This window comes from Phyllostomus discolor, chromosome 13 (genome assembly GCF_004126475.2).
Source record: "Phyllostomus discolor isolate MPI-MPIP mPhyDis1 chromosome 13, mPhyDis1.pri.v3, whole genome shotgun sequence".
NCBI lineage: Eukaryota > Metazoa > Chordata > Mammalia > Chiroptera > Phyllostomidae > Phyllostomus > Phyllostomus discolor.
Window position 1 is genome coordinate 37,420,826 of NC_040915.2, and position 141,280 is coordinate 37,562,105.

The 141,280-nt window shown below is 58.3% G+C and overlaps 2 protein-coding genes across 3 annotated transcripts in view; one reads left to right on the plus strand and one right to left on the minus strand.

Annotated features, from left to right (window-relative positions):
- The first annotated feature begins 26,099 nt into the window (after window positions 1–26,099).
- On the plus strand, window positions 26,100–95,271 carry CPLX2 (complexin 2). Of its 2 annotated transcripts, none has more exons than XM_028528456.2 (4): window positions 26,100–27,060; window positions 89,785–89,902; window positions 90,044–90,219; window positions 90,978–95,271. In XM_028528456.2, the coding sequence occupies exons 2-4, from the start codon at window positions 89,872–89,874 to the stop codon at window positions 91,173–91,175; spliced, it is 405 nt and encodes a 134-aa protein (XP_028384257.1). In that variant the 5' UTR covers window positions 26,100–27,060; window positions 89,785–89,871; the 3' UTR covers window positions 91,176–95,271. The 2 variants fall into 2 exon arrangements, with proteins under 2 accessions (XP_028384257.1, XP_028384255.1); XM_028528454.2 differs by lacking the exon at window positions 26,100–27,060 and adding an exon at window positions 82,314–82,598.
- Window positions 95,272–140,045: 44,774 nt separating this feature from the next.
- The window catches only part of THOC3 (THO complex 3), a 9,434-nt gene continuing 8,199 nt past the window's right edge, over window positions 140,046–141,280 (minus strand). The window contains exon 6 of the mRNA XM_028527960.2: window positions 140,046–140,465. Within this exon, the coding sequence (XP_028383761.1) occupies window positions 140,302–140,465 (164 nt within the window). The 3' untranslated portion in view covers window positions 140,046–140,301. The remainder of the gene's footprint in view (window positions 140,466–141,280) is intronic.

Below are 141,280 nucleotides of genomic sequence, written 5' to 3' on the forward strand. Positions count from 1 at the left end.
GTCACACGGCTAGACCCACCTCCAGCTACCTCCCACACCTGCGCTTTTGCCACCTGCATCCTGCTTGAAGGCAGTCCCACTTGTGGAACGCAATCTCTGCCTAATGAAGGTGGGGAGGGTGCCTCATCTCCATAGGACCGAAAATCACTGTTGAGAGCCACCACGTGCCAGGCACCCCTGCATGCACTTTGCATACGTGACCTAACTTAATCCACCCAGACATCTTTCCCCTTTGACGTGTGAAGGAACCGGCCTCCCAAGGTGAAGTCACGTAGTCAAGGTCACAGCTAGTCCGTGACAGAGGAGCCTGGCTGTGACACTTATTGTTCAGGCAGGGAACAAACCCAGCCAGCAGGCGCGTGGAACACGGGGAGGACCGTGAGAAAGAGGAGGGCCTGGGGCGGGGGGGGGGGGGGGGGGGCAGGGCAGCTGTGCGAAAGAACGGACCTCAAAGAGCTGATGGGAGGCTGAGGGGGACCCTGGTAGCCAAAGGGTCTGGTTGCCCCCCGCTCAGAAGGTTTGCACGGCTGGTGGGGCAGCCCTAGTCAAGTTACTGCCCCGCGCTGAGTTCGCCATAAGCCACGGGTTAAAGCAGAGCTCCGAGCCCAGGCAGGAGCGAGGACAGCCGGGGGAACTGAGGCAAGCAGGCGGTGTTGGGGAAAGCTGCCGTTCCGAAAGTCCAGGCGTTCCCAGGCCCACGCACCAGCTTCCCAGCTGGGAGTTGTAACTGCCCTCCCCACTGCGGGGGGACAAGGGTGGGGGCGCTTGGGAATGCAGATCCCACCACCTGCAAAGCCTCAGGTGCCAACTGTCAGAGGAGGGGTGGGGTGGCCCTTGGAGGCTGTGGTCTCAGCCTCCTGAACCTTCAGGCCACCTCCCAACCAGGATCTGCAAGGAGCGCAGTGTCCAGACAGTGGCCAGGGAGGTGACACTCTGGGTCCCTTTCGGCCACTTGCTTATTCACTCAACAAATGCTTACTGGGCTTCAGCCATGTAGCCGTCCCAGAGCTGGGCACTCCCAGGCCCACGCCCTTGCTACTCGGGGTGGGGCTGCTCCTAACGCGCCAGCCTCCACCACGGACTTGGAGAGAGGCAGCACCTGAGCCGAGGCCACGTGGCTAAGAAGCGGCAGGGTCTGCTCTCAAGCCAGCGTCGGCGACAAGCCCACCACCCGGGGCCTGCTGCCGGAGCCATGTACGTACGTGTCTGAAGGTCCTGGGTTTCCCACCATCCTGGCACCTGTCACAGTTTAGCAGGTTACCATGGTATCGCTCCCCAGCACCCCAGGCGGCGGGGACCACCATCTGTTTACACGGCTGTCAGAGGAATTGATGTCATGCAAAATGGTTGGCTCAGCGGGACGGGAGGAGGAAGAGTGGGCGGCCCTGGAAGCTTCCAAGCCATCAGAACGCATCTCCATCAAAGCCCTGAGCCAGCGGCTGCTCCCCGGGGAGGACGGGAGGGGGCGGGGCTGAGGAACAACGCGTCCTGAGAGGAAGGCGCGGGTAGCCATGGTAAGAGTTAGTCTCCTCCTTCCCGTCTCTACCGTCAGGTACGGGTCACAAGCTCATCCCGGCCCCTCACCACGCTGGGAGGTGAGCAGCACCGTTAGCTCCATTTTACAGACGTTCCAACGTGTAAAACTGAGGCTCGGAAATGTGAAGAGCCAGCTCAGGGTCGCAGGCAAACGGGGTGGCGGACCCAGCAGGAAACAGCCCCCCGATCCTCAGGCTGAGGGACCGGGAGAGGCCAGAGGCAGGATGCGAGGCCCCGGTGGCCCTGCCCAGGGACACAGAGAGCCGCCGGCCTGCCGTCCACAGCTGCTGCGGACAGCGGGAGGAGAAGGACCTGAAGGGCACTGGGCTGACAGCCAGGAGTCCCGGGCTTGAACGACAGCTCTGTGTCGTGCGACGCTGCAGTAGGGGCCAGCGCAGCTGGCGGCTGCCAGGGCGCAACTAAGAGACCCTGAGATACCCCTGGAGATGTCGTGGAAGAGTGAGAATCCGGCAGTTGCCTGCTCGGCACCGCCCCCCCTTCTTCAGTGACGGCCCACGACTCTCCTCCTAGGGGACTCCCCTCACTCCCCTGGGGCTTGGGAGGGGCTGCCGCACCCCCAGTGGAATCCAACAAGTGGAGGGCGGGCTGCCACCGGAGTCCCCGGTCTCCAGCTAGCCCAACAGCTCATGACCACGGACAAACCCCATCCCCTCTCTGGGCCTCGGTCTTCTCCTCTGTGAAGTGGGGGCCCGTCTGCCTTGCGCCAAGGAGAGGAGGAGAGGGAAGCGGTGTGGGGAGAGAACCCGGCGGAGCTGCCCTGCGGAAGGGCTGAGACCCTCTCGCCCCTCACTGGGGGGCCACAGTCTTCCACCTTCAAGCAAGCAGAGGTTTCCTGGGCAGTTTTCTTCCTTTAAAAATATCTCTGTCCTTGCTTCTTAAAGACACACACTGAAACAACTGCTTATGGATGAAATGGTGCCACGTCTGGGTGTGCTGCCGACCGCACGGAGGAGACAGCAGGTGGAGGTATAGATTAAACGAGGTTGGCCCGGAGCCTTTCAAACTGGGGAGATAGATTCCTGAGGATTTATTGCCCTATTTCTCTACCTCTGTATAGGCTTGAAACATCCATAAAACAACACTAAGAAAAATAAGCCTCCTGGCCTGGGACCAGCGGGAGCCCCTCTGACAGGTGTCAGCGCGCTGCTGCACCCACAGCCGGGGCCGCCCGGCGGGGAGGGGAAGTGATGGGGGCGGCCCTGGAGCCGCACACCGGCTGTGTCTCTTCTCTTCCTGCACCTCGAGCAAGCTGGCGGGCCCCCTGCCCCCTGGCTGCAGGGAGGCCGAGCCAGGGCAGGACAGCGAAAACGCTTGTGCCTTCCTGCGTGAGGAGCAGGGGGAGAAAAGTCAGGGAGGTTTCCCCGGGACCCCCCCTCGGCAGAGCTCTGGGAGTCCCGGCAGCTGCGCGGAAACCACGGTACCACCAGCTCTGCTGGGGCAAAACCTGGCAGTGTGTCTCCGGCCAAGGCCCCGTGACGGAGGGTCCTCCTGGGGGCTTGGGGGAGGCCTTTGAGTGCCTGGCCTTCGCCTTAAATCGGGGGGGGGGGGGGGGGAGGAGACCGCTCCCCTAACGGCTGACACGGACAGCGGGTCTGTCGGGTGGGATGGGGTTTCGATTTCAGCCTACTGAAAGAGGATGAAGCCACACGCCCAGGTGGGGGCACGTGATGGGGAAGGCAAAAGGAAGCAGGAGGCTCCGGAGTCCGAATAGCGGGGTTCTGACCCTGGTGCCGCTGCCGCCGCGCTGTGGGGCTCTGGACCAGCCGTCTCGGCTGCCCGGTCCTTCTCCCGACGGGAGAGGAAGACGACAGAACCCACAGGAGGGCCCGCTGGGAGGAGGGAGAAGAGGGGAGAGCCGCGCCCTGCGCTGTACAGACCTCCGAATCCCCCTCTCCCCGGCCCCCACCCGCCCTCCATCCGGGAAGAAGCTGGTTAACTGGAACTGCCATTGGTATGCTGTCAGCAGAGCCTAATTAAGAAGTCATTTTTGCTCCTTGATTAAATGGCGTGTAAAGTTTGGTTTCTCGTTTTCTCGGTTGGCTACACACCGTCCCCGGGAGCCTCGCACACGGTGAGGAGGCCCCGCTCAGCCTCCACCCCACGAACAAGATCGGGCCATCTCGAGGGCAGACGGCACCCCCATGCGGGACCTCCTGGCCCTCGGGGGCCCCCCGCCCCGCAGGAAGGGGGAGACTCTCACTGCAGACCCTCCCCTCCCTCCCAGGTCCGCTCTCGGCTCTCAGTTTGCTCCATCTCGGGAAGCGGAAGCCCATCCTCCACCCCCCCCACCGCCCCCCCATTCATCCTTGACTGTTTCCACTGCTCACGCCTCCCCATCCCCCTCCCCACCCCGGCCGTCCCCAGGGCCGGCTCTGCCCCGCCCCCGCCATCTGCCCACTGCTCGCCCCTGCAGCCCACGCCACCTCCCAGCCCACACTAGAGCCATCCTGTTAACTAGAGCCTCCTCCATGGTCCATGCTTCCCTTTGCCCCCTGTCCCTGCCTCCACATGAAAGCCTGAGTTTCTCTAAATATAAACCAGAGTGTTTAAAATATTAATCAAAAGCCTCCACTGGCTGTGTGCTGAGCTTAGAATAGAAAGCCACTCTCCCTGGCCCTCACCCCCCACCCCCCGGCCTCACCCAGCCCCGCCCACCTCCTCTGGAGGATCCGTCCCACCTTCCTCACTCGGCTGCAGCCCCTCCGGCCTCTTCCGGGCTCTTGAACTCACACGCTACACGCTTTCCTCCTTCCAAGGCCTCTCTATCTTCCACAGCTGCCCCCTTCTCATCCCTCGTGTGTCAGCTCAGCAGTCGCTGCTTCAGAGAGGCTCCCCCGGACCACCTGGCCTAGAGTCCCCCCACCCCCACGACGACGATCTTGTGTGCGCGAGCCAAAGAAGCCCCCCCCCACCCCCCCCCGCATCCTGACCCCTCGGTCGTTGCATCACGGGAGCCAAGACCTGTTAGCACGAAGCCCGCCGGTGCCGACTCAAAGTGCGCACGGCCACTTGCTTCAACACCAGCCTGAGCAGGCAGGTGGCTAGTGGCTTAGGGCCTGCTGCTTTGCGCATTCCGCCAAACTGCACCAGCCTCTGGACCCCAGCAGCCGCTGGTCTTCAGACGTCTCGGACCCAGAGGTTCCCGGCTGCGCTGCTGGACATCTGAGCAGCGTCTCTGGCCCCGCTGTCCCCCAGGAGGGCCCGTCTGCCTGTGGCCACCTCCCCATAAGCCTCAGGACAGACTCCTGCTCTGAGGGGCTTCTCCCACGCAACCCTGTCCAAGCACTCCCCACCCCCCGAGACAAAGCTCGCTGAGTTATGGATTCTCAGTCATTCCTCTTTCCTTGGTAGACCCCAAAGCCCTTGAACCCCCGGATTCTCTCACCCACAACCCTGTTTTGTTTTCTTCATGACACTTACTGCTCCCTGAAACTGCCTGCTACCCTGCGTGCTCGCTCTTTGACTCTCTTTGTCGTTAGACTGTGAAATCCATGAAACCAGTCAATAGCTCCGTGAAAAGAATGTTCGCTGTCGCCAGTAATTAAAGCAATTGCAGAGTAAGAAATGGGGTGTGATTTTTTTCCACACAAGTTGGTAAAATTTCTAAAAAATGACAAAGGCATATATTGCAAGAGTTTAGGGGAAAAAGGATGCACTCACGTCCTGCCGGTGAGATTGTCAGCTGTCTGCCACCGCATCTCGGAGGACCTGTGACCGACCCACTCCGCTTCTCAGGATCTCCACTAAAGAAACATCCCGTGTGTGTTCGGGGAGGAATGCTAAGAAATAAATCATTCGAAGAAGACTTGAACTTCCAGGAAGACGAAGCCAACGTACTTTTTCCCATTCCTCCCACTAAGTGCAACCAGACCCTCTGGACATCATATATGAAACAAACATTAAAAGACTCGGACAGGTGAAGAAAGAAGGCAGGCAGGAGAGGGAACTCAGGACCCGAGAAATAACGCAGTGGTGAGTTCCTGGGTTTGGTTTCTGCCTCATTCATCCCAGACTTGGAGCTGAAGAAACCAGTAACTGAAGCCAACAGAGACCAAAAATCAATAAATAAAACCACCTCAGTAAAAGTTTGCTTTTTCCGGCCAAACGACCAGGAAACGGGTAACCCAGAAAGACAGGAAACCTTTAGATGATAATGACCCACTCTGTCAAAGGTCAAGGTCAAGTGAAGAGCCTCGAACTCCCTCCGCACCAGACACAAGAAGGTGCCCGAGACTCCACCCCAACCCACGGGGGATGTTAAAGAAGACCGAGCGGGGAGCAGCAGGGAGCCCCACCTCTGTGCAGGCGCCAGTGGGAGGGGGCTGGAACTCCCACGGCCACCCGGCGGTCCTGGGGAGCCCCCCCGCCTCGGCACCAAAGGAGGCTGGGCGGGGAGTCGGACTTCACCTCCACCTGACAGTAACAAGACAGCACACCCTCCCCTTGCCGCAGAAGCTTCGGAGGAAGCCGGGTAAAATAGAAGGCTGAAATCAGATGAAGCCTCGTGACATAATACCCAAAGTGTCCAGGTTTCAATAAAACTATCCGTCAAACCAAGAACCACGAGTATCTCACAAGAAAAAACATCAACAGATGTCACTGAAACATATTCTTCTGGGATGAAAGGGAAATCAACATTCTCAGAGAAAGGAAAACGCAGAGAAATTGCCACCCGCAAAAGCACCCTGAAAGAATGCCTAAAGAGGATTCTCTAAGCAGACAGGAAGCAGTAAAAGAAATCGTGCAACACCAGAAAAGAACAAGGTAAGCAGAGATATAAATACAACATAGTTTTCTTCTCCTCGAAAGTTTTCTAAATTAAGCAGAAGTGGTGAGAATAATGTCAGATAAAGTGACTTCAGAACGACGAAAATGACCAGAGACAGAGAACATGGTATCGTGATAACAGCGTCCAAGAAGACAGCAATTCTAAGTGTGTACGCACACACACACACACACACACGCACAAATATATGAGGCGAAACCTGATAGAAGTGAAGGGGGAAGAAGGCAAAGCCACAGTTACATTTGGAGACCTTAACGCACCTTCTCAGTACCTGATAAACCACTGGGAGGAAGATCGGCAAGGACATTGAAGTGTGCCACCAACAACAAACACGATCTAACCAACGTTTATAGAATACCCCACTCGGCGTGCCCACCAGAATGCACACGCAAGTGCCCACGGCGTGCACACTAAGGGAGACCGCACTGTAGGCCACTGAAAAGAGTCGATAGATTTTAAACAACTGAAAGCACACTGAGTGTGCTCTCTAAACACCACGGGGGAAAACCGGAAATCAATAATTAAGAAATAACAGAAAAAATCTCCAAGCATGTGGAAACTAAGCAGCATGCTTTCATATAATCCACGGGTCAAAGACGCAGTCTCAAGGGCTACCCAAAAATACTCTGAGGCAAGTGAAAATGAAAATACAATATGTCAAAATTTGGGGCACAACTAATGCAGTGCTGAGAGAGAAATTTATAGCAGTAAATGCATACACTAGGAGAAGAGTCTCAGATTAATAATCGAAGCTCCCACCTCAAGAATTTAGAAAGTGGAGAGCAAAATAAACCCAAAGCAAGAAAAGAAAAGAAAATGATAAACATAAGGGCAGAAATTAATGAAACTGAAAACAGTAGAACAGATAAAAACTAATGAAACAGAACAGATTGAAAAAAAATCAATAAAAATGATAAACCTCTTTAAAACTAATAAAGGGAAAATGAGAGAAGACACAAATGACTAATACCAAGAATGAGAGCAGATACCACTACAGATCCCGCAGACATCCAGAGGATAATAAGAAAATACTACAATAACTCCACACACAATGAAGCTGACAACTGAAATAAAATGAACCAAGCCCTGGAGAAACACAAATTACCCCTAAGTCACCACAGGTAATGTAGATCATTTGAATAGCCCTAAAACTATTAAGGACATTTAGTTCGTAATTTTAAAACTTCCAAAGAAGAAATCTCCAGGCCCAGGTGGCTTCACTAGAGAATTCTACCAAAAGTTTAAAGAATTAACCCCAACTCTACACAGTCTCTTCCAGAAAACAAGACTTCTCGATTCGTTTTATGAAGCTAGTGTTACCCTGCCACCAAAAGGCAACACCAAAAAAAAAAGCGAAACAAAACAAAAAACTACAGGCCAACAACCTTCATGAATACTTGTATATGATAGACACAAAAATCATTAACAAAATGTTAGCAAGTAGAACCTGCAAGATATGAAAGTTATCATTACATTGTTCACTGTGATCAAATATTGGATCCATATTTGAAAAGTCAGTCAATATAACCCACCATATCAACCAACTAAAGAAGAAAAATCACATGATATATCCATCGATACAAAAAGGTATTTGACAAAATTCAATACCCATTTGTGATCAGAACTGCCAGGAAAATAAGAATGGAAACTTCTTCGACTTCATAAAAGCATCAACACAACATCTACAGCTAACGATATCCTTCACGGTGCAAGACCACTGCATGTTTCCCCGTCAAGATCAGGAACAAGACAAGGATGTCTGCCCTCATCACTCTCTTATTCAACATAAATGCTGGAAGTTCCAGCCAGTGTAATATGGCAAGAAAAAGAAATAAGAGCATATAGACGAAAAAGGAATAAATAAAACTGACCATATTTACATATGACATGATTCTATATGTAGGAAGTTCCTAGGAACCTATCACAAAAACAAACAAACAAACAAACAAAACTAGACCCAATAAGTAAGTTCAATGTGAGAGACTATAATGATAGATGGAATGGTCTGTATCTCCACTGTATCAAGGTCAACATTCTGGTTTTGACATTGTACTATCATTTTGTAAAACATTATCATTAGGGAAACTGAATAAAGGGCACATGGGATCTGTCTGTATGGTTTCTGACAAGTGTATGCGAATCTATGATTGTGTAAAAATAAATAGTTTAATTTAAAAACAACATAAATTTTTTGCAGCATCGCTTGTATTTGAGCATGGTAGGGGGTGCAGTGCGGGAATTGTAACAACCTAGACGTTGCGTTGGGAAACTGTTTATTATAATGTCAGCTCTGTAAAATAGAATATGATGCAGAATCGAAAGAAAACCGTGTCTCTGACCTGAAAAGCTGCAGTGCGGAACTCTTTAACCAGCACAGTGCCACGTGTATTACAACGCACCTGCACAGTGTGGCTCCTGTGTAAACACCTACCCCCTGCTTCTCCATCGTGGCGATATTGCCACCACCAGTCAACAACAGATTCTTGGGGGCCAAGGAAATCTTACTCTTTTTGTACTGCATAAAGCACAGATACACAGAGACTGCATTTGCAGATAAACAATGTATCTATAATATTAAAATACTTCACGTGGGAGGGGGTTGTTTAGGGGAAGAATGTCTAAAAGGACTCTCTAGGAGGATGATAGTGAAAAAAAAAAAGCTGCTAAGACCTCCCAGCCCAGCCCTGGCCAGGATGGCTCAGCTGGCCGGAGCGTCATCTAGGAACTGAAAGGTCGAGGGTATGACCCCGTGTCTGGGAGCACAAGGGAGGCACGCCACTGACACTTCTCTCTTGCATCAGTGGTCCTCTCTCTCCCTTCCTCTCTCCCTGAAAACAATGAAAACATGTTCCCAGGTGAGGATAAAATAAATGAATAAAAGAACTGCCAGCCTAGACCAGAATTTCTCGACCTTGGCACTTCCGACGTCCTGCACTAGATAGTGCTTCACTGCGGAGGGCTGTCCTGTGCCTCTCAGGACGTTGAGTGCCGTTCCCGGCCTTCACCCACTAGGTGTCAGGGGCACCGGTGCCCGGCTGTGACCATCAAAAACGTCACCAGAGATTGCCGTCCCTGGAAGGCACAGTCCCCTCGGTTGAGCATCACCAGACAGAGGACTGGAAGTCACGCGCCACACCCCAGGCGGGGGGCAGGCTGTGAGGCACGGGTGATGGACCCAGAGTGCTTTCCTCTTTGACAAGAAGCATATATTCAGGGCTTACTGGCGTCATTAAAAATTAATTTTTCAAAAACTGCTCTGGCTGGGAAATGCAGCCCTGGAGGTGGCGAGAGACCTGGCGGGCCCCTGAGACTTGGCGCTCACCCCAGCCCTGCCCCTGCTCGCTCCGTCCTCCCCACCTGGCACCCTCGCACCCGTGCCAGCATTCTCCAGCGTCCCTCCGGTCTCCGCGCCTCACCCCACCCCTCCGCGCTCACGCGGCTCTCAGCCAAGAACACCGCCTGCCTCTCCTTTGCCGGGAGAACGCCCACTCATCCCTGGGCTCCCGTGTCCTGTCGTCCGGGAAGCCCTCCACACCTCCCACCGGCACTTCAAGGGCCCTCTGCTGTGATCCCACACAAGATGGGAGGTCCCTCCACGCCACAGTGCACGCCACACACCTGGCTATTCACAGAGCGCGGTGGGTGGTCCACACAGGGCCCCTCCCCAGCCGCCCCTCCGCAGCCGGCTCTCAGGTGGGCCCCTCTGGCCCTCTGAATCTGGGCGGCTCGGCCAATGTCAGGCACCAGCAAAGGATGGAGTAGGGCAGAGAGCAAGGTCAGTGCTGAGTCCCCTTCTGGCTTCCCCCCAGTGGGGCCGCTTTGGCAGCACCTGACTTCCTCTTCCTAAGGCCACAGCTTCTGTGTGTGGGCGGCCTCCCCTCAGCCACAGCTCTGGCAGGGCTCTCTGAGAGCTCCTCCCTTGTCCTTTGCCCCCTGACTGGTACCAGCCTCCCTGCTGCTGCACCCTCTCCTGCTAGTGCCTTTGCCTGGTCCCCGCCTTGTAAATGCCCCGTCACCGAGCCCCCAGCGTCCCCCTTCCAAGGGTCCCCGCCGCGGCCCTGATCCGACACAACGTCGGTCCCCACAACTCACGTGGGGGCTCCTTGAGCACAAGAGCAGTGCGTTTTGACCTTGTGTGGTGTTGTTTTTGACCTCAGAACCCCAGTGGTTGGGACTGGGAAGACCTAGAACACGGGCCGGGCTCAGTGAAAGCTCACTAATGAAGGGATGAATGAAGGAAGAAGAGATGAACGGATGGGCGGATGGACAGACGGACAAATGTGCGGGTGGGCCGATCGCTGGGTGGACAGAGAGATGCTGCTTTTGCAAACGTTAATAGCGGGTGAAACTGCTTGCGTGCCCACGCCTGCCAGGCAGGGCACCGGGCCCTTTATCGGTACTCACCCAACCCTGTGAACAGTCTCTGAGGCAGGGGGTGTCACCATGAGGAAAGGGAAGCTCGGAAGGGTTAGGTCACTTGCTTGAGGTCACAGTTAGGAAGTGACGAGGCCAGCACTCAATCCCAGGGCCTCCGGAGTCTGTCGTCATGACGACATGAGGCTGTGGCTGATGAGCCCAGGACCCCGAGGTCTGACGCTGCCTGTGGCGATGCTCGCCAGTCCCGCACCCATCCCCTACTCCTGAACCCGGGGTGGCCCTTGCTCTTTTCGCGGTGGGCCCAGCTCCAGCACACTTCCCTCCGAGGCCGCCCCTCCCCCTCCCCACCCCAGCATCTCTGAGGACGTCTGATCTGCACATGTGCGGCGGGGAGGCACCAGGCCCCTCCCGGGCCAAGTCAACAAACCCTGTTTATCTCTTGGCAGGAGCCTCGCAGGTCTGCAGGTTTCCACTCAAAGGAAAAACCTCCTTCCCGGGGGAATGGCTGGGCTCATGAAGAACAGCCTCGGGCCCCCACTCTCCGCAGGTTCTCCCCGGGTGGTAAACAGCATGGCTCCAGGGACACCGGGTGTGGCCCGAGACCCCAGTCCGAGAGGTCGCACTGGACACTCCCCGGGGAGCCTCCATCTGATGCCAGGACTCCCGGCGCTTCCTCACCGGACCATAGCGGGCAGCCAGGGCGCAGGGTGGCGGGCGGTCACCACCCCGGCACGGCCTCGTCCAGCACCTCGTGTCTGCCCAAACATGTCTGCAGAACTCTTTGACTGGGCAGACTCCGGGAGGACTGCCAGAAAGCTTTCCTTCCCATTTGGCCAATTAGGAAACTGAAGTACAGAAAGCTTACGAGGCCCGCCGGGGGTCACGCGGCAGGGCAGGGGCAGAGCTGGGCTCAAGCCCCGGGGAGTCTCTGCAGGTCCCGGCGCCCGGCCTCCCGCGCCGCACAGCCCCGCTCGGCTGCGTTGCGAGAGCAGCAGGCACTATTTATTTCCCCGGGTGTTTACATTTGGAACGGGGCCCTTGGCGATCAGAGCGCCTCGGGACAGAAAGACCCAGCTGAAACATGCGTGAGAACACAAACAGGAAAACAAAACAACGGCATCCGACAGGGACATCCCCAGGCGGAAGCGCGGGACGGACGCTGAGGACGTGAGACCTCCTCCCAGGCACTCGGGAAGTGACCTTGAGCCGGCCTTCTGGATGCCAGTCGCCCCAGGACCAGGCCAGTAGCCATCGTCGTCACCAGCCGTAGCCGCAGCATCCCCTGTGTTTCGGCGCAGGCACACCAGGTGGACACCCCAGCTCTGCCAGCTCTGGCTGTGTGACCTTGGGCAGCTGAACTAACCTCTCTGAGCCACAGTGCACCGGGGCCTGGCTCCCAGGGCGGTTGGAGAGTACGTGGAATTGTGGAGAGGAAGCCACCAGTGGGGTCAGGCGCGGCTGGCACGTTATAGCCCTGATAAGCGATAGAGTCTATTCTCCCTTTGCATCTAAATGTCCCTTCGTGTGCCTTTGCGAGCAGGGTGAGCGCTCAGGCTCTGGAGCGGGCTGTCTGAGACGCATCTCCGCTCCAAATACGACTGACGGGGAAGAACATTATGTAACACGTCAAGCCTTGCTCCCACGGCTTTCGGATGGGGTAACGGCAGTCTCTGCCCCCAGGCCCGCGTGGCGTTTCAATAGGTTAACCCGTGCGGGGCCTGTCACAGCAGCGGACACCGGGCGAGTGCGCCCTAGCTGCTGCTGCTGACGTTGGCCATTCGCCAGCGCCTACTCGGCGGTCGGGGCGCACGTCACTGCCCCCTCTTACAGATGGCGGGAGCAAGGCCACGGGTGGAGCAGTGGCTTGGCCGAGGCCACACAGCCGAGAAAAGGGGGGGCTGGGACCTCTGCACGGGGCTCCTCGCCCCAGGTCAGCACCCTTTCCGTTACGAGCACCCTGAGGACGCCCATTCAGCAGGACCCTGAGGCCTCGGTCAGCTCTGCCCGAACAGAATGAACGGGAAGGCGCCTTGTGAGAAAGCCTGGTCCCCGGCTTCGGGCTGACCCGGTTCCGAACTGCCTTCCTAGCTGTGTGGTCTTGGTGGGGGCATTGGATTCTCTGGGCCTCGGTGTGTCACTTATCACTTGGCAGTGTAACGACGGCCTCTGTCCCCAGGGCTCGGGGTCCATGTGAGCAGGAAATGAGAATGGGCGTAAGAGCTCCCAGCACCGAGCCAGAAACACGGAGAGCGCTCGGAAAACGCCACCGTTCCCTCCCCTGCCCTCTCGGTGCATCTGTCATCACCTCCCCTTGGGGCTCCTGGCACCGGCTCCATTCCCGGCCAGAGGGACCCGGGTGACTGACGGGACTTGACATTCTAGCCGACAGAGCAGCTTCGTCTCCATCAGCCTGCCCCAGCTTCCCGGGCCCTGGCCCCGGCAACTTCCTCCCGCCTGGGCACGGAGGAGTAATGAGGCCACGAGGGGCTGGGACGCGTCCAGCCCCGATCCTCCAGGCCCTGCCTTTCTCTCTCGCCCCGCCCGCCCTTGTCCAGCTCGGACTCCTGCCCCCGCCTTCCCTCCCTCCGCCCTGAGGCTTTCAAGGAGGCAGCGCTGAGACCTCCAATGATGAGCCAAAAATGACTAGCACCACAGTATGAGATGATTTAATTCTACAAACCCGCGGTGTGTTCTTACACGGATCTGGGGGCTCTGCGAATACAAAGCCGAATGCCATGTGGCCCTGCCCTCGGAGGCTGCCAGAGAGAAACGACACAGCGACAGAAATGTGCAGAATGACAGGATGCCCAGTAACAAGCAAAAACCGTAACGGCTGCCATTTCTTTATTTGGAGCCTTACTTGCGCTCCTGTCAAGGTCACCGCTCGGGTTCAGGAGGTCATGAGTCCGGCCCCAGCTCACACGGCGGCTAAGGGACAGAACTGGATTCGAACCCACGTCTGTCCGATCTCAGAACCTGGCCTCCTCTCACTCCACGACGTTCATCCCTGTTGGGAATGTCCCCGATGGAAAAGGGACAGTCGCCGTGCACCGTGGAAAGGGAGACGACAGACGACAGAGGGAATGACCAGCCTGGGGAAGGAGCAAGGAAAACCCCCCGGATAATCTCCGTGAGCTGGGAGTGGCCGGTCGGCGCCTGCGTGGGTGGATGGGCAGGCACCCGCAGCTGCACTGTGCTTCCCCCTCCTCCTCTTCCTCCTCGTGACACAGCTCCCTGTGGACCAGACCCCCTGAGCACACCTGCCACCCCTCCCCCCGGCACTGCATGCAGTGGTCACAATCGAAATCATGCGCTTGGGGCTGGGAGTTTACTAGTTAATCAAAAAAGTCAATTGAAGTAGGAAATAATTTGAATAATGAAACATATGTCGCCTGCTTTATTCTGTTCTGGCTGCTGTACAAATTGCCACAGACTGTGTGTGACTTATCAAATACAGAAATTTATTTCTCACAGTTCTGGAGGCCAGGAAGGCCAAGGTCAGGGAGCCGGCACGGACACAGGCTGGCAAGAGCTCTCTTCCTGGGCCAGAGCCGGCACCTTCTTGCTCTGTCCTCACGCGGTGGAAGGGGTGAGGGAACTCTCTGGGGTGTCTTTGGTCAGGGTGCTAATCCCGTTCCCGGGGGCTCCAGCCTCTCAGCCTAACCGCCTACCAAAGGCCCACACCCCACCACCGTCCCATCGGGCCTTAGGGATTTCAGCACACGGCTTTAAGGAGACACAACTGTTCAGACCACAGCACTGCCCAAACACCCCATTCTCACGTAACGCACATACACACGCATGTAGCCGAACAGCATTTAGATGGAGGCCTCTGAGGCCTGCTGATGGGGTTCCCTGCCCACGTCCTCCCAGAAAGCACAGCGCTAGTATGTCTAACACTCACGTCACAGGTGTCCTCCACGTGGAAGGACAAAAGGCAACCCGAGGGCAGAATCCTTCCAGGTTTTTACGCTTGTTTCCCTCGATGTGATGTGAACCGAAGAAATGCAAGCACAAAAAAAGAGAAGGTGAGCCTTGGCTGGCGTAGCTCAGTGGATTGAACTCAGGCTGTGAACCAAAGTGTCACAGGTTCAATTCCCAGTCAGGGCACATGCCTGGGTTGCAGGCCACGGCCCCAGCAACCGCACATTGATGTTTCTCTCCCTCTCTCTTTCTCCCTCCCTTCCCTCTCTAAAAATAAATAAATAAAATCTTAAAAAAAGAGAGAGAGAAGGTGATTGTCCAATGAAAGCTGAGTCGAATGCTTTGGAAACACCGCATAAAAACGAGTTACTGTAAGGTGACCCACAGAAGGCATTCCTGCTAAAGCGTGACTCGCCTGGCAGGGCCACAGAGAGCAACCCACTGGCCTCAGTTCCAGCCTGCCGCCAGCACCAGGGAACAGGGAACAGACTCATTCATCAGAACAGACAGCTAAGTGGTGGAGGCCAGAGAGAGGTTATCTCCTATTCCTGAGCCCCCCACAGCATCCACGTGGGTGGGGACCTGCCCGCGCCCTGGCCTGCTCCTCATCTCCCTCTTGTTCTCCCGAGAGGAAGGCGTGAGCACGACCCTACGGCACTGAACGGACCGTCTCTACTGGCGGACAGGCCCTCTTTACTCCCTGCGCCAGGGAGGGGCAGCTCACGGTCACAGCCGCGTCTCTCTTCTCTCACTGCCAAGGCTCTCAGCTCTTGGCTTCCATCTCAGACTGGCCACAGGAAGTTGTAGGTAAGACTAACATCATGAGGGGATGGCGAGAGGGGAGGACCTGTAGCAGACGAGGCTGGGAGGTGGGCAGGCGTTAGTTTGCAAAGGCCTCGGACACTGGGTGGAGGCATTTGAACCTCATCCACAGGCAACGACGAGTGCCCGAGGCGGAATCTGTGCTGAAGAAAGGTCGTTCCGGCGGTTGACGTGGAGAATGGGTGGGCGGAGAGTGCCCTAGAGAAGGCGCTGAGGAGGCTGCGGCACCCGCCTGGGCAAGAGAGGATGCAGCTTCAAATAAGACAAGTAAGGCGGGGATAGGAAGACAACACCAGGCCCAGCGCTGGATTCGGCACAAGGAAGGAAGGAGAAAGTCTCTGACGATGCCCAGGTTTCTCTCCTGACCAACTGGCCCCACCCACCCAGAAGATGACGAAGACAGGAGCGAAAGCAGCTCTGGGTTCAAGAAGATTCTTGTTCAACAAGATCTCTGTTGGCCGTTTAGCAAGTGTAAGGGGCAGACAGAAGGAGTATCCCAGGGTCATTCAGACTCACTGAGGGGGTGGCATCAGCGAAACGGAGCTGTTCTGGCTGTTTGAATCCTGGGGAAAGCACTCCCAGCCTGGAAAGGATCCGGCTGCCTTGCTCTATCCTACAGGGTGCAGCAGGAGCAAGGGGGGGGGGGCACGGCTCTGAGGTCACCCCGACCGGGGCAGAGGTTCCCGGCTCTGCGGACGTGGCTCTGGGTGTGCGGTTTCACGCCTCTGAGCCTCTCTTTCTTCGCCCACGGCGTGGAGATAAGTGAAAACACATTCCTCAGGGGCTATCTTGAGAACCAAATGGATATAAAGCACGAAGCTTACACCTAGAACATAGTAGGTGTTCAATAAATGGTGCTAACTGGTAATCAGCAGTGGTACTTTATTTGTAATCTATAAAATGCCATCTATGATTTCATGAAGCCCACAGCAATCGAAGAGTTGTCCTTCTGGAGGGGATGGCCTAGTGGCTCCAAGGGAGTTCATGAACAGATATTTACTCATCTCGGTTTGACGAGACTCTCCTGGCTCCCCTGGGTGCCCAGGCCTGTGACAGGTGCTGGGAATTTAGGAGAACCTTCCCGAGTTTGCAGTGCTCCTCCCTTCACCACACACGCACACACCCCAGCAGTCACGATCACCAAGCGGGGGGGTCCCCGAATTGCCCAGGAGCCCTCAGCGCTGAGTTAAACTGACATTCTGTGCTGGGCTCCGGGCACACAGAGAAGAGCTGAGCTAAACCTGCACCCTGGGGTCTTGGAGCCCAGCGCCAAGCCTCACTGAGCCTTGAATGAGCGTTTTCCCCAGGGAACAAGTGCCCACCCCCGCCTCGGGCTCCCTGCCCACGCACAAGGCTGCCAGCCCATCTGTGTCCTTGAGAACATGCTGGGCTCCTGACCCAGGCAGCAGCTGGTCCACTACCTGCTGCCCCCGACCCGGCACCTGTCCAACGCTGAGGCAGCGAGGACGGAGAGAAGGAACTCGGTAGCCGGGAAGGAACGTGGAACTTATCCAGGGGGAGGGCTGTGCAACTCGCCAGACCTGGAGCCCGAGAGAGACTTGCTTTCCACCGAGCTCTGGCGTCCCCGGCGCTGCGGGCTGCGGCAGCCCCTTTCCCGCCCGGCTTCCGTGTCCCCGTCCGTTAAAGAGGGATGGCGACTGCGCCCCAAGGGGCTGCTGGGACGGCTGGGCGGGACGTACTCTGTTAAGACTCCTTCGATGGGAAACGACAGATACTCATCAAATGCCAACTGAAGAAGAAAAAATCGTTGGTTCAAAGTGTAACTCAGAAGTTTCGGAGTGGAGATCTGACTTCAGAAAGTAGATGCCCTAATAAAACCGTCAGAAACCCCGCTCCCTCCTCTTGTATCCTCCAGAATCGCTTTGCTTTTAGGTGCATCTTCCCTTGCAGAAGCCCTGGACTTATGCACTCCATCACTGGGAGGGGGGAGGGGGAGAGAGAGAGAGCTTTTATCACGATAGTCTTGAGACTGGTCCTAATTGGCTTCTGTGACCTATACAGATGATGATGGTTTTTCCAGGTTTTGGAGTGGTTTATTACACAGCAAAATAACTGGAACGCCATGCAAAAAGAGGCAAGGCACTTCCAAAGAGAATACTTTTGATAGGAAAGTATTAAGAGACACCCTTGGGGAAATGTTTTTGATCCAGGATATTTGTGCAGAAATAGGCCTCTTGATAAGCGCACTGCAAAAGCCAAGTGAAAAATAAAGAATTCTGTAATGAGCTGTCAAACTTTACTGAAAAAAAAAAATATATATATATGCCCTCTAAAAATCCAATACTTAAATCGATTCTTTTTGTCCTTAAAACCAGCACACGCTTTCAGTTATGACTGATGTGTTGTTAAACTTAAGATAGCATTAATTTTATTTCATGTTTTAACTCTTGACAAAAATCAAATCAAGTCTATCAAGCTGGATCATGTCATTGGCTGACGCTCAGGAACCTCTGTAACCAGGGAGATGGGAGGCGCTGGCAGGTTTAAACTGAGCTGCACATCTTTTTGCTTCTACCAGGTTCTCCTCCCTCCATTGCCTGCTGGGAGCCTCCCGTGCTCTCTGATAGGAAAATACCGGTAGCCCGACGAGCAGGGAGCACACCGAGACTTGGGGCCGCGAGCCCGTGGCTGGTGGGCGGCAGAGATGGGCCTTCCCCGCCTCGAGTCCACGTTTCTCATCCCAACACCGCTGACTTCCGAGGAGAGGAGTCGCGCCCCGAACGGCGGACACGGTGTGAGCACACGCACGCTGCCTTGGCCCCCCACCGGCACAAAATGCGCCTGACAGCCTGCTCTGCGGCACTCCTGGTGCCCGACACTCTGAGCCCCGCCCTCTGGGGGTCTGGGGGCGGCATGCCCGCCCCACCCCCCGCCCCCGGCGTGTTATTTTTGTCGTTTCCCATCGGGCAGATCCCTGGTCGGCTCCAAACCGGCTCCACTGTTCTTGTCTCTTTTCGTGCAACGTTTATCAGACGTTTACTCAAGCCCAGTGTCCCCCCCGGAGCCATCAGGCCCCCCGCCTCCATTTTCTGACCCCGCCTCCCACAACCACTCCCCTCCCCCATGCCACGCCCCCCCCGCAGGCCTCTCCTGCGCGTCTGGGCACCATCCCACTGAGGACCTTTGCAGCCCCTGTTCTTCTACCCTCGTGGCTCATTCCCTGGCTGCCTTCGAGTTTCTTCTTAAACTTCTCCTCCTCGGTGAGGTCTTCTTGACCCCTCGGGACAAATATCCGCACCCCCAGCACTTCCCAGCCCCATCGCTGTCGTAATGTTTCCCACGATCATCACAACACATGTCTGCACCCCTTTACGGGTTCACTGTGTGTCTCCCCGCCCACGAGAAGGCGACGCATTCTAAGCACCTGAAATGGCTCTTGGCACATAGTAGGTGTTCAATAAACATTTGTTGAATTGATGAATGCCATCAATACACCAACCCGCCATGTTCTCTGGCTTCTAGAGTTTTCTACACATGGGTGATGCAGCCGAAGCGTCCCCCATGTCAGGAGACCCAGGTGAGACCCCCCTCAGAGCCCCTTTCTCTCTGGGGGTGCTCCCCCCTTGCCCCACGACAGGAGTGGGGCGGGCGGTACCCAGAATGCCACTGACTCCAAAGAAACCCTCTCCCCCTCTCTCTAACTCCAACCCTCCCTGCCCTCGAGGCTGGCCCAACTTGCTTGAAAATCCCTGAGTGTGTCCTTCCTCAGCAACTGGCACCTGCATCTCGTTTCCGGCCTCTGCGGCCTCGCCGACCCTGGGACAGAAAGGGCCCACTGCAACAGCCTGCTGCACGTCCGTCATATCGCTGAGCGTTCACGGGGACCCCGCAACACAGACGACTGTGCCCGCGTTTCGCAGACAGGGAAACTGAGGCTCGGAAAGTCCTTCCCCGCTGCCCTCTGAGAATGGACAAACGCTGACAAACTGTTTGTCTGTGAGTGGCCCCAGAGGGCTGTGGGCACTGCTGTCCCCGGTCTCAGGATGCCCCCCCACCAAACAGTGAGTTGGGGTCTGGGTACTGCTGTTTTCTGTGTTGGTCTCTGCCCCGCACCCGGCCATGAGAACACCCTCCACCCGCAGGCAGGCAGCTGCTGGGGGAGCTGCGGGCCCTGCTCGGTGGGGCCTCTCGCCCATTCCTGTGATAAGCAGCTTGGTGCAGAGGTGAATGGGTGTGATGATTAGCCTCAAATGAGGTTTGGGGATTATCTGTGGATTTTCTCTCTCCATGCGGCAGACACAATGGAGCGGCCGGGCCTGTGATTTTAGATCCCGGGAGAGGGCATCTTCGTGGCCTAATCTATACCGAGGCTTGAAAGTCAAATGCATTGGGTTTGGACCCCAAGCTCCGTGCCTTTGCACAAGCCACTGCACCTCTCTGAGCCTGTTCCCGCTCTCTGCACTGAGGAAGTGGACACATGCTAAGACTCGCTCTTCGTCATCGGAAGAGGGGCGCCTCCGGAATCCTGGTTTGAAGGATTTTACGTACAATGGTAGCGCACTCCGTTAACTGCCTCCAAGCGTTTTACCTCCTGTTGCAACTCCTTGGCAGCACCTCGGAGGAGCACCCTGACCTCCGGCACAAAACCCCCCCAGTGACCCTGTCGGCCAGCGCGGATCGAGGTCTCTTTATGCGCGAGCGTCCCACAGGCACGTTCGCGTCTGCTGCTCTCGGCAATCCCCCCAAGACAGATTCTGTCTTATTCTCACTTTACGTATGAGAATTTCTGGTTTCATGTGGTTTGTCCAATGTCACAGTCAGTGAGGGGTGAGGACAGGCCTAGCCCCCGAGTCCTGTTCCCCAAAGCCAATACCTGGACCCTCTGCTAAACGCCCCCGCGGTGGGTGCCGTGGTCTCCGGGGAACGTTCTGACACGGGCGTGGGCGGGCCTCCTCCGAGCGGGCTCTAGGCGATGGGATGGGACCCCTTCCGCGAGCGCATCCCAGACGCGCCACCCTGAGCCCCGTTTCCTCGCCTGTGAGCTGGGGGTGCCCGCGGCCCCGCACGTGGTGGTCTTGAGGCCCGCATGAGACATCATAAATGGTCGAGAAATATCACTTTTCCTTCTTTTCTCCTCAAAAGCTAATATAAACTGACTTGCTGAAATAACGACACCTGGGATTTAAGAACACCAGTAGAAAACAGGAAAACAAGTGGGAAGCTGATAACGTTGGACATTGTCTAACCAACTATTTGACGTGTCGCACGACGCCGTAGCTTCCACGACGCTGCGAGCTGCCCTGCCACGGGAGCTGGGCGATGCAGGAGACAGCAGGGAAGGTGTCACCCTCACTGATCCCGCAAACGTCCACGGAGCCACCCTCCCAGCACTGTGGGCTCAGGGACAAACACAACTGACAACCTCCGTGCTCTCGCGGAGACTCCGTTCTGGAGAGGGAAAGGGGAAGGAGCCAACGCGGACGCTCTGAAGAGCAGGAGCGTTGTCAGAAGCGAGGCCGGGTGGCGCGGCCAGGGGGCCGGGGGCGAGGAGGGCTCTGTCACGGACGGCGAGCGGGTGGGCGGGCGCTCTCCGAGACGACGTTCGCACGCAGGCCCGGCCGCTGCGGAACGGTCCCCGCGGGCAGAGCGGAGGCCCGAGCGCGGGATGAGAGGGGCGCGCTCCGAGAGGGGACGGGCAGCGCTGTGGCTGGTGTGCAGACCGTCACGGGGCCAGTGGTGAAATAGTAAGACCAGAAGGACGGAGGGGCCAGACCATGTGACACCTTCAAGCCCATGAGAGGAAGTTCGGGTTTTATTCTGAGTCCAACAGAGAAGATGCCATTCGGAGTTTGGAGGCTAGTAGCTTTCGTGCTTTTAGAAGCCACTCTGGGCCCAGATACATGAGGACGCTTGAGTCATGACCAAGGTCACGTGCACAGCGGTGCGGGGGCATGGCCTTCCTCCCAACGGATGGTGCTGCTCTGTCAATAGGGCAGCCACACGGTCCAGTAAAGAAATCTCAACCCCTATCTCCCCCATATACAGCAGTCAGTTCTATGCGGGTTGTAAATATAAATATAAAAGGGTAAAACAATACAGATTCTAAAACACAACGAGGAAAACATATTTATGATGTTGGGTAGACAATAATTTCTTAAACAAAACACAAAAAGCACTGACTATAAACAAAAATTGATAAATTGAACCACTATAAAATGGCAACTTTTATGTATCAAAAGATACCATCAACAGGGGAAAGAGACAAGCCACAGACCAGGAGAACAGTTTACATGTGTATTCACTCTGTACATACATAGTTACGTCTGTCCCTATGGCCTCAAAAGATTCTTATCCAGATTGCATAAATAATTCTTACAAATCATGAAGAAAATGACAGATGCCACAATAGAAAAACTGACATAACCATGAATAAACAATTCACAAAAGAAGTGGGGTGAGGACAGGCCCCGATGGGCATTAAACACACGGAAAAGCACTTCATTACCCATCAGGTAAATGCACACTGAAGCCACTACACACTCCCTACGTACACAGAATGGCTAAAAGTAAAACTACACGGACAACACCAGGTGTTGGGGAGGATGTGGAGCGACCAGAACTCCATGCACAGCTTACAGGAGTGTAAACTGGTACCCGTACTTTTCAGAAGTATCTACTAAAGCTGAATAGATGCACGCCTTAGCCACTTATTTCACTCCTGGGCGTATGACCAACCGTATCCCTTACCTATATGTATCCAAAGATCTACAATTTGGAAACAAATCCAACAATTTGGGAACAACCCAAGAATGCATCCTCCCATTGAGAGACAGCCATGCCGTGGACTACTACACAGCAGTGGAAAGTAAACCATTGCTGACTCAGGAGCGACGGGAATGGATCTCACGGACATGATATTGGGCAAAAGGAGGCCAGACACACAGGAGTGCACGCGGTGTGCTCTCACGAGCAGGCGACATTACTCCATACGGTCAGAAATCCCCCCAGGTCTGCGGTTTCCTCTGACGAGGGGTGAGGGGCGGCAATAACTGGGGCGCCGTGATGGAGACCCATCTCCTTCCTCTCCGCTCTCTGGTTGCTGGCCGCACAGCTGTGCTCGCTTTGTGACAATTAAACTGCTCGTGTCATTTGTGCTCTTTTCTGTATGGGCTATGTATTTTAAAAATCATTTTGGGGAGCAAAAGTGGTAGGGCCCTGGCTGGCGTAGCTCAGTGGATTGAGCTCGGACTGCAAACCAAAGTGTCTCAGGTTCGATTCCCAGTCAGGGCACATGCCTGGGTTGCAGGCCACAGCCCCCAGCAACCGCACATTGATGTTTCTCTCTCTCTCTCTTTCTCCCTTCCCTCTCTAAAAAAATAATAAAATCTTAAAAAAAAAACCCTCAAGTCAAGAGAAAAGCTTGTGGGGAGGGGTGTGGCGAAAAGGCAGAAAATTGTACCTGAACAACAATAAAGAAAATAAATAAAATGTTTTTTTTTAAAAAGTGGAACCAGAATGGCCAGTGGAGATGCTGCTGTGCTAGCGCGGGCGGGAGGCCGTGATGGCGTGAACAGGAGGAGACGTGGTAGAGAAAGACAGGAGTGGACTAACTGCAGATACGTTTTGGGGCAAGGCCTTAGCTGACGTGCCGGTGGGCCGGATGCTGAGGTCGGGGGAAGGAAGACTTCAGCAGCGGCCCGTGGGTTGGGGCCCCGAGCATCTGGGCAGACGTGGGACCGCTGGTGCAGATGAGGAGGACCGGAGCGGAACCTGCCCTGTTCAGACGCCTTCGCGTGTCACCTCCTTTACTCCCCCCACGACCTTCCTCGTTTGCTCTGGTCTTGCCCCCACTTCACGGACAGGAAGTTGAGACGCTCAGCGGGGAAACTGTCTGCCCGGGCTTCCCCAGGTCTGGGAGGGACAAGAGTGGAGAGGCCGTCTCCGGGGGGCGGTCAGGCAGTGTCGGGGCCCTCCTCATCTGTAAAGCGGGGAGAAGAGCCACTCCCACCTCCACAGGGTTGACGGATGTCACAGGTTTTAAGGGGGCCCGATACCAGACACGAGTCGGCCGTCTGTGAGTTGGCCATCACCGGGGTCCGTGAGGACTTGCCCACTGGGGCGGAGGAACAGAAGGTGGGTTTCAGCTCTCGAGCCAAGACTGAGTTTCATTAGTGCAGTGATTGTCCTTTCAAACACGGAGACCCACGGTGGCATATGCCGCTGCCACACGACAGGGGCCGTCGGGACCACAATCCAGAAGCCGAAAGACACAAAGTGCGTGCAGCGGAAGAACTCCTGGTTGGCGAGGTGCTGGCCGCCTGGGTGACAATATGCTTTCCTGCACGTTGGGAAGGTAAATTGCGGTCGTTATCCAGCAACCATTCTGGGCAGCTAAAGCCCAGTGTCCCCCGGGGGTGCTCGGAGGTAGGAGACCATAGGTTTTTACTTTCTGGAGTCGGTGGTTCAAACAACTCTGATGCTTCTCATCACTTCTCTCTTACGTGAGTTGTTGCCGCAGCCTCTAAGCTACACGTCTCCAGGTCCTTCCTCTTCGACAAACACTGAGTGCCGGGCTCTCGGCGGGAACCAGCCCGCAGGCGTGGTGCCCTGGTGCAGCTTCAGGTCTGATACATCACTCCGGAGCGGTATTTCTATTTCTGCGAGCAGCGAGTACTTTGCAGTGGGTAAAGGCCTGACCCCCTGTTGTTCCTGTGGGCTGATCAAGGTGACGGTGGCAGCTTTTCATGCACAGTTGTTGTTGCCTTTCAGTGGCTTCCCGCGGCCTGCAGGATAGGTAGAGAGAGGCACACGGCCAGGCCTAAACTGAATTCCAGCTTCGTGCCCCGCCCCGTCCCTTACATCATCGGCCTTACACTCCACTGGCGCCAAACCACGAACAGCCCCTTCACTTCCAGACCCCAAGGGGCTTGAAGATTCTATTTTGTTCTCTCGGTCTGAAATACTCTCCGACTGTCTGCCTGGAAGCCGCCACTTCACCCTGCAAGATCTAACTTCAGCCTCCAGTAGCACTCACCCGCCTTCCTCTGTGTTCGCAGCACTCTCAACATGAGTGTTTCTCAATGGAGGTTAAACTGTAACAGAACGATCTAAGAGTCATCTGCAAGTCCCAGTCCCCTCCCTGCTCACCGGAGCCTCAGATTCCGTGGTTCTGGGTGCAGAAGGGTTACGATCTCAGGCTTTGAGTCGAGCAAATCCGGTGAAGTCCCAGCTCAGCTGCTGACCAGCCTCACAACCTTGACCGAGCTACTTAACGTCCCTAAGGTTCTGTTAACGCTGTGAAACGAGGGAGGAGCTAGGCAGGAATGATTCGCGGACACGCAAAGTGTAAAAACGCAGTACGGCATCTGACATCTGGGAAACCTTGAGCCAATCGTAATGATGATCATTGCAGTGAATTTTGGTTTCGTCTGACCCCGGCAGCCTATTCAGTTCTTGCTCGCCCCACCCATCCCCGGGTCGAGGATCCCTGCTGAGAACCCGTCAGGTTGTATTACGATCCGTCATTCCTGTGCCTGCGTCTCTCACCAACGCAAAGTCCTGGCGGGCAGGAGCCACGTCCTCGTTCTGGAGTCCCCAGCCGACAGCACGGCACCAGGAAGGGCATCGTCCCTCCGAGCCGTGTGGCCTTGGTCAGCTCAGCTGGCCTCTCTTAGCCTCAGATGCTTTCAGTGTTGGGGAGAATGAGACCCACCAGATAAGGCTGCCATGCCTATCAAATGAGAATGTGCTCTGCAGGGTGTGACCGTGTTTTGCAGGGTGTGAACGTGCTTTGTAGGACGTGAAGTCAGCCGTTGCCATGGCTACGCCATCCAGGGTGAGCAGGGGCTATGGCCCAGGCCCGGCACCGCACAGCCTCGGGTCTGTGGCCCTGCGCTTGCTCTTCCCTCTCCCGTGGAACACCAACGTGACCCTCCCTTTGAACGTTCCTGGTTGACTTGTGCCTAACGGAGGATTCTGCAGCGACCGGCACAAGGACTCGAGCCGCGCCACAGCAAAAGGGATTATGGGGGCGCTGGTGTGACGTGAGTGTATCTCAGAACGCTGACCATGGAGGACACTGCAGTGAGCGAGCCGGGCCCGGGCCTCGCCCCTGGAGAGTCCCACCTGTGCTGAGGGCGATCCCGAGATGCACGACTAAACGTGAAAGGAAAACAGTTTCAAAGAATAATAATAATGAAGAAGAATGACATGGGCGATGTTAGCGGCTAATGGGGGGGGGGGGCAAATATGACAGTGGCCAGAGACGGTCTCCTTAGGAGGTGACATTTGAGCTGAAATTCAAAGGACAAGAAGGATTCAGCCAGTAAAGATCAAGGTTATAAGGGCCCCAAATCAAGAAAACAGCAAAAAAAATTTTTTTTTCATTTTTAAAAAGCAGTTTGGTACCAAATGGAGGTCCCTGTAGGTAAAATCACTGAGCCAGGAGCCGGTGCTGGAGGTGAGGCGGGGGGGTGGGGGGGTTAGGCGGGCGTGCTGTTGTGGGAGGTGTTGCGGGCTGTGATTTAAAATACATACAGAAATAAAAGGGACAATCACATGAAAGAGAAAAGGCCACTTTGACCTCTGCTTCTCACACGTACATTCGCTCAGCAGATGTAATTCATCCTTTACTGCCTGCCAGTCACCGCGCTAGGAGGTGGAGACACAGAGGAGAGGAAAATATGGAACAGCTTTTACGAGCCTGGTAACAGAGGATAGCGATGCACAAGTCATTGTAATACAGTGCGATTAGAACTCCAGTAGAGGAGTGAAAAGTAGAGGAGGCTTGGGGGCAGGGCTGACTCTGCCTTAGGCATCAGGGAAATCCCCATTCAAATGAGGGCACTTGAACGGAAAGAGGAAGCGCAAGCAGTGAGGTTGGAAGAGCGCTCCAGCCAAAGGGAGCAGCAGGTGCTAAGGCACTGGGGCGAACCTCTTCAGAACGGGCGGTCAGGTCACCTGTCCTGGTAAGGGCACAGCTGGAGAGGAGGCCCTGGGCCTCCGGGTGAAGGGCCAGCGACTGCGCCTTACTACAGCTGCACTGCAGAGAGAGGAGAGCGAGAAAGCCCTCTCCGGGGCATGGCAGATGACGGACAGGACTAAGGTGCTAGGAGCAGTTAGGGAAGCGAGTCAGTTTGCAGCAGACCCGGTAGGAGACCTGCATGTGGATACTGGCCACAGAAATAGGGGGGGGGGGCGCGGGGGGGGGAGATATTTCCAAGGCAAGATGCTCACTGTCCCCTAAGTAACAGGACCCTAAGTCCCCAAACTTCAGGGCACAACTGTCACTATGGGGAAGTCCCCCACGTCTCCCTCATGGTTTCGCAGACACCTCTGCTGGCGCCCTCTCTCCTCCCTGTCGCCAGCCCCCGCCTCCTTTCCCGGGAAGCCTGGGTCTCCCCGGAGCGGGTCTGCCCCTGGGGGAAGCCTCTCGGCTCCGAGCCCTGCAGCCCGGCTGACATTCCGGCGGAAGGAAGAGGGGCTCGGTGCCCCCCGCGTGCACGTGTGCTAGCCCCGGCAGGAGGGAGCGCCTCCGCGGAGGAGTCCGGAAAGAGGGCGGGAGAAGCGCGCCAGAATCGCGGTCCGCTCCCAGGCACCCAGCTCGGCCTCGGAGGAGCTGCAGCTTCCAACAGGTTCGTAGACCGCGCGCTCGCTCTCCGCTGCTGAGCCGCCACCTCCGCCGCGGGGGCAGGCTCGCCGGAGAGGCCCCGGCCGCAGGCCCCGCGCGGCCGAGCTCCCCGAGGGCGGCTTCCTCGGGCCCTCCTTCCTTCTCCCGGTAGCTCTCAGCGGGGCTCTTCCGGGGCGAGGCGCGGAGGGCGCCCCGGGCTCCTTCCCGCGGCCGCACCACCTCGGGGGCAGCTCCCGGGGCCCGCAGGGTCGGCCCCGCACGGCGGACAGCGGCCGCCCGGCGGCTCGGCTCCTCGTTTGGTCCGGGCTCAGCACCACGGCCGCCGAGGACAGTCCCTCGCCCCCACGGGCTCCGCGCGGCGCGTCGGCGGCGGACAGCCCTGGCCGGCAGCCCGCTTCCTGCCCAGCCGCGAACAAAGCCGAGAGGCTGGGGCCTCCCGCGTTCCCTGGGGGTGGGTGTTTGCGTCGCCTGGGGGGTTTCGGCTTCCCCCCGAGCTGTGTCGGGCGAGCTGGGGAGGGGGGCCTAGTCGCAACCGCCGCTCTGGTCTGCCGCTCGCCCAGGCCTGGCCGTGCAATGGCGGGTCCCAGCGGGAAGTCGGAGAGGCTGGGAGGCACCGAGGGTCCGGAGCTCCAGCTGGGTGGGCCGGAGCTAGGCTCAAAGAAAGGGGTGCATGGCCGGCTTCCCTCCAGACCCCCCCACCTCCACTCTAGCTCAGGACCTTCCGAGAGCCTAACGCAGGTGCCCCGGGCTGGCAGCTGCAATCGCGCACTCGGGCTGTCCTCAGAACATCCCTAGAAAGTGTGCGGCTGAGTTTCCGTGGGGGAGGGTGCCGAGAAGCCACGGGGAAGCCGCACAAACGGGGCAGCTGCACGCTCCCCCGCCCTGCCGCCCAGGGTTCCTCCCCCCCCCCCCCCCCCCGGGGGGAGTGAAGCCACCAGGAAGGAAGAGGGGGTGCGGGGAGCGGGCTGTGAACCGGCTCGGTTCTGGGAGACTGCTATTAGCAGGAACAGAGGTGGGAGAAGCACGAGAAGCTGAGAGGTTCCCAAGCAGAAAAGCAAACGTGGGAGTGGAGACTTTTTTCCCTGGGAGCTACAGCGGGAGGACCCTCCCCGGGTCACGTGACCACCCCTCACGGAGGGTCTCACTGGGAGACCCGGCCTGCTGCAGGGCAGAAGTCAAGTGCCCAAGGTCAGACAGCGGTTCAGCAGCAGAACTGGGCCTAAAGCCCAGGCTCCCCAAACCCGGAGCCTGTGTGCAGCATCCCCAGAGACGCCTGCTAAAATCCCAGATGCAGGAAAAAGGGCTGGGCGGTGGTTCCCACTCTGAGCCCAAATCTCAGCTCTGTCACTGGGCACGTGACCTTGGGCCAGTGACCTCCTGAGCAGACAGGGTCACGGTATCCACTTTGTTTTTAAGGATTTGATTTAAAAACCTGTATAATGAGATGAGGGTGGTGTCTGGCACATAGTGAGTGTTCAAAAAATTGGTAACTACCCTCCCTGCTGCGATCGATCCCCTTGGTAAACGTGCGCCGAGGACCTGTGGGGTGTCAGGCACTGGCTGTGGGCTGGGGAGACCGCGCAGCGTCCAGAGGAGGACGCGGAGCGGCGGCGGATGCGGAAAAGAAAACAGGTGCGCCGCGGAGCGGTGAGCGCTCTCATCGCGCGCGCGCGCGCCAGGCTGGGGGCTCTCCCACGCGGGAGAGGTGAGCCGTGAGGAGCGAAAAGGAGGAGCCCTTCTGACAGATGGAACCGTGTGGAGAGGCCGGAAGGTGTGACGTCGCAGCCGCTGGGCTGGTGTCCCTGTGCCAGAGGGGCCTTGGGACCCAGATTGTGGAGTGCGAGTGGGGAGAGAGGCTAGGGCCGGGCTCCAAGGGGCCGATCGTGATGGCTTCTCTCAAACGTATTGTTTAAAATAGAAGGAAGAGTACAAGAAACCCTCACGTATCCATCACCCAGCTTCAACAATTGGCTAGTTTTGTTTCCTCTCTACCCACACCCATTCTCATCACGCGCACACACACACAAACACACCCAGGCTTATTCTGAAGCAAACACACGACAGCATCTCATTCAGAGCAGCAGGGTTTTTAACATCAGTAACAACGCCTGCCATTCCACTGCCGTCCCACTAACTCAAATCCCGACTTTCCCTCCTTGATCTGTTCTGAACGTGCCTGTTCCTGGCAGGAAGCTTTGAGACGGCCACACTGCGGTGATGCGGCTTGTGCCCTAGAGAAACTAGTTCAGGAAAAAAACAAGGGCACATCGACCCTCCACAGGCTTGGCCGAACCTGAACGGTTTCTCTCCCCTACCCACGCTGTGGCCAGAGACCAGTGACTGTTTAGCAGGCTGCTCAAAAAACAAACCAAGCCCCATAAAGAAAAAAAAAATGAGAGCTTTCCTTCAAAGTAGTCTGAGCGATAAGCCCATAAAAACAGAAGTCGTGCAAATCACTGATTTGGAAATCCCCAAGCCCAACAGCCACACTTTACAGATGAGGAGATGAGGGTCGGAAAGGAAAGGAAACCCACCGGAAGCCCCACGGGGCTCACCCCAGAGCCCAGGCCTCTGGGCTCTTCATCTAGGGCTCTCTTCCATCTGCCACTCTGCCTGGGAGACTAGGCCTTAGAGTTTCCCAGCCCGTAAACTCGGGGTGCTGTGGCCTTCCCTGGAAGGAGGAGGAGGAGGAGGAGGGAGGGCAAGGAACGCCCTCCCAGGTTCTCCAGAGGATGACATGTATGGCCGCTGGACTTGGAAACGCCATAACACGCTTCCCTTCCATGTCCTTCCGAACAAGTTGATGATGGCGGTCCCTGTGCTCTAGCCTCTGAGCAAACCTCCTGGCTGGCCTGCTGGTTCTCATGAGCAAAGGCTCAGCGGTCATGCACTCAGATCTCATTTCTGTGGGTTGCCGCCCGTGCTGCTTGCCTGCACCAGCCGCATGTGAAGCCTCCCTTTTCCCACGTGCCCTGAACGTGGCTGCGTGTACCTCTCAGCCACAGACCCCTCCTTCGACGTGTTTTGTTTTGTTTTGTTTATTGTTTATTCTATTACAGTCGTCCCAATTTTTTCCCCTTTTGTCCCCCTCCACCCAGCCTACGCCTCTTGCCCACACTCCATTGTCTATGCGCATGAGTCATTCATACGTGTGCTTTGGCATGGCCCATGCCCTGGCAGGACTCAGGGCTCCGGTCCCTTGCTGGAGCAGGAAGCATCTCCCGGCACCGATGCGACGTGATGGCCGTGCTGGGCGTGTGTGCTCCCACGGGGCTCCAGACACCTCACAAGTCAGCCTTTTCACTTTGCAAGGACGTTTCCGCTTGCAAAATGGGAAGGCGGGAGCTCACGCGTTTCCTTAAGGTGGACGAATTCGAACACATGTAAAGAGTTCCAGGCATCCCTGGTGAAGGGAAGTCTGCAGAGAATGGTCCAAAAAAATTGCCTGACTTCTGGGAATATGACTGTGGGCAAGAAATAAGAAGGCAATAAAGACAGTGGACTTCAGTTTGTGACATTATCCCAGCTTTTAGCCAGAGATAAGACCAATTTATATCTATATATTATACTATACTATACTATGTTATATTAATTATATTATATTATATTATATTACTCATACTGTATTCTGGGCCGAGCAGCTCAGTATAGCGGCTGGTAGCAGGTCCGCTCCCAGAGGGACGCTGTGGTCCCCCAGCACTAACGTACTGAGCGGCTGTTGGGTGCCGGGCGCTGTTCCAGGTGCTGAACCAGATGCCCCCGATCCCTGCTCCCGTGGGGCTGACAGACGTGCGGTGGACACTCGCCATTAGTAACCACTGAAGAAGTAAATATGAAAACATCTGGGCAGCTAGGCAGAGAAGGAAGGTCTGTCTGAAACGGAGGCTTGAATGACAAAAAGTCGGTCATGGGAGGAGGTGGGGCGGGACATTCCAGGCACAGGAAACGGCGCCGGCAGAGGCCCCAGGTGAGCCGGACTGTCTGGGGACAGGCATGGGGCCAGTGTGGCTGGAGCAGAGGGAATAAGAGGGGGAATGGCAACAGACGAGGGCAGGGAGGAGGCAGGAACCAGACCATGCAGCGCCTTCTAGGCCACGGCCAGGATTTTATTCTGAGTTCAGTGGATTGCCACTGGATGGTTCTAAGCCAGGGGGTGACAAAAACTGCTTTCGTTTTTAAAAGATGCCTTCAGTTGCTCCATGAAGAATGGGTGGCATGGGATGCCGGGCTGGGCACAGAGTGGCACAGAGGGGGAGACGTAGCCTGCCCCTCCCGCCGGGGTGCTCAGCATCCAGTGGAGGAGTCGAACAGGATAGCATCATCCCGGGGGGAGGGGTGTGCACAGCTTTGTGGGGACACAGACAAGAGGAATTCACTCTAACCTGGGAGGCATCTCGGAGGCCTTCGTGGCTGTTGAATTGTGGAAGTGGGCGTGGCTGTTGAATCGTACCCACAGCAGGGAGGGGTGGGCCGGTGCCCAGAGCAGACAGAGAGGCAACCCGGCCGCAGTGAGTGCACAGACGGGGAGCCAGGCTGCCTGCGTTCAAACCCCAGCCGCCCCACTTAGCAGCTGCGGGCGGGCGGGCGGGCGAGTCCTTCACCTCTGTGTCTCGACGGCCTTACCTTTAAAATGGAGCCTCTGAGAGTCACAACACTTACTTCCAGGGGTTCCTATGACGACGGAACAAGTGAAAGTTCTGTGTATGGTACCAGGTGGGCGGTCCTTGACATACTGGGGGGACCAGTTTGTAAAGTATATGATTGTCTCAACACTATGCTGCACACCTGAAACTGATACAAAATAACGTTGCATGTAAATAAAACCCTACAAATTAACATTGGGGAAGCACTTAGTGCCCAGCGTTTAGGAAATGATGTAACGGTTGAACAGAAATGGAGGAACATGGGGGCGGGGCCAGGGAGTTGGCACTGTAAAAGGCCGCCTACAGCTGGACTCCGAGGGGCCTTGCAAACCAGGCCAAAGACGCCCATCATGCTCCGTAAGCAACGAGAGGTCACCCGGGGCTTTGCAGCGGGGGCCTGGGGTGGAAAGGAAGCTAAAACCCGAGGGCCCGGAAAGGGAAAGGACCGACCTGCGGTCACATGGGCAGTTTCTGTCAGGGCAGTGTCGTCCGTCCCTGCTACTGATCCCATATTTCGGGGAGTGAGAGCGGCATAGATGCTGTTCCCCGCTGCGGCCCTGGGGTTAGAAGCACACCTAGGATGTCCTCATTAAGTGTTTGTGAAATGCGTTGCCGAATCGATGACCGAAGAGGGCAGGAGAGATCAGAAACCTCGAATCCTCAAGAAAGTCAGTACATTGTGGACAGTGGTAAAACCTCTCTCAGGAAAATAAGCCAAACTCCTAGAGATGTTGCCGTGGGGGGGGGGGGGGGGCTCAAGCCCTTAGGAACCCCAGCTTCCATGACAAATGACACTGCCACCCACACTCCCCCCGATACTCCCGCAAGTGGCAAGAGCATTGCAGCATGGGGTTCAGAAGGTAATCTCGGTAAAGTGCCTAGAAGATGAAAAACGCTTCCCAGACACGCAGCGTGGTGATTGTCAACGTGCAGAAAACCTATCTCCACGTTTGCAAGAGGCAGGCTTTTGTGTTGAACGGAAACCAGCCGTTAGGATTCCTGTCTTTGACTCCTCAGGAAGCGGTGACAGCTAAGCGGGCAAGCAGGGGCTCGCAGTTCAACCGGCAGATGGCAAGAGGCCCGCAGGGAGTCAGACCCAGCCTTCAGGGTGCTGAACGCCTCCTCGGAGCAGGGCGCGGGCCGGGAGCTCCGCCACACTGGGGCAGACACCAGCCCCGGTGCCTTCTGGCTGGGTGATCTGGGGCAAGTCCCACCGTTTCTCCGAAAGCTCATCGTCTACATACTGGGGGTAATACTGCCGGCCCCACTGGGTCATTTTGCTTTTGGTTCTGATTGCGGGGGGTAGGGTTGCCATCCCATTTCACAGATGTGGAAACTGAAGCCCCAGGTTTGGCCTGTTAACTCCTTAAGACTCACTGAGCGCCTCGGATGGGCCAGTGGCTGTTTCAGGAGCTGGGGAGGAATGCCGAGTACGATACAGCCTGTGCTCTCACTGAACTCACGTTCTGGTGGGGGGACGGAAAACAATGAGTGAACAAATAATTTCACCGAGTTACATAAGTGCTAGGGAAGAAACAAAAGAGGGGGTGCGCTGCGGAGATTGGCAGCTGTTTTCGTAAGGCAGGGAGGGGAGACTTGAAGAAAGAGGCCCTGAAGCTCACATCTGGATGGGACAAGTGTCCGGGCAGACAGTGCAAAGGTCCTGGGGTAGGAGGAACCCTAACAGATTGCAGGACGGAAACTAAGTGAGTAAGGGAGAGGGTGGTAGAGAGGAGGGCAGGGAGGCTGGCGGGGCCAGAGCAGGAAGGGCCTCGAAGACTGGGTGAAGCAGAGGCTAGCGTCATGCAGACTGTGACTGAGTCATTCCCTTGGTCACCCCACTGGTAAGGGGCCTGAGGGGCAAAGCCCAGGTCACCGTGATTCCCTGGACACCCCACCCACCCCCCTCTGGCCCACAGGCCCTGCTGCCCTCTCTAGAGCAGGTCGGCCAAAGGGCAAACAGAGTGATGGTTCCCCTGCCGGGGAGTAGAGCCGTCGGCGGGCAGGCTGCCAGGCGGGCACCGCAGTGCAGGCAGCATCCAGGTGCCGTGAGGCAGGAAGGGGGAGCAGGCGGCACAGGGCTGGCTGCGGCTGGGGTGAGGCAGGGAAGGGAGCACCTGTCTCAGGTGCAAACCATAAGGGGCGCCAAAAACTCCGTCATCAAGGCAAACATCTAGTGCAATTAAAACATGAATGCACAATTTTCATGACAAACAAAAATATCAAATTTTTCAGACAAAGCCAGGATTCCAAAAGAGCCAGGTTGAGGGTGAGGGAAATGGGGCGAGCCGCAGGTGTGCGGGACGAGCCCTGGCCCTGAGACGGGCACTTCCTGGGCGCCAGCGTCGAAGCTGGGCCACTCAGACGAGCGGAAGGTGGGAGAGGGTTTCCAGGCGGGCCCCCAGAGACCCCTGCCTGCCTCGGCCATGGAGGCAAAACCCAAGCAGGGCCCCACGGCCAGGACGTGACCCTTGGCCTGCAGCCCCGGGCACTGCTGATGTCAGGGGCCTCGGTTGCAACCCATCCCTTGTGTGCCGTGGTCCCTAGGTCAGGTGCATCGCCTCCCCAGCCTCAGTTTCCCCAATTGTGACCCTGGGGCCAATGAGACAGAGTCTTCAGGGTTCTACGAGACGCCGTGGGAAGTCCTCTAGCACCCAGCGGCTCAACGTGCAGTCCAGAGAGCAGCAGCAGCATCACCTCCCGGGAGCCCGTGAAACAGGCCGAACCTCGGCTGCACCCCAGGCCCTTGAATCGGGGTCTGCCTCGAAACAGGACCCCCAGAGACGGGCACGCACCAAAAGTCTGAGAAGCTGACCGACTCTCGGCACGTAGAGGATGCTCAGTAAACGACGATGCCTCTGCCTGCCCGACTCTGATCAGGTCCTGAGTCCAGGCAAGAGGAGAAACCCAAGGCGGAAAGAAGAGCCTGAGGTGGCCACCTCACTGAGCTCTTTCTATACGTAACCACACGGGTCCTCTACTTACTCATCTGGAAAATGGGGTGACAAGATCAAGTACCTTACATGGTTGTTGTGAAGATAAAGTGAGGTAACATGAGTAAAGCCCAGTGTGATGCTTGGCACGTAGCGAGTGTTCGGTAAATACACGCTGCCGTTGCTGGTGGGGGTGAGGGTGGGAGGGCGGGTTCGATAAGTCATTACTGAGTGCAGCCCAGGCGATGCAATAGGCAACATTTGTATAGTTCTCCGCCACTTATAAAGCACTTTCATTTATACTCTTTCAAGTGACTTCCATAGTTCTTTGGGTGAGAGAGCATGAGATACATTCATTTTACAGAGGAAAAACTCTAGGCTCAAAGAGGCCCAGTGACCTGTCCGAATAAGCTGGGATTTGAACCCCTGACGTTCGACACTGACATGTGTGCCGGCAACAGAGCCTCCAACCGATAACCGTGGAACAGATCCGAAGTGGGGAAAGACAGGATTTAACTCCAGAGAGGGTGTTCTCCAGGCCCTTTATTTTACCGAAGGGAAAACCGGTGCCCAGGGAGGGGAAGAGACTGGCCCAAGGTCACTCAGACAGACTGTCACCCGGGGGTCGGAACCTAGCTTGCAAGGCTCCCAGTGCGGAGTCCTGTCCAGTGTCCAGACCCACCTCCCTCATCTGATTGGCCGGCCCCCCCACCCCCCATGAACCCAGGGCACAGGCTGCCAGGGCCCGTTCCCTGGGCAAGGTCTGGTGGACAGAAGGCAGCCCAGCTCCACCTTCCCTCGCAGACCAATCAGAACGTGAGTGTGCAGAAGCTGGCGTTGCCAAGGTGAGGGCTGCGAGGTTGCTAGGACACAGCTGGGGAGCAGTCAGGTGGCAGAAGAGGCCTTGGCTAGAGCTGGCACCGGGGCAGGGACCGGCTTGCCGCCCTGATCTTCTCGGGAGCTTGGGAGGACCTCCGGCTCCACGGGCTGGTGCTCACAGAGCCGGCACCTCCCCGCCATCTGAGCCAGGAGGCTGAGTCCATTCCCCCTCCGCCCCAAGCTCAGCAAGCACCAGTCCCTCCCCCTGCTCCTCCACCCACCGCTGCCCCTGCCCCCGGAAGCAGCTCTCCAGAGCATGAAGCAGGAGTCCTGTGAGAAGCCTATGCCCATGAGAGCCCCTGGTCACTGGCCCCAACCGCCTCCCAGCCTCACCTTTCTCCCCAAGGCCACACCAAATCCCCCCAAGAGCCTGAGAAGACCGGGCTTCCTCCGCGTCTCTGAAGACCATGTTCCTTCGATCCAGGGAGCCCATCCTGCTCCACTGCCCTCAGAACCCCACCTGAGACACCTGCCTTCCCAGGAAGGTCCTCCCTGCTGCCCCCTGGCAGCGCCACCTCCGACAACCCTGCTCTCACTGGGGGCCACCCTGTGTTTTAACGACCCGTGCTTTCCTGTCTGTGTCCCCACTGGGCTGGGAGCTCTTTACGCCTCGCTGCTAGAGTGAGAGCAGGTCCCAGCCGTGCGAGACCAAGCCCGCTGTGGGCCTCCGTGCCTTCCTCTGTGACACGGGGCTGACGACCTTGGCCTTGCCAGGCTAATGGGAGTACTAGACGCTGTGACCGTAAGGGGACTGTCACCGACTGTACCCCTTGCCTGTGAGAGTAACAGCGGTTGTCTGAAAGGGGTCTGTGAACAGGAAGGCCCCGGTCAGGTGTAAGTCATCCTAATTCTGACCGCGAACACTCTTGATTCCCACGAGCCTCTAGACCCCTGAGTCATCCCGACATGCTCTCCGCCCACCCTCCGTTCATGGGACACAATGTATGTGACACCAGCTCTGCGCCCGGCAATACGCTAGCCGCTTGGCACTCAGCGGGAGGCAGACAATAGACTGGCAATGGCACCGCCCACCTTCCTTCCCCTGCCTGCTTGGAGGGCAGCCGCAGGGCCCCGCGCACAGGTGGGCGCCCCGGCTCTCCCCTGCCCGCTCCCCGGGCAGCCGGCAGGCTCCGCCCACGCCCACGCACACTCTTCCCACCTCCCCACCTTGCCAGACAAAAAAACAAAAACAAAAAACCCCAGTTATATTTGCCCTGTTTCCAGTCCAGGTGCTAGTTTTAGATTCACACGCCGTCCGCTCCCTGGCAGCAGGGAACACGCCTGCCCTTTTCACGGCGGAGCCGCCGGCACCCAGAACACGGCCGGCCGCGCCGTTCAGCGCTCATCACTTATTCACCCGTGCCCTCGGCAGATAATGATCAGGTCCTGCTGGGCGCCGGCGGGCCCTGGGGAGCCGCGGGGTCCTGCCTCCCCGCACGCTGATCCTGGCTGGCAGTGGGACGGGGCCGGAGGCGACGGCGTTAGGAAGTAGTGGTACCAGAGTGGCTGAGGCCTGGGGTGAGGTGCGGGGTGACCCAGGGTGCCCCGGGGAGGCTGCCCGTGGGACAGCGGACGGCCTTGGGTCGGCTGGAACCACCGCTCCCCTGGGCTGCCTCTGTGATCGGGGCCAAACCCTCGGTCCCCACCTCTGTAAACGAGACAGGAACCCCCACCCCCCCGAGTCTCAATGAGCAGGACCGCAGTATGGAGGGAAGAGGGAGAAGTCGAGGAGGAGGAGGCGACAGGCTGCGCTTGGCCCCCAGGCACACACCTCTCCAGCCCCTGCCGAGGCCGGAGCCTTGCCGCCCACCCGAGAAACCCTGACCGCAGCGGGGCGGGAAGACCGAGGATGGCGGGTTCTGCTCCGGCTCCCCCTCACCCACCGCGCCTGTGCCCCCATCTCCGCGGCAGGACCGGAGCGGGGACCCCGCTGACCCTAACCACCACGATGTGGACGCACACTCGCTGGGCACGGCTCGGCCGGCCGGCAGACAACCTGGGTGCCCGCTCGGTGCCAGGCCCGGGCGGGGCGGCGGAAACTGCCCTGCGAGACCCGGCCCTCGCCTTCTGGGGCGTGCCGGGCGCCTCCTAGAGAAGCAGAGGCAGGAAACTCAGATGTGAGGGGCTGCACACAGCAGATGCCTTCGCGGGCACCGTCTGCGCGACACCGCCAACAGGAGCAACGCGCACACGCGTGTGGCACCCAGTGTGCCAGGTCGGTGCTACCAGTGCCCCCCTCTCACACACGAGGGAGCTGAGGCTCACAGAGACGTAAAGGTCATGGTCCAGCCCAGACACGACCCACAGTAAATTCCATCCACTGTCCCCAGTCGCAAATCACACTTGACCCAGAAAGCAGCGTGGTCAGCGGTGGGACATTGCCTGACCCAGGGACCAGCTGCCGTCAGGAGAGCAGGTGAGGCGGGGTCAGGGGTGGGGCCTGACGCCCGGCAGGTCCCCATTCTGCCCAGCCCCTCGCTGGAACCCCCAGCATGAGGGGTGGCCTCAGAAGGTCAAGGGCATACCTAGGCAAGGTCTGGGGTTCAGTGCCCACTCAGGAAGCCAGCCCCCCCAGAAGTTCTCTCCCTGCCCCTCCAATGCCCTGTCTCCCTCCCCCAGGGAGCTGTGCGTGTCTGGCATGCTGCCTGCTCTGCTGACTGACTGGGGTGCCCTGCATCCCAACTCAGTCAAAAAGCAAAGGTCAGGGAACTCAGGGGTCACCTCAGGGTGGTGCCCAGAGCCCCCACTCCTGGGGTAAGGGTCAGGACGACATTTCCCCTCCACAATCGCCAAGAACAACACCCCTACGTGGGAATGAGACGGACCAGTTGGTCAGTGTGGTGGAACGGTGTTGGTGTGCATTTTTAGAGCCATTTGCAACAGAGAAGCACCTCCTTCGGTGCTACCCTATGCAGGGGTGCTCCCCCCAGAAAGCCTTGGGTGCCTTCAGCATTCCCAGTTCGCAGAGGGAGCACTGCAGCTGGGAGAGGGTAAAGCACTTGCCCGGAGATACAGAGCCCGTGAGCGGCTCAGCCTGGATTCAGACCTACTTTTTCTTGTCTGTGTGGCCCCTGCACCTTGTAGATGCCTGGGACATGTTTGATGAATGAATGCGCGACTTAACAAACTGCCCCAGATCGGCGGCAGGGCACGGCAGTGCTGGGACCCGGCTCTCCTGTCACTCCCAGCTCCTGAGCTCCTTCTGCTTAACGTTGGCTCAACCGTCCCCCTCCCCACACTCCCGCTCCTCCGGGACCTCGAGCCTCACGAGTGTGGCTTCCTCACCCGCTCCCCCAGCAGACAGAGGAGGACGGTGGAGCGGGCATGCCCAGCCCCTCCTCTAGGGGGCCCCCAAGCTCCGACCGCTCGCGGCGGCCCTTCATCCACACTGCCTCTCCTCTGCCGCCCACCACCAGTAATCCGACGTGCGGAGTTGTAAACTTGTGTCTTTAAATAAACAGCCTTGAGTTTCGTACCAGATAGTCTTTTAAGAGGAGGAACGTCTCCAGGCCACCTCATATTTAGCATACAGTGAGCCGCATATTTGCACAGAGACAGTGTGTGTGGATACAGAGATCGCTCGATCGCTGTCGCTCTCGCGGCTCGCCCAGATGGGAGCTATTTGTGACGCTGAGTCATCGCAGCTAAGGCCGCCGCCGAGGGATTCCAGGCTGGGCTCCGCGCCCCAGCCGCGCGGACCTCGCGGCTCTCTGTCTCATCCTCGCTGCCACGCACGGGGACGGTGAACCCCCGTCACGACGGTGCAGGGGCAGAAAGAAACATCTGGGCCACGGGCAGTGGAGACGGCCTCATGCTGCACATCCTGTCGGATCACCCAGGCCAGCCCCCTCCCCGTGCAGCAGAGGGAACTGAGGCCCAGAGAGGGGAAGGACTTGCCCAGTGTCGCACAGCAAGCCGGTGCCGCTGCTGGTCCTGGAGCCCAGACCTTCTGGTTGCTGCCTGGGGCTCGTTCCCCTCTCCCAGTCCCCTTCTCCAGTTTTCTCTCCAGCGTCCCGCTGTGTCAGCCCAGCGAGGCCCTTCCTGCCCTCGGAAAGCTTGGAGGTGTCCCCGGGCACCTCCTTCCCGGGGCTCGCCCAAGCGGGGAGGTGAGGCCGGCTTGCCTGGGCGCCCGGGGCTTTCACGCGGGACCTGCGGGTCCGCACGCACGCGGGGCTGCAAACCGAGGACCGGAGAGTGCCGGTTCCTGGGGAATGCCTGCTCTCCGAGGGAACAAGTACCCATTTGTCTCCACCCTCTCTTGCTTGTCTCCGAGCCAGTTCCCGATCCGCGCGAAAATAGACTCCCTCCCACTCACCACCCACCTCTGTCCAATTCCACAAGGAATCGATTTTATTAATAGGCTTTGGGATAGGAACTTGACAAAGGCTTTTGTGAAAGTCACCCTTTATCTCCCCATATAGTTCACTTCTCGAAGAATTCTAATAAACTGGTCAGGTGGGATTTCACTGTATATAAAATACTCAATAAAGCACTCTTTCCCTCTGCATGGAATGTGTTTGTTTAAGCATTCGATGATCTCCACTCTTTATTATAAAATCTATTCACTTGTCCTAAGAGACAGTGGGACGGGGTGGAAAGGGCACAGACTTTGGAACTAGGGCTGGGTTCAACTCTGGCTGGCTGAGTACTGGTTCTGCACCCACACTGACTGCTGAGAATTAAATGAGATAGTGTCTCTAGGGTATTTGGCACATAGTAAGTGCTCAGTGCAGGTTTGTGGATGAATGAATGGATAAGTGAGTGAATGGATGAGTGAATGAATGACTCAGGACCCATATGGAGGAGGGACCATCTGACTCTGCAGCCTGAAGTCTTGAAGTCAGACAACCCTAGGAGGGTAGTCTGAGAAGTCTTGGGGAGTGGACCCCAGGAATCAGGCTCCTGGTTGGGCTGTCTCCAGGCCAGAAACGGTAGTTCTTTCTCCAGCTCCTCGTGCAAGGGGCTCCTCAGCTCAAGGAAAAGTTTGAGTCTGGAATCTGTGTTCAAAACAGACAACTTGAGAGTAAAGATCGTGTCTCGTTAACTGTCGGATTCTACCCTTCCCCAAACTGGAGCCTGGCCCAGGGTAGTGTGGGTGAAGCAAAGACAGACACACAGGAAGTAAGTATTGAGTTGAGTTGAGTTGACTTGGCTTGGCTTGAACTGACTCAAGTTGTCTTGAGTTTGCTGATGGACTTGGCTCTAGGGCCTACCAGGAAGAAGCTCCCCGGAACTACAGCTCCGCTTAACCGGGCACCACAGCCCCTGGGAGACCCGCAGGGTGGTGAGCTGGGGCCACTCGGGGTCCTCCAGAGACGGCGGCGTCTCAGAGAGGACGCAGGGAAAGAGCTGTCTTGGCTTAGACAGGGGTCACCACGGGGCTGAATGTCCTTTGAGAATCTTTAAAACTTATTGGAACTCTGCCAGCTCTTTCCACAGTTTTAGAGTGTCTCACGTGCTGGACTGAGGGCCCGTCAGACGCATGCATCCACCCTTCTCGTGCCCTCTGAAAACCTGGGTACGGGTTAGACACCAGCGGTCGACGAAGGAATGATTAGGTCAGAGTGAGGCCAACGGATGATTTCAAGATGGCGAGATGGAAATTTTCAAGACTTCCACATGGCGGAGTCCAAAGTAGAGACGCCCGATGGAAGAGATAACACAGGCCCAGAAGTCACCCCTCGGGAGCCCGGCTCCCGGGGAAAACGAGACTAAACACAGTCGAGAGGCCAGGAGGCGCACGGGGGGATGGGGGCTGACGGTCACGTCCCTCGGAGTCCCGGCTTCCCGGCTTCCGAGATGAACACTGAACAGGGCTCTCCAGGCTGTTACACATTCAGACGAGGGGAGTTCCCCAGAAAGGCAGCTCTGGACCAAACAAACCCACTTACATTTCAAAAGCTCCAGTGTGGCCTGTTCTATATATTGACTCTCCACACACATTTTCATTTTGAAAGGATTCTTCGGATTTAAAAAAAAAGTGCATTTGGAAAGCGCTCACGCTGAAAGAGCCCAGGCACCAGGAGTAGGACTCCCTGGGTTCACATCTCAGCCCCGAGCCTTTCAACCTGTTCCCTTCAGGCAGGGAACCCTCGGAGCCTCTGTGTTCTCACCTGTAAACCGTTTTCCCAGGCGTGTGTCAAAGTTAACTAAGACGCTACAGCGTTCGCCGAAGGCTGGCACGTGTGTGATTGATGGCGTGCATGACGATTTTGGGTGGTATGCGGATGAACAGTTATTATTTCACTGGCTCGCAGTTGATGCATGTTAGGAAAATATAAGCAGCACACCAAACTCTGTGATTTATGGAAATAATATAGCATTTTCTTCTAAAATAAAATGATGTGCTTTTAAAAAGGCAACTCAATCTCAATAAAATTACTCAGTAAATAAATAGGACTGATATGGCAGAACTCAGGCATGCGGCGCGTGCATGACTAAAACGTGGGGGGAAGGAGATGAGCCCTCATCACAGCATCTGCCACTTAGGAGGGGCCCAGAAAGGTTAGGTCTTGCACCTTTCTCTGTACTTTAGCTCCCTGAGATGGCTGGCCCTAGAAGCAAGCTCATCCATTGGGCAGAGTAGCTCTCCAGACCTGGTCCGTCTAGAACAGTATGTGGTGGGCCCAGAGTGGACAGCAGTGGTCATGTCCAGGCAGGCAGCAGTGGTCCAGTCTGGGTGGGCAGCAGTGATCACATCCAGGCAGACAGTAATGGTCCAGTCCAAGCGGGCGGCAGTGGTCACATCCAGGTGGGCAGCAGTGGTCCAGTCCAGGCGGGCAGCAATGATCCAGTCTGGGCGGACAGCAGTGGTCACGTCTGGGTGGGCAGCAATGGTCCAGTCTGGGAGGGCAGCAATGGTCCAGTCCAAGCGGGCATCAGTGGTCACATCTGGGTGGGCAACAATGGTCCAGTCCAGGCCGGCAGCAGTGATCATGTCCAGGAGGGCGGCAGTGGTCACATCCAGGTGGGCAACAGTGGTCACGTCCGGGTGGGCAGCAGTGGTCATGTCCGGGCGGGCAGCAATGGTCACATCTGGGCGGGCGGCAGTGGTCATGTCCAGGCGGGCGGCAGTGGTCACGTCCGGGTGGGCAGCAATGGTCACATCTGGGCGGGCGGCAGTGGTCACATCCAGGTGGGCAGCTGGCCACACGATCTCAGAGCAGCAGAGGCTGCCGAGGCAGCGTTTTCCAAAGAGTGGGCACCAACCACCCGGGGTCCACGAGACCATTTTAAGAGTTATTCAGGCCCAAGTTCAACACCACTGGACGAGAGCGACTTCCTTCTCGGTTGGTTGCATCAGGGAGTCCCAGGCGGCAGCGTCTCCATCGGGCCCGTCTCGCACTTGTCCGTCCTCTTTCTCAACAGCGGCCCCGCCCTCCGCTGGCAGCAGTACCTAGGTGCGGCCGAGTCATTCCATTGCGTTTTCCACGTGTGTATTTTTACTCTGACCTCCTATTTGTAGAACATGATACAGGTTTCCTGTTTATGAGAATTATACCATGCTACCTTCACAAACATACGTATTAAAGGTTAAAAAGAGAGTCTGTTACTTTTGCTCAGTACAGAGTGACCCGTAGTCCAGGCAGGATGTACACACGGACATGAGACAGAGGTGACCCCAGACCAGGGTAAAACCTGGTAGCCGAGGAGCCGGTGGCTCCACAGTCCATGCTGGGCCGGCAAGCAGGACGCGGCCAGGCTCAGCCACAGGCTCTGGGGCAAGCCGTGTCCTGGGGAGCACAGAGGAAGTCCCATCCTAACAAGGAGACAGACTGCTGGGCAGGCGACCCAGAGCCTCCCAACTGACCCAGGAGCCCAGGGACCCGGGGAGTGGCCGGCCAGCAGCGGTCAGGATGGTCAGGGCTGCACCGCAGCGTGGGTGTGGAAGAGACCCCGGTCTCTGGTTTCCGGCAAGGCCGGGCCTGCGGAGGACTTGTGCCGACCCAGCGGCTCCCGCAGAGGACGAGGGAAGGGGCTGAGGGTCAGAAACAGGCCGTGCAGCCTGTGCCGGCTGGGTGTTCAAGGGAACCCAGGGTGAACCCAGACCGTCCAGGCCTGTCTGAGGGCCTGTGTGTGAGATAAGGTGTTTTGGGACAAGCAGCAGAAACCAAACGCGTCCCACTCAAACAGAAGCGGGGGTGATTGAGAGGTTATCAGAAAGCACCAGGACCACAGGGCGCACTGGCGATCTGGCCTGGGAAAGGACAGGAACCGGTGCCGACCGGGACACCGGCAGCGGAGGCCGAGGCCAGGTCTGTGGAGGCTCCCCGCTGAGATTCACCAGCCACAACTGTTCTCCCTTCGTGCGCCGCTCTGCCCACGACTCCCAGCCCCAGGAAGCAGGCCAGCTGGCCTGGCTTGGGGCCCGGGGCCTCCTCGGGGCTGGCAGGGGGCGCAGAGGCTTGATCAAATGCCCTCCGGGGTTGAACACTGAGGACAGGGGGGTTCTCAAAGAGAAAATCGAGGGGCAGTTACTAAAAGGGAGAGGAGTGGATGCTGGGCAGCCCAAACCAGCCAACTTCTGCTCTGAGGAGCCACGGGAGGATCAGGCAACGTGGTCCCCGGGGCTCTCCGGACAGTCCCTGGCGCTTCCTTTCTGCCGCCCTGGCTGGACCAGGGCCATCGTCTCAGTGGTCGCTATAGGGGAGGCAGGCTCTTCCCGTGAGGGGCTCCTGGATCCCTGATGGGCTGGGCGATGCCTGGTCCCTGGCCCCATGGCTGAACAGGACCTGCTGGGCCGAGGAGGCCTGATGAGAAGTGACTCGCTCCGAGGCTGCAGACCCACAGTCCGCAGGGCCGGCAGGCAGCGAGTGCGCGGAGGGAGCCGTGCCGCGGCGGCCTGGAAAACGCAGCCTGTCTAAAGGCGTGGCCACTGCCCGCCGCAGCCCGCTGCTGCCGTGTGGGCACACAGGCCCGGTGCCGGTCAACTTCCCAGTTTCATTTTCAGGGAAGTCCCAAGTCCAGATGTTTGCGCGAGCCTTCTCATTTTCAAATATTGTCAACTACCAGAAAAAAAAAAAAATTTAAATACCGTGCTGACCAAACATGCACACCACCAGTTGATAGCCAGTGGACTAACTCTGATTCATCTACTACACCCAACTGAGAAGCCCCTTCCTCCAGGGAGCCCTCCGTGACTTGCCCTCCCTCTCTTCTGCTGCCCTCTCTATGGCTCCCTCGGACCCCGTGTTTCCTCCCATCACAACACGGATGCTCCCCACTCTAAAAGCCCATTTGTTTCCGCCTGCTGCTCTTTAACTGCCTCCCGTGGGCGCGCACCACGTCTCACTGTGTCCGTGCTCGGCACCGGACACCAGGCGCCGAGGCATGGTGGAAGAGAGGCGGCAGGGACGGCATTTGTCCGGATGGCTGGGCCACACAAGGGCAACCAATTAATTCTGGAATCTCTGTGGTTGAACACAACGAAGGCTTGTTTCTTCCTCGTATAAGTCTGCTGTGGGGCCAGGAGCTCCCCCGGCAGCTTCCTTCCAAGTGTGACTCAGGGGTCCAGGCCGGCTCCACGGTTGGGAAGCGACAGAAGAAAGCGGTGGAAGGACTCACGCCCACCCTTAAACACCACGGCACAGAAGTGGTGTGCGTCGGCTGTGCGTACAGCCCACGGGCCAGAACTGCGCCCACAGCCTGTCTCAGTGCGAGGGTGTGGAGATGTGAGCGGGGTGCACGGGCACAGGCCCTGAGCTGCCGCTGGCAGTGCCGGGAGCTCGGGGGTCCCACGTGTGGACTCCGGATGCTGGCAGAACAGAGCGGCCAAGGCCACCATTCAGGGGTAATAATGGGACTCTTCATGGGCAGTGCGTGGAAGCACCTCCTAATTGGCGGCTGTAACTCAGGACATCCAGAAAAGTGGGCAAGGAATGGGGAGAAGAATTTCACTAGCTTGAGCTTTCCACCTCTCCTCATTTTCCAATCAGTGAAAACTGGGAAATGAATATCACGTTGCTGGAAAACGGAGGTCAGATACCCATGAGCAGACCATGTAGAGGGAAATCGCCACCTGGCCGCCGGGCGTCTCACTGACCGGGGAGTGACTGCAGCTGCTCCGAAGGCCTCTCTCCGGCGATCAGTGCCAGTGCCCTGAGGGATCCCGACCCTGGTCGTCAGCCTTGGCCACACGCTTGGCTGACGGCGCATCGGTGCCCCGGCCCCCGCTGGTGGCTCTGAGGCACCTGCCACGCCTTCGTCAGGCTGGGCACAATGTACAGCAAACGCTTCCTTGGGAAGGAATCTCGGATCCTACACCTGCTTGAGAAACAGGGCAAGCTTGGGAGGCAGAAAGCCCCGGGTTCAAATTCCAGCTCTTTCCTAACATGGCCCTTCGCTTGTCTGAGCTCTAGTCTCATCGTCTCTAAACCGGGATGGGCGGGGCCCCTGTCCTGTCCTGTCCTGGGCCCAGGCCCTCGGCCACCCCCCCTCCCCCAGGACCAGAGGCAGCGGCCTTTGTCTCCCGCAGCTACCGCAGGCGCCGGGCGGGTTCCCTCGCTGGCAGGAGCAGGTGTGGCGGGGGCAGGAGGAGCACCCCCGGCCCTGCCCCCCCCCAGAGGCGCTCCGTCTCCCTGCAGCTGCCGTGCTCGGGCTGACAGCCGCACAATTAGGCCCAGAAAGGCCTTTCTCTTCTCAAGGGCTTTCATCTCAGAGCCCAGACGCCCTTTATTTTGGGAGCCTTGCTTGATAAAGTGCTTTGTCAATGCCACCTCCGAGCAGCGCCCCACCCCCGCCACACACTGCCATCCTGCCCGTCCTTCCATTCATTAATCCACTCAGCATTTGGTGAGCACTCTGGGCACCCTGCTAGGCACCGGGACACACCTGTCCTGGCCTTTTCCCTGCCCTGTCGTCCCTTGAGGGGGGGTGGGGGGGGGAATGAGTAAGAAACAAGTAGATGGATTAGGATAAATAGGGTCACTTTGGCTGGAGCGCGAGGCCACAGGGGGAGCAGGGCGGAGCCCTGATGGACAGGGGCCGCTGGTCAACCGCCCGTGCCTGGCGCAGAGCGGGACGCGCTCAGGCCTGCTGCCAGTGTGTCCTCCTCCGGTCGGGGCTCCAAACCCGGGCCCTGGACAGCAGGGGCGCCCGAAGGCGCCCAGGTGTGGGGGCGGGTCCCAGGATGTAGTCCCAGGAGGTCCCGGCTGCTGCCGACCCCCAGTTACTTTGGCCCCTCCCCCGTCTTCATTGCCGGGCTACCAGCACCTTCAGGTCCATCAGCTCTCCGGGTTCTCTCGCCTCTCCTGCCCCAGCAGCAGGGGAGGGGCCGCAGGAACGCTCCCTTGTCCCACCAGCTTCCCCCCACCGGGGCCACAGTTTGTCCCTCCAGCTCCATTGGATTCGAGGCCAACCGAGTCCTTTCCCGATGGTTCCCCGCAAAACACCCATTCAGGGTGACTGAGCCCAGGCGCCCTCCCACCTCCACCTCCGCACCCAGGGCTCCCTCCGCTTCTCGGGCTCAGGCACCCCCGTCCTCTGGCCTCCACCCCCTCACTGACTCACTGTCTCTCTCTCCGGCTCATCTCAACTCCCCCCTCGGCCTCCCTGCCACTCTGATTCACATCCGAAATGTACTTTTCATCTGGACATTAACTTACTTCAAATACTTTTTTTAAAAAAAAGGCATTGAGCCCCTACTGGGTGCCACGCGTGGGGCAAGGAGCTGGGGTTTAATCAACGATGAGTCAAGCTCGGAATTCCCCGGGTGGGAGTGAGTCATGTCCTTAAATAAGGGACTCGGGGAGGGTGAAAATGACCAGTGTTACAAAGGACATCCTGATGAGGGCGGAAAAGCAAAAAAGGAGTGGGGGACGGGGGCTTCACGGAGGAGGTGACTTTTTAGCCAGACCTCAAAACATGGTCGAGCGACAGAACAGGAACGGACAGGGGAGGAAGGTCCTCGGCCTGCTCAGCGCCCTCCCCTCTCGGATCGGAACCTCCTGTCCAGCATCCTCCCTACTGAATGCTCAGAGTCTCCGGAACCAAGCGCGGGCTTGGGTGTCTGGCAGACCCGGGCGGAGTCCCACTGACTCAGCGCTCGGAGCGTGCCCGCGTTCGCTGCACCATCTGTAAACAGCCTCCTCGGACGGTTGTGAAAATCCAACATGACAAAGGATAGGGAAACGCTTTCCTGCTGTTAATGAGGCTCTTTACTGTTAATGAGGGCAATTTGACTGCAATTTGACTGCAAGTGACAGGAACCCGACTTGAAATGGCTCACGAGAAAAAAGGAAAGTCTGACACTGCTGCTGTCAGGCACACCTCAGCTCAGGGGTTCACGCGACGGCCCCCGCGCACCCCGGTTCTGCTGTGCTCTCACCAGCACCGCCGGCGGCAGCGGACTCTCCCGCAGAGGGGCAGCTCGGCAACCGCCTGCCCGCCGGCTGTGCAGCTCCCACGGACACGGCACGGCCCGGGCCCGAGGGCTCCCGCGAGGTTCTGGGGTCGAGTCTCAGCGGACTGATCACTGAGCATCCCCACAGCCAGGCCTGGGCTGCGCTCGCCCCCGAGCAGCTGACACTGTCACCTTCCCACCCAGTCCATAAGGACCCTGAGTGGGAAAGGGGTCGGTCTCCCTGACGAGGGGCCGATACACGTTACCAAAAGAGCTGACGGGCGCTGGGTGCCGATCCCCTCGGGCAACGGAGACAAGAAACACAGAAGAAAAGAAGGTTCACCCCTTGTATCCCTCAGGCCTCAGGCTAGCCGCCATCTCCTCCAAGACAGTCTTCTCCGATCCCCCAAGGCTGTGTCCGGAGCCCCGCCCGGCCCCCACCACGCTCCCGCAGCACCTCCCGCTCCCCTCATCGTCACACTCTCTCATGTTTATTGTCATCACCATGGACCCGCCCGTCCCCTGCACGGCCCTCCAAGTGCAGGGAGGTCAAACTCGGTGCCCGTCTGGCGCGGTGCTACACCTCCGACGCTGACACACGCCGAACGCTCAGTGAACGATTAGGTGGATGAACGATAGACAGCTGGATGGGTGTTTAGACGGTTGGGTGTTAGGACAGGTGAATGTGTGTTTGCATGGATGGATGGAGGGACGGACGGACAGACAGGGAGACAGCTGATCAGATCAGTCTGGGACATGGTAAGCCCAAGCTGTCTCTGAACAGAGCTGGCCCTCAGGCTGTTGGCGGGGGGACCTGGAGCTCAGGAGAGAAGCCTGGGCTGAAAACCGGGGTTTGGGAGCCATTCGCGTGGAGGCGACAACGGAGCCCGTGGAGGCGATGATCACGGTCGCCAGGGAAAGGGCGACGCCATGTGCCCGAGTCACACATGGCGTGAGTGACACTTGACCCGGGCCTGTGTACTGCCCGAGTCTGCCCCCACACCCTCGTTCCAAGGCAACCTGGCCGCCACTTGAGCTGCCGCCTCCCCTGCTCTCCTCCTCCCCCTCCTCAAACCACTCAGCCAGAAGGGAGCATCTGCCTGGGAGGACAGAGAGACAGATTATGTAAACTGTGATTGCCACCCACAGGAGGAGGAGCAGAGTGAATAGGTATTGAAATGTGCTTTCAATAATGCATGCCCTCCTCCGCAGAGGCCTGGGGCTGGGGGAGGGGGGGAGGAGCTTTAAAGGGGCAGAGCCTCCCATGCTGGGCAGCAGCACCCATAGCCCCCCCAAGCCCCGCCCTGCCGTCACAACTGGAGGGCTTTCTGGACACACACCCCAGGGGTCCCCAACCTTTCACCATCAGGGGCACCTGCGATTCGCTCTTGGCCCCAGTGGATCTGAGTTTTTGTAGACCCTGTTTCCAAACGCACTGCATTTAAGTCATGATTAATTTATTTCCCCCGTTTTTTATGAATCAAAGACACTGAACTGCCAGTCAAAATTTTGATCGGCAAGAGATAAACCACGAGGTGATACCGCGCGGATCCAAAGAGAAGAAATACGAAAGCTTGTTAGCCACGCCCACCTTGCTGCCTCTCCCTGTCCCGCCCCTCCGTGACTGTCTTTAGAAAACCCCGCAGGTGCGAGAACTCCGGGTTGGGGAACAGTGCACTCTGGGGAGCCCCCAGTGGAGCCCCAGAAGAGTGAATGGGTTGCCTGAGGTCGCGGGATCAGTGGGATCCTCTCTGGTTTCAACTGGTTTAGAACTGGGCAGCGATAGGTCGTCCAAGGGATATCAAGTCAAGAGCAAAGCAGGGAACATGGTCACTATAGCCAGCAATTCCTTGCGCCCCCACTATGCGCCAGCCCCAGTCGATGTATTCTCAAGCCCCGTTCCCATACCCGCCTGCAGAGGGGGGACTTTCACTCCTGTTGTGAGAAACGTGAGTTTGGGTCAAAGAGGCCCCGTGGCTTACATCATCTACTCGGTGGGAAAGGAGAGGTTCCGGATGCCAGCAGGCTCCGCCCACCCCACTGGTCTGGCTGGGGTGATGGCGAGGGGGCCATGAAGCTGTACTTGAAGTTCTGCTCCCACTTACCGGCTGTGTGAGTCTGGCTGACGATTTCACCCCTCTGAGCTTCCCTTTTCTCACCCGGGGCTAGCCTCCGGTTCCCTGAACAACCGTGGAGGGTAAGAAGAGACGATGGGGTTCAAGCCCCCGACATGGAGCTCGGGGCACAGTGCTGGGGATGGGTCCTGTCCCTTCCTTCTCCCCTCTCCTCGCTAGAAGTCCTCCACCCCCGTTGGCGGAAGCCAGGGCCAGAGACCTGACCGCCTGTGTCTTCGGGGCCCTCCCGAGCCATGGGTTAGGGAAGCATCGCCCTGCTCCCCCTCTGCCATCAGCCGCACGGGCCGGCCTCCAGCCCGGTAATTCTGAGACAAGAGCTCCCTTGCAGGAAGAGGCTCTCTCCCTCCAGTGTGAACGCTCTCCTGGTCATCGCCATCTGCTCCCACGTCTGGTTTTGTTGGCTCCGGGTCAGAGAACGCTTGAAAATTCCCAGCACCCTCCTGGAAACCCCGTTTCTTTCCCACGGCAGCCCGATGACGGTGCAGCGGGGGTCTCAGCTCCCACCAGCCGGACATGGCGGCCCCCTGGCCCTGCCTGCCACACTTGCCCCCCTGGACAAGGTGGAGGTTTGAGTAGTTGACCCTTCTGCACCCCTTCCCCTGGAAGTGGTTTTAAGTGAATAGGTGTAAAAAACGTGGCAACTGGGCTGGAGCACTAAGCGGTTCCTTGGGCACAACGCAACGTATCAGAGATCTGTGAGGCACCGCCCTGTGCCAGGCCCGTCCGGGTGTTGAGGGCTCAGGGATGAGGCCTGGCCCCGCCCTCCAGGAGCTCCCAGTCTATGGGGGGAAGTGGCCATAAAGACAGTTTGGGGACTGCGACAGAGGGATGTGCAGGGTGCTGGGGAGCCCAGGGGAGGGCAAAGCTCACTGAGCAGGGGGAGAAGCATGGGGAGGCCTCCCAGAAGACGGACCTTCATGCTAGCTAAGCCTGGTGAGAACAGGCAGTTCCAGATAGTGGTACAGGGGGACGGGCAGGACTGTGTGAGCGCGGTTTAAGAAGGACTCTAGATCTGTCCGCATGCAGGCGGGTGGGAAAAGGCTAGCCTGGGTCAGGTGGTGAGAGGTCAGGAATGTCGTTGCCAGTGGGAATGCCCAGGCTTTGGCCACAGGGAGCTATGGCATGAGTGTCTGTGGTCAGACCAAGGTCCAAGAGAGAGCTCCTGTTTGTAGGAAAAAGATTGGCAAGGACAGAAGTGGGGGCAGGCATCCCGAGGCAGGAGTAGTCACAGTCCATGCAAAAGTCAGAGGAGCCAGGAACCAGGAGGGAGGGGTGAGTGGGCCGGAGTCGGTGGCTGACTGGGCGAGGATGGGCGACAGGAAGGCGTCTCTCAGGACGGCACCCTGCTTTTGGGGCCCTGCCTGTCCCTCTACTCTGCTCGGGATAGGGGGAGTGGACCCACTGACGTCCACGCCAACCCGGGTCCCCGGGGAAGCCGTCCCCCTCCAGACTGGAGAGGAAGCTTACTTCCTACACTCCCAAACTGGTGGACACATTGCCAGGTGCAAGTGAAAGAAACTCAGCTCAAAGTGGCTGCAGCAAAAGGGGGGAGTTTGGGGGCATGTGTGATGAGACGCTCAAGGGGCAGTGGTTTCTACCACAGCTGGATCAGGGCAGCTCGAGCGATAGTGTACAAGCCGGCCTCAGTTTCTCTGCAGGACTTGGCTCTGCTTTCCTCTGTGTCAGCTTCACGTCCAGGCACGTCCTATTCTCATGAAGATCCTGCAGCACTAACTTGGCAACCCGCCCCAGCAGCAAGCTTCCCCGCAGCTCCCGCAAAAGTCCCAGACCGAGTCTCATTGGCCTCTCTTGAGTCACGTGCCCCTCCCTGAACCAATCACTATAGCCAGAGGAATGGACTGCACTGATTGGTCAAGTCCTGGTCGTGTGCCCTCTATGGAGTCTGAGACTGGGGGCTCAGCCCCACCTAAACCACATGGAAGGAGATTGCAGAAATAGTAGTTCCCTCAAAAGACATTGGGGTCCTGTTATTACAAGAAAGGAAATGGGTGTTTGGAATGCAAAACCACCAGCTATCCTCTCGCTCATGTTTGCATGGCAGCCTGGGGCTACCCAGAGCGGCCACCGTACCTTCCAGCACATGCCATCCTTATCATGGTCTTATACCCAGGCCCGCTCAACACACCTCCCCGGTCCAAGAGGTGAGTAAGTAGGGAGATGCACTTGACCTTTTGCCTATTCGAAATAACAACCAAGTGAAATTAAGTCACTTACTCATTGGCCTCCAGTATGTTCTGACTGGCTCTTCTATGAATGATAGAAAGACCCCAAGAATCTTAGTCAGTAGATATAATTATCTAATAACTTAGTAGCGTCAGACTTAACCCTCCCCAAAATACATTTCGTTGCATTTTTTTCCTGGCACTGGGACACTTTTATTGGCTTTCAGATTAACTGATTCATGTGATAAAGCATGAATTAAAAAGGTTTTTAAAATCCCCTTTACTGTTTAGTATATTTTGTCTTCACTAATAAAAACACATAATTACTATTGCATTTATTGTACATCCATTGAGGCAGCCTCCGGAGTTTTCATGACTTAGTCTTCGGAAATCCGGATCTAAGTCCTGAGCAGCTGTGGTGGTCCCTAAGAGGGACCCGCCAGCCAGGAGGGTGAGGACCTGTGTCCGTCCCATTAAGACAGGGAACTGCAAAACTGGAGTGTGGGCAACAACAGATTCCAGGCACGGGCCCTCTACGGCCAAGTATCTGCGCGTGGAGGCAATGCATGTTGATGCTGAGGGCAGAGGTTTAAATGATTGGAAGTAGAATTTTAGCTCCACGTGAAAGAGAAATACCCGAGGACCAGAGCGATGACAAAATGAACACACTGCCGTGTAAGGTAGTGAGTGAGCTCTTCGTCCCTGGCAGTGTGTAAGCGGGAACTCTCAGATGGGAAGTTGGACCAAATGATCTCAGCCCCCCCTGGCCGGGAGATCCCTGAGCCAGGCTGCAGTTCCCGCGCAGTCTGGCTGTGTGACCTCGAGTGAGGCCCCACCCACTCTCTGAGCCTCCGTGACCCAGATAACCCTAAACGCGTCTCCTAAATGCCTCCCCTCATGAGTTCACACCAGCCTCTGCACGCTCGTGTTTTTTATCACGTGCACATTCTGAGGCTCCCAATGCCCAAGCCAGGCAGCCCAGAAAACCCACAGGTGTAAAGCACCTTCTGTTCCCAGAGCCACTACGATGCACAGCCTCGGGGATGCCTCCCCCACCTGACAGGTGGGGACAGTGAGGTCTGAGGGAGGAAGCCAGCTGCTGGAGCACTGTGCACCCACGCACACCTGACTGCGTCTCGCACTGCATCATCTCCCTGCCTGTGATTGGCCCACCATCCGCAGATGATCTGGGAACAGGGCTCACCTCATCGGGTCACAGCACAGAGCGCTGTGGAGGCGGAAAGTTCATTTCCCACAGGCCTCCACGGGGTGCTGCCTTCCTGGCTGCTCTGTTCTCGCGCTGGGTTCTGGTCTCCTCAGTGAATGGGGGCGGGAGGAGAGGCAAGGATGGGGCCCGTACTGGGGTTCAGCCAGCACGGGTTACAAGTCAATTTTGTCCAAGCGCCCTACTTCCCGCTACCCACTGCCACAGCCAGGACAGAGACCTGCAGCAGAGGACAGGAGGGAAACGGCAGCGAGCGTCCCCGTGGGCCCCGCCCTTCACAGTCGACAGAACCATTGTCCAGGCAGATCTCGCCGACCAGGCAGGCAGAGCGGGTGGCAGTGTCACACCCATTTCACAGACAAGGACCATGAAGTCCGGGCTGGAGGAGATCACACAAGTGGTAGAGCCATAGCTCGTGTTCAGACCTGCAGGATTGCACGCCCCGGGGTGGTGGTATTCTCAGTCCTCAGGAAACCTCTCCAGAAGAAACCAGGCCTGGGCGTGGGTGTCCTAAAGGACCGAGGGAGAGTAAGTCGGGTTCACTGAGCACCGGCCACGGCCCGGGCACCGGGGCCCAGGCTTGCTCACGATGGGTCTCATCCACTCCCCACTCCAACCCTGACCGCAGACATCTCTGATCTGAGGCTGTGAGAGGAGCCAAGACCTGGTCAAGGTCACCCAGCTGGGAAGGGGACTTCAGACCCCACACTGCTTTCCCATGACCTTCCCTCAGCTTTTATGAGAGGGACTTCCCCGCAACCGTCCGGCATGTTACCCTGGCCTCCCACATCGGGCAGGGGCTAATTGGAAGCCCAGAGCCCGAACACTCCCCGCCCGGCGCTGGGCTGGCCACCCTCCCCCTCTCCACCTGGAGCCAGGGCCATCTGCTCCCTTTTGTCAGGAGGCAAGGGAAGATGGAACTAAATTTAAATACTAATAATACTTAACATTTGTCTGGAAAATGTTCTGCACGCTAATTGCTGATTAATCCTCCCCAGGCCCCGGAGAGATCCTGTCTTTGTGTCCCTGTTCTGCAGACAGAGCGAGGGGACCTGGACCAGCAGGCCGCAGGGTGGAAGCAGGTCTTAATGGGCAAGAACCTGGTCGCTCTCCGGCTCTGCTCAGCGGGGTGGGGGTGGGCTGAGTACGTCCACCCAGTTCATTGTTGCCCCACAGCCAGCAACAAAGCCGGAAGCCAGATCAAAGTTGCGCCTTGGCTGTCCGGCAGCTGCCTGGGCGTGGCAGCCCCTGAACCTCTCTGAGCCCGGGTTTCCTTGTCTGTGAAATGGGAGCAATGGTCCCTGTGGGTCGGATTGGTCAGTGACGCATGTTTACGGGGGGCGCACCCCGTGCCGGCCCCTGGTCAGGCCCTGGGAGCCCACACTGAGCGTGGCGGGCGAGGCTCCTGCCCCCCAGTGACTCGCGGCCCGCGCTGGAGACACAGACAGTACTAAGAAAAGAAGCAAATGAGCAAGAGAATTACAGCCGGTGATAGAGAGGTGTTAGGAAAGAACTCGTAAATGTATTTTTTAAACTACGATACACTTAAAAGTGCTTCTAGCCGGTCAAGTCACTGCTGCTTGTCTTGCAACGTTCATTGAGGAATCAGAGAGAGGTATGGTCCGGAAGTGGAAGGAATGGCCTCAGTGGACAGAACCGTGGGCCCGGGAACTTTTCGGGGGCACCCACATGCACCCTGGCAAGTCCAAGGCACCAGCAGCTCCGACCCTTCCGCTCCCTGGTCTGTCGTCTCGCGCACACCCGCCTCTCCCCTCTGATGTCGGTCACTCTGCACAGCTGCCCCCCGCCCTCTAACCCCCCCGCTCCCCGCCCCGGCTGCAGACAGGGCCTCTCTCCCAGAGCTGGAGGCTGGGGCTCTCCAGCTCTGTTCCTCGGAGCCCCGAGACTCCACACCAGGGCCCTGGGGGCCGCTTTGGGGAGGAGAAGGACCCCACCCCAGGGTCTCCAGGCCCACCACCACCTCCGCCAGCGCTGCCTTGTTCTAACCTTCCTACCCATTTGGCTTCCATGTCAAGTTCATCTGAAAATAGGATTCTGTTCCTTTAAAAGAGGTTGAAAAACGTGGAGATGACCTGGAGCCGGAGACCAAGACTCAAATCTTGTCTCTGTCACGTCATAGCAAGCGACCCTGAACAGGACGGGCACTTTGCCTGTAGAACGGGGCTCCCTGTGGCCAGAGGGAATGAGACCACGTGGCGGCAAACCCAGGGCAATTCTCGGCTCCAGGGAGGCGCTCCCCAAGCATTTTTTAATCTGAATCTTTTCCCCCGAGTATTTCACAAGACCGAGTTTAGCCGGGCTGCAATATCCGACTCCGGCACCAGGTGGACCCCACCTGGGAAGGCCGTAAGATCTGCCAAACACACTCACACCTTAGCTTATCCAGCCTGTAGCTTCAAAAGCTCTACGTAACTCATCCATTTTAAAATAGAATATGCCTCTCTCTTTGGTGTAAGAACTTAATGCCTGGCCTTTCCACAGAGGGCAGAACACCCGCACAGCTCATCATCGACCGCACGAGCCGCGTTACCCCAGCGACTAGGGGTGCGGTTACTCTGAGTCCCGCAGCCAGTCCGGGAGGGTCCCGCCTCTTCTGCGTTGGCCGGTGCCGGGGGAAAAGGACAAGCGTGGCCAGGAAGCAAGCAGGCCCTTGCAATGGTGTCAAGGAAATGTCCTCTGCTCACACATGTGTAAGAGGGACTGCATATGGTTTGACGAGAATTCTTTCTGTAGCACATGCAGCTCAGAGAGCCTCCTCTGCACTGGGCACACGGGCGGCGTCTCCGGTCGTCACAACCGTCTGACAGAGGAAACCGGGGCCCGGGAAACTGGGCAATGCAGCAGCCTCCCGCACAGCAGATGGCAGAGTGGGGATTTGAACTGAAAACTCTCTAACTGTAAAGGCTGTGCCAGATATATTTTAAGGTGGAACCAAGGAAAGCACCGACTTTCACTGCACAAATGATTCAAGAGGCAGCGACCTTGACGGGGAAAGGGAGGCTCGGACAGTGGCTGCTGAGGCCCCGAGCCTGTACGTGCCCTCTGACAGCCCCTCACCCCACAGCCAGCCCTCCACACAGCGCACACCTCCTCCCAAACCCGTGAACTTGCACATGGGTGCAAATCCTCAGGTGCGTGGCGAGGACCATTGGCCACACAGGTGCCCCCTTTGTGCAAACACCTAACAGGTGGCACACAGGCTTACACAAGTGCTTATGAAAACGCACACACAGTGATGCACAGAGGCCCACACGGGGAGCAGTCACACTCGTGGGGGCGGTGCATATACAAGGAGACTCACACCAGGAACACACAACGTGAACCCACTGGTGGAGACAGCCTGAGCATAGACCCGCCACATGCCCGCTCAGCGCTTCTGGCAGCCCAGGCCCAGGTTCCTGCTGCTGGCCAGAGTAATTTTTCCGAACAGATTCCAGGGCCCCCACGCCTCCTCTACCCTGCACGCCCCAGAGGACCCAGGTCCCAGGCCGGCAGGGATACCTGGGCACCTCCTGCAGAGGCATCCCCTGGAATGGCCTTCAGACACGTGGGAGCACCACGGCGCCCTGGGCAGGGGGGCTCCCTTCTCTGCCCCAGACCGGATCGGCACAGCGATTAGCGTGGGAGTCCAGCCCCTCCTGCCCAGTCGTGAGTGACTTCGGACTAGTCTCTTCTGTCAGCCTCAACCGCACCATCCGCAGAATGGGGGTGTGATACCTATCTTGCCAGGTTTCAGGAAGAAATGAGGTCAGACGTGTACAACATCTAGTAAAAACTAAGTGTCGGTTATCCTCCCCTGGCCACACCCTCCCAGGCTCACACTCAGTGCAGCAGGCGGGCTGACTTCATTCACTCGGCCACGAGCATTCCTCCCAGAGCCCTCCCGCCAGGACTCTGAGGAGACGGAGATACAGGCAGATAGCAAGCATCCAACAGAAAGCGCTGCAGGGGACGGGCACGCGGGGCATTGTGGGAGCCCAGAGGAGCGAGGGGCAGGGCAGGCTGCCCAGAGGGGTGATGCGGGGGCCGCCTTGCAGGAGGGGGCCCCGGGGCCACACAGAAATCAAGAGCAGCAAGTGTCCTAGTGTCCGAGGTAATCGTTTTTTGACCGCTCCCAATGTTCATACTTATTGAACACCTACTGTGTGCTGGGCACCTTTCACTCGTGTTCCTGTTCAGTGAGTCCATGCTCCTCACAACACACCCAAGAAGCCATCACGATCTCATCCTGCAGGAAAGGAAACCAAGACAGGGGGCATGACCTGTCCAAGGCCACAGAAGTCCGAGTCAAACCGGACTCAAACTCCGCACCTTCCCCCTGCGGTCCCCTCTCGCTGCTGCATGCTGGCCATGCCTGGCTCCCGAGTCTAAGGGAGGCCACACTGTACCCCCCGGACCTGAAATCCCTGTAGACACTCAGCACCTGGGGCAGGAGGGCCCTGGGGTTCCTGCTCCCGGCTCCCCAACCCCCTCCTCCTCTACCCTGCCCGCCTTCCCACCAGCAGTTGCTCAATGGCTCTGGGGTGGCCCCAGCATAGGCCTGCACCGCTGAGTGTTGGCACGTCTGCTCTCTGAGATGCTTTCACTGCACCTCTGGTTCGTGGCACCAGTTCACAGAGGAGGAAACTGAGTAAAGGAAGACCAGGAGGTGAGGGCCAGAGACCCTGGGGAGGCCGGGAGGGTGAAGGTCCACAGACCCTCCTGTTGTCGCATCCAGGGAACCAGGAGCCAGGGCTGAGCCTGGACTGAGCTCTGGCTGGGGCGGGTTTTCCAGAGAACGGGCTGGGAGGCGGGATGAGTCACCAGCCTCGCGGGGTCAGCCAGCCAGCGTCCGTCAGCCGGGCAGACAGCATCAGCCACCCCCCGTCAGACCGGCAGTCTCTGAGTCAGCTGGACAGGGTCAGTCGGTCAGATGACAGCGACCGGCCCCGGCTCACGCCCTCCTCCAAGCCTCCCTCTCCCTCTCCGCCTTCCTGCCAGCCTGGGGGGGTGGGGGGGGACATGCTGAGCTCAGAGGCATCGCTGCAGCTGCCTGACCCTCCCCAACCCCTGGCGGGCTCCGAGCGTCAGCCGGAGTGCCCAAGCTGCACGCGGCAGCTCCCCGGGCACACGCTGGGCCCTTCAGTGCTCTCTCTCTCACACGCACACACATGCATGTTGCACAGTATGCACACGTTGCCCATACACAGTCAGGTGTACACTCAGGCACACACGCATGCATGCACACACACAAATTTGTACTGTGTAATATTGCACACATCTAGACACACACATGCATGCCCCGCCTCCCTCCTGCTCAGGTGTCTGTGATGAAAGCACTCGGGTTTCCCCTGCAGAGGGGCTCCTGAGCAGGGGAGCCCAATCTCTACCTAACTCCATCACCTAAAGGGCCAAGGAAGCCTTCGGGGGAGAGGAGGTCACTCCTTACCAGCAAGGGGTTGAAGAGGGAGCAGAGGGCAGGTGGCTGGCTCTGCAGGACCCAGGGTCAGCTCTGTGTGAGCTAAGACGTGACCCTTCAAAATTATGCTGATTGCTCCTCTTGCCCCAAGCCCTGGGGCTGGGCAAACCAGGGATGGAGAGGGTTGGCCTGCTTGCAGAGCTCTGGGGAGCCCCGCCTCCCCCACCCCCCACCTCCGACCCCTGAGCCCTCCCTCCCCTCTGCTCCCCCCCAACGCATCCTCCTCTGAGGTCTTGCCTGCTGTGGTGAAGGTTTGAGGGCTGAAGGTCTGTGTGCCCACCACAGGGATGACCCTCCCCACTCTCCTGATCTAGGGAACATGCAGCATCTCTCCCGACCCCGGTTTCCTTGTCTGTAGGGAAGGTTAATGAGCCCATCAAAGGAGGTGTGGGTTATGTGAGATGCTGTCCAGGGCGCATCTGGCAGACAGACAAGAAGCTCTGTCCAAACGGCAGGTACCGGCAGCCAGCCTGGGGTCAAAGAGGCCAGGAGCACCTTGGCTCGTGCTCCTTGGGCACCTGCCTCTCCCCTCCTTGGCAGATGGCCCCTGCGTGCATCGTCATAACCCCTCCCTACGTCTCCTCCCCCAACACCTCACCCAGTGTGGCTCTCGTCAGCACGTTTCTCACCCGTCCGAAATGACCCTTGTCTTTTGTTTGCTCAGGTGTTATCCGTAGCGCCTAACAGATTATGAATCTCAAAGGGCAGGATCTCAGGGGTGCTGGTCCCTAGGGCCTGACGCAGCGTAAGAAGAGCCCAGGGGACATATTTGGGGGGATAATGGAGAGGCAGTGTGCCCAAGTCACCTGGCTGGCAGAGGACAGAGGCAAGACTTGCACCCAGGCCTTTGCGTGTCTGAGGCTGGACATCTCAGGGCCCCAGAGCTGCGAGGGAACCTCAGGTGGATGGTCCTGGTCCCAGGAGAGGGGAGTCACTTGTGACTTCACCCTTAGCAGCCTGGGCGACAGAGGTGACCTGTGTCCTCACCCCCGGCGCCCTCCTGAAATCACTGGGGTCGGACTTGAGTCAGGGGACGGGCAATCCTTCGGCCACGTGACTCCCGTGGCTCTCCCCTTCCTTCACTCTGGGGCTCGGCTGGCAGCCACCCACTGCTGACAGTGCACGCACACGTGCATACACACACACACACACACACACACACAGAGTAGCCGGGGGCCCCTCCAGGTCTCCCCAGGGTGGGTGCAGGGCCCCGCACAAGTGACCCTGTGCCCCTAGAATCCCCATCCTCGACTCCACAGGACAAGCGCAACACACCCACTCTCCGTGCCTGTGGGCTCCCGGGGCTCCAGGGCACGAGTGCTCAGCCCCGGGGTGGCGGGAGGAGGCCAGAGGGCTGGGTGGGGAGCGGAGGGAGCCGGGCTCCCGCCCTCTCCACCTCACTCCGGCCGTGTGACCGCAGGCCAGTCGCTGCCTTCCTCTGAGGCTCAGCTCCCTCAGCTGCAAAGGGACCCTTCCAGCTCCGAAGAGAAAGAAGGGGGTGTGTTAGATGCTGGGCCCCCGCGGACACCTGCGGCGCACCACCACTGTGCCCCATCCTCACAGCGGGCCCACGGACCCACTCCCGGACTCGGAGGGACAGAGACCTGCCCTCGGAGCTGGCGGGTGGCAGAGCTGGGACTTGAACCGGGTCTGCCACGTTCCTCCTCCCCAGCCGCTCAGAAAGCCTTTGCTGCCTTGGGCCTTTCTCGATGGCCACCACCCCACGCCTGCGAAGTGGTGGGCCTTCCTCCCTGTCTGGAAAGGTCGCTTTCACACCGGTTCCCTCAGAGGGCTGCTGGGCTATCTGCTGCCCGTCAGCGAGGGGACCTCAGAGCAGCGGAGCGAGCTCCCCCGCAGGCCTGGCTGAGCACAGGCCCCAGAGGTCTCCGGGGACCACTGGACCACAGCCGGGCCACCTGGAGCAAGTCCGTCAACCTCTCCGAGCCTCCACTGCCTCACACATAACACAGGGAGCATACTTCTCGGGGGACGTCGAGCTGAATCAGGGAGGCGATGGTACCAAGGACACACAAAGGAGACTCCAGATGAGACCAAGTCACAGAGAGACTGGGCTGTGGGGGGCTTCGGAGGAGCGAAGGGGCTGGGCTCGTCCCCGGCAATGTGACGCCGCTGCAGGCAATGTCTGAGCAGGGGAGCGATATGATGAGATGAGGAGTATTTCAGGAAGATTCTTCTGGCAACACAGTCCAGGCTGGGCTTGGAGGAGCTGCATGGAGGAGGGCGAGCAGCGCTGATGCCTGGGAGACGCTTGCAGATGAGGCCCCCGTCTCCCCAACCCTCCAGCATCTGGGGCAACCTGAGAAGCAGAAACGGGGTCCTGGGCCCCTTCTTCCCTTACCCAGACGGGTCCCTGGCCCCAGGGCCATCGGCACACTCCAGGGACACTCAGACTGACTCCCCTCCTGCACGGCGTCAGCCCCTCGGCAATCCCGAAACACGTCCTGGCACACCCCCTTTAACCACACCCATCCAGCTCAGAGCAGCAGCCGAAGCTGCGCATCTGGGACCGGACCCAGGCCGGGGCTGCAGGACGCCGAGTGCAGAGCCCCTCCACGCACAGTCACAGATACTCCAGGGGGGATGGCCCGGTCCCCAGAACTCTGTCCCTCAGACGGGCATCCTCTGCCCTCACCCAGTCCGGATCAGGGTGACGGAGAGTCGGGAGCCTTGCTCAGCCGAGCCCCAGGAGGGGCAGACGGGCCCCATGACTTGGTGCCAATGGCAACGGTTAACGCCCACTTCCCCAGGCCTGCTAGCGGGCAGGGGGAAGAGAAGGCCACAGGCAGCCACTGTGCAGGAGAGGTTGTTGCTGGCCCTGCCAGGGACCCCAGTCCCCGTCCTGCCCAGCACTTGCCTCACTGGGTTAATAACCACTGCTTATTCATTCAACAGACGGTCCCCAGTGTCTGCCTTGGGCCAGGCCCTGCAGCCCAAGACTGGTGGCGAGGCAGGAAGGTGCGGGGCAGGAAGGGCTGTGATGGAGGCAAACATTGGGGAACTGAGGGAGGCTTCCCAGAGCCCGCTGTAGGAGCTCAGAGACCTGGGGGGTGGGGAGCACGGGCAGCCAGCTCGCTACAGGGGTGGGCAGGCAGGAGGGAGGAGGGCCCCAGGACGGACAGAGGCTGAGGTGTGAGGAGGGGCCGGGAGCAGGACGGGGCTGCTGCCCCTGCTGCGGGCAGGCAGCCGGGACAATGTGGTGATTGGGCTGAGTCTTCCTGGAGACGAGAGGGAGCAACTGTGCTCCGGACAGAGGCAGGGGGCGGCAGCCGGGCCCAGGGACAGGAACAGATGAAGTGTTTCGAGGCAGGGAGGCGTGGGGGGAGTCAGGCCTTGGAGGGTTGCGGGGGCCCCGTCCGCCATGTGAGGAGATGGGATTTCGTCTGAGCTCTTGCAGTGGGCCGCACCGGCCAGACCTGGGGGATGTGGGGCACAGGTGCGGCCAAAGCACATCAGGGTGTCCAGTGTGGGGCTGGAACAATGGAGGGTCTGATCGCATGGCGGCGGACTGAGGACAATTTGGATGGTGGCTGATGGCGGAGGGGACTCTAAGGGGGCCGCGAGAGCATGGTAATGACACTGGCTTCAAACTCCTCAGACCGATCAGCTTCTACCCCCTGCAGAGCCCTGAGCTACTGGGGCCCATGACCCCACCCCAGGGCCACGGTGAGCACCTGTGTGCCCTTGGGCAGATTATTTAACCTCCTCCCGCCTCGGCTTCTTCATCTGTAAAGTAAGGATACCATCTGCCAGTAAATGGCAGGGCTGAGATTTGAACCCCAGGTCACTGGCTCCAGAGCCTGCCTTCTGAATCACCTTGCTCCCTTTCTACTCAGGAAGCAAGTAAGTCTCCTGATTGTCCTCTTTGTGGCTCAGGGGGTGTTACGGCAGGGGTGGCGGAACTGGTGGGGGAGGGGACGCAGCAGTGAACAGGGAGAATGTGGTTCCTCCCTCCTCGGGACTTTTTTCTAGCTGGAGAGGCAGGCGGGTGCCATGAGGACCGTGGCACAGAGTAACGAGGCAAGGAAGTGACACCCTCATTGAACTGGACAACAGGGGGACGGTGTCTCTGAGGGAGGGACATTCCGGCCCCAGGGCGAACACCAGGAAGGGGCCAGCCAGGCCAGGGCGCGGGGAGCGCGTGCCCGAGGGAACAGCAAGTGCAATGAGGTAGCACTGGGAGGCCCCGGGAACGACTTCGGATTTCATTCTAAGAGGTTTTGTTCTAAGCCAGCGGAGGGCTGTAAACGGAGGCGTGCCATGATCTAATTTGCATTTCTTCAGAATCCCTGCTGCGGGGGTTCTGTGTTGGCGTGTGCTTTGCCGCTAAGCAGCGTCGCCGTTCCGCAGTGACACCATTCACGTTTCAGACGGTTCCAACGGAGAACAGCAGTCAGTTAGAGTGACTATCTGGGCAGTGCCGACCTGTCCGTCGTCACCAGCCACCTCCCGTTGGGCGTTTGCAGCTCAGAGTGATGCCCTTAGCCGTCTAGCAGGCCGGCCAGCCTTGAGGGAGGAGAGAGGAACTGGGCTTGCTGACCCCACGGGAATGCGTGACGGTGGGCTCGAAGCCCCGGACCTCGGTCCGTGTCTGCCTAGGACTTTGCCACACAGGCTCGGAATCCCCCTTGGGCCAAGACACGTTCATCCCTCACATCATGGGCACAACCTCACGCGTGCAGCCAGCCCCATGCTGGAAGCTGGAGGTGCAGAGACAAGTAAGACGAGACCCTGAGGGCCTCCTCGCCTGGCGGGGGGGTTGGCACGAGCTGAGGTTCTGCCCGGGCATGGGAGGGCCTGGCTGCACGGGGCACGGCCCCTGCACAGGAAGCCCCTTGTGAGAGATGGGCGAGGCCGCGGGACAAGTCCTCTGACGTCAGTCCTGATTAGGTGGCGGAGCTGGGACCTCAGCTGTCCCCGCTGTGAAATGGGCGCAGGACCCGTCATTGCAGCCTCCTCTGCAGCGTCCACAGGGAAAGGGCTGTGGACACTCCCTTATCCACCCGCCAGGCCCTGTCAGGGCCCGTGTAGACATGGGGCCACAGGGACAAATAACCCTCGAGACCAAGGTCTCCTTCATGCCGCCGGCATAGGGCACCTATTCTTCTTTCTGTCCTCTGGTGTGAGGGAGGGGGCTGCTGTTGGCAAAGCCGGGGCTGTGCTCCACTCCCAGGGGCCGGGTTCCAGATGCGCACGCCTGACAGCTGAGCTCAGGTCCTGGCGCGAGTCTGAGGATCCGTGGGCCGCTCAGGAAGAGGCAGATGTATTTTGACAAGGCTGCCACGGTTTCTGCAACATCCTGAGTCAAAATAAGCCCTCTCTCGGGCAGCCCCTGGGACGGGCTATTTCTGCACGGCGTTTCTTTTCCCACATGGGGGGCCGAGCAGCGAAGACTCCAGCTAAAAACAGCAGCTGCCTCAGCTGGCGCCCACAGCAGTCCCCTCGACAACGCAGGCATCACCAGGCAGCCTGTCGTGAACTTAGAAAGTCTTCCGTGTGGGCTCAAACTCAGATAATTTCCCTCGAGAGTAGGCAGTCCGAGCCCGGGAAGGCTCCGATACCCCCGCTTCCACCTGGAGGGCTCCCGATCATGAGAATCCATCTGCGCTTGTGTACAAAGATTTGCCGGTGACAGACCACTTTCTCGCTGGTGCGGTAACTTGGTAAGGCAGCTGCTACGGCTCCCACGTTAAGGATGAGCGGACTGAGGTGAGCGGACCCTGCAGGGGATGAGAGCTGGGTCCACGTCAGATGCTCTCGGTGAAGAGAGAGAGCGTACGAGAGGAAATGGAATCGGGGCGAAGGTGGTGGTGCACGGAATTTCTAACCTGGACCAGGTCAGGATCAAAGGGCAGAAGGACATGTGCCCAAGTCCCCGCTCCCTGTGCCAGCCACCGTGCAAAGTCACTGCCACCTGGCATCTCAGTTTAACCTTCCAGACAGCCCTGGTGGCAGCAAACGGGATCCCCACTTTCTAGATGGGGAAACTGAAAATCAGAAGAAAAAAAGCGCTTTCCCTTTGGCCACCCCGTGAGCCAGTGCAACCCGGCAGCCCCGCTGCCAGGACCCGGCTTCCCTGGCACCGGAGGGGCCGAGGCCCAGGGGAGCCCGGGCGGGAGGGGAGTGCCACCAGCCCCGGAGACGGCAGGGTGGGCAGTCCGGGAGTCGGCCAGCTCCTCCAGAGCACGAGCCTCGGCACTCGGCGACTGTAGGTGGGTCGGCAGGTACCACTTTAAACAGCAGGTCGAACACCGAGGAACACCGCTCTCCTCCGGTGCTTCGGTGGCGTCCGTGACAAAGTCATGAGCTGGCGCCTGTGGGTCTTTCACCCGACGGGAGGGCTAGCCTGACCCAGGGCCAGAGCTGGCCTGGATGGAGCCGGACACCAGCTCGCGTTTCCTTCTCATCGTGCTCACGTGCTTCGTCACCCTGTCTGAGAGCAAGTGACACTGCTTTTCCGGTGCGAAGCGGCAAGATGAGGTTTCCCTTTTAAATGAATGCAGTGACGGTCTTATTCTTGCAAGTGAACACAAGGAGAGGGCAATGTGAAGCAAGTAGCAGAGGTGGTATTAAATGCGGCAGAACCACGGAGCTGCTGTTCCCCGGAGCGAGGGAGCTGCGTGAGCTGCGTGCCGGCTCCTCACTTCTGGGCCAGGCCTGACACCCGCCCCGCAAGGCAGCACCGGAAGTCACCAGCTCCGGTGCCCCCACACCACCCTCCAGCTGAACGGCGGGCCCAGGGCCAGCACAGGCCGCACGGGTTGGCTGGCCGGAATCTGTCTGCTGCCCGTGAGGAGTGCTGGGGAGAAGGGGAGTTGTCCCTCCGGGCTGAACCACGAAAACAGAGCTTTGGAGCCATAAGAGACAATGGTACAAAGGAAGCCGCCGCCCACACGGGCCCCTCCTCTCGCTGAGCGGGCAGTTTGGACGTCCTGAGCACGCCAGATCTGTGAAGCGGAGGAACCCCGGGTGCCTCATGCACGGAGAACGACCTTGAGCAAGTGGCCGCACTGCCCTACCCAGTCTCCTCCTGTGCAGCGCGGGGTCATCATGGGGCCCTGTTCCTAGGGTTGTGGGTCATCTGAGTTCATGCAGGTGAGAACTTACAGCAGCCCAGGTTCAGGGCCTCCGCCCATACCTGGTGCCTGTTGTGCTGTGTCAGGTACTGGTTAAGCAGTTTCCAGGTGTTGCATCAAGCCTGCATTATCAGCCTGCACAGTGGGCTCAGAGAGGCACGGTGCCTTACCCCAGGTCACACAGCCGGGAAGTGCTGAGGGTAGGGACCCAGGCTCTTGAGCTTCATCCATGGCGCCCTTTCTCCGGCACCCCGGAGGTCTCCCCCAACCCCGCTCCCTTGCTCTAAGCCTCCTCCTTTCTCCCCGCTGTTCTTCCCTCCTCCTACTGTCAGACTGAAGACTCCCTTCCTTTCAACAGGGCACAACCAGGCCTCCGTCTGCCGGGTCACCCTGTTAGCTCCCCCTCAGCCATCCTGCTGCCTTTACTGCCTTCCAACCCAGCCCAGCAGTCTCTCATTAAAGATACTGGGGACAACGGTTCTGCTCTGACTGCATGAGACAGAACCCCAGCTCAAACTGGAGAGCCAAGAGAGCCCACGTGAGCTCTCCGAGCCTCAGTTTGTCCTTCAGTGTAATGGGGGAACAACAGTACTTGCACAGGCCACTGACGTAAGGACCCACTGCAGCAACGCCCACAAGCCTTAGGGCCGTGCCCGGCAGATGACAAACGCTCATTATTAGTAACATTCCTCACACTGTTGCTTTTCTACGACTCAAAGGACGATGGTGGGAGACACTGCCCCTGTCTTCAAAGACCTCACCGTCGAGTAGGGAAAGCCACCGGCACATACACAAAGATAAGTAAGCATCCAAGATCACAGGCACCCTGCAGACAGCAGAGCAGGAGCACACCGTGCAGGGCCGGATGCTACAGCCCTGCAGTCACACAGGGGCACCGTGATCCAGGGCCACCGTGGGGGCGAAAGCTGCACAATTCATTTATTCAGCAAACATCTAGCGGGCGCCCACTGAGGGCCAGGCGCCGTGCCAGACATCAGCAGGGCGGCGATGGCTTAACAGACATCATGTCTGCCCCCGTGGGACTCCCACCCCGCAGAAGAAAATAAACCTGGAACAAATCATTGCTGAAGTTCAGTCGGACGAAGAAGAGAAAGTACACTGTGCCATAAACATGTCTGCCAGGAAAGACAGCGCAGCCTGGAGGTGTGGCCAGGGAAGGCTTCTTCCCCGAGGAAGTGGGGGTACAGGGCCGAGAACGGAAGCCAGGGGGGCAGCTGGGGAAGACCGGAGAGCAGGCATCACAGGAGGCGCTGGGGTGGGCGACTGTGAAACCGGGCTTCTCACGTAAGGCAGAGGCTCAGCCCAGCCTACCACGGACTAGCTGTGACACCTCGGCCAGCGCAAGAAATCTCCCTGAGCCTCGGTCCCCTCGTCTGCATGATGGGCGCCACGTCAGCCACCTGACCGGACTAAATGCAGCAGCATGCATGCGGTACCCAGCACAGTGCCGGCCAGCCCTATTTCATTTTACATTTTTTTCTTGATGGATTTGAGAGAGAGGGGCAGGGACAGAGAAAGAAAGAGAAACGTCAATTTGTTGTTCCGCTTCTTTATGCGCTCGTTGGTCAATTCTTCTATGTGCCCTGACCAGGGATCAAACCCTCAACTTGGGCGTATCGGGACGATGTTCTAACTGACTGAGCTACCTAACCAGGGCCAGTCAATGCCGTTTTCGATGCAAGTGATAGAACGACCAATGAAAATAGTTTAAAGGCAAACAAAGAAAGGTTGCACTAGAGTGTATAACTGAGAATAATCGAGGGCAGACTCTGGATTTCAGGAAGGGCTGGGTCTGGGAGTTAAACAGTATCGTGAGGGCTGGCCCCGTCTGTGTCTGTCAGCTCTGTTTCCCCCTGGCCTGGCTTCCTCCGCAGGCTGTTTCCACAGCGCAACCTGCAGCTCCGGACTCACCCTGTCTCGGTTCAGTGGCTCCAGTGGAAGGAGGATGTTTCTGATGCTTCCAGCACAAGCTCCAGGGCTGATTCTTCCTGGGCCACCTCGAGTCCCGTGTCCACCCTGAAATCCTGGGCCTAGGTCACGCGCCAACCCCTAGAGCCCGCAGGAGAGAGGACTGGGGGACTCTATCCAGACCACATGGCCAGAGAACAAGGGAAGCGCGGATCCCCAAAGGAGTATTAAGGGGCTGCCCAGAAGGAGCTATAGGACGACAACCTGAGCCTACCACAGCGATGACACGGAGACACGGGCGGCGGTGCTGCAGGAGCTGGCGAGGCACCGAGGGTGCTGTGTAACCACTGAGTCTGCCCACCCCGCCCCCAGCCGTGGCCTGAGCCCCGTCTCTCGTTCGGGCATCCTGGTCCCAGAGGAGCAGAGAGGTGAGCGCAGACCCCGGGGGCCAAACAGCCTGGACGCAAACCCCGAATGGCCCCTTCTAGCTGTGTGACCTTGACAATTCCCTGTCCTTGCTCTGCCTCTTTAGTCGTCTATGAAATAGGTATAAAACTAATGCTCCTATCATGAGGCTACTGTGCAGCTTAAACGAGGCGGCGTACGTAAGTCACAGAGACCCGTGGCCGACGCAGAGCGGCCCGGTAAGCTAGCTGCTGTTTCCACCACCATTCCGCAGGCTCTGCCCGTCGGAGAGCGCGCTGACCCACCCCTCCCCACAGGTAAGGCCCCTTCCCGCCAGCGAGAGGCCCGTCCGAGTGGCGACATCAGATGTAATTAAGAACTTTCAGGGCGGCAGGACCTCTGAGTGGACCCTGCAACCTGGGGGTGTCAGCCTGAGCTGAAGAGAGCCTTGAGGAGGGGGCATCAGAGACCCCTGAATAACCCAGGCCACCTCCTCCGTCAGGCCAGCCTCCCCCAGGTCACCCCGTCTCAGTGCCCAGGAAGCAGGCGTCCTCCCAGGCCACACCCGAGGAGCTGGGCAGGGCCCCCGCCTGTCACCTGCAGGCACCTGAGTGGAGGGGAAGAGCGTGAGAGAAGGAGGAAGAGAGGAAACCATTTCACTAGTCGCCCTGAGTGCAGCCCACACTCGGCTGGGCACCGAAGCACAAGTCCTCATTTAAACTCCTTCCCAGACGTTAGTTCCCATCCCCCACGCTTCAGGTGAGAAGACCGGGTCTCCGGAAGGTGACGTGACCTGCCTGAGGTCACCCAGCTAGCGAACAGTGGAGTCAGGGCCACCCCAGGCCTTCGGAGGCCGTGTGGCAGCTCCCGCCACACCCTACACCGCGCCGAGCCGGGAGCCTGACGAGCCGCGGCGAGTCCAAAGACGGAGCAGGTTTCCAAGGAGAAGGAAGGAGGAGAGGTGTTGGGAACATGCAGTTATTTACAGGATGCAGTGTGGGTTGTCGCATGACAGAGGGAGACGTCCCGAGGTGAGGAGGGAGTGGGAGATGCTGGGTCCCCGGTTTCCTCACCTACAGGATGGAGAAGAGCATGCCAGCCTCCCCGGGGAGCTGGGGCCCGCGAACGGCAAGAGCGCGTGTGCAGGGCCGCCCTGCACTCACCGTGCACCAGGTTCTGGGGTGGGAGGCGCGGTGGCTGTGGTCTCCCTCGGGAGGAGGGGACTGACCCCAGGAACTGTGGGCCTCAGTGACCCTAGAAGTGAGGGAGGAGCATGCTTGAATCCTTAATGGGGGCTCTCAATCCTCCAAAAATGGCAATTTGCTGAAGAAATTTGCAACCGAGGACTGGGAACAGGAGGGTTCAACCAGGGAGTCCCTGCAGGGTTGACTTGCTACTTAAAACTTCCCTGTGGATGGCCCCCGCCCAAGCTCAGTAACACCCCGACTCGCGCCATTCTGGCAAGGACCCACAGGCCCGGGCCGCCCGCCTCTCTGACCCTGGGGGTCAGCACTGGTGGAGAGAGAGCCTTCTCTCCCTCTGAGCCTGAAGGGCGAGGCGGAAGTAGCTGTCCAGTCTGCAGAGGACAGCTGTGTGGGAAGGACCAGTTGACAGGAGTGGTGGCCTCTGTCCAGGGGGCACTCTGATCCTGTTCTCTTCCCGCCTCCGGTCCCTGCTAGCGCCTCCTGTTGACGGAACACAGCCAGAAGCCTGAGGACAAAGGGTGCCACTGAGTGGCCACCTGGGCACAAGGGCGGGCAGCGAGGGGGAGCGTGGGTCTGCAGGAGCCCAGGAGACCACCTCCCAGCTGGTGCCGGGGGACCCCTGTGACACTCCGGCTCTCTCTCCCTCCCACAGTGAAGTCGGGTGGAAGTGGTGGCAGCACCATTTGACACAGCCCAGTGTAACCAGGCCATTACAGAGAGAGACAAAACAAAACAAAACAAAACAACCATAGAAATCCCTGAGAGGCTGTTTCAAGGAAAAAAAAAAAAAGGCATCCTTAGGAAAACCTTTTAAAACTGAGACTTGGAATCCAGAAGGCCGTCGGGAGCCGTGAGGTCTAAAATGATGCAGCCCAAAGTCACCTTGAAAAGGGCTGTCGGGCCAAAAACCAGAGGCCTTTCAAGTGCATGCAGTGGAAAGGGGTGAGAGAAAGCGCCGGCGAGACGCTTGATGATCACAGCTCCGGCAGACAGGTGAGATGAGAGAGCTGGGCACAGAACATCTGACGGAGGGGCCCCTGCCTCCGCGTCGGCTGAGGAAGACCTCGGGCAGATTCCTGCCCCCGGAGCGTCCTTTGCAGGCAGGGGCGCACGGGCGCCGCTCTGGCAGACACAGGTCCCAACTCCAGCTGATAAACGAGATCCAGACAAATCGCCGGGCACGGATGGCACCGGCCCAAGGACGCTGATGCCACTCAAGGGTGAAATTGCAGAGCCGCTGGCCAAAAGCACGTGCAGTGTTGAGGGGATGGGGATGTGGGAACTGGGACCTGAGGATGTGAAGTCTGAACTTGGGCAAAGCTTCGAGCGGGGACCCACCATGGGAGCTCCTTCTCTCTTAAGTTGACATAACCGCGGGGGCCAGGAAGCAGAGGAGGTGCTTAGGGACAGAGAACCGAGACCAGGGCGATCGGCTCCTTCTTGGACTGTGAGACGATTACAGGGCGGGTCCTGCCAGGGCCAGGGCCTGCTTGATTAGACGTTTTCTGGAGGAGGGGACTCCCAGATTCCAGCAGGTCTCTCCCAGGTGGCAGTCAGAAACCTCATTCAAAATAACTTAAGGGAGCCCTGGCTGGCGTAGCTCAGTGGATTGAGCGCAGGCTGCGAACTAAAGCATCTCAGGTTCAATTCCCAGTCAGGGCACATGCCTGGGTTGCAGGCCATGACCCCCAGCAACCACACATTGATGTTTCTCTCTCTCTCTATCTCCCTCCCTTCCCTCTCTAAAAATAAATAAAATAAAATCTTAAAAAAAAATAACTTAAGGAGACAAGCGGCATTTATCGGTCACATACCAGAGCAGTACACGGGCAGACGAGCCTTAAAGGCACCCAAACGCTGTCACCATGCATGCCTCCCACCCTTCTCTTGGCTCTGTCCTTCTCTGTGTTGGCATCACCCTCGGACAGGCTCTCCCCAAATGGTAGCAAAATGGTCCAGCAGCTCAGGCCCCCATTCTGCCAGTCCTGTAAATCCCATAGAAATGGGAAGCCTCTTTCCCATTGGTTCCAGCTAAAGTCCCAGGGCAGACTCTCATTGGCTTAACTTGTGTCGTTTTTTTCATCCCTCTGCCAATCGCAGAGGCCAGAACTAACAGTGCTCTGATTGGCGGGCTATCGGTCTAATGCTCACCATGGAAGTGGGCACATGGAATCAGCCCTAATCAGACCATAAAGCCTGGGCGTGGGGGAGGGCAAGGGATTCCAGAGATACCAAACATGCCAAAAGCATCTGTCACCACAACAAATGATGCCAAAAACATCCCAATGACAAAACGCCACGGCGATGGAGCTAAAGCATGGAAGGAATTCATGGGGTTATGGGGATGGACCAAGAATGCAAATAAAGGGAAGAATAAGATTTAAATAAGGATGCCAGCACTATTATTGTGGCCTGTGGTCCAGCGAGGGCCTGGGTCTCCAAGTGTCACCCCGAGATGGGCACCTCAAGGCACACAGGCCAGGATGAGCCATTTCAGCCCCCAGCAGGGAGGGCCGGGCCATGCAGGGACTTCACCTCTGGAAATATTGTTGAGCGTTCACAGTGGAGAGGGCCCTGGGATTAATGTTAGGGACTCACGGGTGAGCGAGACAGTCCTTGCCCTCAAGTGGCTTACGATCCAGTGGGAGAAACAGCCAAGGAGGCATACATTAATAAAGAGATGAAATGACCCTCAGAGGTGCTGAAGGCTCTGTGGCAGGGAGTGCCACGTAGGACAGAAGCTGGTTGTGGGGACTAGGCTGGCCCAGGAGGCAGAGTGTGATTGATCCAGGGGGGCCCTTGTGGGTCTCCACGTGATGCTGTAGGCACGGGCGAGTCACTGAAGGCTTTGGAGCGGGGGCGTGACACAAGCAGGAAGAAGCTCCGTGGCCTTAATGGAGCCAGACAAAGCCCAGAGGAGAGTCTCAGAGAGGATCAGAGGGCCGACGGCAGCAGGCCTGCGGAGGGAGACAGAGGCGTGCGGGGTGGAAAGAGGACAGCCGGGGGAGCCGGGATCAAAGTCGGGCAGAGGAGCACACCGCTTCCTGGCGCTGGCCCGAGACGGGGACGGGGCTGCCCCGTGAGGACAGAGAGAATGACGCTTTGTTCGGTTCCCCTCGGGAAAGGCAAGTGTCGCGCACACAAAAAAATGTTACTAATATAACTATGAGCCCCCCAAAGGGGGGGCGGAGGCTGGGCGTGGGGGATAAGTCACTGACGCAGAGGCTCCGGCAGCCTCCAGAGTGACCGCCGCAAAGGCAGACGGAGGGCAGCGGGGTGTCCAGGGAGGTTCCCATCCATTCATGAAGCAGCCTCTTCCTGCCGGCCTGTTCGGAGCCGGGCCCTCCCCTGGGCTCTGAGCCCCGAGACCGGAAGCGGGCGTCCCCTCGTCTGTTATGTCACAGCCACCTTCCGACAGGCCCCGGCCCCATGTGTGTTCACGGGGCAGCACCTGCCTCCCCGGCCAGGTGGGACTTTGCCTTTTTCCCTGCGGTGGCATCCCCGGCGCCTCGAGGGGTCAGTTCGTGTTTGAGCAAAGGACTTCTCTCAGCCTCGGTGGGCGCCCATCGTTGAAGAGCTCAAAATCTGGAGAGCGAGTCAGACACGTGTCAAGTTCGGTTTCGCTGGTGCTTTGAGGAGGGGGTCCATGCGGGAACGCTCCTGGCCAGCCTGTTTCCCAGAAGGGGTTCCTTTACGCCTTAGCTAAGCCCTGGTGGTCAGAGGAAGAGCTCACCGAGTGACCACAGCAGACAAGGCTGTTTCTCCTGCAGGAGCAAACGGCACAGGCAGAGGCTCGGAAATGCCCGCAGACACTGGCCAGGGGCCCCAGGGAGCCCCAGGCGGCTACTGATGGGACGGGGAGGAGTGGTCGGGGTCCGGTCATGCAAGGCCCTAGAGGCCAATTTAAAGGCTTTGAACTTGCTCCTGAAAGCAGTGGGGAGACGGCTAAAGGATTCAAAGGCAAGTATTTTTGTGCCCGTTAAGATCCTTTTGGTTGCAAGTCAAAGAAAAAATCTAAAACGGGTTTAGCAAGAACAAAAGGGAAGGGGTGGCGATTGGCTCAGAAGAACGGCGAGGCCTGGCAGAGCTGCGGCACAGCTTGATCCGAGGTATAAACAGTGTCATCGGGCTGGGGGTGCGCCTTCTCCCTTTCTTGGCTCGGCGGGCTCGGAGCCGGTTTCCATTCTGAGGCTCCATGTGGCGGCTCCTGGGAACCCCGGTCCACGTCACAGCGGAGCTAAAAGGAGAGCCCGTCTCTCGTACCAGGAGCAGAAGTCCCCGAATCCAGTCTCTCTGGCCCTCCCTGGTCTGATTTGGGTCCCTCCCCGAACTAGTCCAGGGGTGGGGGACCGTGTGCTCCTTGGCTTAGCCCGGGTCACGTGGGTTCAGATGAAATGCACAGGTTGGTCCCTCCGAAGCTGATGCCACTCGAGGGAGGAACAGGTGCCAGGTGACCACCACACGGTTTAAGGAGGGGATGATGCAGTCGGGCCGTGTCGTGGGAAGCCGTGATCATCCTCCTGCAGCCCTGGGGGCCAACCTGCAGGCGAGCGCAGAGGCAGGAGCGGCGGCCGTGGCGAGGCGGCTGGTGCGAAGAGCCAGGCTGGGCCACACTGAGCAGGAGTGAGCACAGGGCTGCCGCCGAGGGGACTTCTTGTTCAAACGCTAGGACACAGTTCCAGGGCCCTGACCCACCGCCCCCCTCGCTTTCAAGCACCTTCAGGCCTAGACCGCCCCACCCCTTTAAGGACCAGTCCGTTGCCACGTCCCCATGTAGGTCCCCCTGGCAGGGTCACCCAGACTCTGGGGAGGGGCGCCCTGAAGCTGCAGGCCCAGGCTCAGCTTCCGGGAACCCACCCAATCCCCCCCAGGACTGTGGCCACCTACAGGGACCCCCGAGTTCAACCACTGACGCCACTGTTTACTGGACGCGGTGCTTAACCTCTCCGAGTCTGAACATCCATCTGAATTTAAAGTGGATGTGATGATGTCTAAGGTAACAGAGGCACAGGCGTGAGGGTTCGACCAGAGAAAGATTATGAATCACCTACGGCGGCGAGAGTCTCAGTACGTGAAAATCCCTTCCTCCCCAGCCCACTACACCTCTCCCCGGCTTCCTCTGCCCGGGACCTCGCCGACCCCCCGTTTGTTTGCCAGATAAAAGGTGGTTTTGTTGGACTTTGTTTTTCTGCCAGAAAGAAACAATTGGAGGTTGAGTGGCGAAGAGCAGCTGTTTTTAGGTTCGTGGGTGGGAAATTCCTCCTGCTCGTCAGCCCAAAGTCTAAGCCCCTCTGGACTTCCTTCCGCGGTTTCTGTTTGGGAACCCGGCACCCCGCCCCTTGTGGGCCGGGGCAGGAAGAGTGAGGGGAAGAAGAACCATCTCCCCATCTTCCTCTTCCTCAGAGCTTCAGACTCGTTTCTTTCTAGTTCCAACTTAAACTCAGGAAAGTCATGAGGCCCATTCCTTTGGCCAAGATCGTAGAAAGGGACTTATCTAAGAAAAAGAAGATTAAAAACATGTATAGTACAAGGACAGCAAACTCGAAATTATGAACAACCACACCTAAAGCAAAAACAAAAAGAAACTAAGCAAACAGCTAGAATAGGAACAGAACCACAGAAATGGAGATCACATGGAGGGTTAGCAACAGGGAGTGGGAGGGGGAGAGGGGGGAAAGGTACGGAGAATAAGTAGCATGGATGGTAGGTAGGAAATAGACAGGGGAGGGCAAGAATAGGATGGGAAATGTAGAAGCTAAAGGACTTACGACACGTGGACATGAACTAAAGGGGGGGAATGTGGGCGGGAGAGGGTGTGCAGGGTGGAGGGGAATGAAGGGGGGTAATGGGACAACTGTCATAGCATAATCAATAAAACATATTTTAAAAACAATAAAAGGAATCATTTAAAAAAGACCGTAGAAGGAGGCTTTGGCTAACGGTGACGCCGCCCCAACTCCAGAGGAGACCGCTGCCGGCTCAGGGGTGGGGGGGAAGAGAGTGAATGCTTGCTGAGACCGTGCCGCCGTTTCCCAAACGTCACGTTGTCCGAGCCTCACAATCGCCCTGGGAGGTCAGGCCACCCTCCCAGTTTGCAGAGGAAACTGAGTGTCAAGGAGAAGCTGGGGCATCTGGAAGGGGCAGAGGTCGGCTGAGCTGTCACCCGTGTCTCTCTGCGGCCAGAGCCCGGGGCAGTCTTCTCCATGCTGCCTCGGAGATGACCCGGGCAGCCCCAGAGACGGCCGCCCGGTGCCGCCCCTGCTTCGGGCTCCCAGGCCCATCTGGCCGGCAAGCTGTGTGTGTGTGTGTGTGTGTGTGTGTGTGTGTGTGCGCGCGCTTCTCCTCCCAGAGCGGCCCCCTCACGAGCACGGCGCTGGGCGTATTGTGTTGCTGTCCACCGTCTGTGGGCCTCTCTCCCCCGCTCCCTCCGGAGGACCTCCAATCAGAGGCTCCGGGAGGAAAGGATCTTCCTGGGCGTGTGAACCGGGCCACGTGTTCTCTCTCTGTGGAGCATTCGCATCTCTCGCAGTGGAACAAAGGGGGAAAGTAGGAACTCCGAAATTCCTTGTGCGTCTCTGTCTGCCCCGGAGAGTGCCTAGGCAGACGTATCACGGCTCCTCCATGCACGTCTGGTAAATGAATGACTAGGTGAAAGCCGCCCACCACCCCGGGCTGTACTGCAGCGGCAAGGGCTGGCACCTGCAATGTCCCCGAACAGTGCTCCGCCCGCTGGAGGGGTTGTAAGAAGGGTGGGACTGTACGCCTGGGTTGTAACCGGGATGGGGTATTTTCCGGGAGTTAGGAGTTTCGTTAAGTTGCCGAGTGGTATTAAGTAAGTCTCGTCCCCTTTCCGTACCTCTGTTTCCCTATCTGCTAACTGAAGGTGCTGGGTTAGATGACGAGAAACACGGCTCTTCGTTGCTGCCTTTATGCACATTTCCCCCCTCCCCTCACTCCACCCCCGCCCCCACCAACACACCCCCACACACCGCGCGCCTGCCCGCCAGTCTCCGAGACCGCGCTCTGCTGCCCCTCGGCACGCCCTCTCTCTCCCTTTCATTTCCTGGAGCAGAAGCTCCGGAGCTGATTAGCCCTTGCGGTCTGTGTTCCTCAGACAGGTCTGCCCGCTTTGCTTTGATGAAACAGCAACAATGCCCCTCGCTCATTTGACCAAAGAGCGAGGCCTGTTCTGTGGGCCGGGCTGTGCCGGCCCTCCCTGGCAAGGAGAAGCCATCTCCAGCGCACTGGCTCCAGGGAGGCGGGGGTCCCGCCAGCTGCCCCGGCACCCAGATGGGAAGAACACTGATGCTCACAAGTGCAGGTGACGCGGGGGACGCCGTCCTGCAAGGGGCAGAGGGGAGAAGTCTCCCAGTCCAAAAGCAGCAGCAAGGCTGAAAAAGAAAAATTCCTCCAGGGCCACTCCCCGCTCCACGGTTCTAGACATTTAAGATTCACAGGATTTTTTGAGATTCTAAAGTTTTGTGTGTAATTTAATCTAAACTTCTGTTAACCCTAAAATATTCTATGATACCATGATTTTTTTTCTGTAAGATTTGGACCCAAGATGGTGATTCTCAGATTCTATTGAGCCAAGGCAAGGGTCTTCAGCTAGTGGGTGAATCACAAGTACCCGGGGGCCCGGTAACCGGTGCAAATCCTGGGCCCCCAGCTCAGGGATTTGAGTTCAGTCCATGTGGGATGAGGCCCACGAATCCACAATCTTCCCAACGAGTCCCCCACCCCAGTGGGACCCTCTCAGACACAGAAGGGGTTAGAAAGCCGGTCACTGTATATTCTGATTATCCTGATTACAGTGTGGTTATAAGATGGCCTTTTGCTTAGGAGTCTAGTGTTCTGGAACTGCCTTTCTATCTCCATGCGCCTGAGGAGAGGATCCCAAGGGGTAGACTCTTTCTCCTGAGTGTGGGCTTCACGGGGGAAGAGGGAAACGGGCTCAGCGCCATCAGGGCGGACAGACCTCCTGGACAAAGAACCCCCGAGAGCACAGCGCGAACTCGGACGCTGCGTCCGTCGTGCCTGAGCGTGCCCCGCGCTGGCACGCAAAAGAGGAGCGGAGGCAGGGTGCGCTGGCTGGCTCCGGGGTGGCGTGCACATCTGGGGTCGCCAGGAGGAACTTCCGGCTGACAGGGAGGTCCACCCGCATCGCAGAGCGCTGGAAGGGCGGGGGTTGAGGAGGGGATACAGGAGTCACAGCAGAGAGCTCGGAAAGATCCAGAGGCAAGGGAGGAAGACTTGCCCGCCCAACACCCTGTGTGCCACGTGGTGGGGGGGCTGCAGGCTAACGGAGCAGGTGTGAAAACGCACGGTTTTGGGAGAGCTCGAGACAAGAGGCAGGGGACCATGTGGGGACATCCGGAGGTTCCGCACGGGGCTGGCAGAGGACTGCTTTGATGCACTGATGAGCACTGGGTCCGGGAGGCTGGGGCAGGGTGGAGGGCGGCAGAGGGCCTCTGAGGAGCTGGCGGAGGGGTGCGGGGCTGGCAGGGGCTCAGAGTGAGAGCAGGGCTCTGGGAATGAGAGAGAGGGATCCTCAAGGAGTCCCCCCCCCCGCTACACACACACACACACAAGTCAGGGTGTAGCCCTTTTTCTGAGAAACAGAAGTGGAGAACGGAGAATCAAAGATTTCCACAGCCGGCCAGGTGGAGCAAGGGCTAGCAAGCTGGGTCGCCATGAGCCTGTCTGGTGGGGGAGGGTGGAGAAGGAGGGGTCAGTCACTCTCACTGACACACTTGGCCTGCATGCCTACACACAGGTGACGACACACTCCTGATGCACATATGCACCCCTTCTGCCCTACGTGATGGCGGTGATACAGGTGCCACTCCCTGTGACACCCACCCGCACACTCACCCCAGTGGTGGCACCAGGGCACACTAACGGGAACACCCTGTCACCTGCATCCTCTCTCGCTGCCAGCGAGTTAGACACGGGCCATCACGTCGGAACGTCCCCAGAGCCTTCTCGTCCGGCAGAGTCTGTGTAAACGTCACCCTCCGTGGTTGCACGCCGCACAACACTCACAGCCGTGCGTGGCACCCTTGCTCACGTCCGAACCGTCACACAGCGCCATCGACACATTCCACTGCGACAACGACCCACTTGGCTGCACACTACCACACACGGTTGATCCACTCACGCCAGTCCCCGCACGTCAGGAGGGACACACCGGCACCACACACACGGCGGCAGACCCACGCTTGCCCCATTGCCCCCGTTGCCCTCCGAGTGGATGCCGCCCTCTTCCCGCACGGCTCCACCCTGGTGGGCACACACGCGAACGCACCATTGCACACGGGTGGGTTCGCTTCCACACGTGTCACTCCACGTTGAGGGAGAATGGCTGGCACCCCAACCTCACCCCGTGACAGTGATGGCGCCCTGGCCAGTATGAGTGACAAGAGGGAAGCCACTCGCGAGGTGAGCCAGGTGTCCCAGAACCCTTCCCCGCACACGGCCCCTGCAGCCCGGATTCTGCCCCGGGCACGTGGCCAGCCCTTCAAACCAAGCGCAACGCTGCCCCCCCAGGCTCAAGCCAAAATAGCAGGGAGCGGAGCTGGCATCTGGAGCCTTCCGATGCCGGCTCCAGACCAGGGCTGGAGGCCAGTGCTTCCTAGAGGCCGCCCCGCCTCCTGCACGGCACCCGGGCGCCCTTTGGACGGAGGCAGAGGCGGAGGCGGCTGCGGGGGAGAGACCGGCTGACCTTTGGACGAGCGCCGTCCTCCCGATCGCCGCATCCTCGGCCCGCGACAGTTGCTGGTCTGCACACACTGTTCCTCGATCCCCGCACCAAGTACTGACATTAGCTCTCTGGATCGGCTTCCCGGTGAACATTCAAGGCATGTACATACCATTTTAAAAATCTGTTCGAACCTGGCCCCCTGCCCCAGCCCACGGCGCTCATGGGTAGAAGTGGAAAGCCAGCACCAGCCCGGGGAAGACCCCTTAGCGGGGCCATACCGGTATTTTACCAGGTGACTCTCAGAGGCCGCCCTGACAGCAGACTCTGCAAGGACCTGAGGCTGGGGGTGGAGGGGCCGTGCGGCGGCTGGGTTGGAGGGCTGGAGGGCTGGAGGCGCCGGAGACTGATGGAAACGCTGACAACCCACATGACATGAGGACCCTGATCGGGGTGTGAATTCTCTCTCTCTCTTTTTTTTTCTTTTAGTGAGAAACTGGAGATAGGAGAGACTGTAAATGTCAATGTAAAAAAATATCTGCAGAGCAAAAGTTACATTTCCATAGGCTGTGGGATGTGTCAGAAGAGAAGCGGCCCAGGGTGGTGGGACCCCAGAGCCTGGTGTCGGGTGGGCCCGGGCTGGCACCCTGGCTCCGCCCAAGCCTCCCCGGCTGCCCCTGGGCCTTGTCTCCTTGGGCCTGGAAAACAGGGCTTTGTGCGTACTAAAGGAGAGATGTAATTTATGCAAAACACCGAAGTGAGGCAAACTGGGATCCTGATGGTTGCTATGATTAGTAGTATTATAATCACTAGGAAACGCTTATAATTCTTAGCGGCTTTCTGCAGCGATAACAGAGCGTTTGGGAACCGAGAGCAGACGGAGGCGCCGAACGAGGAGCCAGCTCTCGTCTCTCCATCATCTTCTCCTGACAGGGAGCACCGGCGGCTCACTGGCATGATTTAACCCTAATCATTCAACAGGATGAAGCCACCGAAACTTGACTGAGCTGTCCTTTTGTTGATCAGTAAGACTGTCCGCAGCTAGACATGATTCATGGCAGCTCACGCAGCTTTAACAGACTCAGAGAAGCTTGGGTTCACAGGGGGCTTTAGCTGTCCAGCTGCCACCCTCCGGGGCTGGGGAGCTCACCACCTCACACGGTCACTCTGTCCTGTGGCTGGACAGCTTCGGTCGGTAGATGGTTCCTCCTCTTCGAGCTTCTGCCTGCTCCCTTTGCCTTTCCCCCACTGCCCTAATTCTGCCTTCAGTACCGTAAAGATGGTAGTACTACTCCTCTTTTTTTTTCAATGGTCATTTATTCATCCGACAAGCATATCCTTAGGGCCTGCTTTGCTGTGCACCACGCTAGCGCCGGAATTACACATGGAGCGAGACTGGCCAGACCTTCGAGGCTAATCCCCCTCCGGCATCCTCTCCTGTAGGTGAGACACCTCAGATCTTCCCACCTTCCCTCATTGCACCTGCCCAGGTGCCCGCCACCAAACCACCCCCCTTCTCTTCTAAACGTATTCGAGCGTATCAAATTCCACCTTAAATCGCGGTGCCCAGAACTGAGCTCAGTGTTTTTCTGAAAGTTAAGTTGGGTTTTGAGCCAAGATTGGTTGACTTCCATGTCAAACGCGATGCCCGTTGTGGAAAAAACCCAGTTGTAACCACAGTGCTCCCAGCCAGGTCCCATTTACCGAGCTTCTGTTCTAGAAGAACAGAGGGGGGAGGGAGGAGGGGGGAGGACGGTGACTCCTGAAATGGCAGGGTTTCAGCTCTCCCTGCCCAGAACTCCCCTCGGGCGTCTGTGCCAACTCGAAGTCATTCTGATCGAGCAGCCTCCCCTCCGCCCCTCCATTAGTGCCTGCCACGGGAAAGGGAATAAAAATCAAGAATGAGCAAGCCCAAGGCCCGACACAGTGCTAAACGGGAAACCCAGCCATAAAAGAAAGCCCTTCCCTAAACCAAGCCCCACAGCCTGCAAGGGGAGGACGGAGATGAGCCTCGGAGAGGACCCTCCAGGAGGGGAAAGGGGGCCCGCCCGTGGCCTCTGACTTGTGGGGGGGGGGGGCTTCCCCGCTCAGACGCCTCCGCCGTGACCGTGTGCGAAGGGAGAGTCCCCCCTCCCCCACAGGGAGAACATCACGCCTCCTCCTCTCCCAGATCCAGTCCTCCGAAGCTCTCGCCACTCGCTTCTTGGAAGGAGGCCATCCCCTTACCAGAGGAGAAGTCGTTTCCACTCTGACATACCCCTGACTGATGTGTGAACTCCTGCGAATTTTTTAGAGTCCTGGCACCAGGCCATTCCTCTCTGCGGCCATTTTCCCACACGTCTGCCTGGGTCGCAGGACGCAGTTTAAAGACCAAAGACCAAAGACGGCAGCGGGATGGAGGGGCTCGTTAGGGGACAGTAACCAAACCAAACCAAACGGGACGCGTGTGAGAGCAGGAGGAGGAAAGGCCGTGGGTGGAGGCGGGTGTTACCCTCTCCTTCCCTGGGCATAGGAGAGACAGACATGGCCTCCTGGAATAAAGTTTCCCAGGGGACTCCTCATCTTCCACGGGACGGCAGACCGAGAAGGGACGGGACTCGCCTAAGGTCCGAGGCGATGCAGCAGCAGCCTTCCGCCTCCGGGTCCCCTCGGAGGGCCCCTGCCCCCAGCACTGTCTTGAGGGCTCATGGAGCGGGATGCTCTGCTGAGAGGCTGCAAAGACGACCTGGTGGCGGTCCCGTCCGTTAGGAGCTCCCAGGCAAGAGGCATGCAGACAGAGGAACAGGGACCCCCGAAACAGGGGTCTCTCTCAGCGCAGTGAGCCCCCTCCACCTTGATCCAGGAATCGAGGAGAGCTCTCCCATGCAGGTGACCTCTGAGTTCTGCTTTAAAGAACACTCCTTCCATCTCCTCGCTGCCCCCCCCCCCAGCCCCTCAGTGCATTGAGGCAGCAAGCCTGCGGTCCTAATAGCTGTGGCCAGGACAGGCGGCAACAGGGTGGACTGGCAGGGACAGGACCGGCAAAGGTGGGGAAAGAAGGGGAGTGGCGGAAAGACAGGGAGGATGAAAACAGGGAGAATGGGAGAGGGAGGGGGAGAGGGGAGCGAGGGAGAGAGGGCGGGGGAGAGCGGGAGGGAGAGGGAAGGAAAGGGAGAAACGAGAGAGGGGGAGAGGGAGAGAGATTTGAATTTCCCATCTGGAAGGGGAGCGGTAGCGCGTCAGGGCCTGGCTGAGGGGCGTGATTGGAGGGCGCCTCCCGCGGCAGCGGCGGCCCCAGCTCGCCGGGCGGAGTTGCACGAGGCGGCGGCGGCGGGAGCTGGAAGAGCAGAAGGAACCGCCTGGCTGAGTCCAGCGAGCCCCGCAGTGGCTCAGACGGCTGCAGGGACCGCCAGGTCGGTGCTGGCCGGGGGCCGGGAGGGCGGGGCCGCGCCGTGGGCAACAGGGTCCTGGCTCTCCTGTGGAGGCCGCAGGGCAGCCCGGAAGGTTGGGGAGTACTACTTTCGGGGGGTACGGCTCCCCAAGACTCACCGGGCGCGAGAGGGGGAGGCTGCCCGGCGGCAGCGAGCACGCTCCCGGGGCCGCACTGGCCGTGGTGCTGAAAGGACAGCTCCCCGCGAGGGGTTAGCGAGCGGGCTGCACGGCGGTGAAACCGGCCCAGCCGGGTGGAGGTGGGGGCCCCTTCCGCCCTCCACCCGGCCGAAGCCTGAAACAGCCCGGCTCCTGGGGAGGCAGGACCGCCCCGAGGGCAATGGGAGACTCGAGTCTGAACCCAGAGAACAACTTCCATCTCGCTCGGGTGGGGGTGGGGAGCTCGATCTAAGCTACTTAACCTGAGCCCGCCAAGGCCCCCCTCGCCCCGGAGGAGGAAGCCGCCCCCGCGGGGTGCAGGCTCCCGGGGTGAGTCAGAGGGCGGTGGAAGGGGAGCAGACAGACCAAAGGTGGAAGGGAAAAGAACCTACACGTCTTTTTGGGGTGGGGGGCCGAGGGGACTATTTGTCCCCAGAGGAGGAGCCGAGGTTGGGGCCGCACCGCACGCCGCCGGGGGGTCATTCGCAAGGGTCTCCTCTATGCCCTCGCGCGCCCCACTCTGCCCCCTCCCCCGGCAAAGTTTGAGACCCGGCTGGGTCTTGGGGTCGGAGCCGTGTGTTGGGGGGAGGGGCGCTCGCGGTGGCCGACCGAGAGCTCGGGCAGAGCTGCGGGCTGTGGTTCTGCGCGGGACCGGGCACACAGAGCCGAGCGCCAGGATTCCCGTTCCCTCTCCTGCGGGTGCAGGCGCCCTACCCCCTTCCATCCTCCGCTGCCCCTTCCCCTCCCCTGCGCTTCTCCCTTCCGGGGGCGTGGGGTGGGGTGCGGTGGGGGGAGGCAGACAACCCGTGCCCCTGCCGCTGCCGTTAGCAGAGGGTGGCAAAAAAGCAAACGAGTGTCGAATTGAGTTGCAGTGAACACAGCCTGGACTTGAGCCATTTAACACGCGCGTGAGCGCGCGCGCACACACACACACACACACACAGAAAACGGCCACAAGGACAAACACTGCCAGTGCCTCAGTCTGTCTGTCAGAGGGCAGGGGCCCGGCTCCGAACCCGGCCTGGGCTCAGTGGGCAGAGCCTGAGGAGGTGCCCAAGCTCCCTCGGGGCTGGGACAGGCTGGGAAGGAGTCAGGGAGAAGCCGAAGATGCAGCCCTGGGTCCCCGCGCGGCGCGATGACAGCAAGGGAACCTGGTGCGGCAGCAGCCCTTCCCCGCCCCCTTCCCTGTCTCCCCTCCCCCAGCCCAGCAGCACCAGCACCGGCACCAGCACCGGCACCAGCACCACCACCCCCTTCCTGCGCCTGGATAAACCAGAGCTACCGGCAGAACCGCCGAGGAGCGCCCCCTGGTGGTCCAGCCAAAATCCTCAACGGCAAACAAGCTGCCGGACCTCACTCAGCTCTCCCACGGGCGTGAGACAAAATCTCTGCACACGCGCGCACGCAGACACACACGGTGCCTGAGTTCAGAGTCAGAGCACGCTCTGGATGCGTGCCCCCTCCCACACGCGCTGACACAGAACAGGACATTCAATCCGGCAAACACACGCTGAGGCGGGCCCCACCGTGGACCCAGAGATGCTGGGGGCTCTAGGACAGGGAACGGGCACAGGACACGGGGAGGCGCCCCGAGGGACGGGGAAGAGAAGGACGCAGGGCTGGACAGAGAGCGTGAGCTGGAGGCAGTCGAGGTTGCCCCAGCAAGTGCCATGGGTCTCAGAAGAGGAAGACGCTGGGAAATCTCACGGAGGGAGTGACGTTTGAGAGGGACCTTTGAAAAATCAACACTGCCACTTACGATCAGGAAGACGATGACAACAGCAGTGGTGACGACAGCCCGAGTGTCCTGAGCAGCTACTACGGGCCAAACCCTGGGCTAAGCCTTTCATCTGCACTGTCTCACTTAATGTCCCCTGCATGCCTTGGGCATAGGTGTCCTTTTCTCCACTTTACAGCTGAGAGAAGATGAAGCCACTTGCTCAAGGTCACTTATAAGTAAGTAGTGGGGCCAGGGTTCGAACTGGCAGAGATGAGGCTGAGAGGTTTCCAGGCTGTGGGAACGACGTGCCCCAGCACCCCGGGTTTGGCAAGAACACCACGTGCTGGGGTGCCGCCGAGCAGAGCCACATGCCGGGGGCGGTGACGAACGGCCACGCAGGCAGGTGCTAGGCTGTGCAGGACGTGAAGGTCGGCACAAGGACGCGGGTCCATGGAACGAGGTTTTGTGGAGCCGGGGCAGGGCGTGTGTGCATGAGCAGGTCTGCCCTTCGGGAAGATTAGTCGGACGGCCCCGCGGAGGATGGAGGGGAGCTGGGAAGACACAGAGCTGGAGCTCACGCACAAGCCCAGAACCTCGCGGCCCCGACCTAGGCACCGGCCGCCGTGGGAGGGCGGAGGGCGTGAACACAGAGAGCACTGTGAGGCTGCCACAGCCTCTGGGCTTCCCCCTCGGCCCCCCGCTGCAACTGGGGCTCCCCAGCCCCTTGTGTGGGCCGGGCCTAAGGCCTGCCTCCCCGGCCGGCTGCACGCTCTCCCAGCAGACGCCAAGACTTCCCGCTGCCCTGCCACGGCACCAGCGCCCAGAGCAATGCCTGGCAGAGCGCCGGTGCTCGGAAACATATCTGTAGCGTGAGTGAGTGTGTGTGAGAGACTACATGAAGAATTCTCTGAGTCTGGGGTTTTCAGTTGAGGCAGGTGGAACCAGACAGGCTGGAGGAAAAGGGAGTCAGGTGGGGGAGGCAAGGACGAGACTGCTCCTTGGACAGGATGAACTGAGATTGTCCATGGCACAGTACCCAGCAGAGAGGGAAGTGGGCAGGCTTGGGGAGAGAGTGGGTGAAGGCAGGGGGGTGAGAGGGGGGTGAGGGGAGAGAGACCAGTCCGTGGCATAAACAAATAAGAGGAGGCGAGACTCCCAAGCGAGGAAGGGGGTGAGGAAGGGGCAGTAGGAAGAGGAGGGGGAGAGACTGCCTAATGAGAGAGCTGCATTTAAAAGCATTGATCTTCAACCTGTGTGCCGCAGCAGGCGGGCGCCCTGGTGCGCCGCGAGAATTTTAAAATGTGCAGCGTCCGGCTAGTCAGCCAGGGGCACTGACCTCTTTTCCCTTAGACTGTCAAGGTTAAAACATGGCAACAGGCAACACCACAACAGCTGTGAATGAACCAAAATCATACTTTTTGGTCGGATTGGCAAGAAATGTATTTTTTGGGGGTATGCCACAGAATTTTAGCCATGAGTTTTTGTGCGCCGTGAGATGAAAAAGGCTGAAATCGCGGTTTTAAGGGAAAGGAGCCAGCAGGGGTGAAAGAGAGGACCTGTCTGATAAGCCCACAGAAGTGCTGTGTCATGGAATTCAGAGGGCTCAAGGAGGCAGAAAAAGAGAAAAAGGGGGGGCGCAGGGGGTCGGGCGGGGGATGGAGGAGGCGGAGGGCTGTGCGAACACTCCCGGCGCCGCCCACATTCAGAGCCTCGGGCAGCCTGGCCAGGGCAGGCTGGGCCGTGCGGAGGCAGCAAGTCCCTGGCCGCGCAGAGCCACAGGGCCGGGCTGCGAAGTGGAGAGGCAGAGACACCGGGTGAAGAGCCCTTCACCAGGGAGGTGGAGGACAGAGGTGAAGGGAAAGGTAGGGTCTGGGCAAGAATGAGACCTGTGCAGGGGGTGGTGAGAGGTGTGGGGAAGAGGGTGTGATGGTCGGACTAGGAGGAGGAGGAGGTGTGAAGGGAGGAAATCTGGAGTGAGGGCGGCAGGGTGGGGGCGGCTTCTGCGGGAGGGCGGGGTCCTCTGCCTTGAGAGCTAGGAGGAGGGGAGGTCACGGGAGTTCACACGAGTGGGCAGTAATCGTTTGGATAATGATAACAGCCACGGCTGACAGAGCCCCCATCACGCACCAGACACATTCTGTAGACTATTTCTAACACTTCAAAGTGGCATTATAACCCTCACTTTATAAGGAAGACCCAGACCCAGAGAGGTTAAGCCAATTACTCATTATCACACAGCTAAAAAGCCGCAGGTTGAGGATCCAAGTCAGGGACGCCTGACCCCAGAGCACCCCCCACCCAGCCCTGCAGCACAGGAAGGGGGTGGTAAGCCACCTGCTGAGCAGGACAGTGTCAGAGTACCTTGGGCCTTGAGGGATCGGTTAGGGAAGTCTTGGCAGGGTGCACAAGACATTGCTTAAGAGCTGAGAGGGTCGTGCTGGGACCAGGCAACAGGACTCTGGGGAAGACTCGGCGGCTAAGCCGTCCCGGCAGGCCCGAGCGGGAGGCTCTAGAGCGACGTGGACACAGGCATGGAGAAGACTGGCCCCTGAGCAAACACGCTGCATGCTGGGGCGCGGGGTGGTACCGGTGCTTGCAGAGTGAAGAAACGGAAGCAGAGGAGTCTGGGGAGGGACACGGTGTGGTGACAGAGAGACGGCATGTCGAGTCCCAGCAGTGTCATAGGTGCAGGGGTGCAAGAGAAAGGCACGTGTATTTCCTGACCTTTTCACTGCCTGTTGCCCTGCACACACACACACCCTCACACCATGTGCACACCCGGAATGTAAGCCGCATGAGGACAGGACTGTCTCATTCCCTGCACGTCCCCAGGGCCAGACACACGGCAGGGCACCCACCAGGTGCTCAGTTAATACCTGTTGGATGGGCGAACTCAGGAGTCTGGAGCCCAGATAAAACCTCCGAGGGTCTTCAGTATCAGCGGTCGCCGAAGCCCCTGGCAAGGACGGGTTTTCCCAGGGAAAGGTGCGGGGGAAGAGGCTGAGGGCAGGGTCCTGAGAAGAGCATCCTCACTGAAGATACAAGAGAGAGAAGACGAGCCAGCCAAGGAGAGCGATAAAGGGGAGAGGGCAGAAGGGGCGGGGAGAGGGGGGAGTGGAGGGGAGAGAGCGGTGGGACTCGGGGGAAGGGCTGACACACTGAGACACGGAGCCGAGAGAGGAGATGGGGTGTATGGGGACAGTGAGGTGGCCCGCAGTTCAAACGCTTCAGAACCGCTCCAACGGAAGTGCATGGGGGAAAGGGCTCGAAAGGATCCTCTGGTCCAGGAGAGGCTTGCCAGAGAAACAATTCAGGGATGAGGCTAGAAATAACGCCCAGGTGCCCTGTCAACCAATTTGAAACATCTCGAATTAGAGACCTGCATCTCTCACCGCCACCTGGCAGTTCCTTGAGCTGGCATGTAAACACAGGAGGAGGAACCCAATAGTTCCTGAAATCACTCAGTGCTTAAATTGGGTTTTTTTCCCCTGTTCTTAGAAATGCAGTCTTTTTACACTGTGTTGAATCACATGAAAACCCACTGGATGGTTGGGCTGAGCTGCCTTCGCACTGGGAATTCCGGGTCGGCCCAGAGTCTCTGGCTAGTGCGAGGGAGCTCCCGCCGCACTCCAGGCACCTGACCAGTGAGTGCCCCGTCTCCTCCTGCAGACATAAGCAGGAGGACGGGCGGCCTTAACGCGTCCCCGTTGTGCAGGGAACCAAGGGAGGCTTTCCCCGGGACCCAGTGAGAACTAGAGCCAGATTTCAAATCAGCTGCATCTGGTGCCCAAGCCCAAGGGGGTGTTTTTCCCACCCCATCACGACTTCCTCTCCTCAAAACCACCTGTCAGGTGGTCTGTCTGACCATGGAGAAACCCTCAAATACACTCTCGGGCCCCATGTTGGGGAACGATCTCAATCTGACAATGTGTTTTCTCATGTCGAAGGAAATGAGGAAAATCCATCATGCACTGACAGCCAGTGACCTTGAACTCGACCTGGTTATAATATCTGGCCTGACTTCTCTGGCACCATTTCCCAGGACCCCTTTCTCCTCCTAGCAAAAGACAGACGCCCAGCACTCGCACGGCGCGGGTGGCGCAGTGGTTAGCACAGCTGCCTTGCAACACCGTGCTGGACGACAGGCCCTGGGGCCCCGTGCTGGCCTCAGCGCACCGTCAAGCCACGGCGTGCTTCAGACAGTCACAGGTGTCCCATCCACACCCACAGGGCATTCCTGGTGGCTCTGCCTATGGCAGGACCAGTGAGACTTAACAGTTAAAATGAAAAGGAAACGTCCAGGAATCCGAGCACTGGGGCCCGAGTCCTTAGGGATGTGGGGGAGGCAGGACAAGAAGGCCCAGGGTGGAGGGGGTGCCAGGTCTCTCCTCCTCCCCCCCGCCACTGAATAGTTCCACTTTTTCCATATTTTGCAAATTGAGATTCCCATTAAGCTTTTATTTGAAGGAAATCTTCTGAGGCAAAATAATAACAATAAAGATATAATAAAGGCTGCAAGCTGGTGGTTTAGGCAGGGGGGAGGGGGGCTGAACTAAGCAGAGCGCTCGCAAGGCCCCACGCCTGGAGCCGGAGAGGCCCCAAGCCCCGAGGAGATCCTCACGTCTCTAGCCCCCGTGTGCAATGTAAAATAAACATCAATATGAAGCTCTCAACACAAAACTAACATGTATGCTGCAATGGAAATAATGTATTTCTCCATTTGTCTAGTTTCGGAACCGTGGACGCGCTCATCCAAGCCAGCTGTTCTCGTTTCTTCCCCCGCGCCCATTCCCGGGGCCCCGAGCGCCCACACTCAGTCCAGGTGGGGGTCGACCCCACGGCCCCAGAGGGAATTCCCTCCGGTCTCCGCAGTGACTCTGGGCGAGGGAGCACTGCCCCTTCTGCCTCGCAGAGGGAGGGACGGGCCGCAGGAGGCCCAGGAGCTTGCCCGGAGCGCACGAGGCAAACGAGGAGTGCGGGCAGCATGAGAATGCCGCTCTGCCCGCATCCAAGTGAGATGCGCTTTCCGAGACCCCTGCCTCCGACCAAATGCGAGCGGGACGGTTTTAAAATAGGGGTCTGAGCCATCTGGCCACATACTGTACATGTGCCTGGCACGGAGCAAGTGCTCAGGAAATAACCCCTTCCCTGGCGGTACCAGGGCGCCGCGCCTGGGCCTCAGACGGACGGAGTCCCGCGCCTGAACCGGGACGAGGCCGCCGTCGGCCTGACTCCAGCACCCCGCCTGTGCAGAGGTCTCCCTCGTCTGACCCCCGACTCCTCTTTTACAGGTGGGCACATCTCCCCGGCCAGGCCTGCCAGGAGCACTGCATGCGGAGTCGGCTGCGGGCTAGGGCACGCTAACCAGAGTCGTAGACATGGACTTCGTCATGAAACAGGCCCTCGGAGGTGAGGCCCCAGCCCTGCACCCTCGCCCTCCCCCAGCGGCGATGGACCTGGGTGGGAGAGGGCCTCGGCTCACCAGGCCCCACTGTCCCCAGCCCTGGGCCCTCTGACCCCACCCTCTCTCTCCCAACCCCTCCCCTGCAGGGGCCACCAAGGACATGGGGAAGATGCTGGGGGGCGAGGAGGAGAAGGACCCAGACGCGCAGAAGAAGGAGGAGGAGCGGCAGGAGGCCCTGCGGCAGCAGGAGGAGGAGCGCAAGGCCAAGCACGCGCGCATGGAGGCCGAGCGCGAGAAGGTCCGGCAGCAGATCCGGGACAAGGTCAGACCACCCTCCCGCCCACCTGGAGTGCAGGGACACAGGGCCAGCGGGTCCCCAAACCCCGGCCTCGGGCTCCCCTGAACCCCAGCTCTGACCTTAGACCTAGCTCTCTCTGAGCCCCCCTCTTCTGGGTGCCACAGGTACGCCCGCTTCGAGGATCAGCGGGGACCCCCTGAAACAAAGCACACAGGAGGCGCTCCCTAACGCCTGCTGCTGCGGGCCTGTGGTCTCCCACCCAGAGCCCTGGGGACCAAATAAGTTCAGAATCCAGAACTTGGGGATTTCGGAAAAGGACCAGAGTGCCCTGAGCACCGGCTACTCTTAGGTGTCACTCTCAGCGGGTTTGCGGCTGCCACCCTGTACCAAACAGGTCAATCAATGCACATGTGGCATTGGCGCTGCAATAAATCAAGGCTGTGAGTAGCCTTCCATCAGCCAAAGGCAAGTTTCGCCACCAGAATTCAGGTCCAAACACATGGGAGAACTTTCAGATTTCAGATCCTGGGGGAATGTCCAAAGGGCAGAGAACTTGTTACGAGCAGGTATCGACTTTAAAGGAAACCCCAGGCACCATCTTGGTGTTGCTGGGGACAGTCACCATTCTACAAGAAGATGTCCTGGTCCCCATCCTATGGATGAGAGGGCTGAGGCTGAGGGGGCCCCCCTGAGCTGCCCCAGATGAGTCTGCATGACCAGCTCTGTCCCTGCCCCGTTCATGCTCATGTCCCCCCCCCCCCACCCTCCACCCCATCCCCCAGTACGGGCTGAAGAAGAAGGAAGAGAAGGAGGCCGAGGAGAAGGCAGCCCTGGAGCAGCCCTGCGAGGGCAGCCTGACACGGCCCAAGAAGGCCATCCCGGCGGGCTGCGGGGAGGAGGAGGAGGAGGAAGAGGAGAGCATCCTGGACACGGTGCTCAAATACCTGCCCGGGCCACTGCAGGACATGTTCAAGAAGTAACCAGCCCTCCCACCGTCCCCACGCCACTCGTTCCTTTTATTTTTTTTTTTTTTAGTTTTTTCTCTCTCTCTCTCTCCTTTTTATTCGGTTAAGTCTCAGTTCTGATGGGAAAACCTCAGTTGGCCCCTGTCCCCTGTCCCTGGCCGGGGGCTCGTCCTCTCAGCACGCCTGCCCACTCCCTCCATCCCGGAGCACCCGGCCCCCACCTCGCACCCGAGTTGCTTGCAAAGAGAGAAGACAGCGTCTCCCCCGCAGGGGGCGTTGTACCCAGTGCAGCAGGCCCCGGGGCCCCTCCCAGAAGCCTGAGGTCTGTGCTCGTGCAGCAACCCCCACACATTCCTTCACGCGCCCCACTGCCAGGAGGACCACTGTCCCCAGCCAGCCAAAGTAACGATACATTCCAGCCCTGCCCAGCATGCTGACCTTTGGCCTCTGATCCCCAGGGGTCCTCCAGGTCAGGGCAGGGGCGCTGGGTGGCCTGGCTCTGAGGAAGGGAGTCAGGACAGGCCCGCCCTGCGAGGGCCCCGCCCGAGAGACCCCTTCTGTTCTGGGAAGGAGGCTGAGGCCCTTCTCCTTCCCTCCCCGGGGACATGGCCCAGGAGCGCCCTCCAGCCCCCACCAGACAGGGGCAGCCCCTGCCAAGCCAGTCCCTCCAAATGGATCCTCTTTGGACTTTAACTCATCTCTGGAGGGGCCTGAAGTAGGGCTGCTCCTTGTTCCCCACACCGCCCACTTAGGTCCTGGGGCCCCACTGCCAGTCTGGGCCCGGCCTGCCCAGCCAAGGGGCTGTCCAGGCCCCCAGAAAACACTTGGAGCCATTGGGCAGCAATGGCCCATGCCATGGGACCCCCCCATTGGTGCAGCCACGCTGCCCCCATTCCTATCCACCCCCCTTCCTCACCTTGTCCTGTCCATGTGCTTCCAGGACCCCACGGTCCCCTGGAGGACCCTTCCTGGCTAAAGCCCCAAGCCTTTGGGGAGAAGCCAGTCCCCACTTGACAGAAGGCATCTGTCCATTCATCTCATCGGCCAAGAACAAACTCTCCTCTGGGATGTGTGAGGCTGGCGATGGTCTCTCCTACCCCAAATCACCACGGCCTCTTGCTCAGTCACTTGAGTAAGACCCGGATGGCCATGGAGCCATGAGAGGGGAAGTGTGTGTCCATGTGGGTGTGGGTGTGTGTGGCAGGGACTGCATCACAGTTATGTGTCCAGAGACTGTACATATAGGTGTACTCTAACATGGTTAGAGTATGCATGTGTCTTGAGATTGTGTTTGTGTGTTAGTCATCATGTCCCTGTGTTAGAGACTGTTTGCTGGGCAGCCCGTGTGTGTGTGTGTGTGTGTGTGTGTGTGTGTATGTGTTTGAGGTGGTGTGTATGAGTTGAGATTGTGCCACATGTGTGTGCTAGCCATCTCATACATGTGGGAGAGCTTGCATGTGTTCGCTTGTATTTACATGGGTTTTCAAAATGGCACGTGTGTCGGGAGTGATGGGTCGGTGTCAGAGGTTGCGGAAAGGAGTGCTTGAGAGTTGTTAGATGCGCCAAGACTGCTGTGTGTCTGTGTGGCTCTGAAAAGGCAGTGGTGTGCACAGCGTGGTCTTGGGGAGCAGGAATATGGGTAGGATGCCCCTCTCGGCCCCAAAACTGCTGGTCACAAGCAGCCACATCCAACAGGAGACCTTGTCCTTGGCCTACAGTCCTCCCGCCCTTGGAGGGCTCCTGCCTGAGGTCTTCGGCAGTCCGCCGGGACCAACTCCGGCAGAGCCCCGAGAAGCCATGCTGGGCCCCAGCCAGGGCCTACCCCCAGAGCAGGGGCCAGGGAGGGGCGACTTGCCTGCCCCTGATGCCCTGCCCCATCGGCCCCCGTTCGCACCCTGCAGGTTTTCCATTTTAGTGGACTTACGCTTTTATTTCAGAGAGGGACATGTGTCTTCTCTGTCCGTCTCCAATAGTTAAAGCCATACCAGTTAGACTGCAATACTTTAAAGGCGAGACAAAACAATCCATATGTTTAGGGAACCAGAAAAGTCCCCTGGTCTGTCCCTTCTCTGGGGAGCAGGGCCCCAAGAGCCCCAACTCCCTGGACTCGCCCTTCTCCCCCACCCCCGCCCCTTCCCCTGTGCCCCTGTATCCTGCCCCCCACGGGGCCTACGTCTGTGTCTGTGCCTGCGTCTGTGATGGGGAGCCACCTTGCACCCCTGTTGTCTGCTTGTCTGTTTGTGTCTGTTATCCTGGGCAGAATGGTCATTCTCCAGAGCCTCGGGGTCCCGGAGCAGAGACAGGCAGGGCCCGGTCCAGGAGCCCCGGGCCTACCCAGACGCTGTGTGTGAGCCCCACTGGGCACGGCGGGTCCCCGGTGTTAGGAAGGCGTCCCCCTAGACAGGGGCCCAAAGACTCTGAAGGTGGGGCCGAGGCACAGAGCAGCTGGATGAACGGCAGAGACTGAGGCCTCGGCAGCTTCAGATACGCGGGGGCACCCAGCCGCACAAGACATCCCAGGCGGGTGTGAGGGCCCCTGACCCTCAGAGGGCGTCCCTGGTGCTCTCCGAAGCCCCCTGTGTCCCCGGGGCTGTTCCCGCAGGAAAGCGCCCTCCAGGATGGCCGGCGTAGTCCGGCGTACTCCCCAGACTCTCCAGCCTGCTCCAAGCAGCAGGACCGGAGGGCTTCCTGGAGGCAGGAGCCGGGGGGGGGGGGGGTTGGATTTCAGCCTGGGGCATACCTGGCTCTAACCACTGCCAGGTGATCACTCTCAGGTGCAGGGGAACGTGAGGACTGTCATTCCTGACACAGACCTGCCTCTGGAGAGTGGCCGATGTGCAGCGCGCTCACGGGGGGGGGGGGGACGACAACACGTGGGGGTCGGACTCCAGCAGGGCAGGGAGAGTCACATGATGTGCCGGGGCCAGGGGGTGTGTGTGGCCCACTGGATGGGAGCGGGATAGTTTGTCACACACGAACAGGACAGTGTGCATGTGACATGCTAGGGAGGCAGGGCCTCGGAGGGAGAGGCACACACACGACATACATGGGAGACATCCCCCACCAGGGAAATAGGAAGAGCAGTCCTTGTGAACGGTGAGAACAGGGTGAAATGCAAGGGAGCGCGCGCTGCCCACGGTGGGTACGTGTCTTGCCAAGGAAGGCCACTGCCACACTGTGTGCCTGGAAGGCCACTGCCCGAGGGAAGGGACCGGGCCTCTGGACCGGCCTCACTGGGCACTTGAGACAGGCGAGGGTGCCTCCATGAGGAGCTCCTCCACTCCAGGCCCAGGAGCTCCTGCGGGGGGGTCCCTACCAGCGAAGCTCCGTGTGGTCTCCTCCGAAAGCAAGCAGGAGGTCAAGGGACCCTCCCAGGGTGTGTGTGTGTGTGTGTGTATAGATAGGGAAAGAAAGAAGAGAGGAAGGAAGGAAGGAAAGAAAGAAGAGAGGAAGGGAGAGAGGAAGGAAGGGAGAGAGGGAGGGGAGGGAGGAAAGGGAGAGAGGAAGAGGAAGGAGAAGAGGAAAGAGAGGCAGAGAACAGACGTATTTCGGCCCAGGGCCATCATGTGGCAAAGAAGCCGCCCCGAAGGCCGGTGGCCAGAGTGCAAGGAGACGGACCACCAGCCCTAAGAGCCCCCGGCACCCAGCTGGCAGGGCTGCTGACCCCCACCACCCAACTGCTCCACCCTTCTAGGACCCCACGGGCCCTTGACTGCACAGGGGGTCTGGGCCCAGCTGGCTCAGAGGAGGGGACATCTCCCAGGCCTGAGGACAAGCCTCCCGCCATGTGTCCCCTGCTCCCCTCTCTGTAACTCTTCGTGGGGCAGAGAAGGGAGGTGCTCGTGCTGGCCCTGGGGTGTGGGTGGGGGTCCCGGTGAGACCCGGGCGAGGATGACCATCCTGCCCACGCGGGGGTACCTTTTCTCCACATCTGTGCCGTGTCCTTGTTGCTCTGCTTCCTTTAAACGTGTCAGTGCCTGGGGGAGGGGAGGGGCACCCCTCATGCCCCCCTGAACCTGACCAAAAGCCATGGCTGTCGCTCCCCCTTTGTATGACGCAGACGCTAACATGTACCAACCCAACCGTGACAACAAAGACCTTGTGCAGCAGCCCTCGCTCTGTCTGTCCTCTTCTGTCTGTCCGAACCGCCCGCCGGGGCCACTCGGGTGCCCGCCGCCATGAGGGGGCCGCAGCACACCCCAGTGCAACCCTTGCTCCTGGCCGCGCCACTGCGGGAATGACTCCAGCAGTCAACCAGGACCGAGGGCAGGGCTGGCCCCCCGAGATTCAGGGACACGCACCTCCCGCCCTTCAGAGCCACTGCGCAGCCTCAGGAGCTGGTGGCCCGGCCTAGTCACAACACTGCACGCCCCACCTCTGGCCACCCCAAGCCCCTTGGGTGTGACATCTGGCATAGAGCCAAGTCACACGGGGGGACAAGGTCTGTCACTGGTCACCCCACCGACGTTGAGGGAGTGCCCACTCCGCCAGCAGCAGGAGCTGGGGACTCAGAAAGGACACCGCTCAACGCTGTTCCTAGACACACACTTCCCAGGCCTCGCTGTGGACTCAGGACCGGACCAGACCCCTCCCCGCCCTCGGCCGCCCTCCACCGCCACCCTGCCTTAGGCAAGGCCTTATCTTCTCTGCGCCTGGCTGGGCGCCTCCCAACCCCCCACACTGGTCTCCCAGCTCTTCCCGTGGCCCCAGGTGAGGACACCGAGCAGCAGGTCCCCTGGACCCTGAGTCGGGGGAGCTCCGTGTGCCAGGGGAGGCGTCACCCTGAGGAGAAGGCAGGCACCCAACTCCGGGCAGAGAGGCACTGGCATGAACCAGGGCCCGGCGGAGGCAAAAGTGGCCTGACACGAGTGAGGAGGGGGGACAACTGCGGGGACTTCGTGAGTGATGGTGAAGAGCCGAGAGCCCGGGACGTCACCTGGGAGCTGGCAGATGAGTCATGCACCTCCCCTGTGGGCACTGGGGAGCCGGTGAGGGAGCTGGGGCAGACATGGGATGCGGTCAGATGGGCAGATTGGATGTGAGCTGCGGAAGCCGGGGGCCCAGGGGTAAGCGGGTGCCAGGTCAGGGCTGGAGATGGTGAGGCCTCGCCTCGGGCAGCGGCAGCGGGACAGGGAGAAGGAGGCAGACTACAGGGACACTGGAGGGCACACTGGCAGGACCTGAGGACTGGATGTGGGGGACAGTAATGGGGGTCAAGGCCAAAGCCTGTGTGTCCGCCTTGGTGGCCCCATTCTCCAAGATCTGGAGCAACGGCGGGAGGCAGCTCTGGAGGAAAGCAACGAGCCGTGGGGGTGTGGGGCCCCTGGGGAGAGAGCGGCGGGCGGTCTGCTCTTGCACCCGGGCGGTGGTGGGGGGAGACCGGAGAAGCACAGACCGCACTTTGTCTGGCCAGCGGCCTCCCACCCCCATGAAGCAGACAGGGCTCGAAGCACAGGAAATCGAGAAGCCTGGGATGGGGAGGGGGTTCCAAGGCAAACCCACCGTCCCGTGCAACCCAGGAACCCTCCCGCGCCATCTCTGGCAGACACACTCCCCGCCGGCAGTCCCCACAGTGTGTGTGTGGGGGGGGGGGGGGCTCTCTGGAGTCCAACAGGCCCTTGCTCTCTCCTACACGAAAGCTAACAGGAGGCGGGGGGTTAATGAAGTCTCCTCCAGTATCCCTTTAATTGACTGCAAAACCCCACTTCCAGACCACTCACTTAGCACTTGTAATTAATTGGAGCTTTCTGCCTGATCGGAGAGATGATTTGATACCCCCCGAGGACAACGTTTCCTCAGCTGGGATCCTTCAGCTGGGATCCTCCGGCCGGAGCCGCCTCCGCACCCCGGCCTCCCCGTGGGTGCCGCCCCGGGCATGAAGCGGGGCCCCAGCCCTTGCTTCCTCTCCGTGAGAGCTCTGGCCCGGCGCTCCCCGCTGCACGCACGGAGGCGGCGCGGGTTCAGTGGGCGGGGCCAGAACTGGCGGCACCGCCCGCTTGAACCCCAGGCCCAGGGCGCCCGTCCCATCCCGGGCCAGGCCCAGGGGTCTCCACTCTCAGCCACGTCACCTCCCTCATGTTCTTGTAGTGGGAGGCACTGGGCACGACCCTGTCTGCACAAGGGTCAGAACAGCCCACCTTAAAGCTCAGGGAGGGGTGGGTAAGGGGGCGAGGAGGGAGGGCAAGGGAACCTCTGCTTCCTAAGCCTCTGCTGCGTGCCATCCGGAGGGCTGGCTGCTTTAAAAGTGCTGCCTCCGCTCATCTGTGAGCTCAGGGTTGTGCCCATTTCGCACATGAGAACACTGGGGCTCGGAAGCAGAGGTGCACCATGGGAATGAACATGGGCTGTGGCTTTCTAACGAACTGGGCTGTGACTCCAGAGTCTGTCTGGTCTTAGGCAGATGATACACCTGCTCAGAGCCTTGATTTCCTTATCTTTCTAAACAAACAAACAAACAAACACCAGTGAGTGTGATAGTGCCTAGCTCCGCCACCGCCACCAGAGGTGGTGAGGGAAATAAATAAAATTAGGCCTGTAGACACCCTAGCCCAGGGCCTGGCACACAGCAGGTGCTTGAACAACGACAGCCCCCACCACGGAATGCCGCGATTACCACGGCGAGGCTGGTGAAGACGAGTGAGGTCAGCAGAGGAAAGGTGGGGGAGGACGTGAAGCGGATAAGGAGAGGAATTCAGTTCCATGGAGACCCCCAGGTCACCCAAACAGCACGTCGGGAAGCGTGGATTTGAAACCAGACCCACCTCAGGTCTTCCCGCCACCCTGTGGGAGGCAGGGGTCCCCCGTGAGAAGGCGGACAGAGGGGGCCGTCCCCCAGGAAGCTCCCGTCAGTGCAAAAGAGCCTCAGGAATATGTGTTAGTTATGTCAGTGCCTCAGAAATTACCCCAAAACCCAGCGGCTTAAACCACTAGCGCTTTATTTCTCTCCATTTCCAAGGGTCAGGATTCTGGAGGGGCTGGGCTGGGGAGTTCTGGCCTGGGGTGCCTCGTGAGGTTGCAGTCAGGGTGTCAGCTGCGGCCTCCGTGTCATCGGAAGGCTCGTCCGAGGCTGGAGGACCCACCTCCGTGACGGCACGGTCACGTCGCTGGCACGCCTGTTCTGGCTGGTGGCAGGACACTCCCTTCCGGGACGGCTTCTCCGGAGGGCTGGAGCGTCCCCGCGGTATGGCAGCCCACCCCCGCCCCCAGGTGAGTGACCCAAGAGAGCAGGGTGGAAGCCGCAACGCCCTTCGTGACTCAGCCTCGGAAGTCACACGCCGTCACTCCCGCGGTGTTCTGTTGGCCGAGCAGCCCAGCGCTGAGGCCGGGTGGGGGGACACTCCGGCGGGCGTGCGCGCCAGCAGGGAAGCTCCCTGGGCGGTGGGGACCGTCTCGGAGGCCACCGGCCTCACCATGCATAGCTCAGCCCACCTGCAGCTCTCTGTCCCGCCCCTGGTCAGCAAACGCTCCTCCACTTGTCCGTCCACGCAGCAAACGTTTCCCCATCCTTTCTGCCTTCAGCGAGCCCGTCCCCCAGGGCCCACCCCGTGGTCAGCACTGGCTGAGCACTGCCCCTCAGACCCGAGCCGGGCACGCCCACAGGGGCTCGGGGTCCAGACATGCGCACCAGCACCCCACAGAGCACCATGAGCACACATCTGGATTTTCTCCAGACACGCCCGGTCCCAGGACAGACTTGTTACGTTGAAGCCACTTGACCTTGAGCACATTATTTTACAGCTCAGGGCCTCCATACAGAGATAATAACACCCGCACTGCCCGGTTATTGCCACAAACGTATCGAAGTGCCCAGCACATAGCAAAGTCTTAAGAAGTGATGGGTAACAGTATTAATGTGACTGCTCTAAGTAAACAGAGATTGCACTTGCACACCTGGACGGACGGCAGCCCCACCCAGGCCTCCCCCGCCCCTCGGGAGGAGGCTGAGCGCCTGGACCTCAAGGCTGCCACTTCCCCCCCCGCAGGCCCAGCAGGGCCCGGCCGTGGCTCTGACAGCCCAAGGCTCCCTGGCTGCCAGCCCTAATCAGCAGCTCCAGCCGAGACCTCAAATTGATTTGCCATCATTTAGCTGGGAAGCAAGAGCTCTTCTTGACTCGCGGCCAAAATCTATTCTGTAAGAGCAAAGTAATCGCCTCCTCGGCGGGTGTCCGGAGAGGGTGATAGAGACCTGGGACAGAGAGTCTCCATCCACCACCCGGACGGCAGCCTCGCCGCGGCCTGCCCCTCGCAGGCTCCCTCCTCCCGTGTGCGTGGGCTGCTGCGTGTGTGGGCTGCTGCCTGTGTCCTCGCCAGGCGGCAGGTGCCCCCGTGCCTCATGCGGTCTAATGGAGCGAGTGGCTCTCAGAACACTTTGCAGCAAATGAAACAGCCTGGGAATCTCTTAAAGATCCTGATGCCTGGCTCGGGCCCCCGGACATTCTGATCCGGTTGCTTAGAGTTGCACCCTGGGTGACCGGGCTCCCACAAGCTCTCTGGGCGGTTCACATGGGCAGCGAGTCGGGGAGCTGCCAGTCTTGGGCCCACCCGGTGCACGCACCTCCGCGGCAGGCATTCAGTCACCTGAGGAGTGTTTACTGAGCACCTACAACATGCCGGTTCTAAGAGCTGGAGGTCCCACAGAGAACGAGATCACTGCCTTTGAGAAGCTGACATCCGCGTCAGAGGAGGCAGACAGGAAACAAAAGAATATGTAAAATATTTAATATGTCAGATGAGCATGAGCGCCTCGGAAGTCACATGTGGCCAAAGTCGCTTTCAGATGACGCCCGAGTCCCGCGTCCACTGGCTGCTAGCATCTGCCCTGTCTGCTGCTGACCAGCGTCTGACCCCCACCCCGGGCCCAGACGGGGTCTTCACCTCAGCCACACGGTGACAGCAGCTCACAGCATGACCCACCCTGGCCACACGCTAAGCACTGGCCTCAGGCACAGTCAGGTTTCACCCGGTGGCACCCTGAGTCTTGACAGTCCCTGGCCACTCGCTCAGGCCCCAAATTGTCCCACGCACCCAGCACTTTGTATGGGAAATGAAGGCTCCCCGGCCCCACGGCAGACCCTGAACTCGGCCGTACTCCCCACAGCCTCCCCTGCAGAACACCCACCACGGTTTTTCCGCGAGTGTCCAGAGGCACGAGGACGCAGGTGGGCGGGACAGATGGGGCCGCCCCCAGGTGGCGAGGCTGTGGGTGCCGGGAAGTCCCCTGGAGAGCAGCCCCCCTCGCCCCCTCAGCTAACAGCCAAGCCCAGAGGAGGTGGTAAGTCCCCTTCTCAAGGTCATACGGCAGGTCAGCGGCGGCAGACACAGAATCAGAACTTGGGTCTGCTTTCCATCCAGTGCTCCTCCGCTGAGGGAGTGCCACCCGCCTGGTGACACAGGCCCGGGAATGTCCTCCGGGAGCCCACTCTTCCCTGTTCTCTCGCCACTGTTTAGGCGCAACCCTATCGGCTCGGCACCGAGTGCTCCCCGGCCCTGGGATCGGCTGGGGCTCGGCTCGGGGCCCGGGGAGGGCAAGGCAGGGCAGTGAGAGTCGCTGAGGCCCGGTAGCCGCCCTGGGGCACTTAAACCTGGGGGCCATGGGGCAGGCGTGGCTGCCACCACGTTGCCAACTCACAGGCTGGGTGAGGCCATCCGGGACAGGGAGGAGATCTGAGAGACCAAAAGGAAAAAAAAATGGCATACTGGAGACACCCTCTGACCTTGACCCAGCCGCACCTGGAGAAAGCCCTGCCTGTGGTGTTCTGCTTTTGTTTTTGTTCTTGTTCTTTTTAGCTTCACGAGTCAATCAGTTTCCCTTGAGATAAAAGTTTGGCTGGGTTTACAGAGGGAATCCCCTTTTGGTTCTCCCCGAAACCCTCTGCCCCACATCAGATCATCCTGCTCTCCTACCGGCCACCATCCCCCTGCCCTTGGTCTCCCCAGCCCTCAGGGTTTCCCAGAGCAGGGTCCCTCCACCCCCATCGTACTGAGTCCCCACTCTCTCCCCCACCGTGATGAGCAGGACAGTGGTCCCCCCAAAGGCGTCCATGTCCTAGCCCCTGGGACCTGTGAGTATCTTGTCACTTTACCTGACAGCGAGGAGTGAGGGCCCAAACAATGTTAAGGCTGCTAACGATCTGACCTTAAAACAGGCAGATTATCCTCCTCGATTACCCAGCTGGGCTCAGTGCAGTCACTGGGATCCTCGGCAATGGAAGAGGGAGGCCGCAGAGACCCAGAGAGACGGGAGCGCAAGAGGACTCAGCCCGCACTGTGGGCTTCCAGGCAGGACACGTGCCCGCAAGCCAAGGACAGCGGAAATGGCCCCGGCAGCTGGGAAAGGCATGGACTCCCCATGACAGCCACCAGAAGACCCCAGCCCTGTCCACACTCTGCTGTCAGCCCAGTGACACTGAGCCCAGTCAGGTTTCAGAGTCCAGGACTGTGGGAGAATAAATTTGCGTTCAGCCACCAAGCCTGCGGCCATTGGTGACAGCAGCAACAGGAAACTCACTCACACCTCAGAGACCCTGACGCTGGCATCTGAGAGCTCGGCCGACGCTCCATCTCTTCCTGCAGCCCTGGCTGAGCCTTCGCCACACGCCTGACCTTGGGCTGGATGCTGGTAGCAGCAAGACCGACAAGACCCCCAGCCCCGGCCCTCCAGGCCCCCGCAGCCCGCTGGGGCAGGGGACAAATCTGCTGTCAACTCCGATGGAGACTGCCACGCGCCATGATGTGGAAGGGCGTGGGGTGCTGCAAGAGCCCACAGGAGAGACACCGAGGCCTGGGGAAGGCCGGGAGAGGGGGCATGTTCGGAAGGCATTGCCTGGAGGGGTCAAAGCTAAGCTTACTCGCAGGCTGACTGGGATTTATAATACAACCAAAGGCGGGGCAAAGCATCGCAGGGAGAGGGAACAGCACGAGCCAAGGCTCGGAGTATGAGCGAACGTGGCACCCTGTGGGAACTGGAGCGTGCCAAGGCTGTAGAAGACACGGACGCAGAGATGGCAGCAGGGGCAGACCATGCGGGGCCCTGAGCACCAGACACAGAGTCCACGCTTCGCCCGCAGGCGCTGGGGAGCCACTGAGAGTTGTAAGCAGTGGAGAGACATGAACAGGTGGCACGGAGGGCCAACTGGAGGCTCAGGGACCCACGTGGGCGCTTCGGGAGAGAACGGAAAGTGTGTGCGTGAGGGCGCAGCAGTGGGGAAGGGAGAGGGAGGAGACACTGGAGGCGAGTGAAGAGGAACAGGCTGGGTGTGGCCGGCCCAGGGCGAGTCAGGGCAGGACCGGAGTGGGAATGGCTCGGCCAGCGGGCAGAGGGCGGGGCCCTTCCCCAGCAGGGGGCGCCGTGGAGGAAAGCTGGTTGAGGGGTGAGTGCCGAGAGAGGGGATCTGTGGGGCCTGGGAACATTCCAGGAGGAAGCTACTCAGCAGAGAGTCTGAGCTGGAGGCAGGATGAGAACCATCCCTGATGAGATTCAGGGCCCTATGGGCCAACAGCCCAAATCACTGGTGGGAGGGGTTAGGGGCCTGGCAAACTGGCCACTTCTCAGATTTCTCTCTGCACCAGAGAAGGGAAAATGACATGGCCTACAGTACGGGAGCAGGAAGACACCTCAAGGCTGCAAAGAGAACTGTCAGGACGCTCGCAGACAGACAGACAGGACAGGGAGTGAGAGCCCAGTGGACACCCTAACCCCCAGCCCAGTCGCCGCACCCCCAAGGAGCCCCAGGGTAGGTGCACCCCCCAGGGACCTGGGGACCCGGTCTGCGGTTCACCCATCTTCCTGCCGGCACCCGAGCGTGCCCGGTTCACCGTCCCTGCGGCAGGGCAGAGGCTTGCACCACGGACCATGGTGACGGGTTCAGGACCTGACGCTCTCCCCCCAGTCCCTGCATCCCCTCACGTACTGAGGAGAAGGGGTCCCTGGTGCAGACGGAGGCAGAGCCGAGCCCACCGCGCCCCCGCCGCTCCCAGAGTTGTTTTCTTCCCTCGCCGCACCAGGCTCACCGTTCCCGGGAGCGTTTAATGACTGGCTGCCCAGTCCCCTGGGGACAGACTAATGAAGCTGCTTCCTCCGGGCCCTGGGCTCCAGTTACCCTGGAAACACCAGTTTGTCTGTACAAAGGGTCAGCAGATGCCATGGGGACAGGAAGCCCCTCTCTGGCTCCCACTAGGCTGGTGCTGTTCCTCCCGGGGGGGGGCACTAATTGATAAAACCCTTTTCCTCCTTTTGCTTAACCCACTGCACATCCCTGGGGGCCTTATTGGGGGACTCAGTGGTTGGGGCCGTAACTCAGGGAAGCTCAATTCTCCCATCACACCTGCTCACTCCATCCTGCAATCAGGAAAGGACGCGGAGGAGTTAGCAGGCTGCCCACCTGTCCGCAGGGCTGACCGTGACTGTGCCAGCATAGCCCCCTCTACCGTCAGGGGCTGTGGCACTCCACCCGTGCTGCTGCCCTTCGGGCCCACTCAGCTTTGTCCGGGTCACAGAGACCCACGGACAGGTCTGTCGCCACAGACTAAGCGGCGGCCTCCTCTGGGGTCCCAAGGAACACCTGCTGAGTTGCCTGCCGGCTGTCTGCTCTGCTTCTGGGTGCAGGACCCGGGATTAGCGGGGAGCACCACCCCTCCTCACTCTCAGCCCCTGTGGTTCTGGGTCCCGGCTCCAGTGTGGCCACGTGACCCAGGTCTGACCTGTGAGAGGACCACATCTTCTTAGCCACTTGGTCGGCCCAGAGATGGTCCTGTGACCCAAGTGTGACCAGTGAGGGGACCATATTCCCCTAGACACAGTCAGTGGCTCAGCCCTGACCTCGTGACCCAAGTCTGACGAATGAGAACCCTACGTGGGACTTCAGCTAGAACCACCGGGGAAAGGGCTCCCTCTCTCCTCTGCAGCACCGGGCTGGCCAGTGAGGGCCCGGAGCTGCCCACAGCCGTCTTGCCACTTGATGGAAAAACCCACTCCCCCCAGGGAGCTCACACAGAGGAGGGCAGGGCTGAGCAACGGGGGCGATGCTGGCTGGGGCTCTCGGGCACCAGGCGATCTCCGCTTCTGTGGAGGCAGGGCTGCCCCGCACTCCGCAGCAGCCACACCTGTGAACGTGAGCGGCATCATAACGAGTCTTGGGAGTGACAGCACTCACGTCCCGAGGTGAGCACGGGCCACTGAGCTCTGAGTCGGACAGAACGGGCTGTGGGCCGCAGCTCTGCATTTCTGCATGCTTGACCTTGGCAAGTCACATCTCACGTACGAGATTTAGTTGCATCCTCCTTGAAATGGAGTCAATACCCGAAGGCTAGCCGGGAGACTCACTCTATGTGCTGTGTTGGAATGTCCTGCTCCCACCTCTCCATCCTGTGGACTCCTACTCTGCCTTCAAAACCCCACTCAGTGTCCCCTCCGAGCACTCGTATTCCTTCCACAGTGCCCCACGAAGACAATACACAAGGTGGGGCAAAAGTAGGTTTACAGCTGTGAGTACGTGGAGCACAGAGTTTATTCTTGTATGATTATCTAATAATTATTGTGCTATTTTCCATACAAACAAATGCAAACCTACTTTTGCCCCACCCTGTATGTGAGTGCTTACTATATGCTAGGCAATATGCTGTTGCACTTGACCTGCACAATTACCCTAAAAGGTGGAGACTAAAATATGTTTTGCAAATGAGACATCAAAAACTCAGAGTCTGATTAATTTACCCAGGATCACACCTTCCACTCTGGTCTTAAAATTGTCCATTTTGCTCATGTTTCTCCCCCCATACACACACCAACTCCTGGGCCTGGCTCATGCCTGTGCCCCCTCCACTCACAGGAGAGCCCTCATGCCAGACCGAAGCATCCACACACACGCTGTGACCACCAAGAGACACTTGCGCGTGCTCCCTCCTACCCATCTCGTGCCCCACTGCCGCCAGCCGGCCGGTGCCCGCCCCGAGGCCCTGGCATCCACTGCGTGTCCCGAGGATGTTCCAGCAGGTGAACCCCAGTGCCACCCAGGGCCCGCTGGGCACGCATGGAAGGGCGCTGGTAGGCAGCAGGGAGCCCTCAGTCCGTGGGGCGCCCGGCCCCTCCCGGGAGCCAGCGTCTCCCTGCAGATCCGGAAACACCTGCAAACCACATCATCAAGTCGTCCAAGCCAAGGCAGGGCCTGTTATAAATGGGAGAGAGTTGAGAGAGTATCTTATCTAGTCAGATTTATTTGCGTCTGCACAAAAAACTGGAAGCACACACAACAATCTGATACAAGGGTTTGTTTGTGGTGAGGGGCTGAACACACAGTGGACAACAACAGTGTGGGAGATGGGTTTTTAGTGCTACACTGTTTTATATTGTTTTGATTTTTGAACCCTAAGAATGTATTAGCTATTTAAACTGAACAAACGAGAAGTGTGAAATAGCAGAAGAGGAGGGACCCACTCGTCTCCAGCTAACGGTCGCCATGCAGCGATGGGGGCCCTGGGTTTCCGACGCTCGCAGTTGGTTACTCAGAAGAAACCAGAATACGGGTCTACGGGCAACAGCCCCCTTCTGCAATGGCGGGAACTAGTGTCTGTCATCATCCCTTCACACACCCACATCACTGAAGGTGGGGTGCATCCTACAAGGATGCGCAGCCTCGCAGGGCACCACTCCATGGGCACAATCCAAAACTGGAGCGTGGGTGGCCAGGAGGCTGCAGACAGCCGCCCCGGCAACGAGAAACAAGCCAAGCCCTCCCCGGTTCCGCGCCTGCACAGGTCTCTGGGCCTGGAGCCCGGTGGTCGAAGGAGAGCCCACGTCCCCAAGGGGAAGGCCCCTCCAAGAACACACAGCAGTGACCCCCCGCCCTCCCCAAAGTTGCTCGGGTAACCGAATGCCAGGGGAGGGGAGCAAGGGGGGCACCCGAGCATTTCTAGGACAGCCGGACACGGAACTAGAGTTCACGTTGGCACCTGGAGCCCCGAAGCATGACCCTGACCCCTGCTAAGGGCTCAGGTGACAAGGGGAGCTCCAGCCCAGACCCAGCTTGCAGTGGGCCCCACCCGGTGGTCTTCAGACGTATAACTGGACTAGACACACTCAGCGGTCGGCACGACCCCCCTTCATCCGGGGGGTGAGAGCTGTCACAGTGGGGAGGCCGGGTGGGGGCCTTGAAACCGCCTCTTCTGGCAAAGATCATAGGTCAAAAATAGTGTTTTATCCCCGGGGGAAAGAGGGCAAAAGTGAGAGCTGTTCTTAAGAACGGGAAGGATGCAGGGGGTATTCTTGTCACGGCGCCACGCACTTCACCGGCCGCGCCCCATGGGAACCGGTGGGCCCTGAGGAAGGACCTCGGACTCTGAAACAATCAACAAGCAGTGGCTTCGGTTGCAGCCGCCTTGCCGGGTGTGGGCTGTGGCGAGAGCAGATGAATGTGAGCTCAGCACGAGTTATGAAGCCATCAGCCTGATCAATGTATTTATTCTCTTCTACCCCAGGCAAGGGGGAGGATCAGAGACAGGGCAGGTTCGCGGAACAGATGACAAGATGCTGTAACACCCAGCGTTTTCGGGGTAGCACGGGGGGGTCAGGACCATGTGAACGTCCTGCAGAAAGTCCCAGTGATCCATCGCCCTGACGGCATCACGCCACTCAGGCAGACGAGCAGGAGGCAGGCACCCACCCAGCATGCTGGAGGCCAGAGGGCGAGAGAGGGAGCCAGTGGTCTAGCGACACTGGGACACACCTCCAGGTGATTTCCTCTCTTGCAGCCCCTGACAGAGAAGAGGGAAAGAAGGACGGTGACCCTGGAGGCAGCGTGTCCACCCCTGGGAACACGGCTCCAGGCCCACGGGCAGGGGGGCATGAAGGGCTGCCAAGGCCCGAGCAAGGAAGGGCCCTGCCGGCAGGTCCGGCTGCGGGCACCGTGGGCCCTGCTGTGCGGGCCCCAGACGCAGCAGCCCCTGCAGTGGCAGGAGCAGGAGCGACAGGCAAGGACGCCACCACGGGAAGTGTGGTAAGCTCCGGTGGGGAAGGGACAGTGGAGGCCCCGCAAGGGCTCTGAAGCGAGTGTGTAACGTGATCTGCAGCGAAGACGCACCCTTTCTGAAAACCAGGCTGGGACGCGCTGGGAGCCCTGGGGGAGACACAGGGCGCGGTCAGGAGACACCGGATGGTCACGCACCCAGAACCGCCCATTGCCAGCGGGGTCTGTGAGGCCCACGAGGTCATAAAGTGGGTGCATCCTGGGCTGACCTTGAGCAGGGCTGAGGACACCACAAGCGGCCTGGCAGGTGGAAGGCCCCCACGTCACCACCACTGCGGCACCAGCACCCTCGGCTCATACGGATGGCCACGTGGAGGACAGAACCCGAGCATGGTGTGGGTCAGTATGTGGCCAATGAGTGCATCGGACCCCCCACCCCGGAAGACAGGAGCAGAGGCCTGTTCCGGACATGAACTTGCCTTTCCTGCCAGCGGCTCTCCCCCAGGGGCTTATGGAGCGTCTGACCTACTGAGGCGTGACCCCACAAAGCACCACATCAGACCAAATAACCCCGGGGTCCACTGGTAACATCACAAACCCCACTGCCCGAAAGCTGCCGGACAGATGAAGCAGTGAAACGACCTGCTGAAAGACACAATGGAAGGCCCTGGGCAGGAGCTCAGTGGGTCCGGACATTGTCCCAGTACGCCAAGGTTGCAGGTTCGACCCCCTGTCGGGGCACATATAATGATCAGCGAATGAATGCATGAATAAATGGAACAACAAATCGATGTCTACCTCTCTCTTGCAAAACTAATAAATTTAAATGAATGAATGAATGAATAAGATGACACAACCAAAAAGCCAGCTGAGAGGCAAGACTGCATGAGGGTGTAGCACCACCATCCGAGATGCGGTATCCCCTTCAGTTGAATACCCTGGGCGGCCCTGTGTCCCCCCCGTGGGTGGAATGGGAGGGGGTGGACGCTGACGTGGCCCTGCTCACCAGCGCTCTCAGTGACCCATTCACAGAACTTGTGCTTTCCGCCCCTCATCTCTGGGGCCGTGGTCAGGGTCCTTGTCACCCCCCCAAAGGGACGACAGAGCAAGGGTCCCTTAAATTACAAGCTACAGCTGGCTCCTTGGCACATCAAGCTCCTTGTGACAGGGAAAGAGTGGGCAGTAAGAAGAGTCACCATCCTGGTCATCGGGAGGAGGTCGTCACACCTGGGGACAGAGAAGAGTATGGTGACACCTAGGTGATCCCCCAGGTGTCTCCTGGTACTCCCTTATCCAATTTTGATGGTGAACGGACAAGTGCAGCCACCATGGCCTGAAAAGGACACAGTGACCAGGACGGATCTGTGGGGAGCCGTCGGGGGGTGGCCAGGAGTGATGGCCGCAGCCCTGCATCCGATCCAAGTTCCCTCTAAGAGGAGCCTCCCCCAGCAGTGGCCCAGGGGGTGGACTGCGGTGGGCACTCCTATAGGAGGAAAGGACTTACAACCTCAGCGCTGAGCTGTCAGCCGCTCACGCCCCCACTGCCGGCACGTCCTGCAGTCGATGGACGACAACGTGGGGGCCGACGTCCAGCCCCAAAGGGCCAGCTGGGCTCCCACGGAGTCAGCCATGTAGCTCGGCTTCCCCTCCACCCAGCCCTGCATCTGTCCCCTCCCGTTTAAAGACACTGGTCTCAGGAGCACCTCCCGGTAACCCCCTGCGTCCTGCGTCCAGAGGCTGGCCCACCCACTGCGCTTGCGTGCAGAGGAAGGCCACAAGCCCACTGCCGCTCCGCGCCAAAGCCCGTGCCCTCCTCTGAATCCCAGAGCCCCCTGTTCCTGGAAACCCACGAAGCCAGCACGTGCGGGACCCGGGAGGGGACACACAGAGCAGGGGTCCTGATGGGACGCACAGCAGCCAGATTTGGGCTCCCTGCGAGAAATGTCCATCCAACTTCCTAGGCTGCTCCATGGTGACTGGGGACACGGCTGAGTCCCCACTCACAGTGTGGGGGCGGGGCCGATGTTCAGCCTCAGTTCCCCCAGCTCCTTGAGGGGACCAGTGAGGATGCACCTGCGACCCTCGTGCAGCTCCCAGGCTTGCACGGTTGCAGGCTCCTGGCACGCAGACCCCGCTCCACGGGTGCGGCCATTACTCAGGAGCCGTGCGTTCAATCAGCCCGGCTGCTGATGCAACAGGGACTCACAGCGGCAACTGGCCTGCAAGGGGAGGAGGAGGGGGCTGGAACATCTCGTTTTGACAAATGGCTTTTGTTTACCCACGACTGGCAAACAAACGCTCCACCGACGTGCGGCTAAATCACCTAAAAATAACAGCACATATGCTCCCTCTGAGGCCCGTTCCTTGCTAACAAGCACGGTGGCCGTGGGGCGCTGGGGGCGGCTGGGGAGGTTCTGTGCTCCTCTCCCTGCCCCTCCCAGCCCTGCAAGAGCCACCCAAAGGCTCTGGACACCCATCTTCCTACTCCCAGCCTGCCACCCATGCCCATCAGGCCCACCCACAAGCCCACCCTCTCTTCTGTGGCCCCCACCCTGAATCCCAGCTGCTGGGCTGGGTCAGAACTTCCCAATTCTTGCCCAGGCTGGCACCCCAGTCTCCTCACTACCCTCCAGACCCCAACATCTCCCTTGCCCTGCCCCAGGGGACCCCTCTAACACACAGATCTGACCTTGGCACTCCTGTTTAGAACTCTGCATGGCTTCCAGTCCTCCAGGTCACGCCACCTCATTTGCATACCACCTAGGCCTTGCCATCCATGCTCAGCCCCTCCTGGTGCCCTCAACGTGCCCCGAACGCTCGAGCCTCCAGGCCCTTGCAGGTGCCTGGAGCAGGGCCATTTCCATCTACACGAGGCCTGGGTGGTCTCAGCCGGCACGTGGCTTTCAGTGACATCTATGCTGGTGACAGACAAGCGGAGGCTTCTCCCAGAACCCCAGGTCCATGTTCCAACCACGTCCTCAACTTTAACGTCAACGCAGAGCTTCCCCCAGGAAACCCATGTGGCACCCTGTGGTGGCCCCTCCTGTGTCTCTGCTCCAAGGATACCTGCCACCTGCTTTGTCTTTCTCCAGAGCAATAACCACCCCCACCAGAGAGTCATCTCCTTGAAGGCAGAGATTTTTGTCACAGCCACACCCCCACAATGAGAACAGTGCCTGGCACACAGTAAGTACTCACTATTTTTGTAACAAATTATGCCCCCACTGTCCTGCCCCCTGGTCACCCGGCAACTCCTAGACTACAGGGAAAGCTCCACGCCCTGTCCTCTCCAAGGCTCTCCTGATGACAAACGTCCTCCAGACAGAGGATGTCACTCCTCACCAGAGCTGCCTGGGGCTAGGGAGCCCACTGCCACTGCATACCCCAGGCTGCCCTGGGGCCGCCGCTCCACAGCACCGAAGGACTGCAGGCGCGTTGGCCGCAACTGTCTAAGTTGGAAAATAAAAGTGACAGAGATAAGCAATGGGTCGATCAGGACAGTGAGACAGCGGATTTGAAATCAGAGTATCTTGGGTAGGGGAATCCAGGCTGCAGAGCCCCTGGAACCAACGGCCCTCCCTGCCCTGTAGGACAGCGAGTCTCTCCCCTCCCTGGTCTCCCCACTGGGCTAGGAGCCCCTCCACGGTGGGAATCGTGTCCCTGTCACCCGTGCATCCCCAGGGCCCGGTGCGTGCGGCGTGTGGGAGGCGCTCAGCGACGTGTGAGGGAGTGAACGAGGGAGTGAAGATGGAACAGCACAGGGGGCAGCAGGAGTACTTCTACGGCTCCCTGTAAGGACCGGTTTGGGTCCCGTTGTCCCCACGGGCGGTATTCCTGTCTAGCACTCCTGGGAAAACAACAACGATGAGACAGGAAAGGAGAGGACACTGGGCCATCGCCCCCTCTGGGTCACATTCCACAAAGCGAGTCACATCAGCGATCTTAGCACCGCCCCCGCCCCATGGTGGCGGCTACTACCCCCCGTCGGGACGAAGAGGTGAAGACCCAGAGATGCGGCCGTTTGGTGAAGGCCGCTCCACCAGCGGTGACTGAAGGCAGGGCTGGGACCCAGCGACCACCCAGCCCTGCTTCCCCGACCAGCCCAAGGTCACGATGACCCGTGGCCGGAAGGGGAAGGGTGTTCTGGTCCCTGGGTTCTTCTTGCAGTCCACGGAGGCCTCCTGAGCAGGGAGGAGGAAGAGGCTGATGGCACAAGACGGCAGACGCTGCCCCGGGCAGAGCTGCTCTGCTCCTCTCTGCCCACCACGGGGCACCCCAGGGACAGGGCCTGGCTCCCCCCACGCCTGCCCTGTTCCCTCTCGGCCTCTTATCGCGGTCCTGTCGTCCACGGCAGCCCCGGAGCCAGCCCAGAGCCTGCCCCGAGTCGCTGCGTTTGTCTCCACAGTGTTGGGATATTAATGGCATTCTGCACTAATGAGTTGGGCCCGCTTGGTCCCAGCTGGAGCCTTGATGTCTGCTGATTAATTGGCACAGAGCTCTGGGAGGGAGGGAGGCGAGGGGAGGGGAGGGGGAGAAGGAGGAGGAGGGGGGAGAAGGAGGAGGAAGGGGGAGAAGAGCGGAGCCCGAGTAGACACGGGAGTCCTCCACTCACCAGCGCCTTCTGCCTGTCTTTAAGCCGTCGGCCGGTTACAGGGCAGAAACCCTCAGGCCACCGCATCCTCAGCTGCCCACTGTCCCTGGCTGGGAGGAGTGAGGCGTGCGGACACTGCCCAGGGTGCGCGGGGGAGGGCTGGAGGAGAGCGCAGGCCGGGAACTGGAAAGCCTGGCTTTGCCTCGTCTCAGCCTTGCCCCGGGGGTGCCCGGGGCAAGCCACGGGCCTCCCTTGAAATGGAGCCTCATGTTCATCATCTACAGAATGAGAACAAAAGTCCCGCTAGGGCACAGAAAGTTTAAAGCTCTCAGATCTGACAACCTGAGTTCCAGTTCTGACCCTGCCATGTATGGGCTGTGTGGCCTTGGGCAAGCCCTTAGCCTCATCTGCAAAACGGGACAGGCAGCAGCCCCTGCCGGGGCTGCAGTGGGGACTGGATGAGCTAATGCAGGGCAGTGCAGTGCAGTGCTTGGCCTGGCACCCTGCACGATCCAGCCCCCCACGACTGCTAGCTCCCGGCACCACATCCGGCCGTCGTGTCCACCAGATCAACAGGTTAAGTAAGCACAGCCTGTGGCTCTAGTCAGTGGAATACGAAACAGCTACCAAAAAGCATGCGCAGGAGATGGGGTGGCACAGGAAAGGCCCGAGGTAAAACACCTCTGCACCCCACCTGCTCCAGGCAAGCACATCCCCATTTTGCAGAAGGAGAAGCCACACCTCAGACAAGGGGCTCAGTGTGCCCCTCCACACGGAGCAGGGGAGCCGCGCTGGGAACTGAATGCAAGGAAGGCCTGCCCCCGAAGGCAGACCCTGCCCTCTTCGCCACGATGCCTGCACGTCCCATTTTAAAACCTGATTTATTGGAGTCACGAGCCTTCAGGCATTTCATTCCCATGTCTGTCCATGTGATCACAATGGTTTTTTTTTTTTTGCCCTAGATAATCATTTTTTAAGACCGATGATAATCCCTGTCCCGTGCTCCCCACCTGCTGATGCACCTATCCAAGAAGCTACTGGCTGTATGTGGGCTTTGGAGATGAGAAAGGGCTGAGCCCACAGAGCCACGGTCGGCGCCACTGCAGGGCCTGGGGGGCTTGGCTTAATGTCACTCATTTGTTCATTCACTCATTCATTCATAGAACCTAAAGGTCTATGTTCTAGGCTTAGAAGGCACAGCAGTGAATGAAAGAGATGACGTCCCTGCCTTCTTGGAGCTGACAGCCCTGCAGAAAGACCGACGATAGACAGATACAAACAAAGCAAGACAAGGGGACTGGGAAATGAAGGTCTTCTATCCATGGTGTCATGGAAGGTCTCTCTGGTCATGTGACACGGGAGGCTGAGATTTAATGCAGCCAGGAGACACGTCATGACATCCAAGAGGAGAGCATTCTGGACTGAGGACACGGCAAGTGCAAAGGCCCTGGGACTGAAGTGCATGCACGTTTGGGGCTGCAGAAAGGGAGGGGAGAGTGACAGGAAAGGGGATGCAGTGGGGGCAGCAGATGATGTAGGGCGTTATAGGCCCTGGTAAGAACTTCCAAATCAGCCCTGGCTGGTGTAGCTCAGTGGATTGAGCGCGGGCTGTGAACCAAAGCATCGCAGGTTCGAGTCCCAGTCAAGGCACATGCCCCCCTGCCTGGGTTGCCGGCCATGGCCTCCAGCAACCGCACATTGATGTTTCTCTTTCTCCCTCCCTTCCCTTTCTAAAAATAAATAAAATCTTTTTTAAAAAACTTCCGACTTTATACTATTCAACTAATTTTCTCACATATGGTATTATTTGCATTTCCTTTACCTTCCAACAATTTCCAGTTTCTGACCGGATAAAACCAAACTCACCGGCACAGCATTCAGGGCCTGTCAGAGCCCACCCCTGCCCATGCCCTTCAAGCCACTCCCCGCCGCACCCTCTCCATCCCCCGCCCGACCCGACCCGTGCCTCTGCCCGCGCCACCGCTCCCACTGCCTGGCTTCACTCAGGCTGACACTTGACAAATATTTGGCAAGCGCCCACGAGAGGCTGGGCCTTATGGGAGACGCTGGGGAAGCAGCGGGGCACAAAGCCGCCTCCGCCCTGCCCTTCCAGGGTCTGGCAGAGAAGACAAACGTTAACCAGGGCAGCGTGGGCAAACAGGGACGTGACTCCCGTGAGCTGCGCAGCCACAGCCAGCAGCACACAGGGCACCGACCCGCTCGGGCGGCAGGGGGTCAGGGAGACCCGAGAATGAGCAGGAGTCAGCAGGGGACAGGGGTGGGGGAAAGGACTCCCCCGCCCCACCGCCCACAGTCCACAGTGCGGAGGAAGGTTGCAAGGGGAGACAAGAAGAGGCTGGTCTCACAGGGCCCTGGGGACGAGAGTCAGGGCTCTATACTGAGGCCCACGCAGGGCCTTGCTGCCAAGGAGGCACCCCCTACTCTCCACCTGGCATACCCTTTGCTGCCCCAGCTTCCTCCCGGGCGTCTGAGCCGGGCCAGGAATGAAGCTCAGCAAACAGGCAGCGCCTGCCGGGCTCGGCTCCGGGTAAACAGGACTCTGCCCGGCACCTGCGGCCCCCGCTCAGCCTGCAGCTGCACGAGGATAAATATTTGCCTGCAGACTCGTCTTGCCTAATGAGTGTTTGGGGGTCTGCCATGCAGGCCTAGTCCAAGGGGAGCCAGGAGGTAGGGGGCCAGCCCTGGGGCACCCCAGTGCCTCATTCCCTGGGACCCTGGGGGGCAGGACCCAGACTCGGAAGACCCAGGGCCGGGGCACCCCTGAAGATCTTCATCAGCTTCCGTGGGTCCCGGGAGGCCTGGTGCCCGGACCCAAGGACACGGAGAGCGTGACCGCAAGAAGGGCGGTCCCCCTGCATCTGGCCGGAGCAGCAGCCGGTGCCCTGCAGCCCTCTCACTCACTCCCCCTCCCGTCCCCCTGAGTACCAGGAACACGGCCAGGGGCACACGCATCCTTGGGAGGGGGGGGGGGGGGGGCGGGGCTGGCAACCGGAGGGGACAGGAAAGCAGCCCAACTCCCCTCTCTGCCTGCACATTGTTAGACATTCGAATGAGTGGGCAAAACTGGCAGGTAGTGTGTGTTCACAGTTTTAAAAATCCGACTGTAAAGAACAGTTAATCAGCTGAACGTCAGAGTCCGCTGACCCTCTCTGGCCCCGCTTTCCAGCTGAACCTCCTGTTAACACTGGCGAGACTCCCTCCTCGTCTCCGCACACACCGCACCGTGTCGCGCACCGTGTCGCACAGCCTGCGCTCCCCTGCCGCCGTGGCACAGCCGGGACACCTTTCCATGCCCACACAGCCAGGGCCACCTCGCTCTTCCTGGCAGCTGGAACTCGTTCCACAGGGGGGAGGCACGGTGACTCATTTAAACGGCCCCCTTTTGCATGGGCACATGTTTCCAGTTTTTGCTATTTCAGAGGATACCGTACCGCACAGTCTTTTGCTTGTGTCTTTGCATATTTATTGGGAGTTTATCAGCAGAATAAATTTCAAGCGGGGGGCCCAAGGGGCTTGTGCATGCTCACATTGAACAGGCATTGCCCAGCGGCCCTGCAGAAAGGCCGTGCCCTCTCTGCGTCCTGCCACCAGCTCATGGAAGTGCCCGTCTCCCATCCCCCGGTGTCAGACCACCCTTAGCTCCTGGACAAACTCATGGGTGAAAAGCTGTATCTCATTTTTACTTGTATTTTTTTTTAATTTTTAATGAGGTTGGACAGCGTTCAGGTGTGTGTTTTCCATCTGTATTTCCTTTTTTCTGTGAACTGCCTCTTCGTACGCTTTGTGCACGTTGTTTGTAGGAGTGTTCTTTCCTTGTTTCATTTCAACAGTATTTCAGCGCCTACTCTGCGGCGGATGCTGTGTTTGCCTTGCATAACAGGATGAAGTGTGCCCACACCCCGGCGGGCACCACAGGCAACAAAGAGTCCCTGCCCGGGGCACCCCCAAGACCAGGGAGTCAGTCACCAGGCCTGGGGTCTGGTGACACTTGAAGCACCTGATTATAAACAGACTGGGTCTCCCTCTCCTGCTCAGTAAGATGGAAAATCACCATAATTCCTGTCAGCTAAAAGAAAAACACACACACACACACACACACAAAACAGTTTAAGTCAGAGTCATTTCAGGTGCAAGTGACAGAAAATCAAACTGGCATAAACAAAAAAAAAAACTGTGTCGGCTCATGCGACTAGACGCTCGGGCTCCGGGCACGGCTGCATCCCGGGGCTCGGACGACGTCGTCAAGCACCGTCCGTCTCCAGCCTTCGGCTCTGCTCTGCCCTGCGTCAGCGTCAGTCTGGACCTAGGTGAACTCAGGTGGCCCTCTGCAGCTCGGGGCTTACATCCTACTGGCTCAGCAGCCCAGGAGGAGTGACTGCTTTCCAGGAGCTCCAGGAAAAAGAAAACAAAAAACAGGGATTAGTTTTCACTGCTCAGGTTGGGGCATCTTTCCATCACCAATCTAACCACTGAGGCCTGAGCTGTAACAGCCTACACGGATGAGCTAGGCCCAGGGGTAAAAGATGAGAATGAGTCATGCATCACAAGTACGGCCTCGGTATGAGGATGGGAAACTTCAACTGCCATTATGAAAAAAAAAAAAAAAGCTACAATTACAGCTGCCCATACACTGCATTCCAGCCTGCCTCGTCTGTGTGACCCCAGACAAGTCACAGCTCCTCTCTGGCCCTTTTGCTCTTTACCTGTAAGATCCGGACATTAAACTTGATTCCTGATTTTAGTACCTTCTATAGCAGCACAACTTCCTACTTTTCCCTAAATAATGCAGGGAGTCCAGCACAGAAGAGAGAAAAGCCGTGTTTTACTAGACATTTTGTTAACCCCGTGTTAGTCGGGACAGATCAGGGTTTGCTGCACTGATAAAAAACCCCAACATCTCGGGGGCTTCACACACACAAGTCTGTTTCTGGCTCGCGTCACACTTCCATGCAAGTCAGGCGGCTCTTCTCGGCAGAGCTCCAGCCCCCCGCCACCAGTGACTCGCCCTCCTCCCACCCACTTATGCACCCCCTTCTGCCTGCACCCCACCGGCCCTCGGTATTCATCACACGCTGCAGGTCAAATGTAAGGGCCTCAGGAAAAGGTAAGCTCCCTCCACCAGGAAAAGGGAAATGACGCGAGTTTTGGTCCCTCTGCCACCAGTTCCGTAACATTTACTTATCGCAAGGTCACTCGCTGAGAACTCACAGTGAGGCTGTTTGAATGGATCAAAGAGAATAGGAAGTTAGACATCACGGGTAATATATGCAGTCCTGTTTCAGTCTCGGCACTGACTGGCTTTTCACAGCCCTATCCCTTCTAAAACTGTAAATATCAAGAAAGCCCCAGGTTGCAAGGAACCGGAGGTGGAAACGCTGGTGGTATTTAAAAGCTTGCTCTGCAACTCCAGCCTTCTCTTCAACTGTACGACCAGAGACAGGGGGAGGGGGGGAGAAAATCCAGGGCCGGGCCCACACACGGCCGAGGCAGCGAGCAGACAGAAGCCGTGCGGCCTCTCTCCTCTCTCCAGAATGCTCGTACTTCGCCCGCACACGCGTCCGAGGGTTCCGCTGGTGCTGACCGAACAAGGTGACCACAGTGTTTGCAGAGGCCTCTGCCTCGGGCAGCCCGGCGCCGGTGACCTCGGCGGGTGCAGTCCGCGTCCCCAAGCGGGGTCCTGCCGGTGTCCTCAGGTAAGATGCCCCGCTTCGTTAGGCCTCGCTCTTCTCAGCTGCCACAGGGATGGCTTAGCAAACTCAAGAAACTGGACCAAAGAGACTAAAGTTAAAATAACAGGCCAAGGTGTGCCACATCTGTGACTCGATAGTTGCCTACAATATAAACAACCTGCAGAGAGCATTAAAATGAAATAGAAGAAACTCTTGTTTTAACAGATAACAGCAAAATATAAGCAATTTCGCATGTAATACAGTATGAAAACTGGTAGCCCATGACCCTTTTCTAGCCAACAGATACGTTTTATTTTAAAACATAAATCGAAATATGTCACATGAAAAAACAAATTTCTGATCTCTCTTTAGGAAAAAAAAATAGCTCTATAGGAAATCATAGAAGAAAATCTAGGCAAAGACTTACTTCTTAGCTACATTAAAAGACTGACCCATAAATGAAAAAGTTGATAAGTTGGATATCATCAAAATTAAGAATTTATGCTCCTTAAAAGACAGTTAAGACAATCAAAAGACCGCCAACTTGGGAGAACATGTTTGTGAATCATATACCTAGCATAGAACAATATGCATCCAGACCACATAAAGAACCTCAGGTCTTTAAAGCCACAGATGATATGATTCTATTTAAATTAAATGTTTCGAACAGGCAAACCCATAGAGACAGAAAGTAGATTAGTGGTTGCTTGTGGGGGCAGGGGGAGGCTGGGGCATGATAACTGCTGGGTGTGAGGCCTCTTTCTGAGGTGATGAAAATGTTTTAAAGTTGATGGTGGTGATGGCTACGCAACTCTGGATATACTAAAAATCATGCACTGTACACTTTAAAATGAGTAAATTTATGGTAGGCAAACTACATTTCAATAAAGCTGTTATAAAAACAAAAAGAACCTTTAAATCTTAATAATGAGAAAACAAACCAAAATTGTAATGAGCAAAATATCTGAATAGACACTTCACCACCAAATAAGATATATAGATGGCTAATAAGCACATGAAAAGATGCTCAACATAATTAGTCATTAGGAAATGCAATTAAAACCACAATGAAATAAGTTACACAGCTTTTTTGATTGGTCTTTAAAAAAAAATACTGACAATACCAAGTGCTGACAAAGATACTAATGAACTTTGAAGCAACCCTGGTAAGAATACAAAATGATACAAATTGTCGCTTTGAAAAACAATGTTGCAGTTTTCTTAGAACGTTAAACCTACACTTGTCATATGACCCAGCAATCTCACTTCTACATATTTACCCAAATGAAATAAAAACCCGTATTTAAACAAAAACCTACACATAAATGTTTCCAGTGGCTTTCTTTATAAACACTAAAAACTGGGAAATCGTCCTGACGTCCTCCAGCTGGGGAATGAATAAACCAACAGTGAGACATCCGTCCAATGGGACGCTACTCAGAACTGAAGGAAATGAATAATCCACAGAGACTGATTTAAATGCATAATGCTAACAAAAAGGAGCCAGGCTAACAAATGCAACATGTTAGGATTAAATTCCTATGACATTCTTGCAAAGGCAAAATTACAAGGACAGAAAATACCAGCAGTTTCTAGGCTCGAAGGTAGGGAAAAGGGTTGCGCGCAAACGGAGAAATCTGGGAGGCGCTGGGACTATCCTATATTTTGCTTGTGGTGGTGACTGCACACCGCATATTTTTTGTCGAAACTCCCTGAATGTTCTGTCAGCATTGAGCCCACGATCCTGCGAAGCCGCCGTCAACAGCCCCCTCTAGACGGGTGTTCACTGTCCAGATCCCCCGAGTCCCTCCTGAGTCGGCTGGGCTCGCTCACCCGCCTGAACCTGGGCGTGAGTGTTTGCTCCCTCTGTTCATCCCACAGAGTTAACAGAGAACGGCAGAGTATATTCACCTGCTAAAAAGCAGTAATTTCCTGGCCAGGAGACTCTCTGTAGTACAAGCTTCCAGAATATTCTACTTCCCCTCTAGTTTTCAGCCACATGGCAAACTCCTACTAACCCTTCAGGACCCCATGCCACATGTCCCCTCTTTGTCAAAGTCCTCCGCAGACCCGCCCTCTCCCTCGGACAGGGACGGAGCCCCCTCCCTGTGCCCCTGCAGCCCCAGGGGCCCCATCTCCCGGCACGCATCGGGCTGCGGGAACCAGCCAGGCCAGGGAGCTCCCCCCCCCCCCCCATGTCACTGCTGGCCGGGCAGAGCGGCCGCTGCAGAGTACGGTTAACAAGCTGACTGACAAGAACAACAGGGCCGAGCGAACCCGCCAGGGATGGGCCGGCAAACCCAGGGGAGGATCAGAAAATAGCTTGAGCCAGACCTCGGGCAGCTCTGAATGCCGACCAAAGGATTTCAAACTTGACACCGTGGGCCCCAGAGACTCCCCACACGTGAAAAGTCACTTCCCCCTTCGCCTGGAAGGCCGTCCCTCCTGACAGCCATGTGACACGCCCCTTCATTAGGGGAGTCTGCTTAGGGCCTCTGCTTCAATGGCCACCCGAGGAGCACCCCCAACCGCCGCAGAGAACACGGCAGCCCGACCCCAGCCCACAGCACGGCCGTCCCCATTGTCACCCCACCTCCTCTTCCCTCCGGCCGCACTCACCACCACCTCTCCTGCGGCGGTCGGCTCGCCATCTCCATCCCTCACTACAACGGAGGACCCCCGGCAGCAGGGACACTGCCCGCCGCCGTGTCTTCGGCGCCAGCAGCAGTGTCTGAGGCAGAGCGGGGTGTTAATGAAGTATCTGTCGAATAAGTGAACCCCAATTCCGCAGAGGAAGAAGTGAGACCTGGCGGCTAGTGAGTGGTAGAGCCAGGGTGCAGACACACAGCTTGCATCCATTTGACTTTCCAGAAGGTTCTCTCCACCAGGACCCCGTGGAGGGGAACTCAGAGCTCAGGCTGTGCAGTCAGAAGGACCTCGGCCTAAACTAGTGGCCCTTTGTCATTTGGGAGTCACTGACCCTGGAGAACCTGTTGGAAGTGTTAGGGCCTTTCCCCTGAGAGACCGACAGAGGCGCCAACGTGAAACGTTTTGCAGGGGACTTCGAGGCACTCGCGGACCCTCGCTGCTCCCTTTCCTGGCTTCCCCCCGGGCTCGTGCGCCCTCTGAGCCACAGCCACTTCTCCGCAGTGGGGGTGACGAGCCTGACTCACGGGGTTGGTGGAGGGTCCACGGGGATCAACGTGGACATCTGGTGTCCCGATATCGTCAGACCCCCTGCCCCCTCCCATACCTGAGAATGGTGGGGACTATGGGGTGGAAACGGGCTCCTGAGACCCGGGTCCCAGGCCAGCTATGGGGCTCTCAGACCCTTATTGCCACGAGCCCTCGCCGCCCCACCAGGAAGACGGTATTATTGCTCATTGAGCAGAATGCACCAAATGAGGCAGTGAAAGCCCTCAGGAAACGCTGAAGCCCTGGAAACATTTCCCAAGACATCTCCTCCAAGTGCCGCAAATTGCTTTACTGTTTCAATTTCAGCTACAAAAAGCCTTCTGCAGTCCCCAGTCTAACAAGTTCAAAGATAATATGGGTCAAATCCTATTATGCCAAATCCTATTATAGCACCACTTTCCCGTGTAGAAGGCTCCCCTCGTCACTGGATTACGACCTCCCAGGGGAGGCCAGCCGGACCTGCCTTTGTCCCCTGCCGGCCTCGCACGGAGCCCGGCCCAGTGCGGGAACCCCACTCCCAAAACTTCCACCTGCGGGCAAGAACGCCTTGTTTGGGTGACGTGATTTCTATTTTAATTGGATGCCAACATTAAACATGGAGCAAGTTCATAAACAAATTGGTGTTTACGGAAAAGCAGAAGACTTACACCCCGAGGTCAAGTTCCCACATTCGGGGAGAGTCAGCTGGGAATGGACCGCAGCTGCCCCTGCGTCCTCCAGCCCCCGCGGCCCTGCAGTCCCTCTTCTGACGCCAGCCTGGAGGCAGCGGGCGGGCAGGCCGGGCCCGGAGCTTACATTCTTAGGGCGCTACAGAAAGCCCGCCCACGGGGACCGCCTGGGTTAGCCCATTTCATGGATGAGAAAAGCGAGCCTCCTGGAGGCAAAGAAACACACCAAAGCCACAAAGCCAATAAGACATGGAAGTGAGACTCAGTAATAAATTCCCGTTAAGTGGACATAGATGAAACCCTGTAACAGCAGCAACCACTTGCCTGGAGCAAGAGTCCCGGCAACCACCTTCGGGCGCAACGACGCGGAGGCCACGCACCGGGTTTGGAGTCTGGACTCCGCCCTGTGCGGCCACGTGGCTTCGTAGCATCTGCTGCCGCATCTCTGAAAGGGAACGTGAAACGCCTCCCGCGCAGGGCTCATGGCCAAGCCCTCGGAGAGCTTAGTCAATGAACCCTGGGAGTGCCACGCAACCCGAGAATAAAGCAAGTCAAACAGAAGAGGCCGGGGTTTGTTTTAGCTGTGAACACAGTCTCTGAGAAGCCACGGGACCAAAGGCAGCTTCCTTAACACACCTGAGCCACGCAGTCACATTTGAAAAGCCGCCCCAAGAAGCCATTCGGAGCATCCTCCTGGTCGGAACAAAACGATGGGGGGAGGGTCGTTCTCTGTGACTTACACCCACAGCGAAAACTCATCGGCTTTCCCCCAACTTTGCCTTCTTCCTGCTGGTCACACAACCAGGTCCCACGGCATCTCCCCAGTGGTTCTGTGTGGCCTAGTAACTGAGTTCTGGCCGAAGGCACGTGAACAGCAGCGGTGCGTGTCACTTCCGGGACCGCCCACGAAGCCCCGCCCTGCCTCCTCCTCTGCACCCTCCCTCCTCTGGGGCCCGGGGCAGAGGAGCGTGGCGGAGGTCAGGCTCTGAAGAATGGTGGACCCACAAAACGGCTGGACCCTGAGTGCCTTCATCACCAAGCGCAGGAGAAACGGCGGCCATCCGGACACATCGGTGCTGAACAAAAATAAACTTGGACTTTATCTGACCCATTATGTACTTGGGGGATATTTGTTATGGAAGCGAGTAAGGGCCTGAACAGATGACACCGATACTCCCCTTGGGAAAGGAGGAGGTGACGGCCCCTCGTACCGGTTCATCAGGTCGCCGTGCCACCGTCTGTGTGGCTTACAGGCCACCCACAGAAACCCACGCCCTCACAGTTCTGGCGGCACAAGTCCAAGATCAAGGTATCAGCAGGTGTGGTTTCTTCCGGGCTTCTCCCCTCGCCTTGCAGACGGCCACCGCGCAGCGTCCTCAGTGAGGGCTGCCCTCCGGGTACGCGTGTCTGGTGTCCACCACGGTCTGTCGTCCTCAGGTCCTCTTCTTAAAAGGACACCAGTCATGTAAGATGGGGGCCCACCCATATGACCTTATTTTACCTCAAACGCCTCTTTAAAGCCGTATCTGCAAATGCAGTCCCATTCTAAGGTACAGTAGTCCCCCCTCAATGACAGGGAATACATTCCAAGACCCCCCCCCCCAGATACCTGAAACCAAGGAGCGCACTGCATCCTGTATATGCTGGGTTGTTCCACACACACATGCACACACACATGCACACACACACCCCTATGGTAAAGTGTGATGGCTTTCCCATCTTAACCACGCACTTGCCCCCACTGTGGCCGTAACTTTTGTGGTTTAGGTGCGACAGCAACGCTAGCACGCATGCCTTTTTCCTCTTCGCCATTTCGCAAGTGGGCGATTCATGCTGACCACAGATCTTCACGACCTCGGCATACAGTTTTTTCTTACCTTACGAAGTCAAGAACTCTCCCCTTTTCGTGTAAAGGAAACACTGTACAGCTTCTCGTTGGCGCACCCAAACTGCCAGCACCGCTGCTTCTGCACTTTGGGGACGTTAGGAAGCAAAACAAGGGCTGGGTGAACCAAGCACCGCCGTGTCACAACCGCTACGATGACCGAGACGGCCACTAAGTGACCACCACCAGGCAGGCAGTGCGCGCGCCGCGGGCACACGCTGGACAAGGGACGACCCGCGGTGGGCAAGACCAAGCAGGGCGGCACGAGGGGTCGTCACACTGCTCAGAGCAGTGCACGACCTCACGCTTGTTTGTTTCCAGAGTTTGTTGTTTAATAATTTCAGACCATGCTCGACTGCAGGTGACTGGAACCGTGACATGAAACCGCAGAGCAGAAGGGAGTGCCGTGCTGGCGGGGTTAGGTCTTCAACCTGTGAGATCTGGGGGACCACCTGGTTCCAAGGATTACAGGAAGCTACATTAATCAAGACTGTGGTGCCAGCATCCAAGTAGCCACACAGATGAGGGGAACCCAACAGAGGCAAGCAACCGGCCCGCACATACATGGGTTTTGACAAAGTTGCCAAGGACGCACAGTGGAGAAAATACAGCCTCTCAGCAAACGGCCCTGGAGCAACTAGGTGACGTCGGCAAAAAAACAACCTGGGCGCCACACCCGTCACCAGCCATAAACACCAATTCAGAACTAGGTCGGGGATCTACATGTGAACCTACACCCACAGAATGTCTGGGGGGAAAAACACCGGAAAGGCCTTCACAGCCTTGGCTCACACGAAGACTTCGCAGATCCACAACGAAAGCATGGCCCATGAAGGACAAATCGATAAACTGGGGTCCGCACCAAAAGCAGACCCTTCCACTCTCTGAAGCACACTTTTGAGAAAATGAAACAGCGGGCCACCCACAGCGAGAACACATTCGTGAGGCATACACCCGATGACGGGCTTCACGTCCAGCAGAAACAAAGCACTCTCAAAACTTGACAATAAGAAAACAACCCCGTTCTTAAAAACCGGCAAAACGCATTTGAACAGACTCCTCACCAAAGATACACGGATGGCAAATAAGCACATTAACAGAAGCTCGGCGCCCTCGGTCATTAGTTACCAGAGAAACACTCATCAGGACCACAGTGCGGCGCCCTTGCACCCCCGTCCGAATGAAGTGAGCGGAAAAGACTGACCTTGGCAAGTGCTGGCAGAGGTGCGAGGACCTGGGACTCCCACGCCGATGACGTCAGACGCACACTTACCTTGACACGTCCTGGCTGCCGGCATCACTGCTCCCGATCCAGACGTCCTTCTTGTAGGTGTTGACCTAAGAGAAAAGAAAAAAATATGTAAATGTGTGTGTGTGTATGTATTATATGAAATACAAAGACCTGTCCACAAATGTTCACAGCAGCTTTGCTCGTAATAGCACAAAACCAGAAACTATACAAAGGGCTGTCAACAAATAAAGGGCGATCTACCCATTTAAATGCATACTATTCAGCAATTAAAAAATGAGCTATCTATGTAAACAACGACAAACATGAACCTCAAGGTAATTATGCTTCGTGAAAGCCGAACCAAAGAGTCCACACTACGTGGCCCTCTCTGCCGAGCACTCCGGGGTCTGCAAGCTAAATCGCGGCAACGCCAGTCGGACTGGCGTTTGCTGGAGGCAAGGTGACGCCCCGAGGGAGCGATCGTACAAAGTCAAAGTCAGGAGCGCACACGTGGGGGCCGTGGACGTGGGCACGGCCTTGAGTGCCGTAATGGTCTCGGGGTGGGTAGACATGTCAAAGCTTATAAAACGGTGTACGTGAAGTTGTGCCGTTTGTTACTGTAATCAGTCACACCTCACGCTGATTCACAGACGAAAGCCCAGAGGGGCACGCTGAACGACACCACAGCCGTGCAGTGCACAAAGTCCGGGCTGCGAAAAACCACAGGCAAATGGTCTTGCTTCTTCAACTAGTAAGTTCCAAGAAAAAAAAAACAAATAAACAAAAGAAAGAACCCCAGGGAACCGTCGGTTAAACAGACCAGAGAGATCTACTGAGCAAGAGCAATGGTCCCGATCGGGATCTGATACGGACGTCCGGTTAGAAACTTGAACGCTGACTGGATGGATATTGCACGACATTAGGAAAGCGTTTTTAATTTGTTAGTGCAATAATAATGTGGCTACGTGTTTCAGAGTCCCACTTAGAGACTCACAGTGACATACTTCGGGATAAAATTATACGATGTCTGAAACTGGCTTCGGAATAACGTGGGAGGGGACGCAACAGAAGCACCAGGAGCCACGGGCTGACAACTGTCAGAGCCGAGTGATGGCTGCTGCGCGGGGCCCATCACACCTGCGTCCCTCCACCTGGGTTTTCGTTATCTTCCCCCAAGAGCCTTTCCAGACACTATTTTGAAGTCTCCGTGTCAAGGAGATACTGCGCATCTGTGCACTGTGGCCCTTCGGACCAGCACAGCCATTCTCATAGTTAAGACATATTCACCCTTCCCCCGAAACCAAGTCTTGCCACCTTCTGACCCCCCTCCCTAACCCGGTTGAGAATGGGTGCATTATGCTATTACATGTGCTTATTGTACACGTTTTTCAGTTTCTATTAAAATGTTTTTAAATCGCTTAATTTTAAAAAGAATCAAAAGAAGTGTAATTGTTCATGCAACAAGACAATGGCTAGGGGGAAATCCACGGAACCAGCTTCTGAGCGGCCCAGAACCAGGACTCAAATAGCAAGGAGAGTGACTTGTCACTAAGAAGCTTGCGGGGACACCTTGAACCACAGAGACTGTGGGCTCCCAGGTCTGGAGGGCCCGTAGGTAGGGCAGGCACCAGGGAAGAACTCACCCACCGCCAGACCCAGAGTCTTGCCCACCTCTCCTCTGTTCTCCTCCTAATTGCTCACCTCGCCCCAAACTGGCTTACTTGTCGGATGCTCATTTGGAAGCTGCCGTATTTTCCCATGTATGATGCACACTTTTTTGCCCACATTTTTTAAGGAAAAAAATAAGGATGCACATTATACATGGGTGTAATGATTACATACCATGAATATAATAATCCCTTGTACCATGCGCACAAAACCGTGGGTGCACATTATACACAGCAAAACGGAGTGCATGCTTCCTCTCGCCCAACGGGGAAGAGAAGCTGTGTCCCAGCATCTGGCAAAAGTCCTTCGCCCACCCTGCCTGGACCAGCTCTGGTGTGGCCCGTCTCCGGCAATTTCTGCAGTGGGGAATGGAATGTGCTGAGTGGCCTGGCCCAGGCCCAGTGGTCCCCTGGGGGTCGGGGAGCTGCGGGGGAGGTGATACTTCTGTAGCTCCCTCAACAGAAATCAGGGCTTTGGGAAAGCGGAAGGGAAATGTCCTTTTCCCCTTTGCTTCTATCTGCAAGTCTGTTTAATTGTCTCAAGTCCATGTCCCCATAAGGTGGAGAATGTCAGGTGATCACTGCTATGCAAAGGGGCAAACGGGGTTGTCAGCTCCAGTTTTTAAAAGTCCCAGGGAAGGAGGTGATTGGCCGGGTTTGGGTCACATGCTCGTGCCTGGCCCGGTCACTGTGGCCAGGGCGATGGGACACATGCCTGGCACAGCTAGGGTCAGACGCACCCCCTCCCCCGGCACCAGGGACGGTGCCAGGTGTGCAGCTCCCGCGGGGTGGACAAGATAACAGGAACCCCGTCAACGACATTCCCGAGGCAGGGCTGTCCTGAGGCGTGCGTCTGCAATGCCTTTTTCCCTCTCCCAGCCCTCTACCCGCACCACGCCCTCCGGCTCCAAATTTGCCAAACTGAAGAGCATTTCCTGAAACAAAACTAAACAGAACAAAACAAAAAAAAAGCCCTTAGGGGACTCCTGTCTGAGCAGGCTCTGGCGCCCCACACACAGCTCTCTCATCTAAAATCAACATTGCAGCAGAAGACGCCCGGGCGGGCTGCCGCACCCCTGAGACTCAGACTCCTCACCTGTCGCGTCGGAGGGAGCAACCATCCCCACGTCAGAAGGTGGCAGTGACACGGAAGTGATGGCGCACAATGGGCCACACTTAATAAATGGTGACTATTATGCTCAATCCCAGCCCATGCTTTAAATAAACAGTCTAAAGCAAATCTTACTTTCAAGAAATTCTCCGAGAACATTTCAGAGCCTCCCGTGGCCAGGAAGGGACCATGTCGCCTTCATCGCAGAGAACACCTGTCTCCCCAGGGTGTCACCCACCTGCAACTCCGCACACCCAGGCGGAGCCCCCCCGCCCAGTTTCTCAGAGCTCGGCTCTGGGTCTCCGCCCGCCACCACCCCCCTCCCCACCTCCGGGCGTCTGTGCTGCCCCCCTGCAAGCTGTCTCCCTAACACCTCACCTACTCACCGCTTCATTATTCCGTTTCCCCGTCTCTCTCGCTCAGGGGAGGGAGAGGAGCGGGGACCATCACACGCGGCAGGAGAGTGGCGGAGGGGGTGGAGAGTCGGCTGCGCCTACGACCCCCACCTTAGAACACCCCTGCACTTCCGCCTCGCCCCTCTGACCCAGCCGCCTGGTGCGGGCTGGTCCTTCTGGAATGCCCACTGACCCAAATTCCTTCCTGCCGAAAACCCCACAACGGTGTCCAAATGCTGAGAAGGTGGCATTCTGGTTCTGGGTGTGGTATTCATTCAAGGTCCTTTGAAGAGAGCCACTGACACCCTGTCCTACCTGCCAGCCAGCCTTGAAGGAGTCATCAAACTGAGCGGAATGTCTCTCCCTCCCAGACCACCAGGCACTCTCCCATCTTCGCCCCTATTTTCCCTCAGCCTGGAAGGATCTTTCCCGTCGGCCCCACTGGAAACTCCTACCCAAGATGCAGCTCTATTTGCACACTCAGAAGGAAGCCTTCTCAGAAGCAACAGGCAGAAGTGCGGGTCCCCTTCTGTGTCCGACCTGAGCCCTTTGTAGGTGCCTTAGAGGCAGCTTTCTCTGTCTTCCCCGCCCCGGGAGGCGTGGAAGCCTGAAGAGTGAAGATCGGTTTTTACTTATATTGATCCCTGGCACCAGCCTAGGACTCAGGGCCTTAGAGATACATGATGACCAGCTGAATGGATAAAAGCACAAGCAGATGCATTCATGAATGGGTGGAGAGAGCTAGACTGATGGGAAGATGAACAGATGCTGGATGGATGGATGGATGGATGGATGGGTGGGTGGATAGATGGATGACAGGATGGATGGATGGATCATGAACACTTCAAAGGCAGAGACTGTTTCTTATTCAATTGCTTTCACAGTGCCTAGAGCAGAGTCTAGAACACAGTAAGAGGTGGTCAGTGTGCGGTGCTGAAGGACTGGATACATGACTGAAGGACCAGGTTACTGTGGTAAAAGCTTTGGACTGAGTCAGAGGCCTGAATTCTGTCTCTGTCTGTATGCGCAAGATGTCCACATGAACATGAGAGACTTAACCCAGTGCCTTGAATTCACCTTCTGTACAATGGGTAGGCGAAGTTAAGTGATTTCTCGTCTTTTCCAAACAGGCTGATTGAAGCAAGCGTATTGAAGCTCCCCGATTTGAAGCAGCCCGAATCCAAGATAAGGCCGGGGGAGGGGCCCCCTTTGAGCAAATGTGTGTTTACTTACAACTTGTCCTAATGCGAAGCTGATCCCAGATCTCTGCCAATGAAGGGGGAGGAGGCAACACACTCCAGACGAGGTTCTGCTCACACTGTCTGGCTGAAAGCCTCAGGGTGGGAATGAAAGGCAAGCTGATGGGAGAGCCCGAGGGGTAATCAGAGGGAAACCCGAACCTCCGCGAGGCTGTACCCGCCCAGAGCCAGCGGAGAGGAGGGAAGGGCCGGGACACAGTCTTCCCAGGGCCCCCGGCTGCGGGCCAGAGGCACCCCATGTCCAGAACAGTCGTTCGTTCGTGGCAGCACGTGGTCTGTCCTGCCGGAGCCACACCTGGATCTTGGCACGCTCTGGGCATGACGACTGTACTGAGAACACAGCTGTCATTATTAGTCACGGCCCAGCACGGGCCAGGCACCATGCAGGCATCACCCCATCGCATCTCCAGCAGCCCCGGGAGGCAGGAATGAGGGCCTGCGCTTCACGCAGGAGGACAGTGCAGCCAGGTGAGTGCCAGACTGAGGAGCTGGCCCTGGAGGACTCTGGCTGCTGGTCTGTGGACAACTGCCCCGAACTGGCCCGGGGACAATCCAGAGACCAGAGTCCAGGCCACACCGAACGGCAGTGACTCCCGCCGGACCCGCCTGGCCCTTTGCGAGCTGCTGTCTCGCTGAGGCAAGCCCACGACGCTGGGCCGTCGCCCCCACGTTGTGGATGGGAACACCGGGACTCAGACTGGCCGGTGAATCGGTCACACGGCGATGGAACCGAGCTTCCCTCCCTGGGAACTGCAGACCCAACCAGGCCAGGGCTCTGCGCTGTCGGAGTGCTCTGTTCCCACGCGGCAGTCACAGCGGACACCAGTGGGGTTTGCCTAAACGTCTGTTCCTCCTCCCTCCGGCGACAGCATCCGAATTTTCTTAGGTGAATCCCACCCACCACACCCCACCACCACCTGTCACTTCAGCCCATGGGATTTGGGCAGCACTGATATGCCCCGTTGTCACCTGCAGGGTGGGCAGATGAGCCGCCTGGCCACAGTAACCTATGTGACCAAAGACACCACAGTAACCGTATGTGACCCCATCCACTGACACTGGAGGAAACCACTGAGAAAGAGGTACCTCTTTCCGCTGGGATTTCTGAGCCGGTGAGAAAGACGCCAGGAACTGCTGGGGGTCACCTGTGACACTGCAAAGGGACAGGCTGCCGGAGAGTGACACCAGCACAGAGAAAGACAGGTACAAGAGATGGAGAAGAACAATTTCCTGAGGACCTATTTTGAGACCCTGGATCCCGCCGCACCTGAATATATTCCAGGTACACGAGCCGGTGAGCTCCCTTTCTATTTAAACCAGCCCGAGGCGAGCGTCTCACCTGCACCTAAGAGGCTCCGAGACAATACGGTACCCTCCCCACAGTGAATTACCGTCACTTGGGTCTTGGCTGTTGTCCCACTAGACCCAGGTCACTTGAGTGCAGGGACTGGGCCAAAGCCACCATTGTGTCTCAGTGCCTGACTCCAACCCTGCCTGGTATTTGTTGACTAAAAAAAAAATCCAGCGTAGCTCAGTGGATTGAGCTCGGGCTGGGAACCAAAGTGTCCCAGGTTCGATTCCCAGCCAGGGTACATTCCTGGGTTACAGGCCATAACCCCTAGCAACCACACATTGATGTTTCTCTCTCTCTCTCTCTCTCTCTCTCTCTCTCTCTCTCTCTCTCTCTCTCTCTCTCTCTCCCTCCCTCCCTTCCCTCCCTAAAAATAAATAAAATCTTAAAAAAAAAAACAACTTAAAAAAAAAAAGAATATCAGCAAACAAACAAAAAAAAAATCCAACTTGACCCAATGACCCTTTGTGAAGTCAGAGGGATGTCGGGCCCAAGAAGCCTGAATTCCCTGGCCCGGCCCACCTCCCCCCGCCCCACCTTCTCTGCCCATCCTTCAAGGCCGAATTCCAAGGCGCTGTCCTCCAACACCGGCCCACAGCCCTGCCCCACCCCCGAGCACCCCCACCCACGCCAGGGACCCTCTCCAGAACGTTTCTGCCTCGTGCGGTGTAAGCACCCCCGTCCGAGCTCTCCCGCTGGGTGCGGCCGTGAGCACGGGCCCCGAAGTGGAGTCCTTTATGCATCCCTCCAGCACCTGGCACCCCAGGGCTCGGGAAACGTTTTTCTGAGTCTAAAGGCTCATTTCATTCGATCAACATTCACCAGCCCCTACTGTACGTCAGGCACTGAGATTACAGAGGTGACTGGGGCACGGCCGTTAAAAATAACGAGGACAGCCCTGGCTGATGTGGCTCTGTGGATTGAGTGCTGGTCTGCAAACCAAAAGGCCACCCGATTCGATTCCCAGTCAGGGCACACGCCTGGGTTGCAGGCTGGGTCCCCAGTTGGGGGTTTGTGAGAGGCAGCCAATAGATGTCTCTCTCCCTCTCTTTCTCCCTCCCTTCCTCTCTCTCTAAAAGAAAATAAATAAAATATTTTTTAAAATAAAATAAAAATAATGACAATACTAAGAGCTAACATTTACTGAGTTACTACTTTGTGCCCGGCACGGACCTAAGCTCTTTACCTGTATTCACTCATTTAGCCCTCAGAGCGAACTAGTGGGGTAGGTACTACTATCATCCCTCATTTGACAAATGAGGGAACTAAGGCGCAGATGTCAAAGACTCTTGCCCAAGGTCACAGAGATGGTAAGTGGCAGAGGCAGGATTTAAATCCAGGCAATCTGGTTCCAAATCCCTGCCCTTCACTGGCGCACTGATGGGATCAGGAGTCCTTATCACGCCGTTCAGTCAGAAGCCTGGCCTTCTTCCGGTCTGTCTACCCCGCTCCCAGAAAGAGCTGGGCTAAAGGTAGGATGGACTGCACCCACCAGTACAGACGAAAGCTTGGATTCTGGAGTGAGACACACCGGTACGGATTTCTAACAGCCTGACCTTCGGCCCTGTGCACCCTACAGTGACCTCTCTGAGCCTCAGTTGCTTCAGGACTAGTAATCCCGCAGGGCAGTCCTGAGAGTCGAAAGGGCGAATGTGTGAAAATCACTCAGCACAGGCCCTGGCCCAGACCAATCAGTAAGTGCAGCTGCTGTCATTGGAGCCTTTTATTGTTCTCACGGGATAAAGCAACCTGTTGACATACAGAGCCTGGCACAAGGCACACCGTCAAGTATTGTACGTCTGCCCTCGCCGCATTCTGTGACCTTGAAAGAGCACCTGCGCTTCTCCAAAACGATTCAACCGACGCTGTGTTCCAAGCTCCTGAAAAGCCCTGCTTCCAGCCGGCCTCTGAAATGAATTAAGGATTTGGAACCCACCCCCCCAACCCCGCCCCGTTTCCCCACCCACAGAATCAGAGGGAGCAGGAGAGGGCTGAGGAGTGGGGGAGGAGAGCAAGACGGAACAGGCCCCAAGTTCTGAACTTGCAGAAGCACCACTGTGGCTCAGACTAGGCTCTGCTGAGCTGCAGGGTGCAGGCGCCCCCCCCCGCCCCCCCGCCCCCCGTTCTGCTTTGCCTGTGCCCTTGAGAAGTAAACACAGCTGCCAGAAAGCCGGACGCTTCAGCCGTGGCTAATCCCAGGCCACGAGGCGAGCAGGAACTCAGAGGTGCCCTGCGAGGCGGAGTGTTTCCCAAAAATGTCAGCAAGTACACAGAACAAAGAGGGGGGGGGGGGGGACAATGCCAGGCAAACACAATTAGGCTTCAGAACCGGAATAAAGGCTGAAATGCACAGACCAGCTCCAACCCACCCAGCACACGGCCTTCCTCGTGCGGCCTTGGCTCCACTGCCCTCTCGTGGCAAAACAGGGACCCACAGGCAGGTTTTACCCCAGGCACGAGGGGCTGGGTGGCAGGGCTTGGAGCCTGGGGGAAACCAGATGCCCCCTCTCCGGCCGGCGTCAGCCACTGGCCTGGTTCAGCCCCTCCTTCAGCTCCTCTGTGCAGCCTCCCACAGCCTCCCCACTGGTGTTAACAAACGTCCTCAGCAACTGCTGAACGCTGACCGAAGGCACTGGGCCGAGCACTTACATTCCCTCAGTGAACTCTCGCTACACCCTGGAATTGGGGGGTGCCTCACTCACAGACGGGGACACTGAGGCTTGCAGGGTGACAGGGCTTGGCCGAGGGCTTGGCCGAGGCTAGCGACTGGGATCTAGAGGTGAAACCGGCAGCGCCCTGGGCTGGGCCCACACACCTAGCCACCTCGCCAGCAGCAGCAGCAGCCCCCTAGGGACCTGTCAGACCCCACAGTGGCGCCCACTGTGGGGTACGGAGCCACCAGCTCTGGGGGTGGGACTGAGCAGCCTGCGCTCTGACGGCCCCCCAGGGGTTCGCAGGCCCCAGCTTGAGGAGCTCTGCATTATACCGTGCAGCTTTGAGAAGGCTCTCTGGAATCCAGTCGCCACAGCACCCCACAGCACCCCACTGTCCCCACTATCAGGAAGACTATGGTCTTCCTAGTACACAGCTCCGAGCTGCCCGAAGCCCTTGAATCGCTGACAAGCCGTAGGTCCCACTCCTTAGCACGGGGGCAGGCCCCTTCACAGAGGGGCCCCGTCTCCCGCTCGAGCCCCACTCCCGTCACTGCTCCCTGAAGTCCAGGGACGCAGGGGGTGGGAGAGAACCCGACACCCTCTGTGGTCCACTGCCCCCTGGACTGACTGGACTGTGGGAAATGAGACTGCCCAGCGTGGGGAACCTGAAGCCCAGAGAGGCTGGTGCAGCTGGCAGCTGGCAAGGTCAAGATAAGAGCCTGGGACCATCGGACACCACGGCCCCAGGGCTTCCAAGCCGGGTGGGGCCAACCTGGTTAGGAAGCTGGGCGGGGGCCCATGCCTGCGGGCTCTGACTGCTGAATGGGCACAGGCCTCCCCTACAGGTTCTGTCTTTATTTAATGGCGCCACCGGGCCAAGGTCCAGCTGGCTGCACCCAGAAAGCCCTCCTGACCTCCCCTGTGACCCTGATAATTACGGCACAGGAGCTTAGAGAGGCCACAGCCGGAAGACAGTCCTCAGGTGACCACACCCGGAGGAGAGCTGGGCGAGACCACGACCGGCAGGACAGAGGAGTCCAAACCTGGGCGGGTGCTCTCCCCCAGCCCCCAGCACAAGCACTGCTAAAGGAAAGCCGCGGCCGCCACTGTTCTCCGCTGCCCAGGCCCCGTCAGCCGCGCCAGCCCAGGCCAGTCCGGGTCTCCACGTCTCTGCCTGCTCGGGCCCCACCTCAAACCTCCTCCGAGGGCGCCCTGGCTGACCCCTGCCCGATTCCTGCCCATCCTTCTGGAGCCAACTCGAGTGCCTCCTCCCGGAAGCCTTCTTCCTCCTCACTCCTGGGCCGGTTCTGAGACACTGACGGCGGCAGGAGCGGCCAGAGGGGAAGTAAAGGCAGGGCCCTCGCCACTGTCACTTCACAAAGAACGTGTCGCACAGGGGCTAAAAGCAGAAGCCCACCGGCTGACCCAGTAATCTTGAGGCTGGTCCGCTAAGGCCGCCGGACATCCCAAACAAGGGAGACTGTGGTAGTGCAGGTGAGGGGGGGCCCTCGAAGGTCTGCGTGTACCATCCCCACTGGCTGGGAAAGGTAAACCCCGAGACTGTGTGGGAGGAAGGGAGGGCGTTCCCCGTGCCCCAAGAAAAAGCCCATGAAACAACTTCGGTTAACTGCCTCCCGTCACGCGGGCAAAGTAAGCAAACAGGCTCTAGAGCAAGTTCAGGATTCGGGCCAACGGACCCCCCCACCACCATTACATGTGTGTGGGCAGTCACGTCTCCCCGGGGCAGCCGGCACCACCTTCACCCATCAATCAGTATGCAACTTCTCCGCCCTCACCCCACCAACCAACCACACGTCCTCAGGACAAGGGACTGTCTCTTGGCCTCTTCTCTTGGCCTTGGGGCTCTCTTGCCACACCGGGGGGCCCTTGGCCACCTCTTTGCTGGTCACCAGGCCTCTGGCCACCCCTGCTTCTGCTTTCCTGTTAGTACTTAGCATGGATGAACTTTGCTTGCATGCTAGTAGGCTTTTACTACATCGATGAGAAGAACCGAGTTTCTGGGAGTTTCTCCCACACCACCACCACCCGACTTTCAACAGCCCACACAGCCAGCAGGACGAGGGCAGCGGTTCTCGACCAGTGAGATGTGGGACTCGCCTTGGGAAGTGTCCAGTTGGGGCGGGTGGTGCTGGTGTGCGGCCCGGGCTGAGAAGCCACCTGCTGGAAAGCACTGGCTCTGCAGCCACGCACAGAGGCCGAGACCCTGCTCCCTTGCCTGCGTCCCTGGAGCGAGGAACACCCCCCGCCCCCACAGGCCGGTTTCATGTCCCGTGAGTTGGGGGCCACACCACCCACCTCTGTGGGCCACTGAGGGTTAAATGAGGGCTCTACCCTTCTCCCCGGTTGCTGCCCATCAGCATTTTTGCCAGAAAGCACCAGACCAAGCCCCATGTTGACGGCGGACAATCCTCTAAGACCCCTGGCCTCTACATCTCCGTGACTGACAAGCCACATCTAGGCTGTGCTGAACCTAAAACGCTGGGATTTCGGACCCATGTGCAGGACGTAACACGGGGGCAGCCCATGGACTTCAAACTAATGTACTGACCCTCTGTCCCTAGGCAAGTCCCTAAGGTTCCAGAACACCCCAGGTTTCCCTTGTAAAATGGGTCCAGGGTACAGCCTGATTCTGCACCCCCCGCCCCTTTTCCAGTGCCCGCACTCGGGGGGAGCTCGGACACTGGGTCACGCCAGCAGTGACCCCCTTCCACCGAGAGGGCCGGAGGGCCCTCTCCACGCTGTGTGGCACGCCGCACTCCAGCAGCCGCAGCGGAGAGGCTGCCCGTCAGAACTGTCCAGTAAGTCACCACGGGCCCGGCCATCCTCAAGGCACCCCACGGTGACATCCGGTTCAGGAGAGACCTTTCTCGGCGCTGACTCGAATCCCCACTCTGGGCACAGTCAGCGCCCGGCCTGGCCGGGCCCGGCCCGGTCCTCCTCCATCCTCAGGACACGTCCGGACACCTGCTGACAGCCAGCTCCCAGGAGGGTGCATGCCTGCACCTCCCCCTCTGCGCCAGTCACCTCACGGAGAGAGGGAGAGGAAACATGGCACGTTTAGTGACTTGTTCTCGCCAAATCCAGGGTGGCTCCGGTGACCCTCGGCGACCCCGCAGCAGGGGCAGGGGGCACCCAGTGGCTCCGTTGCTGACAGTGCCGGTCAGGGAAACGTTTTCACACCCCGCCTGCTTCTCCAAAGGGGAGAGACCGAGACTCGGGGCGCCTTGGGGTTCAACGGCTGGTGGTTCCACATCAGCAGCAAGTTTGAACACGTAAACGGCTGGCGAACCAGCCGTTACTGCCGCCCAGCTCCCAGCACAGCATCCCTGAATGGAAATAAAGGGCCTTCGCTCTGCACACCGGCACTAAACATAAGTGTTGGACACTCACTCCATACGAATCCCACCTGTCCCCCCTTCGCTGTGCAAAACGAGGTAGGCTCGGGGGCAGTGGAGCCTCGTGGGTGGGGGGGGTGGTTTAGCCTGCACGCAGAAATGGGGTCAAGGGCTGCACTGTAGTAACAGCGAGTCACTGAACACCCACGACCCGCCGGGCGTTTGACACATATCAGTTCACGCTGCCCTCACAGGCTGCACTGCTACTACGAACGCCATAAAAATAAGCAACTGCAGCTCACGGGAGTGCAGTGACCTGGCCAGTCTCCCAGTCACTGGAGGCAGAACGAGGAGCAGAACCCGGGTCTACCCTGCTCCTCCCTGCTCGCCAGGCGGCACGGCCAGCCCGTGCAGAATGAAGTGACCCCGAGCCCAACAGCCCGCCCTGCCTCCAACCCCCTCCCATCCCATCTGACCACCTTCTGCACCGCCCGGGACTCCGCACCGCCTCGGCTGTGCCCCAGCTGCAGCGCCCCTTCCTGATCACACGCCCTCGGCCCTCTGCCCTCCCCCCTCCACATTCCAGACCCGCACTGGGCCCACCTCCTCCCCACCCTCTGCCACAGCCTCAGCCAACGAGGACTTGACCCTCTGCCGACCCCGGGCCCCACAGCTGGTAAACAGTTCTGCCTCCCGCTCCACTGCCCACACGCGCTCGTCCATCCCAGGGCCGCACGGGGACGAACGCAGATCCCATCTCCACCCCCCGCACCCCACCCCCCGACCCATGCCGTGCCCAGGGCATGGAGGACGAGCCTGCAGCCTTCACGGCACCCTTTCCCGGGACAGTGAGCGTGGCTCCCTCGGCTCCGGCATTTAGAGCCGAGAAAGCTGATGGACCGACAACACGTCTCCGTGGCCTGGCCACGTTGTCATTAGAAGCTGCTCCTTCTTAAGCGGGAAGGATGTGTTAAGCATGTCGGGCGCTGTGGCAGACACCTCACAAACACTGTATCTCATTTAACCCTCCCAGGACCCAAAGACAATTCCTGGGTCAGCTCAGCCACTGCCGGCGCTGGGACCCAGCTCCGGCTCTGCTCAGGCCCGAAGCCAGCCCCACTTCCACCGCACCAGTGTCGGAGGGAGAGGCGAAGGAGCACCGCACCTGCACACAGGTGTGTCCGAGTGTGCAGTGCCGTTCTGTATGTGCAGTCCCTGCTCCCCTTCTGAAACGCAGGCTCACCTTTTCACTCCTTCTATAGGCTGTTTTCCTCCTCAAGAGGGCAGACATTCCGTGGTCCCTTTTGTGACTAAAATCCTTAGGGAGTAGAACAGATCTTTGGCACAGGAAAGAGATTGATTGTTTCTACCCCATCCCCGGTCATTCTAAACTAAACACACCCACGGAGTGACACCCAACCAGCTCCTAACACACACACCTCACACTCCTTTGCTCTGGGACCTGCCAGAACTGGCCCCCTCCCGGCTCACCCTCCGGTGCTCGCCTGATGCAGACAGCATAGCCTGCTCCCTGGTCTGCCCGCATCTGAGCAGGACGCCCTGCTCTAGCCCCCCAATACACTCTGCCAGGAACCGCAGCCCCTCCACCGCTGGCTGCACGGCCTGACCTGGGACAGCTAAGGACGAAGGGAACAATTCTCAAGACACACATGTGCGCCTCACGCACACTTACCATTTGGCAGGTTTTCTCCTTCCCTGGATCTCATGCCACAGAGAGCCCAGGATCTCGAGAGATGACATAATCTTAACTACCTGTTTCTTCACCTGACTTGTAGTTCTTCACCTGACTTGTAGTTCTGGTCAACACAGCAGCAGGTCGCCGGCAGAGCACACCGACTCTCCCTGCCAGCCCAAGTCTAGCTCGGGGCTGACCTCGCCACCTGCTTCTGACTTGCGAGTGTCCACAGCAGCGATTATCCGACACCCCAGACTTGCCACATAATAAACGGCCACACCTGCTCCTGAACGGCACCCTCCCTGCTCTAAACTAGGGTCTCTCTCAAACCACAGGGGTTCCCCGGTCTGGGACACATCATGTCATTTCCCCAGGAAGGAGCCCCCGCAGGACCCCGAAGCCAAAGCAGAAACGTCAGCAAGACCTTGACAGTCAGCGAAGGCAACCAGAAGCCGGAGCTCCTTCTTCACAGATGTTTCCCTGTTGCTACGAGTGTCCCACACATTGAAGGCAAAAAATCTCTTGATTAAGTGATAGTTGGCACGATCACTGCCCTACACAAACCCAGAGAAAAACATCCACACGGACAGAAGAGGAGAGCCAATCAAATACTGAGAATCTGAACCAAACCTCAGCACCTGGTTCCAGGGCCACGGGGGGATATACAGAGAAACACGGGAGCGACAATGACAATTTATTGCAAAAACGAGAAACAGTGCGCCGACGTTCACTCCCGGCGACACGAACACTGAACTCCTGACGACGTTGGATTGCACCCGAGAAGCCCATTTTTCGGAGAAGGTGGAGGCGGAAGCTGCTCTGGGGGCTGGGGAAAACGCTACTGAGACTGAAGACCAGGCTCGGTCCATCAGGCGCTGACCCAGGCCAACAGGGACCGCTCAGAGCCGTGGGCCACGCTCCTGCAAGGCGGGAACACAGACAGAAACAGAATAGCCAGGACAACACAGGCGCCCGGGCCTGGACACTGGCACTGGGTGAGCAGCGATGAGCTACTTCCACTCCCTGAGGAGGGAAAGGACGGCGCCCGGCCCCAGGAGGCGGTCCCAAAACGCCAATGACAGCTGATGCAAGGGCTCGCTACAGTACCAGACACGGGGAGATGGCCAGTGACTGAAACTGTGTACTGAGACTTAACTGTTTATGCTCCTCGACATGGCGCTGAGACCCCGCATGACTTGTCATCCTTGATTTGTCTTCAAGACGTTCATAAAGCTAAGCACTTTTTTTTTGTTTTTTTTTACAAATGAGCATAGGAAAACTCCTAGGATATACAGTAAAATGCTAAGAGTGACTTGTGGTGCTAGGAATACGATTTTTCTTTTTGCTTTCCTGCTTTTTCTAAACTCTTCTAGAAACACCGTTCGTTCACTGAGGTATATCCCTGTTTCATGATGAAACACATTAAAATACAATGAAAATCAAGACCTCACTCGCCAGAATCCCCTACACGAGCCGTTTCTTTTGGAGGCAAAAGCTAACAGCAGCTCTGCTCTCTCCGAGAGGCTGGCGTGAGCTTTTCTTTCTACTGCGAAGCAGCTGACTCACCCCGTCTTCCCTTTGCCACCAGGGAGTGCAGGGTCCAAATTTCAGTTCAATCACTCAACCAGCTTCTTACTCTTCGCGTGTTTCTGCTTTGGTCTCTCCAGTCTTGGCTTTCTAATGCATTCTTCTCATCCTGACTGTGTAGTTCCTGCTTCTCTCTGACTACTCTTCCCAGTGTTGGCCATAAGTCTGAAGAACAAGGCCAGGTGCACACCCACGTGTACACACACGCACACACATGCACGCGTGCACACACGCGCGTGCACACACACACACACACACACAACTGCCGACTGAAAGGACTGCTGCTGCCCGTGTGCTGCGTGCTGCGTCCCTGCGCTTCTCGGGCTCTTCCGTTAGGAGATTCAATAACAGAATTGCAACCTTTAAACTCTACTTGGCATTTTTTTTAAATGCAAAGCAGCAACATCTCCCTGTAATAACATCATAATGCCATCATTTTAAAAGTCCTAACGGTCTCATAATGAAAAAGCCATTTTTATTATTCAGTTCTCAAAATGACATGTATTTCTTTCGTTATTAAAAAACCCACCCCCAGAGAAGGCACTGCCCCACGGAGCCGAGCCCAGCGAGGCCCGCCCTGCGCCCAGAAGCAGGGAGGAGGAGCTCGCCAGAGGCCAGGGCACGCTGGTACCCCCACCCGCACTGCAGAGTCCTCACGCACGGCCAAATGATAAGAAACGGCTAACGTGACAAACAGGAAGGCAACGGGAGTGGGTAGCCTGAAAAAAAGACTTTTATAATTTACACCAATTTACAAACAGTGTAGGCGCACTCCAACTCCAGGAGAAGGGACCAAACCAATCCCACAAGGGCAGGCCGGGCGCCCCCTGCGTCGGGCCCCCCCAGTCAGGAATCATTAGGAAGCCCGAACAGCTTCACCGTCCCCGCTTCCCGACTACTGTCGTATTTGCCATCTTTGTCATCACAGGCAAACGCCAGCAGAGGCCGTTTGGGGTGCCAGGCCACAGTGAAGGTCGGGGACTCACACTGCACCTCCCATAGCTTGTCTCCTATAAAAATCGATACAGAGAAACCAATCAATACGTTAATAACAGGAGAACACAGTCATTAAGTACTTAGCTATAGTCACCCATTTAATCCACGCAACAGCCCCTGAGGCGGACACAATCATTCCCCACCTGACGGAGAAGACCGCGGCGCAGGGAGGACACGAGCCAGTAGGTGGCAGAGCGGCATCTGAGCACAGCCGGGTCACCTTAAGAGCCTAAGCCCCGGCCCCCAGCCCACACTCCCCGGGAAAACGGTGCCGAGCACTCAGCGTCTGCTGAGTGCCCTTACGGATCACGGGGACTGGACTTCATCCCCATCAAGTATCACCACCACCCAGCAAGACAGGCAGTGGTTTCAAACCCATTTTCTAAAGAAACAAGCGATTTAACAGGCGAGTCACCTCCAGGACGCAACAGAGGCAACCCACGCGCTCAGTCTGGTTCCGAAGCCACAGCCCCACCGCACTCCGACGCCTTCTGATCAGAGTGATGCAGGTCTTTCCCCAAAATGCTGCTCCTCCCACTTGTTGAAATTAAACATGACTTTCTAATGCTGTCATTCCTTTAATCCTGCTTAACAGTTTTTCAACTTGAGGATTAAAAATCAATTTAGTAAAACATTTACAGTTTGGTATCAGTGTAAAAATGCAGCATACCCTCTATTATATACTTCAAACTAGCCAACCATGGTATGTGAATTGTATTTCAATAAAGCTATGTCATATATGCTTATGTTTGTGTACGTGTGTGTATAGGGAGAGAGAGGAAGAGGGAGGGAGGGAGGGAGGGGAAGAGAGAGACATTCCATTTAAGGG

Bases quoted from the DNA above. Each gene is read 5' to 3' on its own strand.
- CPLX2 (XM_028528456.2), top strand. From the start codon at position 89,872: ATGGACTTCGTCATGAAACAGGCCCTCGGAG. The intron at 89,903-90,043 runs GTGAGGCCCCAG...CCTCCCCTGCAG, and splicing joins CATGAAACAGGCCCTCGGAG to GGGCCACCAAGGACATGGGG. The intron at 90,220-90,977 runs GTCAGACCACCC...CCCATCCCCCAG, and splicing joins GGCAGCAGATCCGGGACAAG to TACGGGCTGAAGAAGAAGGA.